This window comes from Rhinopithecus roxellana, chromosome 13 (assembly GCF_007565055.1).
Source record: "Rhinopithecus roxellana isolate Shanxi Qingling chromosome 13, ASM756505v1, whole genome shotgun sequence".
NCBI classification, from domain to species: Eukaryota; Metazoa; Chordata; class Mammalia; order Primates; family Cercopithecidae; genus Rhinopithecus; species Rhinopithecus roxellana.
The window spans coordinates 35781739-35897287 of NC_044561.1; the positions used below are offsets into that span (position 1 = coordinate 35781739).

The 115549-nt window shown below is 55.0% G+C and overlaps 1 protein-coding gene and 2 long non-coding RNA genes across 8 annotated transcripts; all 3 read right to left on the reverse strand.

The window, feature by feature from the left end:
• Positions 1-3916: 3916 nt before the first annotated feature.
• Positions 3917-6546, reverse strand: LOC104682506. Its single transcript, XR_750701.1, has 2 exons — positions 4856-6546; positions 3917-4167 (listed from the first exon to the last, which is right to left on the reverse strand). It is a non-coding gene; the product is annotated as an uncharacterized LOC104682506 (long non-coding RNA).
• Positions 6547-21556: 15010 nt separating this feature from the next.
• Positions 21557-80747, reverse strand: ELFN2 (extracellular leucine rich repeat and fibronectin type III domain containing 2). 6 transcript variants are annotated; one of them, XM_030915767.1, is made up of 3 exons: positions 80539-80747; positions 71120-71270; positions 21557-28338 (listed from the first exon to the last, which is right to left on the reverse strand). In XM_030915767.1, the coding sequence occupies exon 3, from the start codon at positions 27912-27914 to the stop codon at positions 25452-25454; it is 2463 nt and encodes an 820-aa protein (XP_030771627.1). In that variant the 5' UTR covers positions 27915-28338; positions 71120-71270; positions 80539-80747; the 3' UTR covers positions 21557-25451. The 6 variants fall into 6 exon arrangements, with proteins under 6 accessions (XP_030771627.1, XP_030771628.1, XP_030771630.1 ...); XM_030915768.1 differs by lacking the exon at positions 71120-71270; XM_030915770.1 differs by lacking the exons at positions 71120-71270; positions 80539-80747 and adding an exon at positions 73660-73926.
• Positions 80748-90898: 10151 nt separating this feature from the next.
• LOC115892868 lies at positions 90899-106023 on the reverse strand. The gene is made up of 5 exons (XR_004052767.1): positions 105898-106023; positions 97029-97463; positions 95375-95571; positions 93181-93256; positions 90899-91601 (listed from the first exon to the last, which is right to left on the reverse strand). It is a non-coding gene; the product is annotated as an uncharacterized LOC115892868 (long non-coding RNA).
• Between the last annotated feature and the right edge of the window lie 9526 nt (positions 106024-115549).

Consider the following 115549-nt stretch of genomic DNA (forward strand, 5'->3'; position numbering starts at 1 on the left):
CAGGTGAGGGGCACTGTGCAGAGAGCAAGAACAAGGCCTCCTTCTCACAGAAGTCTTAGCAAGGGTCTTCCAGGTTCAGTGGAGACAGGTGTGGCTGCGGGGTTGCGAAACAAAGTGCCCTGTGTTAGGGGTCAGGGAAGGACTGAGGGCTTCCTGAGGTGTGAAAGGACGAGAAACGGGGCTGAGGTGGGCACAGGACCCCAGATGAGGGAGGGGCAGCCTTCCTGGAGTGTCTCCAAGCTGGTCAGTCCCCTGGCCGTGCAGGGGAAAGCAAGGTCCGGAAGGTGAGGCCTGGCCCCGGGCCAGACCAGACCTCGGAGCACGGCTCCTGTGTCCAAACCCTTCCCCATGGTCTGGGTCTCTCTCTCCTGAAGAACGGGCTGTCCCAGGGAGGATACTCAGGGGCTTCCCTTCCCTCTCTCTGTCCTCAGCTCCCAGAGCCCACCAATCTGTGTCCTATCTGAGGAATGTGACACCCGAGGGGACCTGAGGAGCGGGAAGGTGGGAGAGGATGTGGAGGTCAATCAGACCCTGCCAGCAGGACAGCAGAGCATGAGGGGTCAGGAGATCATAAATATGATTGCTTGCTTGGTGGAGGCAGCATCATGGGAGGCTTCCTGGAGGAGATGAGGTAGGAAGTGAGCCCGAGGGGCTGGGGAGGTCTACGTCTACCCATCTTACACACTTACCCACAAGCTGGTTTCCCATTTGCTGAGCGTTTACTGCATGCTGGGTGCTTTACATGTCAGCAGGGCAGTCCACGATCTCTACAGAGCATCTGTCCTGCATGCCAGGCACTAGCCTGGCCTGGGCTGGTTGACTGTGACGGGCAGTCCTGGATCCCTGCTCCCCACGGCAATGTGATATACCCAGAAAGAGGCCAAACCCGGGCACCAGGAGGCCTGGGTGCAGATCCCAGCCCCACCACTTACCTGTCGTGCAGTCCAGAGGTGGCATAGGACTGTGTGCTTGTGAGAGCCAGAGGCTGATGGGATGGAGGTGTCCCGGTGGCCCTGCCCTGGACTCTCCCCACAGGGGCAGGTGGTAGAGAGGCACCGGTGCACAAGGCCCAGCCCTGGGGACCCACGGTGCCCCCGGCCCAGATTCCCTGCACCTGCCCCAGTTTGGGGCAGCCCGGCCTACTTCTCAAGGATGTTTGGAGGTTCCTGAGAGGCCCCCCAGGGGCCCTGCCCACACCCACCTCCAGCGTCTGCTTCCTCCTACAGTCACACAATCTGACCCCCAGCCTGGCACAGGCTAAGTCCCAGCATGGGGACTCCCTTTGCATCCCCTCCTCCCCCAGGGACATCAGATCTGCCAGTCCCTTCCTCCTCCTGCCCTGCCCTGCCCTGCAGATAAGGCACTGGGTGGGAGGGGGGTGCAGGTGGGGCCTTGCAGGGCACATTCGTCAGCCCACGCTGTGGTTTACACCCCACCCTCACCACCATCATCTTACACCTCCAGCCCAGGACACTCCAGCTTCTGCTTTCAAGGTGGGGTTGTGCCCACGGAAGTTAAGGCTCAGATTTTGAAATTTGAAATAAAAATTTGAAACTTGTGTCAGAGAGAGCAACATTGGAAGGAGATTCCAGCCAATCCCTGGGCACAGAAGGCCCAAAAGCCAGCATTCCCCGAGGACAGTCAAGAGGTAAGTGGGCACAAGGCTCCTGTTCCCGAGAGATGCCCCCTATGAGATCAGGGAGCCAAGGCAGTGAGGAGCAGTGAGTGCTCACAGCAGCACCTGGTCCTGGCAGGCAGTGGGAACAGGGTGTGAGGCTGTCCGGGCTGTGGATGGAGAGGGCTGCTGGCTCAAAGGACACAGCACCCAGAGACACCCTTGTCGGAGAAGGGAGCCCCACAGCTGGAGTCACAGACGCCCAGAAGTGAGCGGTTCCAAGGAGAACCTGATTCAACAGTGAAACCCCCATGTGGGCCGAGTTTGTCTAGAGTTTGTCTAGAAGGGGCCAGGTAGTAGTATAAACGGCAGGAACAGGGTGGGAGCCAAGTAAATGATTCAGTTTTGCTCCTGGAGGCAGAAGAAGTTCCATTGCTGCCACTTGAGTTTGCAGCCTGAGAAGGTCCCTCTAGCATGCAGTGTGCAGCTGACTGAGCAGACACTGTCGGGCGGCTGCAGGGGACTCGGTGACCTCAGTGAGCTTCGGCCACCCAGGGGGTGAGGGGAGGGACCCACTCACTCAGGCCCACTTCTGACCCCACGTTGCTGAGGAAGCTTTAGAGGCAGCCCCAGGACCTATCCCCTCTTCCTCCCTGCCTGCCCACTGAAGGCCCCTAGACCCACCTGCCAGCCCCTTCCCCCTCCCCGGGCCTGGGCCCCTGGGGGCTGAGAGTGTGTGTGACCCCAGAGCCCCCAGTCCTGTCATTAGCGCCGATTACTCCCATCAGCACCCCAGGGTGGGAGGCGGCAGCTCTGGCAGAGTGTGTCAGGAGTGCCAGGCATCCCTGCTCCACGTTGGCTGTGGGTAGCCACCGAGGGGGGCGCCGGGAGGCGGGACAGGCAAGGTGGTGCTTCCCCACAACCCGAGGCCTCCAGGCAGTCTCCTTTCACCCCACCTCCAGCAGCCTCGGAGGGGCCCTCCCCTCTCAGAACTCCCCCACCCCTACCCCCTGCCCTATTCCATCTCCCACCCCTGCCTGGAAGTCAGGAAACCAGGCTCTGCCCTCTAATCCTGTCCCTGCCTCAGTGGGCCGTGGGACCCCGGATACATGGCTTCTCCTCTCCGGAACTGGTTCCTTCTATTTTAAATGAGGGGTGCCATTTCTTGATTCCCTTCCAGCTGCATCAGACAGTCAACCCTCCTCCCTTGCAGTCCCCTGGGCCGAGTGGCCACCTGCCTGCCTCTCCTCCCTCCTCCTTCCTCTCCTCCTCCTCCCCTCTCTCCTCTGGGTCCTTCTCCCATCTCTTCCTCTCCCTATTCTCTCTTCTCTCCCTCCTCCTCTCTGTCTTCTTCCTGTTCTCTAGTCCCTTGCTCTTCTCCTCTCCTGCCCCCACCCCCAGCAACTTCCTCTCTCCCCGTCAAGTAGACTGGCTCTGGCAGGAGGCTCAGAGAGCAGGCTAGGGCACCCAGCTGGAAAATTGGGTGTCGAGAGCTGTCTGGAATCCTAATGCCCTAGCCCTGCCCTCCTCCCCCTCCCTCACCTCTCCTCGAGTGACAGGTGCCGGGTGCTGGCATTGACTCTCTCAGTGGGGGCACCCTCCCACTGCTCTCATCCTGCCAGGCCTGCAGTCTCCTCTCACTGCCCCAAAGGCTCCTCTCACTCTGCCCCTTCCCCATGCTCCCGCGTTCCCCTACCCTCTCGACCTCTGACCATCCCCGAGTTCAAGGCTTGGAGGAAAGAGCACTGGGCTGGGACTCCACACCTGCATGCTGGCCAGGCCCCCTTTCGAGGCCTCAGTTTATGTGTCTGCGAAGCGAGGCTCCACCTCGGAGCCCTCCCTGCTCAGGCTGTGTGACCCCCAGATGCGTCAGCTTTTCAGCCAACGCAGAGGGCTGCTGTGGGGTCACTCCTAACCTACTCTGGTGGCAGCCCCATTTCAAATCTTGTTTTTATTTTCACTGGGAATGGCTCTGGGCCAGGGCATTAGGATTCCAGTTTCTAGCAGATTCTCTCCTTCCTGTTCTGTTGCGGGAGTTGCCTCACTCATCTTTGTGCCTGCCTGGCCCCCGATAGACTGGGCTGCCTGACTCAGAGCCGGGAGCCACCCAGGGCCGGTGGGCATTCAGATAACCTACGTCCTGGCCACCAGCGCCACTTAGTCTCATCCCAGGCAGCCCAAGAGGGTGCCCCTCTGGAAGTGGAAGGTACACACGCCTCACTCCCGGACCCCATGCCCTACCCTGTGGGTGCCGTAAGTCTGCAAGGTTCAAGGACACCAATGGTTCACCCAACTCAATCGTTTTCTTTCGTTATTATTAATTACTTTTTACTCTTCACCCACGTACTAAAGTAACCCCCAACAAGTAGCCTTCTTGTCCTCTACCAAGCACACCTCCCCAGAGGGTGGAGCCTGTGCAGACTCTCAGAGGTGACTCCAGCAGCCTTTGGGGAACCGTCACTATCAATCAGGCACCTGCTCTGTGTCAGGCACATGCTGGGATTCCGGGGACACAGCAACGGACCCTGCCAGCAAGTCCTCTTGTCTCACATCTGCAAACAAAATAGAAAAATAGTTCATTTCAGAGTGGCCGGTGGCATGAAGGAAAGAAAACAGAGTGAGGGGATGCTGACCCAGGGTAGGGCCAGATTGGAGGGCTCAGGGAAGACGCCACGGGGGAGGTGACCCTGAGATGCGCCCAAAATGATAAGAAGCTGGCGTGGCAAAGTTGGGATATATATACCATTCTAGATGGAGGCGGCGGTAAGTGCAAAGGCCCCAAGGCTGGAACACTTGTGGTTGTTTGAGCAACACGTGGCCAATGTGGCTGGGGCAGGAAAGTGGCAGGGGAGGCTCTCCCACCCAGATCACATCCTGCCTGAATGGCCACTCCTGGAAGGAGTTTGTGATGCATTCTAAGGGCAAGAAGTAGCCACTGGAGGCTTTGTAGGAGAAATGCACTCTGATGTTCGTTTTTAACAAGCTTGCTAGTTCTGGCTGCTGGGCACAGATGGGGGTGAAAGAGATGGCCAGGGCTGAAGCAGGCAGGCCAGTAAAGAGGATGCTGCAGTGATTCAGGCAAGGGGCCAAGTGGCTTCATAGAAAGGCAGAGAAGTGGCTCTGGCCTATACAGAGACCACAGGATGGGATCTACTCAATGTGTCCTGCCCATGAGAGCAGTAAGCCCTTTCCTGGAACCCTCTCCCATGTTCTCACCTCCGCTGTCCCCGAGCTGCATACCTTGGTTCCTTTTGATTCCTTCTCTCCACCAAAGTCCTTCCTCCTCTTGTATCCAGTCTTCAGCATGCGTCGTGAGTCCCCAGCTCTATTTGGTTCTGCGACTGACCCAGTGGGGAATTAGGTCCTCAGGGAAAGGGGAGTGGGGAGGAGCAGAGGCCCTCATGGGGTCTAGTCCAATTGAGTTACTTTTATAAAAGACAGCCAGACCATTCGCGCGGCAAAGATTCACCTCCGGCTGTTTTTCAGCCTGTAGCTTATTATGGTAAGAGTGTCTGTTCCCTTTTCAGCCTTGAGTCACTTTACAAAGGCCACCCTTCTATTACCTAGGCCTGGGTGATGCTAGGGTCCAGGACAGCATGGAGCGTTGTAAGCGAAGGAAAAGGCAAGAAACCGCACAGTGGGGAAAGATACTTGCAACAGGACTCTTAATTACAAATCAATGAGAGAAACGGAGATAACCTCATAGAAAAATGGATCAATGGCCCGAATAGGCATTTCACAAAAGAGGACAATCAAATGTCCCATAAAGATATGAAAAAGTGCTCAGCTTCATCATCAGGGAAATGCAAATTAAAATCACAGTGATTAGCAATTTACACACCCACCAGAGGGAGTAAAGCGCAAAAGCTACAACCTAGCCAGGCTTGGCCAGGAGGCAGCAGCCCAAGTGGAACTTTCATCTCTGGTGGATGGCAGTGTAAACCTCTGCAAGCACTCTGGAAACTCGAATGGTATCTAGGAAAGAGGAACACACATTTGCCCTATGACTGAGCGATTCGTTCCTAGGTTTACGCTCAACAGGAGCGAGTACATATGCCCAAGAAAAGACGTGTGAAAGAATGCTCATACCAGCTTTCTTCATCGTCTTGCCAAACGGGAAACAACCCAAATGTCCATCAACGCTTGAATGCATAAATCCATTGTGGTGTATTTCACAGCAACAAAAATGATCCAACCGCTGCTCCGATCCACATGAATGGATCATGACGCTTTGCTGAGGGGAAGACGCCAGTCTCAAACAAGGATGTCGGGCAGGATTCGGTTCATGTGGGGCCCAAAGCAGGTTGGAAGTCAGGACAGCAGTTCCCCTCGCAGCCCTCGAGGGAGAGGCTGGCAGGGCTGCGAAGGGCCTCATGGAGCACTGGCCATGTTCTTCATCTTCATCAGGAGGCTGTGTCATGGTTGTGTTTACTTTGTGAAATATCTATTGTTTTGATTGGCATGCTTTCTGTATGTGTGTCTACACATGTATATTCACTTCAGTTATCATTAACTTCACAAATAATAATACACTGCAGAAGGTATTTAGAGTAAAAGGAATGACCACTCCCTACTCCACATGACTTCGGTATGTGACCTTCCGTACCTTTTTCTATGCAATTGTACGGCTTAGTTGAGTGTGGAAAAAGAAAAACAAAAATACACGTACACACACAACCCCCTCCCCAGTGACAACCCCAGACATTGCCAAATGTCCCCGGGGGTAGGACTGCCAGAGTAAATACAGGACGTACAAATGGGATCCTACCATATCTTATGGAATTGTTGCTATCTTTCATTTAATACAAGGGTTCTCACCCTTGTCACAACTAACATTTTAGGCTAGATATTTTTTTCGTAAGCTGTCCTATGCATTGTAGAATGTATGACAGCATCTCTGGTGCCTTCCCACCAGATGCTGGTAGCACCTAACCATCCCCAGTGACAACCAAAAATGCCTCCAGACATTGCCAAATGTCCCCTGGGGTTAAGGCTGCCAGAGTAAATACAAGACATCTAGTTAATATGCACTGTCTGAAATTCAGCTCGAACCGGCTGCCCTGCATTTTTATTTCCTCAACCTGGCAACCTACCTAGGGGGCAAAATGACCCCTGGTTGAGAAGAGACGATATCTCTCGTTGCTGGGTCCTTTTCAGGACAGGAGGATACCCCCTCATTCTTTTCAGTGCTCTGCTGTGTTCCATGACGGGGACAAGCCATAGCCTGTCATAGCCCTTGGGATGGACACGGTGCTCACTAGCCAGTGGGAGGTTTTCTGCCACAAATGACAGAAATCCCTGCTCAGCCTCATGTGGGCCACAGGCTCATCCACAGTGCAGCCTGGCAGGGAGCACTGGCCCCTTGTGTGTTCTGCTCTTCCCCAACTCGAGTCAGACTCATAGGTCGGCCTCCGCATCCAGGCTGGCGGGGTCCGAGGCCACCTGCGGGCCCTCCCTGATGTCTCATTGGCTAAGACTGGTCACTGCCCACACCTGACCTGTCACTGGCAGAGAGTGTGCTCACCCTGAGATCCATCAGGAGCCCCTGCCGTGGTGGCGAGGTGGAGGTGGAGGTGGCGCTGGCTCTCCTTCTGAGGCCCCTGTAGCGTGCGGTGAGCCACGGGTATCATTAGGACAAACGCAGTCTGGGAGCCAGGCGGGCAGCAAACGCCATGTGCCAGTTCCGCATTTGCCCTGTTGCGAAAATGCACCATCTATGCCCACAACAACCAGAGACTCAAATCAGATGGCGGTGCCCACGGGCTGGAAGTCCCTCTGTATACCAGCTGTTCTTCTAAGCTAGAAACGTAGCTCTTCAGGCCCCGTGTGACCTGTGCCTATCCTCCCACCAGCCAGTTCTTCCGCCTTCCTCTCTGGCTTCCTTGCTCCTCCTCTTCAAACCCCTGCCCTACCTGGCGGCCTTTGCATCTGCTGTTCTCTTTGCCTCGGATCATGCGTCCTAGGCTTCCTCACACTGTCAAGTCCCTTCTCAGACCTCACCTCTGCAGCGGGGCCACCCCTGAGCACCCATTGATTGTGGCCTTGTCTCCCCCCCCAAGAGCTCTCCTTCCCAAGTTTTGCCAGAAGCTCCATCAGACATGTACCCTCAAGTGTCAGCTCCTGGAGGGCCCAATTCCTGGTGACTGCTGTGGTCTCGGGCCCTTCTGAGTACAGTCCGTGGCCAGGGGAGCCTCTCCACTCACACCGAGTGAACTCAGCAAGAGAGGGTGCCTTTGTGCTCTGCAGAATGCAGTCCGGTCCCATATCCACAGCCATGAAACCCAAATACTCCCAGAACCAGAACCATACTCCTTTTCTTTTACCTATTTGCCAGCAAATCTGACCCAGATTGATGTGACAGTGTTCGGTATCTTTGTTTATCCCACTTACTGTGCTATGTGTGCAGCTTGCTGAAGAAATAATATGTTTGGTCGGGGGGTTATCTTGGGCTGAGTTCCCCAAAAGCAAAGCCTGAGACGGGACTTGAGTGCAGGTGGTTTTTTGGAAGGTGACAACAGAATCCAGGAGGGAGCAACCAGGGAGAGTGAGATGCGGGTCGGGAGAAGATAATACAAGGGTGGTTAGGGAGGTCACTCCAGAGGGCACTGCAGGAGAGGGCAGTCGACTTCTCTAGGACCTCCTGAGCAATGTGGGGTGCTTCTCTGAAGGACTAGAGGCTGCTGGGCACTTACCCACCTGCCCCTGGGCTTTACCAGCTGAGGGCTACCCCAAGGGCATTCACTCCCCAGAATTCCCCAGATGCACTTGAGGTGGGCTGAACACCCCAGAAGGTCTACAGCATGGGGCACGCCCAAACCCCGTGGAAGAGTAACACAGGATGGAGCATATGCGCCAAGTTAGCTTCTGAAAATCTGAAACACGTTTGGCCCAAGGGATTCAGGGTTCTAGAGGTGGAATTTCTGGGTTGGCCCTGGAGGGAGTCTTGTGTGTAGTTGGAAAGTTCTGAAACAGCAAGAGCCCTCTGGCTGTCTACGTTTCACACTCCTGGCCAGGCATGAGCGTCTTTCCTCTACACCTGCACACCAACCTCAGGTGTGCCAGCTAAATAGTAATAGTCACGGCAGACACTTACACGTGCTGTGTACGGGGCTCTGTTCTAAACGCCGATTCCCCACAATGACTCTGTGGGGTAGTACCGGGTTTGACACTCATTTTTTAGGTGAGGAAACTGAGGCACAGAGGGTTACACACTTTGTCCAAGTTTCTACAGCTGGTAAGTCCAGTGCAGGAGGGATATTAACCACAGCACTGCACTGTCTCTAACAATATCATCGTCTTTTTAGGTTTCTGCCAATCTCATGAGTGAAAAGTGATCAGGAGTTTGGCAAATTCATGTCTTGTTTTGTATTTCTCTGTTGTGATCAGCTAGGTATAGGCACGGGAACAAATAACAGAGACTCAAGCCAGACATTTATTGCTTAAGTAAAATCAGGAGGACGGCAGTCTAGAGCCAGCATGTCAGCTCCACTCCATGGTTTTGGCCACCCAGACCCCTCCTCTTGTTACTTTGCTGTGTGTGATCTCTGTCCCCAAGGTCTCCTCACCGCCCTATAAGGCTACTGGAGCCCAACCATCATGTCTCATATTCCAGCCACAAGAAAAAGATAAAGAAAAAGGAAATAAGGGACACCTGTCAGCTGCCTTTTTAGGATGATTCCTGGAATCTGCTACTTCTCATTGGCCAGAACTTGAGCACGAGGCCTCATGCTAGATGGGAGGTTGGGGAGTGTCTTAGTAATAGACCACATGCCTGACCAAAAATCAAGGGTTTTGCTCCTATGGAAGAAGGGAAGGTGGATACTGGAGAACAGCTTGTGATCTCTGCCACAACAGAGGAGTATCATTGCGTAGGTTTCTTGGTCATTTTTATTTCTTCATTTAAGAATTCGTTTCCTACTCTCCTTTTCCTCTCACACTAATCATCCTTTTCTTACTGATTTTTAGCCACACTTCTCATGGGAAACTCACTACACTTCCCAAAACCATCTGTAGTAGTGCTTGGCTCAAAGAATTTGTGTCAAAATCAAATGGGAGCCACAGTGATGGGCCCAGCTCAGCACCTGGCTCACATTAAATGCCTCACAAATGTCGGCTTCCTTCCCTTGAGTCAGAGGTTGCAAAATTGTTGGCGTGTCCCCAAAACCCCCTAGAGTGCAACAACTTGGAGCCCAGGCTCGTTGAAAGACAGGGCCTGGGCCTTTGTGTTTTTACCAACTTCCCTGGGTGAGAATGATACCCACTGAAGTTTGAATTTGCCCTCAATTGTTGACAAACTCTATACTGTCATTGACTTCCTCTTGGTCAGCAGCATGAGCGTGGCCACTCCCTCCACACATCCCCGTGCCTGCATCTGAAGCCGAAGTGAAGTCCCACCACCAGCCTTCTCTTTGCCAGGAGAAAAAGCCCCACTTTCTCACTCATCCCTTGCATGGCAGGGTTTCCCAGCCCTTCTAAATGCTATCATTCTCAGCAGATGGACCTGGCAGGTCAACCTCCCTGCTAGTGTAGTCACCCTGGACTGACCGTAGCCTCTCCAGGTGGAGTCTGGCCAGTGCGGGAGAGCACAGAACCCTCACCTCCCCCAGCCCAGACCCCGTGATTCTATTCACATGGCCCACGGCTGCATCGGCCCTAGAAACAGCTTTGTCACTCCATGAACCTATGGTAAGTTCACATCCCCCACAGTCTCCAGGAAGTAGGAGTTCTGTGTTGATGGTTACATCTGCACATGCTACAAGTGGCACGAAACCTTTACTCAAGTGAGTTCAAGCAAGAGACATCAGTTCACATGAAAAGGCAGAGGCACAAAGGTCCAGGTCCCCCGGGGCGAGCCTCAGTCCACAGGGTCTGTTCTCTTTCCACTTGGACATCTCAGTATTTCACAGAGCGGGCCGTAGTGTTTCCTAAACTGCAGAGTTTCAGGCATCTGCATCCCGATTAGATACAACCATTTCTAGAGGAGGATTATGATATCCCTTCCTTGCCTTGCCCATTTCCTCCTCCTGGTTGGAACTGGGTCCCGTGGCCATTCCTAAGCCAATCACTGGCAGGGGGAGTGGGACTACCATTTCTGGCAGGTGCCAAGATCCAGAGGCATGAGTGGGTGATGGGCCTTCTCAGCATGACTGGAAGAGCCTGTGAGATGATTTAATAGATGAGGGGCACAGCCAGATGTGGGCCCACTGGCTGCTATCATCCCGCAAGTGAAGGGTGGTGTGGCTTGCACCCCAGGGGGGATGGGTACATGGAGAGAAGCAGCCAGATTCAGATGAGTTTTCAAGTCAGGTCAGTATGAGATGAGGGGAAGGTGGAGACTAGTTCCAAAAAACGACCCATCATGTTGGCTTGAGTGGCAGGGGACTGCCACTTACACAGGAAGCAGGAGAGTTAGGGGCTGCTGGGCTAACTGAGATGGACATGGGGCTGGAAGTCACCAACATATATCCATATGTTGGTATTTGAAGCACTGGGACTTGGGGGAGTGCACTAAGTAGGGAATCAGTGAGTCGACACTTTAGTACCCCTGGGACTGTCTCCAGCTGTGGCAGGAATTCAAGTAAGAGATGGAGACCTGGATTAAGCCCACCCTGCAGAGAACTGAAAATATAACTTGTAAGACTCCATGATCTAATCCAAGGAAGGAGGAAGGGAAGGAGAGGAAAGAGTTGAAGTAATTCCCGAGTTTGGATCTCAGAAAGGCTCAGATGGTGTGAGGTCGCTGTCACTGACTCTTAGCACAAGGGGCTTGGCTCTGCCCTGACTGGCCTGGTCCTTCTTGGGAGCCTTCCCCTGGCCTCCCTGGCCAGGCCGCTGCCACTCCCCTCTTCCTTTACCCCACTCGGATGTTCTCCTGGCTCTCGGTCCTCTATGGGGCCTATTTCTTTTGAACAAAACATCTGCTTCCATTGCTGTATCTGCAACACTGTCGCAGCCTCCTTCATTCAGCCAACATTCTTCAGTGGCTTCTACCTGGGCCAGGCCACACTCCATGAACGCTCCTCAGCTCTCAAGGCTTCTGTGCCTCGATGCAGCTTCGTGAAGCAAGTGTAGCTCACTCCATTTCACAGAGGTGGAAATTGAAGCTCTGGAGTTCGGAGGAGCACTCCGAGGCCCAGTGCCTGACCACCGTGGGGCAGGGTAGATGAGCCCCAAACTTGGAGCCTACCCTAGGAAGTTTCTTGGCTTTGCTCAGGAAAGAATTCAAGTGTGAGCTGGTGGTGGAAGAAACAGCTTTATGGAGACAACAGTGTTACAGCTCTGTGATTGCCCCTGCAGAACAGGGCTACCCCACGGGCAGTGTGCTGAGAGCAGCAGCTCAGGGGCAGTTCCACAGTCATGTTTATACCCACTTTTAATCACCTGCAAATTAAGGGGCAGGTTATTTAGAAATTTCTAGAAAAGGAGCTATGACTTCCAGGTCATTGCCATGGAAAGTGGGGGGTAACTTCCGGGTCACTGCCATGGAAAAGGGTGGTAACTTCTGGGTATTGCTACGGACAAAGGTAAAACTGATGGTGCTGGTGGTAGGCATGACTCCTAGAAAGAGGTGCTTTCAGGGCCTCTTCCTGTTTTAGCCACTCTTCAATCTGGTCTAGAGTTGAGTCTCCATCTCCTACCTCAACCACACTCCTTCCCTTGACCCTGGTGGTCAGTCCAGCCCTATGTTCATAGCCTGGCCTGGGGTGTCTCATCCTGGATTTACAGGTGTAGAGGCAGCCAGGCCTGGGATGGGGACATGAGCCCCTGGAGTCAGGGAGAGTGGGCAGCCTGGCCTTGCCTATGTTAATCAGCATTTGTTGGGCCTCAGTTCCCTGGTCCATACATGGAGGGTAAAAATAACTACCTTTCTCTCATTAAGAGTACAGCAGAAATCAAATGGCCTCATGCCTACCTCATGGCTCTCTTGTGAGGTGTCACTGGAAGCTCTGCGTGTGAGCACAGTGTGGACACACAGTGGGTGATTTGTCCTTCAGTGAAGTCCTCCAGGTAAGAGCCGTGGACCACGCACCTCTGTACACCCCACCCCATCCCCCCCTTAGCAACCTCCGTCCGGCTGGCACAGGGACAGCTCAGGGACAGACTGAGGGGAGTCGATGAGCAGCTGTCAATGGGGACTCAGTGGGGAGACTTCCACTCTCAGGTCCTAAAGTCAAAAAGTTCCTTAGACTGAAAGGAGCTGGGAAAGCAGGGGCCATGGACCAGAAATGGGAGCTGCAGGAACTGAAATATACAGAAGCAAAACAGGAGGCAAGAGCGGCTCTGGCCACCAGGAAACAAAGCAGAGCAAAGAAGAGGTTCGCACAAGGCAGAACAAAAATGGAGAGGAAGAACCAAGATGGCCCAGAAGCCTCACTGCAGTGGGCAGAGTGAAGCGCAGCGTTCCCCTCTAGTGCTATGTGATGGGTGGACTGTGCCCCTGGAATGGTGTTTACAGCAGAGACCGAGCCACTCGAGGCTCCACTGTCTCCTGGGGTTACTTCCCGCATTTAACCCTCACCTGAAGCATATCAAAGGACCTTTCTAATAAACAGCTAAAGGACAGCCACATCCCGGCACCTCCCCAGAGACAGAGGTGCTGTCTCCTTTAGGCTTTTCCACCGCAGGCGCCAGCCAGGGCTGGTGCCTCACATGGCACCTAGAAGAAGACTTGTGAGTTGACCCTCAGAGCAAGAAACTAGGTAAAGAAATGGGGCCATGCGATGCTGCTGAGCAGCAGAAGAGAGAAAAATGTGCTTTTTACTTAGCTGGAAAGGGTAAAAGGAAGATACCCCAAATGTAAAGTGACTTTCTGAGTCCCCCTCCTCCCTACCCCTTCTCCTGCCTTCCATGAGTAGCCGGTTCCATCCCGCCTTCCTCCCACTCCCAGGAGAAGTTCCTGCCAGCGCCACCCAACTCTTGAGCCCAAGTGATGCCATCTCCCCTTCCACCTCCCCAGTCCCCACGGGGTCATTCCCTCCTCTATGAGCAGCCTTCCAAGCCCACCCTGCTCCTGCCCAGACACAAAACAGCAAAACCACTTCCTCTTCCTTTTCCTCCATTTACAGCCTTTTCCTCCAAGCAGTGGGTTCATCCCACACCATCTGACTTCTACCCCCAGGCCCCATTAACCCGGAGCCCAGGCCTCCCCCTAGTATTTGCCAGGCCCGGGCATGAATACAAAGGGAAGCCCAAATCCTGTGTGTCTAAATACTGAAAAGTTCTCCATTCAGCTAACAGACTGTTAGAATATCCTCCTGCCTTGACAAATGTACCTTCATGATGACCTCTAACAGGTTTGAATTTCAAATTCCTGGCCTCCCTGAATGTGGTGGCCTATGGAAAATCAAGTCCCATTCCCTGGCCCACAGGACACCCTCTTCTCCTCCCCACAGCACTATCTCACAACTTAAAGGATCTCACAGGCATGCATAGCAACTGTGACCCCACGCATTCAAGCTCTGCCTATAACTCCCACATACAGCTACTCCTTGGTCATCTCTCATGCCTAAGAGTGCCCACATGGGTGGCACGGTCCACCCTGGGAAGGACAGGCCTTGGAAACATGCCCAGGGCCCCACTGGACAGTCAATCCTGGCATCCCAGGTGCTTGGAGCATGGTCAAATGGAAAGTGTCTGGGAATGCCCGTGGGCCCTGCAGGCTCATCAGCCTGTGGGGAAGAGCAGGGAGCTAAGGGAGAGTCAGAGTAGACCCTTCTCACATACATGCCCTGTGGCAGGGACCCCCTTGACCCTGGTCCTGCCTGCCTCCTCCTCCTCCCGTCTCTGGGTTATAATAGAAATAACTGCCAAATGTGACCTCCTCTTCCCTGGTCATGCTTCCTATGACCACAGGAAGGCTCTCCCCACTTCCAACCCTTATTTTTGAGGCTCACTCTTCTCATCTTTAAAGGAAGGATTTGGAGCAGATATCTCAGCAGGAACCAGAATTTTAGCAACAAGACAGGGGATGCAGGGGTTGACAGGGCCGGCGCAGGCCCCGGGATTATTGTACGGCTGGCGTCTCTCGACACTCCACTAGCCTAAAGTTGGGATGTTTGGCCATGCCCGATCTGGGACTCAAGTCTTTGGGCCCTGATCTCTAGGGGGAACAGGCAAAGTTTGGGAGTAAAGTGGGTTGGAACTCCGTCCAGGTCTTCTGGGTATTCTGTGCTTGCTGGGGGCAATTACTGTCCCTGAGTCTTTCCCCCAAAGTGTTGAGCAAGGGTGAAGCCTCTACTTCACGGAGCTGCTGAAGAAATAAACACACCCTGGTCCACGCACCGGATGTGAGGCATCAGCCCAACCCTGCCAAATCCTCTTAAAGCTGCAGGACAGATGTTTGGGTTCTGCAGATCAGATGCTCTTCTGAGAGCCTTGGAAGGAGGCAGTGAGGCAGAGAGATGCTTCAACCGCCATCGTCCCTGCCCTAGGATGAGAGTCCACAGCCCATTGTCAGCACCCAAGGGGTACCCATGCAGCTGCTGTGATCCTGGCACCAGCAGCCCAGGGCCCCTCGAGGGACCATTTCGTTCCCTCAGCAGCCCCATGAAGCAGAAACAGGCGGCAGCTTCCTTGGTGGGTCAGTCCTGCGCAGTTACTTTACAAGTCAGTCCAAAAGGCCACCCTCGACTCTGGTCTGCAGCCCTCCTGACAATTCCATCCACCTCTTGGTTTCCTCTTGTGAATTTTTTTCCTGCTTAAATTAGTTACAGAGAATTCTGTTCTCTGCAATAGCCCCCGGACTGAGGTTTATATATATTCACAGCCATGGTGCTTAATATATGGGGACTGGGCCATACAATCTGTTTGAAAAGTGAGAAGACAGAGGGGTGGATGGGTGAGTTTTCTCCCCTGGACCATTTGCACATTCTGGGAGCTATCTAAATCAAGGGATGCGAGAGTTGCTGGAGGAGTTTCACCCCACTGGGAACTCCTTTACACGTGACCTTGCTTAGTTTGACAAGGACCGGGAGGACGGAAGATGCACTGTCTGAGATGCAGGTGAAGGTGGTTTTAGAGGAGGCCGAGAGAGAGGGTGTTTTGGGGTGGGGACTGGGTAGGAATGGGTGTGGTGGGCTTGGTGCTAAGGAGAGGGGAGAGCTGAGAGCAGGCTGGGGCCCTAGGCCTGGGGAAGGAGAAGGGGCTGCTAGCGTATGCTGGAGAGGCAGCCCAGGCCTCAACTGGAGGTTGGGCCCTAGGAGTCAAGTCATGAAACCCTCCAGGCAGGAGTGGTGGGGAAAGCAGAAAAGCCCTAGCTTCCTGACATGTCCCCACATGCCTGAGGGAGGGGGGCAATGGCTGAGCTCCCAGCATGGCAAGGCCAAGAGCAGCCTGGACAACAAGGAGCAGCGGGAGGCCAGAACCGTCACCTCCAATGCACACCTGGCATCAGGTCTCCTTCCTTGCAGACAAAGCGCCTTGGGAAGGTAGCTCACGGGGCCCACCAGTTCCCCATGTGGGAGTCCTCAGATGCAGAGACCAGGAAGCTGCAGATGGGACCTGTTATCCAGGGGAACTGGGGTAAAGTGAGACCAAGAGCAGAACTCAGAATTGGACTCCCCAGCCCCACAGTCTGGGAAGAATGTGAAGAAAACACCTGAGCCAGCAGGGATCACCTAAGCCTCCCTTGGCCAAAGAGCAGACAGTAAAGGCTTTCCTGGAAAAAGGGGCTTGCAGACCCCAACCTCACAACACCAACAGGATGGAAGCCTCGGGGAGGCCAGGGTGATGGCAGCAGCAGGGAAGGAGCGCCTGGGATTCAAGGCCAGGCACAGGGCCACGGGGCAACCTCAGGGATGAGGGGCTCCGGAAAAAGCACAAGGCCTGCCAGGAAAGAGCTGGGGGTGCAGAGCAAGACAGACTGGTCTGGCCACAGCCCCAATGGGACAGCTGCACTGGGCCTGTGTGAGGGCACTCAGAGGGGCCAGGGGCCTGGTGGGGCCCAGGCAGGAAAACGGTGAGGGGCCAAGCCCTGGGTCATCCCAGAGGGTCCCCCACATTTCAGCCAACTCCCATGGACGCAGAGAGGGAGCAGGAAAGCCCCATGGACCACGAGAGCCAGCAGGACACAGCTCCTGTAGACCCGAAGGAATGTGAGTCTGGAAGGCCTGGAAGGCCAGGAATGAGTGCCACACTGTGACACCAGTCACAGGGAATAGCTCAGAACGAGGGAGTTCATTTAAAGCAAGCCACAACAAGCCAGGCCAAATCAAGGGGCCTTCCTGGAAGAGGGGTTGGTAGCAGTTGGAGAACAGGAGTTCTGAGAAAGGGCAGGTGGGCTCTGCCTCTGGGAAGCACGGGGGCTCGGGCTGGGCAGTGGGCTCCAGGCTGCGCCCGAACAGAGGCTTGGGCCGTTAGGCCTGAGGTCACTGGATGCTGGCCTGAGTGCTTCAGCGTGACCAGAGAGACAAGGCATCTCCTAAATCTGAGAAGGAGTAGGAGTGCTTCCTGGCTGTGAACAAAATGAACAGCAGATGGTGGGAGGGCACCAGAGGAGCGAGTGGGACAGGGGTCCAGGACAGGCTGCCCAGGTTGAGCCCAGAGGAGGACCAGTGGGTCCCACAGAGACCCTGGACCCACCAATGACAGCAGCAGGAGGAGGCCAGCCTCTGAGATGCTGGGCCTGGGGCTGAGTGCCTGGAGCCCTGCCTTCAGAGACTAAAGGAGACCCTGAGAACCAGTGAGACGCAGTGATCTCCTAAACCCTGCAGCCAGCCACAAGGGCTTCTTTTAGGCGCACCTCTGGAAGGAAAACATTTATAGTTATTAAGGCAGGGGGAACTTGAGGGAGGGGAATATTCAGCTAAACAACTAAACAGAAAAGGAAGTCCCTGGCCCAGAAGCTATGAGGGTCACCAGAGTCACCTTGGAACTGTCAACTCCTTCAAACCAAGCCCCAGCAGAGCCCAGGGAGCTGTGCTGAGGACACCTAGCTTCCTTGGAGCCCTGCTACGGGGAAGAACATTAAAGAAGCTGGAGAAGGAAGCCTGCCCGGGCTGGAGAGGGCTGGGTGGTCAGTGAAGTCTGAGTTACAGATATCTTGGAAAAATAGAAGGAAGAAAAAGGAGGAAGAACTTATATACCAGCAGCTGAGCCCTTGGGCGAGGCTTGGGAAGAGCACCCCACTTAGAGGGCATGACACAGAACGTGTCAAAGTGGGGTGCCCCTGGCAACAATGGTCTTGTCTACAGCACCCAGACCCTTGTCCCACCTGAAATATCCAGTTCCTGGGGCCCAGCTTTAACCCAACATTGTCCACAAGGTACAGCCACACTTCGAGACATTCGTCCAACAGATGGAGGAACTTGCCTTCACCCCAGAAAAAATTACACGTTTATGCCATAAAGTCACCTTTTTGTCATCTACATTTTGTGTCACGATATCTGAGCCTGTGCAGTGTTTCAGATATTCGCCAACGTCCGTGAGCCACTACGAATAAATAATTGTAAGTAAGGCATTAATTCAGAATTGGGGTTTTCTTTTTAAGTGATGGCTCGTATGTTAAGATGCAAGCACGGGTGAAAATGTATGGAGGCTCACAGCGTTTGCTCGGTTTTCAAATGATCGAAGTGTGCAGAAAGGGAAGCAGATATGCCACACTTACAAAGTGGGGGGTAGCTAAGGACATTTCCCTAATTGCCTTTGTAAACAGGACCAAAATTAGCCCAAAGCCCCAAAACACGTGTGTTAAATGTGCTCTGTTTAGAAACAGAATCACTTCTGAGTTGAAATGAAAAGGCAAGGGTGTTTGCGTTTGTAACATTAAGGAATAAAAGTGACTTTCTAAGCCTGAGTAAGAACTGTTTGGCCGGATCTCCACCCACTGGAGCAAAGCCATCCCGGAGGACACTTCCACACTCCAGGGGCCGCAGGGTTCCCCCCGCCCAAGGCCGGCGGAGGCAGCCGAGGGGAAGGGCCTGGACTTGGACTCACGAGGTTCATGGACCACTTTGATCACCTCTTAAGTTTCCTGAGGAGCAGAATGAGTCCTTCAACAGAAGCAGCTCCTGCTGATGAAGAGAACGGGGACCCAGTGCGACAGGCAGGCAGCTGAGCAGGGGTTCCTGGAGCCCAGGGTTGGGTCTGGGGACCATAGGGCAGCCCTGGCTGAGGGCCCTGAGGGGACAGAGCCTGTCAGGGTCCAGGGCCTACCCCTCTGTGCTTCCCGCAAATGTGTACCGCTGTCCTCCTCCTCCTCCCTTGGTGCAGGCTCACACTGAAACCTCCCTCACGAAGGAGGCCTAGGGCTGGCAGGAAGCAGAGCAAAGAAGGGACCCTGGCTGGCTGTGGCCCTCGTGGGACAGCTGCACTGAGCCTGTGTGAAGGCACTTGGAAGGGACAGGCATCCAGCTGGGGCTCAGGCAGTAGAAGGTGAGCAGCCTCAGGCTCTGGGCCATCCCAGAGGGTACCCAGAGTACAACCAACTCTTAATGGAGATAGTCAGGGGTAGCAGGACAGACTTGTGGGCCACCAGAGCCACTAGAACGCAGCTCCTGCAGACCTAGGGCTGGGCTGAAGGCCACAGGGTGACATCAGGGAATAGCTCAGACCCACAGAGTTTAGAATACCCCATAGCAATCCGGGATGAATCCAGGCCTTCCTGGAGGAGAGTTTTGTAGCAATTGGAGAAGAGTCTGAGAAAAGGGTAGGTGGGCTCTGCCTCTAGGAAGTAAGGAGGCTGGGGCTGGGAGGCGGGCCCAGGCTGGCCCCGAACAGAGGCTTGGGCGGTTCAGCCTGCAGTCACTGGACGCTGACCTGAGTGCCTCAGCCTGACCAGAGACACAAGGCATCTCCTAAATCTGAGAAGGAGCAGAAACCCCGAAGGACCAGAGAGGATCACTTCCCAGCCATGGAGAATCGCAGCAGATGGTGGGAGGGCACCAGAGGAGGGGTGGGCCAGGGGCCCAAGACAGGCTGCCCAGGCCAGGTGTGGAGGAGGACCAGCGGGTCCTACAGAGACACTGGACCCACCATAGACAGGGGCAGAAAGAGGCTGACCTCAGAGACTGTGGTCACTGACTGGGGGCTTTTCTCCTGGGAAGCAGCTGAAGTCTAGGAATGCCCCCACATGGCCCTGCCTCCCTGTACAGGGCTCTGAATCCTGGGGTGTGGGAGGCCAGGGCAGCAGAAAATTGAGTGAGAGTACACAACAGAGGGACGTCTAGGCTTTTGGGAAGGGAGGTCATCAGGCTCCCCACCCATCAGACACTGTAGCATCTGGGTGCACACTGACCCTAGAATTGAGTTTCCTGTGGCCCCCTCTCTCTGGCAGACCCCCTTCTTTTTCCTTGACCGCAGGCAGTTACCCCCGCCGTCCACTAAGCCTTAGACCCATGAGCGGGGTTCCCAGTGGGAAGGGAAATGGGGAAAAGGGCACCGAGGGTCATGGCAGTGCAACGTGGGAGGAATACAGCATAGACCGTGGCCCCGTAGCTTTAAATAAGAAATTTATTGCAAATATAGAAATTGATTCTCTCCATACAGGAATCTCCGAGTTGAGGAAAACAATTTCGTGCCATTCAGTTTTAAAACAGGAAATTGAGGGCAGGGAGAGGCAGATATAGGGAAGAGAAAATAAAGTTAACCCCCACCCCCAAAAGAAGAAAAGGAGAGGGTTCAAGGCCCTCAGAGGAAGGAAAGCTTTGTAACACAGCAAGGGTTCACAGGTTCAGAGCCCAGGGCCTAAGCCCAGCTCTGCAGGACCCAAACCAGGTGCCCAACCACAGCCAACTTGGGGACTGGCGGCTCCGGAGGGAGAGAGAGAGGGAGGGAGGGAGGGAGGGAGGGAGGGAAGGAAGTGTGGCCACCACTGCAGGAACTCCAAGCCCCTGTCAGCCCTGTGCTGGAGTGTGGAGTGGCAGAGGGGCAGGAGGAAGGAGGAGCAGGCCCAGACCATCCTGCCCGCCCTACAGGACCCCCTTCCTCTCCCTCCTGCTCAGCAGGACTGCCTGACCTTTAGTGAGGGCTGAGGCTGCCTCGGAGGCAAGCAGTGTGGACCCTGGTTTTGTCTTAGAGGTGGAAGGACCCAGGGTCAGGGAGGGAGTGTGTCGGGATGGAATCTAAGCGTGAGAGTTAGAGGAGGTCCTCTCTCCTGGGGCTCAGCCACCTCCGGAGCAGCCACTACGTCAGAAAGGAGAGATGGCAATGGGGTCGGGCAAGGCTGCCCCAACCTTCACACTGGCTTCCACGGGCAAAGTAAGCCCCTTAGGGCTGAGTTTCCCCACGCTCCCCAGTGGCTTGCCCCACCCATCCACATTCATGGAAAGGGGGCTCTGCTGGGCCAGGAATGGGCAGGGGCAGAGTAGTAGGGGACAGAGGCAGGGCTTGGGGGACAGGCAGCCACTGCAACCCCACTCCCTCCAGTCTCATGTTCACACCCACCCACCCACCCTTCTGGCTCCTCTTGTCATTCAGAGCTTGGCTCCCTGTCCCCCCATCCCACAAGGGATGCTCCCTGACCAGCCTTGCCCCTCCCCACCCCATCACCCTATTTTAATTTTCTGCAAAAGGCACCAGTCACTAGAGAGTATTGTGTCTATCCCTTCCCTGCACTTAGGCCCCTTATAAGCCAGGACCTGTCACTGTTGTCCCTCTTTCCTGATGCCATCCCGGCCTTAGCACTGTCACTACCTAGTTTTTTTTTTTTTTTTTTTTTTTTTTTTGAGACGGAGTCTCGCTCTGTCGGGCTGGAGTGCAGTGGCTGGATCTCAGCTCACTGCAAGCTCCGCCTCCCGGGTTTACGCCATTCTCCTGCCTCAGCCTCCTGAGTAGCTGGGACTACAGGCGCCCACCACCTTGCCCGGCTAGTTTTCTGTATTTTTTTTTTTAGTAGAGACAGGGTTTCACCGTGTTAGCCAGGATGGTCTCGATCTCCTGACCTCGTGATCCGCCTGTCTCGGCCTCCCAAAGTGCTGGGATTACAGGCGTGAGCCACCGCGCCTGGCCTAGTTTCTTGACTCTAACTTTCCTTTCCTCTCCTTTCCTTCTCTGCACTTCTCTTCCCCTTTCTGTTAAATTTCCAGGAGGGGGTGGGGCAGGCGACCAACTTCCAGTTGAGAACATGGATGACTCTCAGCCAGCCTGACACTCCCCACTGCTGCTGCCTTGCCCCAGCTGCCTCCCGAGGGCGATCCAGGCCTGGCCTTCCCAAGTGGGTCTTTTTACTCCCACCCTCCTCACTCCCGACAGCCCTTTTCCCAGACCTACCCAGACACGGACTCCCCAGCCTCAACACAGGCTGCCCCCACAGGCCTCCTGCACTGCCCCAGGAAGGGAGCCCAGGTGAGGAATCTTTGGTGGGCAGAGAGAGACCCCTCCTGCCGTGGGGAGAAGCAAGGCCAGGACCTGTGACGAGGTTTCCCCACCAATCAGGCTTTCCTGCCTTCCTTCCAGACCTCTGTGTTTTGCTTCTGGAAGGCCATAAGCTCCAACGGAGGGTTAGCTGCACCTGCTGTGCCCTCCAGGAAGGAGTAGATCCATCGTGCTACTTCCCAGAAACGGCTTCAGAGGATCTTCTCCAACAGAGGCAGGCAAGCCCAGGTGTGACCTCGTTCGGGCCCAAGGCAGGAGACTTCCGTCCAGGACGCAGCACCTACATGTCCTCCAGCCAGCTTGGCCCCTCGCTCCACCGGGCCCCCATCTCCTCTCCCTCCCTGTGGCCCCCCTGTCCTCCTCTCCTGGTGTCTGCCCTGCTGGCCTGCCCCAGACCACAGCCCAGCTCCACCATGCTCATCACCATCACAAACCCAGACCTTGGATGGCAGCGTTTTGTGAATACTTCCTGCCTGCCTGGGAAAAACTCATCCTGAGCAGGATGTGGGACACAGATGCAGGCCAGCCTCTGGGTGGGCTCTGGCCTGGCCGGGAGGCCAGAGACCTGAGTTTAGACCCTGCTCGGCCTCACAAAGAACCACATGAACTGGGTCTTCAAGGCCAGTTCCCCAAATGGATGATCAGAGTCCTGCTCTTTAGAAGGGCCCCTGTCCCTGCAGTCAGAAAGTCTGAGGTTTTGATAGATATCTTCACGCAGGAAGGACGGGGAAATGGCAAGCACAGGCCCCTAACTCCTGCTGCTGGGAACCCTCCCTGGGGCCCACCCCAGGCATGCTCCTTCTTCCCATGGGTTCCTTTCTCAAAGCCCCCAGCCTCTGCATGAAGCCCCCCAGCAAGCCCCAAGCTCCTGGCCTCCTATACTCAGCAGTGTGACTGATCCTCCACCCCAGCTGGCCAGCCAAGTCACCAGGCCTCTGTCTGGGAGCCCTGACTTCCTCATCTGCAAAACGGGAACAAGCAGGACTGACAGACAGTCCCTTCCACAGGGATACAAGCCCTTGAGGAGGCTTCCCTGGGGCTGCCCTCCCTGGCATGGAGGAGGGGAAGGAACTACAGGATGAGGGAGGTGGCAGTAGAGAGAGGGAGGGAGGGAGGAACGGAGGTGGCACTTGGGCCCAGTGCTCGAAACACAGGAGGTGGGTGTGGGGCAGGGCTGTGTCTTGGTGGCACCTGTTTTGGGTCTGTTTTTGCAGAGCTGACCCCTCCCTGGGTTTCAAGAGCTGCTCGTCAGATCACAACAGACGGAATGTGGGAAAGGAGGGCATCAGAGAGGGGGCGGGGGAGTCTGGACAAACTGGCACATACACGACAGATGTTTGCTCAGAAAAATACAGTAAAATCGTCATGCAAATATAACAGGGAGTCTGCTTCCTCACACCCCTGGCTTCTCTGCCTGCTTGCTTTTCTCAGTTGTGCCGACTGGGTGTGAGGAGGGGTTGGGGGGCAGGTTTTGGGGGCCGGGGGAGGGAGGTCTGCTCCGTGTATCCATGCCGCCCCCTCCCCTCCTCGCCCCGGGAGAACAGTCTTTCTTTGCAAACGTCACTCTCAAAGTGAGCCCTGGGCTTTTGTCCACCCAAAGTTGGTGTGAGAGAGGTGCTCAGCTGAGCCCAAGCCTCCTAGCCCTCTGCTGTCCTCCCCCACCCCCTGCCCCCAGCAGGAAGGTCGTTGGGGTCCCCTAGGGGATGGCACTAGCTTTCCTGGTCAGAGCCCCTCCCCACCAACAGTGCTGGTCTTGGTGCCACTCCAGTGCCTACCCTCACCCCTCAGTCACACTCCCCAAATCTCAGGAAACCCATGTGGGCCACAGGCCCAAGACTGGAGGTCTCCGGCAGGGCCATGGGGAGAGCCAAGGCCCCCCCTATGCTGAGGTGGGTGGGAGCCAAGGGACTTGTTGCTAGGCAGGCAAAGCTGCTAGTACAAGCGTTCCCACACCCCACTGGCCCAGCTCCCACCCAGAGGTGAAGGATGATGGACTTCAGCCCATCAGCATCCTGACTGGTCAAGACCCCAGTATCAGGACCCCAGATTTGCCTCCCAAAAGAGCTGGCCCCAGGAGCTGCTGCCAGGCTGGCCCTCCCTCACCACCCTCACCACCCTCTGCCACCGCCTACACGGACAGAGAACCCCAGAGCCCAACGGTCACTCTGGACACCAACTGCCAGGCACAGGGTTACCATGGTGACAGAGGCCGCCTGGGAGGGGGCGGGGCGCCACGAACCCAACCTGCTCCCCGCCCCTCTCGGGTGGGGGCCTCACTGTTTGTGCTTTGTTTGATGTTGGGGGGGGTCAGAAAAAGGGGAGTGGCCATTGCCATGGAAACATGGGAGCCCCTCCGGCCAGGAGACCAGGCCTGGATGAGCAGCCCAGAGTGGGTGGGTAAGAAAGCCCTCCTTCCCCAGGTGGGCAGCTGAGACAGGGGCCGAGATCCCACGATGGGGTCGGACAGGTGGGGACGCAGGCCATGGGGACAGGCAGGAAGTCCCCCATGACAGCTCCTCCCTGTAGCCCCCCAGGCATCACAGTAGGGGTCTCGGAGGACCAGAGAAGCTGAGGCCAGGGGCCTGCACCTGAGATGTCCTGGTAGCTGGCCTGCCCACCACACGCCCTACTCTTCCCAGGCCACGTGGAAGACACTTGAAGTGGGCTGGTGGAATGTCGCCCTGCCTCGGCTCCTTTCCCATCAACAGGACCCTCTCCCTTCTCCTGGGTGCTGGCATAGGGGGCAAAAGCCCCCCAGGATTCTGAATCACAGCTGCACGCTCTGGGGGCATTGCCATGTGGCTTTCTAGGAAGAAAAAGCACTGCCTGATTCTCAAGTCCCTCAGCCCCAAGGGGAGAACTTCAGAAAGGGATGTAGGGTGGGCGGAAGGCAGGAAGGGGTCCACAAGGGAGCTGCAGGGGGTCTGGGACAGGACTGGGAAGTTGGGGGACTTGAGGCTAAGCTGCTGTGTGACCCTGGGGTTGTCAACTCCCTTCTCTGGGCCTCAGTTTCCCCCTCTCTAAAGTGGAAGAAGACATTGCCCATTGTCTGTCTAATGCTAAATCTGCAGGTGACTTGACCCCCAGCTTGAGAGGGGGCCCTCTCCCTACCCCAGAGGGGCTTCAGTCCCTCTCTACCCGAGCCTTCTTGGTCCCCACACCTGTTTCTAGCCCCAAACCCCCAGACCCCACACCCTTTCTTGGCTTCCTTCCTCCCCCCACTGGCCCCCGGCCCTGCACACCCCAGTAGAGTCCCTGGGCAGCACAGTAGACGACTGGTTTCGGTATCAGTTTGTAAACTTTAAGGAAAATGTGTCTCTGTTTTCCTGTCCGTTATTGTCAGATGTTGGTTTGTTCACAGTCGGGTGGTGGTCAGGTGTGTGTGTGCGTGCGTGCGTGCGGGTCTGCATGTGCGTCCTCTCCTGGGCCTCAGCCCCCGAGTCTGCTCCCCGCCCTGGCCGCCTGGGCCCTTCCCCCAAAGGGCCCCCAGCCCTCTGGCTCCGACCTCACCACGGAGGAAGGGGGGTCACAGCTTCTGCTGGGCCGAGACCCCCTTCCAGTAATCGAGGATGTCATGCAGATCCTCATCCTTGGCAAACTGGACCTTCTTGCGCAGGGCGTGACCAGCGGCCATGTACACCTCCTCCCGGTGGTGCTTCTTGTAGGGCCGGAAGCGCTCCCAGATCTTGTGCGTGCTCTCGGATGAGTACTCAGGGCTGGAGGAGTACCCTGAGTAGTAGTGTCTGGGGGAGAGCTGTGAGTAGGTGGAGTCACGCTTGGAGCGGGTCAGCGGCTTGAGGAAGGACACGCGCTGGCTCAGGCTGTCGGCACCCTCCTCGTAGTACAGGGCGGGAAAGCTGTGCCGGTGTTCGCTGCAGTGGTAGGCTGGCTTCACCTCCAGGTGGTGGATGCCCCCGCCCCCGCCGCTGCCCCCACCACTGCCCGCCGGCACCAGTGGGAGCCGGTCCAGCGGGCTGTTGAGGGGGCTGCCCTTCTCGATGTACTTGGAGTCGCCCTTGGCCAGCCCTGTGGCGGCCGGATGGTCGGGCACGTCCAGGCTAAAGACCTTGGCGCTCTTGATGGAACCACTGGACGACACGCTGCAGGTCTTGCGGGTCACGGCCGCGTCGGCGCTCAGCTGGCGCTGTAGTGGGTGGTGGGAGCTCTCTTTGTAGGGAGGTGAAAGGAAGCTGGGCCGCTCCAGGGCCCCGGGGGCAGTGGCTGAGGAGGCGGCAGCAGCTGCAGGGAGGGACTGGCACTCGAAGGCCAGCTCGGGGTCCCCACTGCCACTGCCGCCTCCCAGAAAAGAGGCCGAGTCCAGTTTGAGGGCATCAATGCAGTTGTTAATGATCTGGTTGACCTTGTCCACCTCCTTGGCAATGGTGGAGATCTCTGCAGCAGAGCCCTGGCCGTTCTCGAGGTCCGGGAGGTCATCCTCGGGCCGAGCCAGACCATCCCCACCGGCGCCTGTGCGCACCTCAATATAGTTGCCTTTGGTGGCCACCTTGGGCGTGTCCAGCCCAGCCTCCAACCCCTTGGCGGTGGGCAGCTTCTCCCCGATCATGGAGGGGATGGAGGCCATGCGAGACACGGGCAGCACGGGAGGCTCGCCCAGCTTCTGGGCAGCATGCACAATGGAGCCAGCATCCACATCAGCCCCATAGCGCATCTCCAGGATGGTCTTCTTGACACTGACGGACTTCTGCTTCTCCTCCTGCATGCGCCGCTTGCGCAGGCAGTAGTACACGGCTCCCAGCACGATAACCATGCCGAAGAGGCAGCCCAGGATGGTCATGATGTAGTGGGTCGTGGTGGAGGTGCTGGGCGCCAGGTCTCCCGGGACGGGGTCCCGCGTGGTGAAGGTCAGGCAGGTGTGGTTGAAGCGGCGACTGTTGCGCAGCGAGGTCACGCAGAAGGTGTACTCCGTGTGCGCACGCAGTTTGTCCAGCGTCACGATCTCCTTCTTGTTCTTGAGGGTCATGACGTCGGAGAAGTAGCTGTTGTTGTACTGCACCAGGACGTACATCTTGCTGTAGGGGTGTGGGATGATGACCACCAGGGTGGCCGAGGTGAACGTGACGTGGTGCAGCTTGATGGCGGGCCCTGCCGATGCATCCGTGGTGGACGAGGCTGGCGGCTCCACCGAAAGGATCTCATCGGGGTTGAAGCCCGAGTTCTCGTCCGGCTCCCTCTGGGCGTCGGTGGAGTAGGGTGTGGGGTGACTCACGGGCCGGGCGGGCAGCGAGCCGTTCCGGCACTTGGCCTGGAGTACGGTGATGGCGTTGAGGCTGTGGTAGGGCCGGGGCACCAGCAGCGGGTAGCCAGCAAACTCCCGCGGCGACTCGCACTGCAGGCGGTCGTAGTTCTTGGTGACGTTGTTGAAGACCACGAGCCAGGCCAGGAAGCCGAAGAGGTCGCACTCACAGTTGAAGGGGTTGCCGGCCAGCTCACACACCATCAGGCTGGCGAGGCTGGCAAAGGTGGCGCCGTCCAGGCGGCTGAGGCGGTTGGAGGACAGGTCGATGCTGATGAGGCTCGGGCACTCGGAGAAGGCGGTGGGCGTCACCACCTCGATGAGGTTGTGCTGGACAAAGAGGAACTGTAGGCGGCTCATGCCGCGCAGCATGCCCTCCGTCAGGTTGCTGAGCTTGTTGTAGCCCAGCTGCAGGACCTGCAGGCTCGACTGGCCCAGGAAGGCACCGTCCTCGATGTAGGAGATCTCGTTCTTGGTAAGGTTGAGGTCGGTGAGGTTCCCAAAGCGGTTGAGTGAGGAGTAGAGCACAGCTTTGAGCTTGTTCTCGTTGAGCCGCAGGTCATGCACGGTGCTGTTGATGTGCTGCGGGATGGTCTCGTAGGGCGGCTGGTTCTGGCTGCAGATGGCCAGCCACACGTAGCCCTTGTCGCCCTCAATGAGCCAGCAGTCGGCACTCACGACACCCGGCCGGCACACGCACAGCAGCGCCGCCGCCCACAGCCCCAGGCGCAGCATGGCGCTGGCCTTGGAGTGAGGGGCCGGGGCAAGGCAGGGGGTGCCTAGTGGCCAGAGGCTGGGGCTGGCAGTACAGTCCTCCCTGGGGCCGCCACCATCTTGGGGGCAACCCCCAGCACGGGGGCCCCAGGCAAGGTAGGTACAGCTAGTGCCAACTGCTGGGGGCCTTCTAGGGTGCTACAGCAGGCACTAGGCCTGGCTGGGGCTGGGGGCCCCACGGCAGGGTTACTCCTTGTCTCTTGCTAGGAAGGTACAAGAGTTCTCAGGGCTTGACTTCCTCTCCCTCCTCCTCCTCCTTGTCTTCCTCCTTGGCTTCCGGGCTCAGAACTTCAGACGATTCCCACAGGAAGCTGGAGAGTGCCGCACTGAGCAGGGAGTGAGAGAGATGGGGGCAGGATGGAAGAGACCCATCTGCACCTGGTTCCTGAAAGGCAGCATCGAGAGTGGGTGACAGATCAGTGTGAGGGCTCAGAGCAGCCCTGTCAAGCTCCAGCGCAGGCCCCCCGTCCCTTCTCCATACCCCGTCCCAGGGCCTCTGTGCCAGCAAGCACTCTGGGGTCCCTGTTACATCAAAGAAGCGGGGTTGGTGGGTGGCAAGAGGCAGGAGGGGGCCCAGGGGCTGGGATGGAGGGAGACAGAAGAATAGTGGGAGTACAGGCAGAGTCTGAGGACCATGGGCACAGAAGGGACACCAGAGAGAAACAGGTGGGCACAGGTGCAGACACACACCCCCCAGCACCCTGGAGACCACGCTCATCCCCCCACCTGCACAGAGACCCACATGCCCCCACATGAGCCAGACCTCCACGGCATGCACACGCAGACAGCCACACACACACACGAGCACACCTATAATCTGCACACGACAAGCAGGCGCATACACACACGTCCACATACCCAAGCGGGCACCCCTGAATCCAGATAAAGAATTAAGAAGCCCAGCAAAATGCCTCCTTTCCTCCAGGCCCAAAGATAAATAATTCATTTGTTGTGTAACTGCTCTTGTTCCAAAAATAATTCCCTTGTCTCAGCTTCCATGGGGGAGGGGGAGTAGAACATCGCAGCTGTCGGGCCCCCCAAGCAGGGGGACGCAGAAGCCAGGGTCTCCCACAGTGGGAGGGCGTGGGGACAGCTCGCCCCACAGGCAGAGCAGAGACAAGGGAAAGAAAGGCAAGCCTCTGGGAGGCCAGAGGTACCCCAGCATCGTCTCCCCAAAGTGCCTTCCCTGGAACACCTTGATCCTTGGGAGGGGGCCAGCCTTCTGGAATAGCATGGCTGAGGCCCGGCTCCCCTTCTATGGCTGGAGAGTCAGAAGCCCAGAAAGGGACAGAGATTTGCCCCAACTAACACAGCACAGCCTGGACCAGGATCAAGGTTCCCAAGGCACTGAGCCCAAGCCAGAAGTCAGGAGGCCTGGAGCCCCACATCTACTCAGCCCAGTCAGCTAGGTAAACCACAACATCTTCTGAGTCTATTTCCACAACTACAAAGTGGGTCCCTTTCCGGCCCATGTAATGTGGGAGAAGAGGCAGGGGACTCAGGCTGCCCATTTCCAAGATGTAGAAGGGCAGGGGAGGCACCACGGGGGTCACCGCGGCAGACCATCTGCATCAACCCTCACTTTCCAAGTGGGGAAACTGAGCCACAGACTCAGGGGAGATTTGGCCAGGTTGCCCAGCAAGCTGGACACAGCTCCTTGGACAGACCCCAGCCCCAGCCCCCACCCTGTGCTCTCAACTACGGAAACAGCCCAGCAGGGGCCAGGGATGTGAAGATTAGGTCTGAGAAATCCACGTTTGGACACAGAAAGTCAGAGACGTTTCACAAGAGCCACCTCTGCCTCTCTCTCCTCCTCCTCCTCCTCCTGGGAAAGTCCAGGAAAGAGCACTTAAAACAATTTTTAAACCTTTGCCATTAAAGCAAAACCAATTTACAGCACTGAGCCCCAGAGGGCTGGAACAGAGGAAAGGGAAATGGGTGCGGAGGCGGGGTTAATCCCACAGGAAGTCCGAGGTGGAGATGGTGAAAGGTGAACAGGGAGTCCAGATGGCCCGCTGGACTAAAGGCTGACGCTATGTCAGAGGCTGTGATGATCTGGACCTCTGAGGCCAGCCTCACACCTCCCCAGTCGCTACAGAACCAGCTTGGGGGTGCCACAAGGCAGCCAGGCAGCAAGGGGTGCCCAGGCAGCAGACAGCAGCTCTGTCCTTGGCTGTGCTACACAAAGGTCTCAGGGCTGCAGAGACCTTGGCCCCATCCAGTATGGCCACTGGCTCCTAGGGCACCCCAGGCCAGTTCTATTCCTCTCTGAGCCTCAGTTTCCCCTCCCACAGGTAGCAAGGTTGTACTGGAATTGCTTGCCACTTCAGAGATCCACGAGCCGGCCTGTCAGAGGACCCTCGTCTGCTCCAATGCAGTCCCTCCTCCTCATCGGGGAATGTCTGGGGACCGCATTTGTATGCAGGTGCACACGCAGGTGGCTCAGAGTGCTGATGCAGGGGTGTGCTGACGTGTACAAGTCAAGGATGTGCGGGCAGGCGCGTGTGCACACGTCCTGTGCATCAGCTGCGGGGGTATGTGCTTGTGTGTGGAGGGGCGGGAAGGTATGTGTGTCGGGGACGTCCCAGGGAATGCAAGCACCCATCTATGTTATAGTTGGCATGTTTAAGTACGTGTTCTGTGTGTTCTGTGTTCTACACGTGTGTGCCTACATGCAACTCCAGCCCCTTTCTTCACATCTGAGTTGCTCAAACCAGCATCCCCACAGCCAGACCCAGGGTACTGGACAAAGCCAAGCTGTCTGGAGCCCTGCGAAAGCCCAGGCCCTGCCGAAGGACGGGAAGATGCTGAGCGTGGAGGGGCGTGGGAGAAGAGGCCCACGTGGGAGGGGAGCTAGCCCCCCCACCAGCTCTTCCCAAACAGTCCAGGGTGGGCAGACGCCCTCCGTGCCCCAACCCCAGCCACTCGGAGCTCTGCCCACCTGAGCCTCAAGGTGACCTGTCTGTGGCCCTCTCTCCTCTTCCTCCTGGTCTCCAGGATGGCTTGGGCTGGAACCAGCTCCCACCCACCCCCGTGACTCAGACGGAGCTGGGAGGAGGCTCCCATCGCCCTGTCCCAGGTGCGTCAGCTGCCCGGTCCCCATCCCGGGCTGCCTGCCTGACACCCGTGGAGACCTGACACAGCCAGGGAGGGAACAGAGAGGCCGAGGCAAAGAAGGCGCTGACAGCAGCACTTGGCCCCCGGCCCAGCTGCTCACACACTCAAGGTGTGGAAGGTGGGGACGCCAGCCTGTCCTCTCAGGTCTGAGGCTGAGGGTCCAGTGGTCACATGGCCAAAGTCATGCCCTTCCGCTCCTCCCATGAGGGTGGTCCTCCCACACACACAGCAGGGGGGACAGGGCAGCACCCCACATACCCAGGTGATGAGAGACGGGAAGAAGGGGGCGCTGCAGGGAGGAGGCGAGCATTGAGAATGGTGTAAAGGCAAAAATATTAAGACAGCCGAGCAGAGACAGACAGAGGAGGAGAGAAAAGGAGAAAGCGCGTCTGAGACAGAGGCACCGATGGTAGTGAGCTATCTAGATGATAGATGGGGGGGCGGGGGACCTGCTTCCCTCCCCCGGCCCAGAGGCCCAGAGGCCAGGGAGACAATTGACACCTGGTCTGGCTGAACCACTGGAAGGCAGCCTGTGACCAGCCCAGAGGGAAGGGGGAGCGACGGAAGCAGCCGTGGGGCACAGAGGCCTCTTCTGCCCAGAGCCTTGGTGGCACAGCCCAGGAGGGGTGCAGCCATGCAGGCATTGAGGGGTGGCGTGTTCCAGCAAAGAGCGGTCCTCCCTGGCCTGACTGGACCCTTCCCCTACAGCATTTCCCCATTCAGGTCCCAAGTACCCCACCAGCAGCTGTCTTTAAGGGGTGCTCTCTCCTTCCACCACAGAAGAAACAGCTGCACTGCCAGGGTGCATGCTGCTATCGGGGGGGGGGTTCCTGGTCTGCAGGTTGCATGCTGTATGACATCCCCTCTCATGGGGACATTCGTGGGCAGAAAGGAGAGTCAGTGAGACCCCACAGCCCTTGCTCCTCTGAGGGCAGAGCTGGTGGTGCAGGGGTGTCAGTTCAGAGCTGGGCAGGACCGCAGACCCCAGAGTCACTCTAGGCAAATGCCTCCCCTCTCCAGGTAGTCAGCTGCCCAGTGATCCCGCTGGCTTTGTGCCCTTTCCGCCTGGGTGCTCCAAGGTCCCGGGCCCCTCTCTGGACTCAAAACTGAGAAGACGAGGAGTCCTGGCTCAGCCCCACCCCACCCCCCTCAGAGGGCAAGCCTGGCACAGTGCCCGGCCTCTGTGAATGACAGCCGCTGTTATTAACGGGGGTTTTATCATTATTTCTTCACAACCCTCATCATCCAAGATCAGGGTTCCCCTGGACTCAAGCTCGCTGAACCTCGGGGTCACGTCCTCTCGGCCCCCTACTATAGGCTGACTCCCAAGCTTCCCTGTCAGAGGAGCGTCTGGACTCCCGACCCGGGGAGAGCCCCCACTGCACTGTGGTGTGTGGGAGGGGCTGAGGGGGGTTGGGCTAACTCCCCAGGGTGGATGACAGGGTGGACAGAGTGAGGCCAGCTGGGAATGCAGGCAGCGGAGGTCAGCAGGGAAAATGAAGGTCCGATCAGCTGAGACCCTGGGTGAGTTGCAGGCCCTCTCCGAGCCTCAGTTTCTCCCCGCGTGGCAAGGTGAGTACCACCCGGCTCCCAGAGTTCCCCCGAAATCCCAAGACAGACACACACACGCTCAGTGCAGGGCAGGAGGCCCCACAAACGCACCACCCCAGGCTCCCACTTGTGTGGCCACACTCTTGCAGGGACACCCGTCAGCTCCAGGAGCAGGTGGGGAAAGCGCGGTCTGTGTCCTGGCCTCTCAGGAGCAGGGACGTGAGGCTCGGCCAGGGAAATCTCATTTGCAGCAGCTCATAAGCCCTGGCACGGGCTCTTCCCTGAGCCAGGCTGGCCAAGGCTCCCGGAGGTGTCATTGTCACCGTCCGTGTCAATGCCATTACTGAGGATTAGGAGGATGGAGGACTCCTGGGGCCCAGCCAGGTCTCTCAGGCAGGCAGCTGCCTCACCCCTCACTGCTGGAACCCTAGCACCAGGCCAGGAACTCCGCCCTCAGGGACAAAGTCTGCCACCCCCCCCGGGGAAGAGACTCAAACCGGGGGTCCGAACACTGGTCTTGTCACCGCCTGGAGCTCCCTGGGCCTCAGTTCCTCGTCTGCAAAATGGGCGGATTATACCTTCACCATGGAATGACCGTTCGGTAAGTTAACTGGATTTCCAGTGCAATGAGCCCTTGCTTCAGGGCATGGATGGTGTGAGGAAGGGTCCTGGGATCAAATGCTGAGCTGTGTGACATCAGGCACATCACTTAACTCCTCTGGGCTTCAGTCTCCTGGCCTCTAAGATAGTCACATACCCTTTGTCCAGTGCTCCTTTGTGCCTTGACATTTGACGTTCCTTGAATCTTATATCAACCCCACACAGCTGGTGCTGTCAGCCTCATCGTATAGATGAGAAGACAAAGGCTCTCTCCTCCCTGGCTTCTCTCCAAAGAGCTGGGACCATGGCAGGGGCGGGACATACACTGAACCAGTCTACTGGGTTTTCTGCCCCTGTCAGAGGAAAGGTGCAAGGGGGAGTTGTCCACAAGCCTCGGGAGACTTCAATGTTTCCATCAATCAGGAAGTACTGATTCCAGGCCAGCTGTGCTCCTCAAACCCCTAGGCACGCTCCCACCCCAGGACCTTTGCTCTTCTCTCTGCCTGGAATGTTCTTCCCCCAGAATCCCCATAATCCACTTCACTGAGATCTCTGCTCAATCGCTCCCTACCCCTGACCCCTGCCTTCTCTGGCCCCCCAGTCTGAAATAACTCACTCCTCACCCAACCCAGGCTTCGGTCCCCTGACAGCAGCCAGCACTACCTGACGTCACTTAGTTCATCATTGCCCTGCCTTGCCCCATCCCCAGCAGAAGAGCAAAGCAGGATTTGACCTTGTTCCCTGCTGTAACCCCCATGCCTAGAACAGGGTCAGACACACAGCAGGTTCTCGGGACGTGCTGTGTGGAATGAAAGCTTCAGGCTAGGGATGCTGAGGGAGATCCTGGAGACCCTGACTTCACTGAGTCCAAATCTTCAATATCAGAGGGAGAAGCCTCCCTGTGATGGGGCACAAAATGTACCGAGCCTTCCTTTTGGCCTCACCACCCTCCTTATGCCACCCATTTTATAGGCAAGGAACTGAGACTCAGAGAGGTGCAGTGATGCGCCCAAGACCACACAGCCAAGAACCCAGGCCAGCCTGAGCTCCTGGAACCAGCAGACTTTCCAAGACTCCTCCCTGGAAGATGATGTCCCATCACCTGCCAACCTCCAGTGACAGGGCTCTCAGCACCCACCTGAAGCTACTGGTTTTTTTTTTTTTTTTCCTTTGCTCACTGCAGCCTCCACCTCCCAGGTTCAAGTGATTCTCCTGCCTCAGCCTCCCAAGTAGCTGGGACTACAGGCGCGCGCGATCACACCCAGCTAATTTTTGTATTTTTAGTAGAGATAGGGTTTCACCATGTTGGCCAGGATGGTCTCCATCTCTTGACCTTGTAATCTGCCCGCCTCGGCCTCCCAAAGTGCTGGGATTACAGGCATAAGCCACCGTGCCAGGCCTTTTTTTTTTTTCCAGAGTCTAGCTAGCTCTGTCACCCAGGCTGGCGTGCAGTGGCACAGTCTCAGCTCACTGCAACCTCTGCCTCTCATGCTCAAGCAATTCTCGTGTCTCAGCCTCCCGAGTAGCTGGGACCATAGGCTCACTGCCACCACGCCCAGCTAATTGTTTTGTATTTTTGGTAGAGATGGGGCTTTACCATGTTGCCCAGGCTGGTCTTGAACTCCTGAGCTCAAGTGATCCACCCATCTATGCCTACTAAAGTGCTGGGATTACACCCAGCCATCGCACCCGGCCCTGATTCCCTTCTTGAACAGCTATGATTGCTAGAAAATTTTTCTATTACAAAGCCAAGTCTGGCTCCTTGTGCTTCTGTTCATGGCTGCCACCTCACTCTCTGGAGCCATTAGGGACAAGGCCAGTACCCCATAAAGATCCTTCTGACATCTGCTGGTCTGTTATCGCTCTGTTTATCCAAGCTAAACAGCACCGCGTCCTCTACCTGCTCTTCTATGCTGTGGTGTCAAGTCCCTCCTGCCCTTGGGTACAGCTGCCCGGGTCATGCTTACTGTCAAGGTCCCTCTTACAATGTGTTGCCTGGAACCAAGCACCAGTGCCGATGCGTTCGGAGCAGGATCAGCTCCAGAGGCCTCCACCTCCCTCGGCTGGGCTCCCTGCTTCTGTTCATGCAGTGAGAGTCAGGAGGGACCAGCGTTGTGTCCTCACCTTGTCCTAGATGTCAACCAAACCCCCAGGCCCCTTCACACACACGGCCAAGCAGCCCTGGTGCCCTCTCAAGGTCCTTGGGCAGCTCTGGGCAGTATCTGTTTAGGTCTCTTCCGAGGTGCTGGGTGTTCATCCACCCCCATTCAATCATGTCTTGTTAGTCTCAGCCCTGCACACCAGCTGCTCTGGGTCTCGGGGGAGCTGGCTCCTGCCCCTCACTGCCTTGGCACCTGCTCCGGGTTCTGTGTCATCCTGCACTGGGTGAGCAGGCCATGACTGCATCTGTGTCACAGGGAAACGGACCAGGCCCGGGCGAGGGGCCCTGCCTGTAGTTTAGCCCTGGGCTGGGTGAGGCATGCGGCCCAAGCAGCCGCACACTGCCCATGTTTCTGAACACCTACTATGTATTCCCTGAACACCTACTATGCGTCTGCTCCTGGGGCAGACAGATTTGCCTCCCCTTCACTAAGCTGCCTTTTTACTCAAAAGAGCTTAACAAGAACGACACAGCACCGACATCTGACAGCCGAGGCGTCATGGGCTCTGCAAGGCCTTGGTGCTTTGGACGCGCATCTCCAGGCATAACCTCAGCCAAAGAAGGGGCTTGGGGCTGGGCCACTGGGCCGCAGTGTGACCTCGGGCAAGTCAGCGCCTCACTTCCCTGGGCCTCAGTTTCCTCATCTGTTTGGAGGAAAACCACAGTACACATGTATCTCTGGTTTGCTGAGCCACCCCAAAGCCCTGTCACCTGCCCACCGTGTCACCCCCCCATGGCTCACCTGGTCCCCGTGCCTTCCCTGCTCACAGGGTGCCACAGTCATCTTTAGTACCTACTCCATGTCCAAGCCTTGGTGGAAGGAGAGAGGCAGGGGGTGGAGGGTTTTACCAAAGGGCTTGGCCCAGGCAAACCGCCCCGTGGCCTGAAAGGAGAGGCCTGAGCCTGGTTCTGGGGGCAGCTGTAACCACACAGCCCGTGAGCAGGGCCCACTCCCTGGCAAACCCCCACCCACCACCAGGCACCTGGGGACAGGATTGTCCCACAGCCAAGGATGACCTGTGTTTAAGAACCCACCTCCTGGCTTTCCCAGAATTCTCCAGGCTACTCAAGACTGCCTCCCTCACCCACTCTCTCCCCAGCCTGGCCTTTACCTCTCCTCCCCTGGATCCCACCTCCTCCATGGACTCTGCGTCTCACACCTGACCCCACCTCCCCCACCTGACCCCGGCCTCACCCCATTTGACCCCACCTCCTCACCCCCCACGACCTCTAGCCACTCCCCACTTGCCCTTGCCTGACCCTGCCTCCCCCACCTGACCCTGCCTCCCCCACCTGACCCTGCCTCCCCCACCCGACCCCTGGCCTCTTCCCACCTGACCCCAATTCCCACTCCCAACTCCTGCCCTCTCCCCACCTGACCCCTATTCCCACTCCCAACCCCTGCCCTCTCCCCACCTGACCCCAATTCCCACTCCCAACCCCTGCCCTCTCCCCACCTGACCCCTATTCCCACTCCCAACCCCTGCCCTCTCCCCACCTGACCCCTATTCTCACTCCCAACCCCTGTCCTCTCCCCACCTGACCCCAATTCCCACTCCTGACCCCTGGCCTCTCCCCATCTGACCCCTGCCCTCTCCCGACTTGACCTTCGCCTCCCCCACCGGCCCCTGCTGGCCCCCTCAGCTGCAGCCCCTGGGCACTACTCACCAGTGTCCACTGGACCCGCTCTTTCACCAGTGCCTGCGCAGCACGGCTGCCTCTGCCTGCATGGCCTCCATTCATTCATTCAATAAACATTTATGGAGCACCTACTATGTACCAGGCGCCGGCTAGGCCCGCCCTCCCGGCTCTGCCTCCTCCACCTGCTCCTCCTCCAGGGTCCCAAGGGGCGAACGCTTCCCTGCCCTCCAGCACCCTCAGGGCTGTCCCAGGACAGGGGCAGTGCATGTGGGGACCCCAAGGGGGAAGTGGAGGCTCCAGTGGCGGAGAGCAAAGCCCCCTGAGAGGTAGCCCAGGGAGGGATGGGCGGCCACGGACAAGATGAAAAGAGGCTTCAGTGCTTGCACCGGCTGGGCCTCTGCACTTCCCATATGAACTCATTTGATCCTGGGCCAACTTTAAACGTCTTAAAAGCACTATCACTATTCCCACTTTGCAGATGAGGAAACTGAGGCCTCACAACTGCTATGCAGTGGCTTCCAGCCTCCACCGCCCCAGGCTCTGTTCAAGAGCTGCTGTGGGATCCTGTTTTGTCTGGATGGTGGTTTTCTTTTTTTTTTAAATCAGTTGCCAATATTGAAAACTTGGCAGATTTTATTTCAAAAATTCTCATTTCTGAAATCCACTGAGATCCAGGGAAGATCTGGCTTCCCTGACTCTGCATCCCTGGAGGGACAGCAGTGGCATGGGCCTAGGTGGCGTCCAACCTCCTCCCTGCCTCTCTGGTTTAGGTGGCCAGCTGACCCCCGCACACTAGAGTTTATGAGGCCAGCAACAAGGGGACACCAGCGTGGGCACAAGTAGAACCCCAGTCTGTCAGGGGTATTCCTGCGAGCCTCTCAGCCTGGGACCCAACGGTGCCCCAATCCCTGCCTCCTGTACTTAACCCCTGCCCGACCTCAAGCCCCCTCCCCTATCCTCCTGACCCACGGCTCCTGGGTTTTAGCACCAGGATACTAAGAGCCTGGATTTGTCATTCAGGGAGGAAGGTCTCCAACTATGAGTCTGGGGCTCAAGGGTTCTAGGATGTATCTACCATTTATTTGGTCCTAAAAGTCTCCTGTGTCTTGGCCTCTGTGGGTCACCAATTCTACAGGACTTTAAGCTGTACTGACTCTCCGACAGCTTCCCCTTGGCTCCAAGCAGCCCCACCGGGGAGAGGTCCCCAAGCCAAGGGAGCTCCCACACAGCCACCCCAGGCCCACCTGCCACCCTGTGAGGCCCACTTCTCCACTGCCAACAACCCTGCCTGGGTCAAGTTTGGGGCTTCTACTGGGATTTGGGGGTTACCCTCTCCCAAACATTATTCCCACCCCCACAGAATGCTGCCAGCCGACCTAGCCTAGGTGCTGTTTCCAGGCATGGCTGCTGTGGACACCAGGAGACCTGAGTTCCTGAAGCCACACCACAGTTCACCAAGGGGCCCTGGGGTTTCTGGAATGGCTCCTTGGTCCCACCCCTCTCCCCCACAGACTTAGGATGCCCTCACTCTGCTCACCTGGGACTGGGAAACCTGCCTGCCACGCCCCAGCCCCCTGTCCCTACCAGGGCCCAGCACCCAGGGTCCTGGAGCCCTCTAGGCCCAGGCTGAGAAACCCCTCCTGAGGCCACAGCCCACTCAGCTTCTGTCGTTTCAGAACCTCTAACCAGGAGGTCGCAAGGGGTCACTATGGACACTACCTGGGGTGGCCTAAATTCCCTCCCCCTGGCCCTGAGACCAGCTTTCTCTAGAGCAGGTGGGAGGGTCCAGGCCAGACTGACGGCCGCCTCTGAGGCCACAGGGGGCCTGCAGCTGCAGCATCAGAGAACAAGGAGGCTCTGTCAGTGCAGAGGGGTCAACACCGAGCCCCGGAAACTCCTCGGGGAGGGCCGCCCCAGGACTGCCGGCTAGGCAGAAACCACAGCCCGAACGTGAGGCTATCTATGTGACAGCTCCTGCGTCCACCAACTCCGCGTGGCCAGTCCACCAGGACTGGACCTCCCTAATGTGCTGCCAAAGTGCAGGGTCCACATTCAGCTGGAATCCGGGCTACGCCACCTCACCCCATGGTCCTGGCAAGCTAATCTTTCCTGGGTCTCAGTTTCCTCTTCTGTAAAGTGGGACAAGAAGGGCACTAGCTCAGAGGGCTGTGGAGGGGATGGCCACAGGCCAGGGTCTGGGCAGGGTCACAGCTCCAGGAAGCTGCCTCCTGCAGGTATCGCTGTGGGGGCCTGGCGCGTGGCACCATGGCACATGCCAGGCAGGCAGGAGGACCTCAGTACCCACCGCAACAATAACAGTGATGAAGGATGGGGCCTGGCCTGACGATGTCTTCCTTTCAGTCCCGAGGGCAACACACCCCTCTTTGCCTCTGTCCCTGTCCCCTCTCTGAAGTCTAGCCCCCCCCCAACAGCCTGCTCCCACCCCCACCTTCAGCCTGTTCCCCGGCCTCGGTTTCTCTCCCATTGCCAAAGCACAATGGCTGTTATAATTAACGAATTATCTCAGTGTGACAGCTGTGGTCCTTTGAAAATTAGCTTGAATAACAAGATCCTGGTGTATGGTAATTTCTTATCCTCTTTCTCCCCCTTTCTCTCTCCCTCACTTCAGCCTTGTCATGCATGCAAATGTTTTTCCCCTTTTCCTCCTTCCCCAACACCTTCCCCTCTGTAGCCGCCTCGTCCTCCTCAGGAGGGTAAGGGACAGACTAAGCTTCTGCCTTTGGGTGAAAAGATGCAGGAGCTGACCCTCCTGGGCACCTCATCTGTGCCGGCACCAGGCACAGCGCCTGACACGTTGCCTTCTGAAATCTCCCCGCAGACCTAAGTCCTACCACTTCCTTCCTGGGCTGGGGACCTACAGCTCTGCTTTCCTGTGACCTCCCAGGCTGTGGCCCCTCGGGCTCCTCTGCTTGTACGCTAAGCAGTGGCCTCCCCTGATGTCCTGGTCCCTGCTCACTGCCTTGCCTTTCTCAAACCTGCTTCCCCCTCCCCTACCCCAAGAGCCTCTCAACCCCTCCCAAGGCTTCTAATGTCAGCCCCAGGCTGACCACACCCAAACCACCGTACCCAGCTGCCTCCTGGGCCCTTCTCTGGCACCTGAAACTCACTCATCCATGTCCAGCTCCATGACTGGACTCATCTCCCACAGCCCCTTCTCCCTCCTCCCCTGCTTCTCTCCCAGTTCCCAAACCCGGTGAGAGGCACCCACACCTCCCCACCTGCCCCTACTCCCTCCTTGGTGCCACTTCCTCCCCCTACTGCTCCTGCTGGTCTCTCTACCTCCAACCCTACCTCCCCACTCCATGCCCCCTCCACCCAGCAGAAGATGAGCTTTCTAGAACGTCAACCTGAGCATGGCACTCCCTGCCGAAAAGTCTTCGTTGGCTCAGGCTGATCTGGGAAAATGCCAACAGCATCCAGAGCCCATCCCACGTGGTCCTGCGGGAGCCACTGCCTGTTCTGCCCTCCTACCTGCCTGCCTTCTTCCGACCTGGCTGGGGTCTCTCCTGTGGGTCCCCACAGCCCCCTGCCCTTCCTCCATCACAACCGGAATCATAACTGCTGCTGCCACCCCTGGACTGAGTTCCCCGAAGAAGGGTCCTGCTTCTCCCAGTAGGTGCTCAATAAATATTTGTTCATGGCTGAGTGAAGGAGGCCAGCTCGCCACCCTCATATAGATAAGGAAATCGAGGCTCCGAGTAATTCCGAGTAATGACTTGCTCAGATCACACAGTTCATGCAAAAAACAAAACCAGGATTTGAACCAGGTCTGTGACTCCAGTGCTGGGCTCTTCTGCTCCCTGGGGAGGTCAGGGAGGGGTCAGCTTTTGCACGGATCTCAGGAGGACTTGAGTCTCCCTCCAGCCTCAGTTGGGCAATAAAGAGACCAGCTTCTAGCCTAGGCTGTCACTCCCTTGAGTTTGACCTTGGACTAGCCACATGACTCTCAGGACCTCAGTCTTCTCATCTGTAAAGTGGGAAGGAGCCCCGCCTCACTCTGTATCCCAGAAGGTGGCTGCTAGGGCAGAAACTCAGGTTTTGGAGAAAGCCAGTCCTGCTAACATCTGGGATTTTCCTGACCTCGCCCTCCAAACCCAACTGCATTGCCCTTGGCAGGCATCCCCCAGGGCTTTGTGGAGGGGGTCCCCAGGATGGGAGAGGTCACAGAGAACAGGAACCCTTTCAGTGGGAGGTAGTGGGAGAAGCATGGGGGGCTTGGGAGTCAGATCGTGACCTTGGGCATGAGCTTCCTCTCCAAGCTCGGCGTCCTCCTCTGTGAACTGGGGCCGCAATGAGGACTAACGTACACAGTGCCTGACACAGTGCAGGAGCTGCCAAGGCCCCACGGCTGCAAGGTTCTATAGGAATGTGATCCTGAAGTGTGTCCCAGAGAGGGAGAGAGAAGAGGGTGAGACAGAGCAGGACCAGCTGTTCCTGACTCGCCCTCAACAGCCTACAATGGCTCCCACTGGCCCCAGAATAGAGCTCAAGCCCCGACCTATGGCCCTAGAACCCCTCTCTCCTTCTGTAAGCTCACACCCCACCATGTCCTCTCGCAACCCTACGGAATTGGGGGCATGCCCACACCCACGTCCACCAGGCTGTTATTCACTGGCCGTTAGCTGGTCCTAACCCTAGGACCCATTCCCACCTGACCCAATCCCCCGGGCCCAGACCTTATGCCTCCTCCTCTGAGAAGCCTTTGGAGATCTCCCTTCTGCAGGGTGACTCCCCTGCTCTGCCCCCACAACCCCGAGGTATAGCCCTTGGAATCCTGGATGGGTCCTAGAGATCATCTCCCCCATTTTACAAGTGGGGAAACTGAGGTACGGACGAGGAACAGCAGCTCTCCAGTGATGCACTTGAACCCGGGTCTCTGCTGCGTCCAGCCTGCCAAGCAGCTTCTCTCCTGGTGCTGAGCTGTTTAGCCCTTGCCTGTCTTCTCCACGCCCCGCCCTGCCCGGAGCTACCTGAGGACAGGACCCCATCTTCCTCTCTGCGCCCCTCCCCCAGTGCCCAGCCTAAGGCCTGGCGCATAGTAGGCACTCAGTAAATGTCTGTTGAATTGAATTGCGCTCAGGGCGGCCAGTCGTCTCTGCTCTGTAAGAAAAGCATAGAGTTAGTGGAGCTCTCCCCAAGACCGGGGGTAGGAACCAAGCTGGTGGGGTGAGGAGCCTGGCCTGCCCCCAAGGAGCCCATGGGCCCTGGGGAGGGGGCCTGGGAAGCTGGAACATTCAGACTTAGATGAGTCTGAATTCCGCCCCAACAGGCAGCATGGCTCTGGTAAGTCACGCTGCGGCAGGGCCTCACTGGCCTCATCTGTCAAATGGAGATGACACTCCGGTCCCTCCAGGCTCTGAGGACTGCTCGTGATGAGGACCAGAGAGATGTGAGGAGTGTAAACAGTGACCCCCAGCTCACAAGCATGGAGTGCCCAGTGCCAGACAGTGGAGAGTCGGGTGCGAGTGATGCCCATTCTACAGATGAGGAGACTGAGGCTTGGAGAGGGGCCTGGCTTGCCCAAGGCCACACAGCCCGTGCATTGATCTCATGCTGTACACACGGCCTCCCTGCCAAGCCAGAAGGAAGCAAGGCATGAAAATGGACCCCAGATGAAGAAGCTGAACCCACCAAAGGGTGGCCCCAACCCTCACCCAGGCCGGCAAAGATTCTGCAGGCAAAGGGCCCAGCGTGAGCCCCAGAGCTGTGAAGGGAAGGGTAAGAAGCCACATTCTCCCCTCCCCATGGGGGTGAGCTCTGATTCCACAGCCCCCCAGAGGGTTCAAAGGCGTCCTCAGATCCAGAGGCTGCAAAGGCCTGGGCAGGCCCGGGTGTTAATATAGAACAGTAGAGACTATAAATACATGGCCAGGCTGGACACTGCAGGGCAGCCGACCTGGCACAGTCAAGACAGAGGCTCTAACCCCAGCCCTGCCCCCTCCCGCCACCCTTCTCCCTTCTGGGCCTCGCTTTCCTTGCTTGTCAACAGCAGGCTGCTCCCCGACCATGACTGCCAGAAGGTTCTTTACCCAGCAACACACAGTTTTCTGAACCCAGCCAGGCCGGCCCAGGGGGAGGCCCTGGAGGCCCAGGCAGAGACCTGGGAGAAGAGAAGGATGTACAACAGGATCACCCCGGATCCCTGAGACAGTCAAGTGAGGGGCTTGGCTACGCCCCTGCTCACTGGCCTGGAGCTGAGAAGAGGCAGAGAAAGGAGCCTAGAAGGCAGCCATTCATTCATTCCCTCCCTCTTCATTCAAACAGCCATTCTGTCAGCACTGCCTCCTGTGAGCGGAGGACTCATAGCCAAAGCCAGGCCTTCTGTTTGGGGCTCTGGTGGGGAAGACAGAGAGACGAATGAGCTTGTCTTTCCTTATCCATCCAAGGCTGTGTGGGGCCATCCTCCGACTACTGACCCCCATCCCAGGTTGCATGACAGGGACACTGGTTTTACATCCAACTTCTGCCTGGACCACAGCCTCGTAGAGGACAGGGACCAAGTGTGGACAGTCTCACTCACCCTGTAAACCCAGGGCCCAGCACCATCCCCAGCAGGCTCTCTGTACACGTCCACGGCTGCAAATCATCCTGGGAACACAAGAGAGCCACCACACACAGGGCCATGACATGGGCCCAGGGACAGAGGAGCACACCGCACTGGCACCCGCTGTGTGCCAGGCCCTGCACACTTCACACGTGGCAGCCACACTGTCATATGAGGGAACTGACGCTGAGAAACGACAAGACACATGCCCAAGAGCCCACGGCTAAAGTGGCCCGGTGCCCACGGCTCCCCAGATAGAAGTCCAGCTGATGCAGCAGACTCAGCACCAAAAGGATGGTGTCTGGGACTCCCCGAAGGCCAAGCATAGGTGAACAGACAGCGTCCCACTTCCTCATCAGAGCCCCAAACCAACCCCGAGCAGCAGACAGACCTTTACATGACAGGGAGAGAAACTGAGGCTCTGAGAGATGACCCTGTCCCCAGCCCCACGCCTGGCAAATACTGGAAAGGCCCTTCCCAGGCAGTGCGTGCGTCCCACATCTTCTGAGACTCAGGGGGAAGGGATGCAGACCTGGGCCCAGGCCCAACTCTTGCCCTCGCTTGGCTGGGTGACATGGGCAGTGACCGGCCCCCTCAGAGCCTTGGTTTCCCCAAGAACCATCTCCTCTGCCCCATGTAGCTGCTACAAGGAGGAAAAGGATAATCAATGAGCGATTCCCCTTTATAAACTGTAAAGGGCCATTCATCTTTCTTCTTCCTTATCGCTGTCAGTGCAACAGAAGCACTGTCCACCTTAAGGGAATTTAACCACTACTGTTATACTTTCCTTGGCCCTCCTCAACCAATTCTCCGCCCTCGTCTCTAAAAAGGCTGACCCATGTTTGTGAGATGCTCACAATGAACTGACCCTTGTTAAGGGATTCTCTCACATTTCATCTTCAGGACACTAGGAACCAGTTTTTTATTGCCCAGGCTGGAGTACAGTGGCACGATCTGGGCTCACTGCAACCTCCACCTCCTAGGTTCAAGCAATTCTCCTGCCTCAGACTCCCGAGTAGCTGGGACTACAGGCGCGCACCACCACACCCAGCTAAATTTTTGGATTTTTAGTAGAAATGGGGTTTCACCATGTTGGCCAGGATGGTCTCCATCTCTTGACCTCGTGATCCACCCACCTCAGCCCCTCAAAGTGCTGGGATTACAGGCGTGAGCTACCGTGCCCGGCCAGAAGCAGGTATTATTTTTCTTCCCATTCTGCAGATAAGGGAAGTAAGGCTCTCAGAGATTAAGTGACGCCCCCAAGATCACATTGCAAGAAAGTGAGCGTGCTCCCCACGCCACTGTATATTTGCCCCCACATATCTGTATGTTCCACTCTCAGTGGCTGCTAGAGCCCTCTGGTTGGTTAATGCCCATCTGTTCCCCAGTTTATCCGACTTCCCAGATGTATGTAATATTCATATTTCCATCAGCAACAGCTCACGCACCCCTTTCCAAGGCCTTCAGAGCTCCATTAATCATTCAGACACACCTGCATATTCATTAACTTCCGAATTAATACAGGGTCCTTTATTACTTCAGTCCTGCTGCCTGCATTAAAGACACTTCAACTTCATTCATTATTAAACTCCCCTGATAAATGATCACACCCCTCTTTCACAGAGGGGGACAGCACCCAGGCCCCGGAGCTGGCAGGCCTGCTCCCAGTGACAGCTGCTGTGTGACCTTGAGCCAGGCCCTCACCCTCTCTGAGCCTCCTGCATGTTTACCTGGTAAAATCAGGCAAAGGATGGTATCTGACCACCACCTGGCCTCATCAGGGTGGCCCTGTCTCCTCCTTTGTCCTTTCTCTGCATGTCCTTCTTGGACTCACATAATCCCTCCTCAAAACCAGAAGTCGATCCTCTCTGGAGTTTTCCTTATGCTCCCCCATCAACAGCCTCCACTCGCACCTGGGGCTGGGCCTGGGCTTTGCAGTCTGTGGGCCTCACGTCCTGGCACTGGCCCATCATCTTGAGGGTGGCATCTCTGAGCTAACCGGGCTTGGGCTTGGCAGACGATGACAAACGTCCCAAATCAGAGAGGACAACTGACACCCCCCAACCAGTTGCTGGACTCCAACTGCCACACAACAATATCGATGATGACAACAGTAATAGTGATAGCACCCAGCACGTACTGAGCCTGGACCATGCACCAGGCCTTGCGCCAAGTCCCACACTGTCCCATCCTTAGATCAACCTCCACTTAACAGATTGGAAAGCTGAGGCCAGTGAGGTCAAGTCATCTCCCTAGGCAAGGCTGGAACTGGCTCTGCACCCAGGCCTCTCTCACTCGGGGTCCTCAGGGCGTCCCCATCACATATGCCACCAGAAGGCCCCGGCACTTGGCCACCCTCTTGCCCTGGCTCCTTCCAGCACCTTCTTCCCAAGCTCTTCCTTTATAGGCACGATCTCTGCCTAATGGAGCGGCAGGCGACACGGAATGGGTCCCCCATTCGCTGGCAGATGCCCCAATCCATCTCCATTATGCCTGGTGCTAAGCAGCGCCGCAAATGAAGCGAGATGATGCCACTGCCAGCGTCACTCCTGCTGGCTCTGACCTGCCTGCCACCTCCACCCAACGTGCACACCAGGCCGCAGGGCCAGGACTGATGTCCACAGGCCCAGCTGCCACCTCCTACAGATGCCAGGAGGGAGGCTTTGCTCCTGGCCCCACTGGCTGTGTGACTGTGGGCCCCTTACTTAACCTCTCTGTGCCTCAGTCTCATCACCCGAATTATGCCTGACTCCACCCTTCCCCTCGTCTTTCATTTCCCATCCATCTTGACACTTTTCCAGGCCACACACCTGCGTGTCCACTGCTGTCCCTCAGTCCAAGCTTGTCTGGATGGCAGCACCACTTCCCAGGGTCTCTAGTGTGCCCCAAGGTCCTCCCCTTCCTCTGCTCGGCTCAGGTGCTGTCTTTTGTGGACTCACCGAGGCCTCTTTCTTAACGCCCTTTCAGCCACTTCCACAGTTCCCAGGCTAAAGCCAGGTGTTCTCCTGAAGGTCAAGGCCCTTCAAGGGCCTGGTCCGGCCATCTGTTCCAGGCTCCCTCCTGCCCTCCTCCTGGGCAGCCTCACCTCTCCCAGGGTGACTCCTTGGTGAGCGTCCGGCCCCCTGGACCGTCAGGGGCCGCAGTGGCCAACACAGTGAGTCCTCCCCTGCAGCTTCCGCCCCCGGCACACAGTACGCAGAGCGATCCCACAGCCTGAAGGGATGCCTCCGTCGAGTACAGACAGCAATTTCATCCCACAGGCCGTGGTGACTGTCAACAGTGCCTCATACGCTGTAAATGAAGAACTCTTCGCTCCTCGCCTGGGACTGAGCACTGGATTGGCTGCCGCCAACTCAACACCCTTCCCCGACCTTACAGGATGTCAAGATAAAGATCGTCAGGCTGGGCACAGTGGCTCACGCCTGTAATTCCAACACTTTAGGAGGCCAAGGTGGGTGGATCACGAGGTCAGGAGTTCAAGACAAGCCTGGCCAACATAGTGAAACCCCATCTCTACTAAAAATACAAAAATTAGCCGGGAAAGGGGGCACATGCCTGTAATCCCAGCTACTCAGGAGGCTGAGAGGCAGGAGAATCACTTGAACCCAGGAGGCAGAGGTTGCAGTTAGCCAAGACCGCACCACTGCACTCCAGCCTGGGTGACAGAGTGAGACTCTCTCACAAAAAAAAAAAAAAAAAAAAATTAAATTAAATTAAATAAAGATTGTTGGATTAATTTCTCAGATGAGAAGACGGAGGCTCAGAAAAATGAGGTGGCCTCACCACCTCACAGTTGGTAAGTGGTAAGGCTGGGATTCAGACCTGGCTCTGCCTGTACCTGGTGCCGGCAACCAGAAGAAACGTCCTAGAAGTAGTCAAGGAGCATCAATCGAGTGCCAACCACATGCCAGACCCAAGTAGGCATTTACATCAATCACTTCATGAAACCCCCTCCACGGCCCTGCAAGACGGGCGTTGTTTTTCCATCTGAGACATGAGGGATCAGGCCCAGAGTAGTGAAGCCACTTTCCAAAGGCACACAGCTAAGTAGGGGCAGGGTCTGAGACACACCAAGGTGTTGCCCCTTCTAGCTCTGCCCAGATCTCCTTCCCAGCCTCCTCTGCTGTCAGGGGCACTCTGGGGGAGAGAAGTGCCCCTTGGCTGGCTCTGCAGCAGCCAGGAGTGGTGCAAAGCCCTTCTCTACCTGGGCCTTGACTTCCTCACCCACGGGGGGCGGTGTGGACAAGACAACCCGGGGATCCTGTCAGCACTGGCACAATATCCGTGCACCCATGGGCCCTCCACACGCCAGGCTCTGGGCTTGGCACCGTGGGTTGCAAAGACCTGCAAAAGTAGTGTCTGGTGTGTAGGGCATCACCAAGGGAGGCCCAGGGTGGGAGGGGCAGGGAGCCACCTGTTCAGGGCTCAGGGGACAAGCAGGGTGCAGGTCCCTGTCTGCTGTCAACACAAGCACCACAGAGCCAACAGGAAGCCAGAAGAAGGGTCATGGACATGGCTGAGCCCCCAGACACGAAGCTGCTGATTAAGTGAGAGGCTCAGCACCTCTGAGGACCCACTACCACCCAAGAGGGCTGGAGACCCCTGGAAGGGCTGCACCCAGCTAACCAGACATTCCACATCCAATGAGCACCTGGCCTAGGAATTCAGGCACACCGTGGAAAAGACAAAGACAAGCCAGGAACTTACAGACAGACAAATGCACCGGAGACTTCGACATTTAAAGAAAGCTTCCTGTGAATTATTTTATAAACTAAGTATCAGCCTCCAATTCCTCATCAAAAGCTTGAATTTTCAGATTGGGTCTGCCGAAAGTGAGCTAACACTCCTGGCTTTCTAGGTGCTTCTGTATTGCATGCCCCAAGGGTGGGACCAGAGCTACATCCCCACCATGTCCCCAGCCCCCAGCGTGGGGCCAGCGTGAAGAAGAGGCTCAGCAAATGCTGCAGGAGCCAACTCTGTTAGCAGACTCATTTCCAAACCCAGGAGCAGAGCTGCTTGGGTGCCAGGATCCCCTGCCTGGCACATCTTGTGCCATCTACTTTCAGACCCTCTGGGGCACTTTGAAGGAGGTCAGAGCTGGTAGATCCCTTAGCACTACCCAGGGCTCCTGTCATGCAGCAGGTGAGGAAACTGAACCCAGAGAGGACAACAGCCTTGAGGCCCATGGCCTCCTAGCCACGCCCCTTCCCCTTCCAGGCCCTCCCTTCCTGCCCAGACCCACTAACCACCGCTGCTCCTCCAAGCTCTGTCCCTGGCCTGTGGCGCCCTCGTCTGGCCTCTCCTCCAGGGTGGCTGTATGCATGCCCCTGGCTGCTCAGATCGCACTCGGTCATGGCCACCACCGCCTGCCTGGTTGCTCAGGCCACAGAGCCCAGCTTTCCCATCAACTCCTGCCTCTCCCACTGGAAGATGAAGATCAGACCAGCCTCCAAGTCCATGCCAGGACAGGCCACTATCATCACTTGCCTGTCCCTCACAGGGATCTCCTTTTTTTCCAGCCAGAGGGAGCCTTCCGCTGGGCAGCTCTGACGCTGTCTCTCCTGCTCAAAATCTTTCTAGGGCTCCCTGCAGCCCCAGGGCCAGAGACTAAGCTCCTTCTTGGCAGGTGACCACTAACACCGTGAACTCCTACCAGCTTCAGCTCGGGCATCACCTCCTCCAGGAAGCCTGCTTTGAACCCCTGGTCTGGCTTCACCACTCCACTCCACAGCACCCCCATGCTCACCACCTCCAAGTAGCATCCCATTGAAGGGTCACTGTGTCCCCTCCAGAGGGCCAGGAAGCACGGCGTGCCCCTCTGTGTCCCCTCTGTGCCCCCAGTGAGAAGCCTGGCACAGAGAAGACACCCAGGGAGTGAAAACTGAAAAAGCAAAAGGACCACACAGGCCCCCAGGCATGTAATTCCCAGCCGGCCTCTGTCTCCACTCACTCACCCCCACCCACGGTGTGCCCATTACGGCTGACGACAGCCAGGCCTCCCAGCTCCTTCTGGCTGCTGTGACCATCAGGAAGCCATCCAGTATGATGGCTCCCATGCTGGCCCTGCCCTCAGGACAGTCTGGTCAGGCGGGTGCAGAGGGACAGAGAAAGGGGAGGAACGTGGACAGAGACCCTGCCGGGAGCCTCGCCTAGACCACAAGGTCAGCTGACACTGCTGGCTTGTGGGAGCCCCGTGTGACCTTATCAGGGGATAAGGTCACCTTTTCCTCCAGATGAGGAAACTGAGGCTCCAACAGCAAGCAGCTGACCTGAACCCAGAGATCGGCGTTGGTCTCCTGCCTGCTTCTTCTTACACTGGATCCAGGAGCTTCCTAAGCGCAAGGAGGGGAACAAGTTTACCGGGCTGGGCATTTTACAGGCGCTCTGGGAGGCTGTGGGCACCCGGCAAAGAGCACCAAGTCTGGGGTCCTCATAACCTGGACTCAGACCCTTGTTCGGTTCCCCTCCCAGATGTGTGGCCTTGGCAGTCTGCGCAGCTTCTCTGAGCTGATGTCTTCACCGGACCCTGGGGATGCGAGGCTGCCCTGCAGGGTTGCTGTGTTAAATGAGATGGTAAGGACACAGCCAATAACGGCTGAACATCTTCCAGGCCACGCTGCGGGTGGATTATTTCATCTAATCCTCACAGTGACTCTGTGAGGCTGAGTCTAACGGGGTCCCCATTTGACAGACAATGAAATGAAGGTGGTGAGGTGAAACGCCTTACCCAAGACCAGGCAGCTGTGGGTGGCGGAGCTAGCGCTCAGTCCTGGGTAGACCGTGCTGAGCACACGGAGGGCCTCACTAAACGACATTCTTTTTTGACTCCAACCTGCCCTTTATTCCTCAAAGGCCCCTGAATATACTGGCCCCCAGCCTGGCCTCTCCCTCCTGCGAGCCTTTGTAGGGACTGTTCCAGCCACCTGCTGTGTCTCTCCTTCCACTTCCAGAAAGCAAACCTCTCACCTTTTACATTCTGATCAAATGCTACCTCTTCCACTGAGCCGCCCTGGGCTCCACCACCCCACTCCTCTCTGGCCCCTCCCCCCAACCCCAGTAAAGCCCCCCAGCACAGCACAGCAGTCTCCTAACTGACTGTCGCCTACCCTGCCTCAGCCCATCCTCTGCACAGCAGTTGAAGGAAGCCTCTTGCAGTACAGTCACGTCGCCGCCCTGCTCTAAAGCCTCTGGTGCCTCCCCAGCTCCTCTGCTCCACAGTTTAGGCCTCTCATGATCCGGCTTGGCCCTGTCTCTGCAATGTGCCCTCCAACACCATCCAGACAAACTGCTCCCCCCTTCACACACGCAGGCGTGCACACACACGCATCTACACGTCACGTGTGCACACATGTACACCTCTCCAGCTGGTGCGGGATCTCCTAGGCTCCTCCCTTGCTTGGGCCCCTACCTCCACTCCTGCCCTATCCACCTTCCCACCTCCAGCCCCACCCCAGAACAGCACCTCCAAGAAACATGCCCCCCAATTCCTCAGCTCCCCCCACCAGCTCCTTCCTGCAACACAGCATCCACATGGCCTGTTCCCAAACACACACGTGCTCCCTGCTGCTGGAAGACACAGCCTCCAGCCTTCTCCTGGCCTGGAGGGAGCTCAGGGGCCTCTGGCCTCCTCCCCAGACTCCTGGATCCTCCCTCCCCACTCCCAGACATGGGCACTTGAGCTTCTTACCCCTCTCTGAACTCAGAGAGGCTTTTCGCACCTCTTGGCCTTTCCCCTTGAGATTCCCAGGCCTGGAGTATCCTCCTGCCCCATCCCCGCCCAGTGAGTGCTGCTTCTCAGGCGGGACTCAAAGCTGCCTCCTACAGGAAACCTTCCAGCCCACCAGGCCTCAGCCACCCTGTAATGACTGTAAGGACTGGCCTGCAAGTCTGCCCCTGTGGTGGGCTTCCTGAGGGCACGGACCCTTTTCACGCCCAGGCCCATACTGGCTCCTTGAGAACTGTCTGCTGAGGAAATACGCTCCCTCCTGTGCCGCCCCTGAGTGCCTGGAGGCAGAGCAAGCAAGTTCATCAGACCACGGAGACCACCAGCCCACCTCTCCCACCTCCACTGACCACAGGGACCAGCGGCCCACCTCTCCCACCTCCACTGACCACGGGAACCACCAGCCCACCTCTCCCACCTCCACTGACCACAGGGACCACCAGCCCACCTCTCCCACCTCCACCAACCACAGGGACCACCGGCCCACCTCTCCCACCTCCACTGACCACAGAGACCACCGGTCCACCTCTCCCACCTCCACCAACCACAGAGACCACCAGCCTACCTTTCCCACCTCCCACCTCTCCCACCTCCACCGACCACAGAGACTTAGACCACTGGCCCACCTCTCCCACCTCCACTGACCACAGAAACCACCAGCCCACCTCTCCCACCTTCACCGACCATGGAGACCACCGGCCCACCTCTCCCACCTCCACTGACCACAGGAACCACTGGCCCACCTCTCCCACCTCCACCGAGCCCCCTGTGTCACACATCTGGGCCACCAGCCCACCTCTCCCACCTCCACCAACCACACAGACCCACCTCTCCCACCTCCACCGAGCCCCCCGCATCGCACACCTGGACCACCAGCCCACCTCTCCCACCTCCACCGACTACAGAGACCACTGGCCCACCTCTCCCACCTCCACTGACCACAGGACCACCAGCCCACCTCTCCCACCTCCACCGAGCCCTCCACATCGCACACCTGGAAAACCGGCCCACCTCTCCCACCTCCACCGACCAGAGGTGGACCACTGGCCCACCTCTCCCACCTCCACCGAGCCCCCCATGTAGCACACCTGGGCCACCGGCCTCTGCCCTCACCGGCTGCTGGCTCCCATGAGATTGGAATAGTATCCAAAATCTTTCCAGACTTCACTTCTTCACCTCCCACCTCACTCACTCGCTCCAGCCACCACCTCCCCGCCGTGGCCACCTTGCTCCTCCTGGTAAATGAAAGAAGGAAGGGCTTGCAGAGCTTGACCAAATGCTTCCTCAGCACTCACTGAACCCTCAAATCAGCATCATCTGCAAGGCACAGAGGAGGAAACTGAGGCACAGACAGGGGAAACAACTGCCCAAAGCTACAGGGTGAGGCCTGCAACCACCCCCTCCCTGCCTCCGAAGACCAGGCCCTTCATGTCCCCAGCCCATGCAGCAGGTCCCCGGGAAACCGGGAGGGGCAAGGGGGTGCAAGGGAGAAGAATGTAAGGGAAGGTGGGGTTATTATCCTCCAAGGTCAAGGGCCTCAACCACCCTCCACTCCACTCAGAGATGCTGACCCATCCCCTCTTGTCTACCCCCATCCCACCCCACCCCGGTCCAATCAGACTTCACCTTCTGTCCACAGGCAGACTCCCACTGTGGACAGAGAGCTGCCCCCACTGACACGGGCCTGAGGGTAGCAGCAGGGGAAGCTGCCTCCTCCCCCCACCCTGAGAGGCCCACACACCTGTGCCTGAGGGGCACCTCAGCCACCTGGAGGGCCAGGGCTGCCTGGGCAGGGCTGGGGCAAAGCCATCCTGGCATCTTAGGGCCTCCTAGCAGGTGCCTGGTGACAAAATCTGACAACCAAGAACCACAGCCTGGCAGAACTGGGAGAGCTTAAACCTCTTCACTGTCACCCATTAGACAGATGGGAGCCTGAGGCCTGCAACAGTGCCAGGACTCCCCAAAGCCCCCTTAGCCTCCCCACCCACCCTCGGTGGGCACGCCTGTTGGGAGCAGCCCCTGAGCCCCTGGAGGGAAGGACACAGCCTCACTCCCCACCAGGGTCCCAGCACCCGGCCCAGAACAGAAGTTCAAGAGTTTCCTTGAACAAACGAAAGCGTGAGACAGTCCGTGCCGAACACAGGCCCTGCCTTGCCTTCTTGTAGGTGATCTAAAGGTGGAGATCAAATGAGGGCATTAGCCTGAAAGTGCCTTCAAACTCATAAATCACTACACACCTGGAAGGGACTCGTAATCCCTAAGTGGCGAAAACGGACACAGGTTAAGTATTTCTTTCACTCATTCATTTCATACCGCGTCTCAAGTCCTGGCTCTGTGCCAAGTCCTGGGGCAGGTGCAGGGGACTGGCAATGACCTCAACAGACACAGCACTGCCCTGAGGAAGCTCACAGCCCCAAGGGAGGTAGTCATGCAGGGGAGCCCCATGGGAGGCAGTCATGCAGGGGAGCCCCAAGGGAGGCAGTCATGCAGGGGAGCCCCATGGGAGGCAGTCATGCAGGGGAGCCCCAAGGGAGGCAGTCATGCAGGGGAGCCCCAAGGGAGGCAGTCATGCAGGGGAGCCCCAAGGGAGGCAGTCATGCAGGGGAGCCCCAAGGGAGGCAGTCATGCAGGGGAGCCCCAAGGGAGGCAGTCATGCAGGGGAGCCCCAAGGGAGGCAGTCATGCAGGGGAGCCCCAAGGGAGGCAGTCATGCAGGGGAGCCCCAAGGGAGGCAGTCATGCAGGGGAGCCCCAAGGGAGGCAGTCATGCAGGGGAGCCCCAAGGGAGGCAGTCATGCAGGGGAGCCCCAAGGGAGGCAGTCATGCAGGGGAGCCCCAAGGGAGGCAGTCATGCAGGGGAGCCCCAAGGGAGGCAGTCATGCAGGGGAGCCCCAAGGGAGGCAGTCATGCAGGGGAGCCCCAAGGGAGGCAGTCATGCAGGGGAGCCCCAAGGGAGGCAGTCATGCAGGGGAGCAGGAATTACAAGTGGAACATGTGGGGACTGCGGGGCCTAGGCCAGGTGGGGCTGCCTGGTCTTCCAGAGGAAGGGTCACCAAGCTCTCAGGTCTATTGGAGACACAACGTCTCCAAAAACACAGGTCAACTAGCAAAGGGAGCACAGCGCCCCAACCAGCCAGTGTCATCTCAGGTGGGCAGTGTCTAAGAGGGGGACACACAGTTGGACAGTATATATACACTGTCATTGTCCCCATTTTAAAGATGAGGAAACTGAGGCCCAGAGAGCCAAAGCAACATGCCTCAGGTCTCACAGCTCTTGGCAGCAAAACTGGTGGTCATGGGACCTCCTGCACATTCTCAGGTCCCTGGGGAGGCTTGGAACAGTTTCCAGAACATTCAGCCGGTGAACTAAGGGCCAAGCCACTGTGATGGGATTCAGGCCAGCTGCTCCTCTCCCAGCAGGCAGGGAGGAGGCCGCAGCCAGGGTAGGCCAATGCCAAGCACACGGTGGGCCCTCAGGAAACACGGCCCCAGCTGGACCTGCTGAAATGACTAGAAACAGCCCAAACAAACCATCCCTGCACAGGAGCTGCCTAATGCGAGCCTCGGGGCCACCACCCTGGGAGGCGTCTGAGGTTTCCCAGTAACTGAGCTGGCCCCGGCAGCCCTCCCTTTAATGCATGCAAACGAAGGGTATAAATTCCTGCTTACTTAACTTCACAAACGTTAACAAGCCCATAAAAAATAAGTTATTCTTCCCCAGCTCCACAACACCCTTCGTTTGTTTAATTTTGTTTCTCCTCTCCCTGCCCCCAGCCTCCTTGGCGACAAGGGAAAAGCTACCATCTCCGTCTTCTGTCTTTCCCTGCCTACGGGGTCTGCCCTTGCTTCAACCTGCCCTAGGGAGGCTGAAGGAAGAAGCCCCAGATGAGAAATTAGAAGGCCCAGGAGTGAGTCCTGCTCCCTCCTCCGCAGCTGTGTGACCATGGGTTCCTGACTTAACCTCTCTGTGGTTTAATTGCCTCATCTACAAAGTAGGAACGGTAGCTGCACCCTGCCTGCTTTGGGGTTCCTGGGAGGATCAGAGGAGATAATCCAAGTAAAGTGCTTAGTTGTCTCTGGCACAGAGCAAACCCTCAATAAATGTTAGCCCTTGTTATTATGTAAAGAAGAGTTAAATATCCCCCAGTTAATCCATTTGTAGAGTTTGCCTTCCGGGGCGAGCTGGCAGCTCCAAAGGCAGCCTGTGGTTCGGTTTTGTTGGCAGACTCGGTGTTGACACACATTTGAGTTTTGATGCCATCCAAACTGACCACTGGAGTTTGCCACAGGCCCCACCACACCCTACACAGACCAGACGTACACCTTGCAGTGACCCGGCCCTGGTGAGCGTCCTGAGTCTCCCACCCCTAGCTCTTGCCTCTCAAAAGCCTTTCCAACTGGTGATCTCATTAGAGGCATCACTGGGCCCAGCTGACAGAAAAGGAAACTGAGGCTCATGAGGGGGGCAGCAACTTGCCCACAGTTCCCAAGGAAGGGGCTGTGGAGCCAAGGCGAGAGTATAGCCACCAGTCTCAGCCTGTCTTCTCTCCTGAGCCCCTGTGCCACCACGACAGTTTGAGGGAAGCCTCCCCAGCAGCTGAAGGAGCAAATAAATGGCCAGTGACGCAGGTGGCAGGAGAGATGGTGTTCAGCCTCCAGGGGCTCGGTGGCTCCCAGGACCAGGCAGGAGACTGAGCAGAAGCTAGAGCATGCCCTGGGCCTCGTCCCAGCCAACCCAAGGCATGCCAAGCTAGGGTGGCATTGTTGTGTACTGAGCACAGCACTGGGGACTCTGAAGTATAGGAGACGGGGTTAGAGGTGGCCTGTTTCCTTCAGGTCTTCTCCACATCCTCCGCTTAAGCACACCTCCAAGAATGGCCTGGGCCAGAGACTATGCCCCACTTGCCTACAACTGCACCCTCCTGCTGGCAGAAAAAGCCACAGCCCCAGCCTGTCCCAGTTACTACCAGCTACATCTTCTCCAACAACATCCCAAGCTGAGGCTACTTTCATTCTTCCCTCTGTCACCAATCTTAAGTCCCCCTTGACGTATCACTCCATGACGCTCCACCCCCCACCCTCAGGCAGGTCCACCTGTCCATCCATTCCTTCTGCAGAACAAAGCTAGGCTCCCAGCACTGTAGGGACTTACCCAAGGTCCCACCAAGCCCAGAGTGAAACCCAGCTCCTAGACATCCCGACCACGACCTTCCCAATTTAGGAGGAGTCCCCAGGGGCATCCCCAGGGCAGAGGGCGGGGCCAGGCCCCTAAGGGGAGGGGCCATGTGAGGCGGGGCAAGGGGCTGGAGGGTGGGGGTGGGCCGAGAGAAGACTGGATCCTGGTCTGGGTCCCGGTTGCCTTGGCAACACGACTAATTAATTCTGACTCCATCTGTGCCTTGGCTGGATGGGCGGTTTGGGCTCGCACGTGTTTGTTTTGAAGCAAAGGGAGAGAAGCGAGAGGGCCTGGGAGGCTGCGGCCTCGGGGTCTAGCGACGGGCTGACACTCGCCCCAAATTCATATAGCATGCCCTCACCCCCACCACAGGAAAAAGCAGAAAAGGCAGGCCAGGCATCCAGAGACCACCTGGGACCTCCTCTCCCCAACGAGGATCATCATCTCAGCCCAAACGAGGTCTCACACAGACAGCCATCCGCGGTGCCCATCGTGTGTGCACACGTGCACACACACCTGCACACGCTGAGGAGACCACAGGCCCCAGAATGAGAGAGCCTTCGGTTTGGCTGCCAGCTTCGCCTTCTGAGTCTCAGCTTCCCCATCTGCAAAATGGGCAACATCACTCCTCAAAGGGCTCTTGGGAGAAAGAGAGGGACGTCCCCAGTGCAGGGACATCTGAGGGGCCTCATCTGTCCTGGGGTCCAGGAAGGCTTTGCTGAGGGTGATCCTGGCGAGGGAACCATATACGCGGTACCCAGAAGGTGGCACTTTTGAGGAACTGGAACAAGGACAGGAGAACTGAGATCAAGATATAGAACGTCAGAAGGAGAGGGAGCCCGAGGCCGAGCCAACTCCTTGCAGATCTCAAGGTTCTGGATCTTGGCCCAAGGGCAGTGGGGAGCCAGTGACATGCTGGGGAGGTGCCACCAATGGAATGGTTCAGAATGCATTGGAGGGGCGGGAATGGCACCAGCAGCCTGTGAGGAGGCTGCAATGAGACGGGCCTGGAGGGTGACTTGTTGCAGGCAAAGACAGCAGGGTGGGCACATGAAGGCAGATTTGAGTCAGGCATGGTTAAGAGAGTCGGGCAGGATGAAGAGAGAGACCAAGTGGGAAGCTCAGGGATGCCGCCCAGGGTCTGGGAGGGTGGCTGAGTGAGGGTAGTGCCTGCCCTGGAACAGGGAGCCTCAGAGAACTGGCAAATAGCAGTGCAGGAGGACAGAGGCAGAGCCCGGGTGGGACCAGTTGAGTTTTAGGGGTCAGAGAAACACCCCAAAGGAGTGACCAGTCAGCAGGTGGCCACACGCAATGTGCTACAGCCAGAGGCAGATGACAGGGGAGGATGGAGACTCAGGCATCCCTTGCACACAGCTGTTAAGATGCTGGCCCGAGAGCAGTGGCTGACACCTGGGCTGGGAGGGTCAGCGCTCAGGGACAGGTGTAGCAGGGAGTGGATGCTCGTGCTCAGGAGCCTGCCACACCCACCTTCATTCAAAGCCGGAACCCAACACCTCACCAGCTATGGGATCCTTGGAAAGTCACTTCACCTCTCTAAGCCTCAACTCCCCAACCTGTAAAATGAGAATAAAAGCAATACCTACCACATAGGTTGTTGTGAGGAGGGTCCAGATCCTTAGCTGAGCCCCAGAGACACAGGAGTTCCAGCTACCCGCTTTTTCAGGGAGGGGGGTCAGGACACTAACCTATGTTTAGCACCTACTATGTGCCAGGCACTTCACATGTGTAATAGACCACACAGAGTGGTGATCAAGAAGGAAGGGCTGGGCGTCAGGCCCTGGGCTGAATCCTGGGTCCCCTACTTACCAACTGTGGAACCAGGACGAGGCCCCTCACCTCCCTGAACCTCAGCTCTTTTTTTTTCTGAGACAGAGTCTTGCTCTTGCCCAAGCTGGAGTGCAATGGTGTGATCTCGGCTCACTGCAACTTCTGCCTCCCGGGTTCAAGTGATTCTTGTGCCTCAGCTTCCTGAGTAGCTGGGATTATAGGTGCATTCCACCACACCTGGCTAATTTTTGTATTTTTATTAGAGAGGGGGTTTCACCAAGTTGGACAGGCTGGTTTTGAACTTCTGATGTCAGGTGATCCACCCGCCTCGGCCTCCCAAAGTGCTGGGATTACAAGCATGAGCCACCGTGCCCAGCCACCTCAGCTTCTTAAAATGTAAAATGGGGATAGTGAAGATATCAACCCCATGGCTCACGGGGTCATTGTAAACATGAAATAAGAAAACAAGTCAGGCATGGGTCACCTGCCTGGGACATAGCAAGCACTAAAGAATTCATCACTGCTGTCATTATTACACTTATTGCCACTGCTCCTCCCAATGACCCAAGAAGGGGGATGTGCTGATGCTCGAACAACAAACAAGAAAGACAAAGGCCTCAACCTAGCATCCAGGAGCTGGACTGACCACCATGTGTTCACAGGATCCCCTTTCCCGGACCAAACAGTCCCCTTAGCCTGAGACAGGGCTGCATGAGACTACCAGGATCTGAACCCTTTCCTGGCCTCTCCGAACTGTGTGACCTCAGACAAGTCATCTCACTTCTCTGAGCCCCACATTCCTCCCTTCAGAAAAAACAGGGGGTCCTGGGCAGGCACAATGGATCACACCTGTCATCTGAGCACCTTGGGAGGCCAAGGCGGGAGGATCACTTTAGCCCAGAAGTTTGAGACTAGCCTGGGCAACATAGCGAGAGCTATGTTGTTTAAAAACTTAGCTGGGCATAGTGAGACGCACTTGTAGCCCCAGCTACTCTGGAGGCTGAGATGGGAGGATCGCTTGAGCCCAGGGGGTTGAGGCTGCAGTGAACCACGATTGCACCACTGCACTCCAGCCTGGGCGACAGAGTGAAACTCAAAAACTAAAATAATAAAACGAATGAAAAATAAAAAGCAACCGTCCCCTATCTGCACCATTGTCTTGAGGACTGAACGAGGAGATACCTAAAAGGTGTCCAGTCCAGTGATGGCACAGAGCAGGTGCTCAACAAGTGACAGCAGTTATGATCGGTGATTGGATATGAAGAGCTGGACACAGGGACGAATGACTGCATACAAGCACTCACAACAGAGTGCCGGAGTGTGGTGCCTATCAGCTCAATCACACACCCCAGAGGGCTGCGCGTCTCGGGATGCACCCCAGGTGGCCCTCCCTGGTGCTACCCCATCAGGGAAAGGGCAGAGAGCAAAGGGACCTCCAGACGGTGCCTCCCATTCATGCCACCCCCACTCCCACCATCCCTGCAGCAAGCACACAGCCACGCGTGTGCACCCCAGCCCCGTCACCAACTAGCAGCCCCTCCCTGTCCCCTGCTCTGCATCTGCTCAATTAGGGAAACTGGGGAGCGAGGGAAACAAAGACTTAATTTCTGAGCTAATCAGCCTGCCTCATACTAATTACCATCCTCCCGGGCATTAGGGCAGACTTCCTGGGGGAGGCTGAGGGGGAAGCTGGTCCCTGGAAATGCCACCTCCTTCCCCTAAAGCCTGAGAGCCCAGCAATGGGAAGGTGGTGGTGCAGGGGGACCGGGAGGCTTGGGCAGGTGGGATTTCAGGGTGGGATGAAGGAGACGTGGTCAGAAGCAGGAGACAGAGTCCACTGGGCAAAGCAGGGAATGTGCCTGTGGTCACCCGGACAGCCCCACCTTCCCAGGGTTCCCGCCCCATCCTCTGGGCAGCCATGGGCTTGGGGGAGGCCCAGAACAGGTGCCCCAGTAGGCATGCAGCCCATGGCCTTGGCCAAGAGGACAGATGAACAATTCGAGGCTGGATAATTGAGCAATGATCAGAGGGAAGCTTCTGGATCACAGCCTACTGGGTGTGTGCATGTGTGTGTGCTTGTGTGTGTGTGTGCGTGTGTGTCGTATGTGTACATGAGCACACAGAACAAGAGGGCTCGGGACTGGGAGCCAGGAAGCCTGAGTTCAATTCCCTGCTCAGGCTCTGGGAAAGTCCTTGCCCCTCTGAAATTCAGACTGTACCATAAGCGAGCTGGAGGGCACGATTTTCAGAAATCATTTCAGACGTGACCACAAGGCCACTTATTCTTCAAAAAATGCTTATTGAGCACCTACTATCATGCAGCCGGCTCTGTGCTGGCACCACAGGCACATTCGTGAACAAGACAGACCAGGTCCCCGGCCTCACGGTGCTTTCACGGTGATGGGGGAGCCAGGGAGTAAACATGAAAATCAAGAAACAAGTGCCTTGGCATTGGCAGATAGAGGAAAATGCTCTGTAGAGAACTGAACCATAGGATGTGGGCAAGCGACGGGACCACCGCAGGTAGGGCTTACGGCAGCATTTTCAGAAAAGGCCCCACCCAGCGGCCGGGTGCAGTGGCTCACGCCTGTAATCCCAACACGTTAGGAAGCCGAGGCTGGCGGATCACGAGGTCAGCAGATCAAGACCATCCTGGCTAACACAGTGAAACCCCGTCTTTACTGAAAATACAAAAAATTAGCCAGGTGTGGTGGCGGGCGCCTGTAGTCCCAGCTACTCGGGAGCCTGAGGCAGAAGAATGGTGTGAATCCGGGAGGCGGAGCTTGCAGTGAGCCGAGAACATGCCACTGCACTCCAGCCTGGGGGACAGAGCAAGACTCCATCTCAAAAAAAAAGAAAAGAAAAGAAAAGGCCCTACCCAGCAATTAAACTTCAGATAATCCCAACTCACAGAGGGCCTCAGAGCAACCCCCCTCCCTTCTCTGGACCTCTGTTTCATGCACACAGCACGGGAGCTGGATGAGACGCTGTCCAAGGCTGATTCGGTCCCACAAGCGGGAGTTCTCACGAGTTTCTCCATGCGGAGTGCGTGCATGAGAATGTCTGCATGATCCCCCAGGGGCTGCGGTCTGGCCCACACATTTACAGAAACACACACAGATGACCACCGTGTCCCCAGTCTTGGGCCCAGCTGCACGATGGATATACCAAGTAGACAGGTATGTGCCTGATAATGAGAGGGGCAGGGCATCACATGCCCCAGGGCCCATCAGTTCCCAATCACGGGCTCTGGGGTCCCCACTCCAGGGGATATACTCAGCTCTGCTGGCACAGGCATCCCTTGAACTGCCTCCCTTGCACCTGGTCATGGGGCCTTCGCAGTGGCCCACCATGTGCTGAGCACCTGAGCCTCACTGCATGGAATTCTCACAACAGCCCTGCCAAGGAAGGGCTGTTACCCTGTTTTACAGATGGGGAAACTGAGGCTCCGCTAGGTCAAGTCACTTGCTCACTAAATGATCAGCTAGGCACTCAAATCGGGCCTGATCCTAAACTGCCACCCCTACCATGTGCCAGGACCTTCTTCCTGGACTACTCTCAAGGCTCAAACCAGGGGACCAGCCTGGACCAGCCCTGCCCAATAACTGCCTTCCAGGGATTGCCAAGGGTACCCAACACAGCAAGGTAGTCAGGTTCAGATGGCCAGGTTCAAATCCTGATTCCATCACCAAGTCGCTGTGTGACCATGGGTAGGATCCTTAACCTCTCTGTTCCTCAGTTTCCCCATCTGTCAAGTAGGGATGGTGATAGTATCTATTTTGCTGGGTTGTCGTGAGGATTTTGCTAAGTTCTATAAAGTTCTTAGAACAGTGCCTAGCACATGGTGTGACTTGAGTGTTGTTGATAAAAGGAAGCTATGATTCCCTTTGATTCTGTGAATGGCCTGACCCTTGGCTTCCACAGAAGGTAAGAGGCAGAGCTGCAATTCAAACACTGGACTCAGGACTCTCTGTCCAGCGTTCTCTCCCTACAGCATTAAGGAATCTCCAGCTTGGCCAAGGGAACAAAAACATCCCAGGACTGGTCCAGGCTCAGCCCCCAGCAGGAAAGACAGTCTGTGAGGAAGGCTAAAGGGATGAGATCCACAGGCCAGGGGCCAGACCCTGCCTGCTCCATCGCCTGCACCTCCTTCCTCTGGGCCTTGCACTAGCCTACCCAGTCCCACCCCCAGCTCCGGAAGGCCCCAGCACTCCTGTGGGCACTCAAGGACACTGGGAGGCTCCTGGGCCCTGAAGCAGCTCCCCGTAGCCCCAAGGAGCCCAATGCCCAGTGATCCTGGAACACAGCAGGTGGAGAACAGCAGGGAACAGTGTGGTCTCCTGGCACTGCCTTCCAAGTCCCTGGGTACTCTGTCCCCAGAGACAGCCAGGGGTCCTGGCCCTGGACCCCCACACCCTACCTTTCCCTAGGTCCCACGGAGCCAGGAGGCAGGAATCTCAGCCAGAATGGGCTCCTGCCTAAAGTGCTCAGCCAAGAGCGAGAGGAGCCCAGACGTCCACACTCAGCCCTAGAAACAGATCCCCGCAAACCAGCCCACCCATGCCCCGGGACAGCCAGGCATGATTCGATTCTGAAGTCGGACATTTCAGATCTGAAGTCAGTGAAAGTAGAAAAAGTACAAACAGCCCAGGCACTCATAACAGGGAAATATCCTTTCAAGGAAAGCCCATTCCAAGGTGGATTAGGACCCAGGTCCTGCCGCACCCCTGAGGAGGGTGCTCAGGGTGCAGTCAGGGGCCGCAGGAGGCTGCAGGGCCAGCTGCGAGGAGAATCCCTCCTGGGTAAGAACAGATGGTGTACATGTGTTTGTAGGTGCCAGGAAACACGGGCCAGTGACAGCCTCTGGGGAGGAGGCCTTGGGAACAGGCAGTGGCCCGTTCCGTTCTGCTGTGCACACCGAGAGCATGCGTCAGTTCCCCAGGTATAAGGGGGTTTGTATACTTGCACATTGTTTTACATGTACGTGTCCCAAAACCCAGCAAATGGCAAATGCACAGAGATCACGAGGGCGCACACACACACACACCTGCCCATGCGCGCCCAGCTTCTGTCCAGCCAGCTCCCTCCTGCGGCCTGAGAGAGAGACAGGCGGCTGCGGCAAACAGACGGGCAGGGCCAGAGAGACGGGTGGGCAGAAAAGACAAAGAGACACGGAGAGAGACAGAAACAGAACGAATGAGCTCAGCTCAGGCCCTAGGGTGATCCTGCTCAGAGCAGCCACTTCAGACTGGCCCAGGGGCTGCAGGAAGCCAAAGTGCCCAAGAGGAGAGCAGGCAAGGCTCCACCCTCAGCCTGGCCACTCACTGCGGTGTGGCCCCGAGCCAGCGCCTCACCTCTCTGGGCTGCAGGCTGCCCACGAGTGCGGGCAGTGGGTGGGAGACCTGCTGGCTCCGACCCTCCAGCCCTCCGGGGTCCTGGTTCCCTGTGGAGTCCCCGCTTCCCCTCTCCCCAGATGGTCCCGAGGACAGCGTCCAGGTCAGCTGCCATCTCAACCTAGCCAGGAAATCACTCCCAAAGCCCCTCCCTCCTCTGCCATCAGCCCCAGCACCAAATCGGAGAGGGACAAGCCGGGCACTGACCGGAAACCGCAGGCGTGGATACTGCTGTCTTCCTGCCTCATCTCACCTAATCCCCATCACAGCCCTGATCCCATTCTACCACGCGAAACAACCGAGGCTCAGAGGACGATCGGGCCAGAGCTCCACGGCCAGCAGGGGATGAATATGAATGAGCTGGGATGGAACACACGCGTCCACTTCAAAGCCCATCGGCTCCTTCCACAACATCCTGTTCAGCAGGCAGCAGGAGGGGCCACAGAGGCAGACACCCCCACATTTCCTGACCTAGCACCCAGACCCGGGACTCCACAGGCCCCAGCCTGTCTCCAGCAGCCTCAGAGGTGACTCTAGAATGGCCCCTGAAGCCCTGCCTCCCTGCTCCAACCACCAGGAAAGCCAGAAACAAGCCCAGAACTAGCATTCCTGAATACTCACTGCATGCCAGGCATGGTGCCAAGGGTTTCATAGAGTCACCCTTGGGAGGTGGGTACTACTTTTATTCCCATTTGATGGGTGAGGACACTGAGGCACACATAGGTGGCGCAACTTGTCATGGGTAAAATCGGGAACTGACAGCTGGGCCCATGGGCCTGATCACTGTGTCGCCCCATCCTGCAACCTGGGAGATTTTCCACTCTGACCTGCCAACCCCAAGCCAAGGAGTGTCTAGAGGGGCAGTAAAGGCCTCACCCAGAAGCTCTGCTTAGATCAAGGGCTCTAGAGCCACTGCCATTGGGGACCCCAGTGCCGACCCCTCTCTGCAGCCCATCTCCTCTCAGGATGATGCTTGGCGTCCCTGGAGAGCCCCCACCTCCATCCTTGAGTCCCAGCCCTGGGTGAGGAGCGGAAGCGGAGAAGATCTGTGCCCCCACAGACCTCAAACAGTGTCCTCCGGGACAAGGGCTATCCTTTGCCTGAGGTCCAGATAGAGTGTGAGACAAGCAAGGCTCACACAGCAAGTGGGAGACAGGAAGGGGCCCAACCAACATCCCTTCATTTCTGCCTCCCAGTTTGGCACGGAGGGCACCCTACCTCCTACACTGGGCGGGTTGAGCTGCTGTGACCCAGTGTGGAGACAGGGATGGGGCTATGGGTTCTCAGTAGCTTCTAGAACTCCTTAGGCCCTACCACGCAGCCCTCGGCAACCCTGTGGGCCTACTGTGTGCATATACTCTTATCTCCAATCCTATTTCACTCCATCCCCTCCAGGAGCCTGGCAGTGTCCCCATTTCACAGACAAGCAAACTGAGACTGGGACATGTGACCACTCAGGCATGGGATCTAACTCAGGATGTCTCACTTCCCACCACCAAACAAACCTTCCTGCAGCCACTGCCCCAATCCAACCACTCCCAGCCCTCAGGGACTGCCTCTTCCAAAAAACAAAAGTCTTCCCAGAGCTCCTGGAACCTCCACTCAGTGGACCATCTCTCCTCCGACATTCAGAAAGCAGACTGAGGCTGGGCGCGGTGGCTCAGGCCTGTAATCCCAGCACTTTGGGGGGCCGAGGCAGGTGGATCACTTGAGGTCAGAAGTCCGAGACCAGCCTGGTCAACATGGTGAAACCCGGTCTCTACTAAAAATACAAAAATGTTCTGGGCATGGTGGCAGGCGCCTGTAATCTCAGCTTTCTCTCCAACCTAGGCAGACAAGCAAAACTCCATCTCCAAAAAAAAAAGAAAAAAAGAAAGAAAGCAAACTGAGGCCAGCACACCCACAGTGCCTCTACCCTCAGACTGGGGCTCCTGGGAATTGAGGCTCTATCTCCCTCAGACAGGGCACTCCCATTCCCAAAGACTAAGAAGTCCCAGGACTCCCTCCTCCAGCACCTCCATCCACACAGCCAGCCCCCTACCCGACTGCAGGACTCTGCCTGAAGGAGCCAAGCAGGACTCCAGGCCACGCCTCAGCCCCTCCTCTCCCTTCTTCCTGGCGCTCCTCCAGGCCTGGCCAGTACCAGGCAGGCTACCCCCGCACCACCGGGCCCTGTCCATGAATCCCACCTCTGTTGGGCACCACAGACCCCCCTTTCTCCTCCCCAAACAAATGGGGTCTTGAGTAAGGCACCAGGACAACCACGCACAAGGCCAGATCTATTCCCTGGACTGGCACGGCTGCCAGCAGGGTGGGCAGTCAGGCTCACGGAGCAGTCTGTCCCTTCCACAGCCCCTCCAGGTCCAGTCTCTGGCACTGGGAGCTGGGCACTCTAACCTCGTCCTGGCAGGGCTGGGACCAGCAGCCCCCCTCCCCAGGTGACCCAGGAGTGGGCCTGGGCCAGGCGCCCCGAACCACACTCCCCACTTCCTCCTCTCTCCCTTCCCCTGACACAGTGTGGGCAGCCACCTCTGAGCATAGGCCCAAATCTCTGTTCTGCACCTTGGAAGAGAATCTCTCCAGGCCTCTGTTTGGTCGTTTGTAAGTGGGTGTGACACTCCCCATGCTACAGGGGCTGCTGTGGCCACAGATGGGGTGGGGTACAGGCAGAAAATCCCAGCACAGAAGAGGTGCTCAGTCCAAACCGGTTTTTCTCTCTCCATTCCCTCTTCTGCCCCAGGGGGATAAGAGGTGGGGCTGGCAGAAGTGGGGGTGAGAGGGCACAGGCTGGCAAGGTAGAAAATGACTTGTCCCAGGCACTTAAAATGTTGCCTATTCCAAAATCAAAGTCTCAAATCCCTCTAGAGCTGGCAGTGAAGTCTCCTACGACTAGGCTGGTTAAGGCTCCCAAGACCCCACAGCCAGCCTGGGCAACACAGTGAGACCCCATCTCTTAAAAAAAAAAAAAAAAAAACCAATTAGCTTGGCATGGTGGTATGTGCCTGTAGTCCCAGCTACTCAGGAGGCTGAGATGAGCAGATCACTTGGGTCCAGGAGGTCAAGGCTGCAAGGCTGCAGTGAGCCATGACTGCACCGCTGCACTCCAGTCTGAGTGACAGAGCAACAGCCTGTCTCAAAAAAAGAAAAAAAAAAGATCCCACAGTCCATTAATGGCAACACTGGGAAGGAGGCCTCAGAGCCAAGCCCGCAAATCAAAGCTCCAAGCCCACTGCCTCCTAGAAGCCAGCCTAGATATTATCCCCATTTTGCAGACAAGTAAACTGAGGTACACAGTAGTTAAGTCATATGCCTGAGATCACACAGCTAGTGAGCATCTGGATTGATTTCTTTTGACAATTCAGGCTGTTACCAAAAGCTGTTCATTATGGCACAAGCACTCCCTAAGAATCTGTGATTTTGACTCTGCATTCAGAGTCAGGTCCAAGTTCTTTAGCCTGAAACGCAAGGCCTCCCAGCAAGGTGGTATATATACAGCAGCAGAAGACAGCACCAGACCTCGAGTCAAATGCCAGGCCTGCCACTCACATCCTGCTGTGCACCCACAGCAACTTACCAGGCCTCCCTGGCCTCACTGTCCCCTTGTGTAAAATGGGAATAACAAGACTGACCTCCCAGGGTGGTTAGTGGGGTTACCTATCCATGCAGTCACACAAATTTATTGAACATCTACTATGTGCCAGGCCCCACTCAAGGTACTTGAGATAGAGCAGAGAACAAGACAAAAAAAAAAAAGCTGCCTTCAGGGAGTTGATACTCAATAGCAGTGGGAGGGCAGAGAGTAAGCAAGCAAATAAAACAGCATCCAGTTGTGTTAAGGGCTTTAAGAAACCAGAGGGAGGAGGCCAAGGGCAAAGGACAGGGTGGTCAGGGAGGACTTCCCTGAGGAGGTGACAGTTAACCAGAACAGGAGACAGCCATGCACTGAGCCAGGGGACCAGCAGTGAGCACGGAAGGAACAGCAAGGCCAAAGGCCAGTGAATCAAACGAGAGCTAGAGCCTGTGGGAAAATGCCTGGCACATAGTAGATGCTCAATAAACTGCAGCTGTGTTATTACTCCAAACCCCACAAACCCCTTGCTCCTTGCCTTCCTCTTCTGGAAACCAGGTTGCGATGCAGCTTGAAGTGCATCCTAGGTCTCTTCCACATTCCTTCATTCATTTAAAGTAACTCTGCTTCCATTAATAGTCCTCCCATTTTGTGGGTGAGAAAATTGAGGTTCCCAAGATCCCATAACCCATAAACAACAGCATCGAGACATGAACCTAACTCTAGTGGTCTCAAACCCCATGCTTCTGGCAGCCTTGGGCGGTCTCACCTACAAAGGGCACTCACTACATTCGCCCTTCCCATCCCAAGACACCTCAGCCTGTCAGAATGTCTCTAGCATGAACCAAGGTCTGAGCCTGCCCTTTGAGGCCAACCAGGACAGCCCTCTCTCCTTTCCCAGGTCACCCTGAAATGTTAGTAGCTGCCACCCAGATCATCTCCCAGTGCCAAGCACTGTGCCTTACTTTGTCCCCTGGCTTTGCTCTGGCAAGATGAAGTAGGGATTCTTATCATCCCCATTGTACAGGTAAAGAAACTGAGGCCCAGAAAGGTGGAGAAACATGCCCAATGGCAGCTGTCAGGAAAGTGGCAGTGCTGGGATCTGAACACAGGCCTTTGTCACTTGAAAGACAGTCACCTGTCACTTCCCAGGCCTCTCAAATGGCCTTCTTTGGGCATCACCCTCAGTCCCTTGCCTGGCCTGTCCCCCTGGTGATGCCCAAAGGGTAGACAGGACAGGCTTCCCCTGACTCGGTTATTCTCAGGGCACCACCAGTCACATGCCTGGCATGCTGTGGCCTAGGCCAGGGCTGGCTGAGCAGCTCAGAGCACCCAAGTCCCACGAAGGAGACCAGGGGACAGGGCTCACCTGATGAAAGTGCACACACAGGCCCTGGGCCAGGCTGGAGAGGATTACCAGACAGGGAGCCTGCCACACCCGGCTCCATCCTGGCTCAGCCACCGGTACACTATGTGCCTGTCAGGAGGCTCTCTGCCTCTCCGGCCCCGTTCCTGTTACCATGAACTCAGGACTGTACTCCTACCACTAAGGGTCATGGGGAAAGGTACGATGCCACAGAACTCTAGTGAGATCTGGCTTCCCCGCGCGTGTCAGGAAATCATTTTAAAACGATTTTTAAAAGTAATGATGGTGGGCCGGGTGCGGTGGCTCACACCTGTAATCCCAGCATTTTGGGAGGCCGAGGTGGGCGGATCACAAGGTCAGGAGATCAAAACCATCCTGGCTAACACTGTGAAACTCCATCTCTACTAAAAATACAAAAAATTAGCCGGGCATGGTGGCACATGCCTGTAGTCCCAGTTACTCAGGAGGCTGAAGCAGGAGAATCACTTGAACCTGGGAGAAGGAGGTTCCAGTGAGCTGAGATCATGCCACTGCACTCCAGCCTGGGCAACACAGCGAGACTCCATCTCAAAAAACAAAAAACAAAAAAAGGAATAATGATGGTGGTGGTGGTGGTTCCCAGTTACCTCACTCCCCACCCCTCCACTACCAAGAACCCCCACTTCAGCCTGTGACAGCAACACCAAGTCCCCTGCAGCAGCCCTCCCCCACCACACCTCCATCCTCTGGGGTGCACCCACCACCCTGCACAAGCCCCCTGGTTTGTGTTACATACCAGGGACCACACAAAGGACATCACATCCAGGAGCCCAAATAACAGCCACCCTAGGAGGCATGTGCCTCATCTCCATTTCACAGAGGAGGAAACTGAGGCGAGAGGTCCCCCACCGGAAAAACCAGAGCTAGGATGCAAACCCAGAATTTGCTGTTCTCCTATGCAGCTTCCTGTTGTTAGTATTCGAATGAAATGCTGCTTCAGGAGAACCCCTGGGGACTGGGGGGAGAGAGAGGACTCAACAGTACCAGACAGACAGGCTCAGGGAAGGAGTTAGGCCTGCTGAGTCCGGCACTCAGGGAAGGAGACGCTGCCCGGAATGTGCCTGCTGGGTGACCTTGGGCAAGTCACTTCCCCTGTCTGATTCCTCAAAGGCAGGTACCAATGTGGTCCCCCCAGAGAACGGCACTGGGTCAACAGGTCCTCAGCAAGCATGATGAATGGGGACAAAATCACTTGGGGGCAAGAAAGGAGTATGTGCCCAGAGGAGAGACTTATGTGACCAGAGGCCCTGGGGAGCGAGAGGGCTCAAGGAGGCAGAGGTGGGAAGATCGTGGCCATAGAAGTGGGAGGGAAGGGCTGGGTGGAGGCGCTGGGAGCAAGCATGTGCTGGTGCAGCGGGGTCTCCAGTCCGTCCACAGGGCAGGCAGGATAAGCACAGACCCACCCACTGTGCCTCACTCCCCACCCCTCCACCACCAAGAACCCCCACTTCAGCCTGTGACAGCAACACCAAGTCCCCTGCAGCAGCCCTTCCCCCACCACACCTCCTCCATTCTCTGGGGTGCACCCACCACCCTGCACAAGCCCCCTCCTGGGCACCCATCACTACCCCTTTCCTGGGGACCTCCAACACCTCGACAGCCACAGCCCCTCCATGTGGGGACCACCGCACCTTGGAGACAGCATCTCCCTATCCTTAGCAACCACCAACACTGTGCGCAGCCAGCCAGCCTCCTTCCTGTGTCTCCTCCTCTCTCCACGGAGACCACAATGCCACAGAGGCGGCTCCCTCGCCACGGCAACCACCGTCACTCAGCGCCGCCTGGACAACAGCTCCCTCCACGTGGCCGCCACCAACACAGCCTCAGCGACAGCCCCAGCCTCTCCTCTCCTCTCCAGGGCAGCCACCAGCCCCAGCCAGGACGGAGCGGCTCCTTCTGCCTGCCGGTCTGCCTGCCTGCGGCCTCCTAGTGCCAGACGGCTCTCCCTGTGCCTCCAAAACCCAATGACATAGGATCAGGCCCCATATCAATTCCGCTGGCATTTTCCCCTGCTCCCAGCTCACTTCCAGCCCCTCTCTCTACAATGGAAAGACCCCCACCTGAGAGAGACCCCCACCATGTTCTCCCAGGCCTTCCCCTGCAAGCTGGCTCTCCACCCCCAGCAGGTGTACAGATGCCCCCTGCCCTTCCGGGGTGCAGACTAGGCCTGGCTCAGCCTCTCCACCGGGTGATGGGGCAGGAGCTGGGGTCCCTGAGCCAACAAGGGCTTCCTGCCCACCCTCCCCAATGGGCCTGTCTTAGCCCCCAACAGGCCTGCCGCTCTGGAGGCTGCCTCACACGCCTTGTGGAAGGAAAGCTGGGTGGGAGGGGTGCCCACGGCTGGGGGCAGGGGCCGGGCCCGCAGGAAGGAGCACACAGAAGCCTGAGGCTGGGCCACATCACAGGTTTGCAAGGCCGGGTCATGTGAGCTATGCTCACAGACAGCAACACACACACAGGCAAAAGGACCCTGTCCTTACCAGATGTCTGCAGCAGAGGAGGCCCCTCCGGCACTGTCCCCGACCTGGGTCTCAGAAAGGTCCCCCAGGCAGCAGCGGCAGCAGGAGCAATGAGATCTCAGGTCCTGGCCCAGTCCGGGTGGTAGCAGCTCCTCACCCAAGTCCTCTCCTTCTGCAGGGAGGCGAGGGGGAGAGAGGGGAGGGAGGGAAGAGAAGGGGAGGAGAGGGAGGGGGGACAGCAGGAGGGAGGGAGGAGGGAAAAATGCTGAAGTCTTGAAGGGTACACTCACTTCTTTCTTGGGTTTCCCATGGCAACCGAATATACCACAAATGAATATCAGGGTGAGACAGAGAGAGGAGGTAAAGGGAGAGGAAGAATGGAGGGAGATGGAAGAGAGATGGAGAGAGACAGAGATAGAGAGATGGGGGAGACTGGGTGGGGAGAGATGGAGAGATGCAGAGAGAGATGGAGGCAGAGACGTGAAGGCACAGAGATGGAAAGATGGTGCAGGGAGAGGAGAAGAGATGGAGGTAGAGACAGAAGGATGATGAGGCAGGAGAGATGGGGGGCTGAGGTTTCCCATCATAACCCATGGGCTCAGGGGTCAGGGGAGAGGTCAGGGGCCACAGGGTTTCTTTCAAGCCCCTGGGCAGAAGGAGCAGGCACAGATGAGTGAGTTTTCTGGGAACCAGGGGGCCCCTACACCCACCCCTCCCCTCCACCTTGTCCCACACTCCCTACTGGGCTCCACAGGCTGGAGGTGCCTCCCAAGTCACATCCCAAACTCATACCCCACTCACGGCCATGGTCACACATGTCACACCCACGTGTGTATGCACACACACTCTCACACTCCCCTGACACCCAGTGCCCCCACACAGCCTTCACCTCCTCCATGCCCAACCACTCCACTCTCCTGTTGGTCACTCGGATCACCCACACCGCCCAACCCCATCATCAGCCGGGCCCCAGGGAACAAAGACACCCTCCCCCTCGGCACACCCTCTCCTCTTCAGAACTCTGCCAGGACTGGCACACGCCTTCCCCTATGTGCCCAGCCTGTGCCCAGCCAGGTGTAATGCCTCTGGCCCACCTTCCCGCCATATGGGCTCACACACAGCCTAAGAGCACAGTACCTGGCTGACCTCCACCTGCACAGACAGGCGCTCCCAGACAGACGGGCCTCAGAGGAACCTCGCCTCCATCTGAGCAAACACGTGCACACAGACACTCAGCCCTTCCCGAGGAGGCCCCTCTCCCGGTCCGGCCCCGCACCCCACCAGCCCAGATGGTACTCTTGGCCCTCCCCCGCAGGCAGGGGCTCACACCTCAGCCCCCTCGGCATTGCCATTCACAAACATAGACCCACCAAGTGCTGGCAGCCAGCGGCGCCCGACGGAAAATAAACACACACTCGGGCCTCCCTTCCCCCACCCCCCACACTGTCTCAACTCCCTCACCCCTACCCAAAGGCAGAGAACTAGCAGGGCCGGCTTTCTCCAGGAAAGGCTCCCAGGCCTAGCTGGGAGCACACAATTGACCCTGAGCCCCTCAGCCAGCAGGGATGGGAAAGCACTCCAGAGGCACACGCTATACCCAAACACACACACACACACACACACCAGTCCTCCCGGAGCACACCCAGAGAGAATCCATACAGGAGACCTTCCCAGGGCCGCAGAGAAACGCACATCCCAGACCCAGAGACCTGCGTGCCTAGAGACCAAGGTTCACTGCGCACGGCTGAAACAGAACACAGGGGCGCCCCACACAGACACACTCCCCTACGCGCAGGCCCACGCTGGTGCCAAAATGCATGGGGCCACCGCACAGACGCGCGAATCAGGGGCACTGTGGACTGCCCCACCCCAGGCTCACCAAACATACCCAGAAAAACGTGCCCAGGGGCACAGGGCCCCCAACATAGACACACGCCAAAACATACATGCCCCAAGCATGCCCACACACAGGGAACCACTCCCGGACACACGTGCCAATGCACATGTGCCAACACACCCCCAGCACAGCCACGCCTGCACGCCACAGCGCTCCTAGGGCAGTTCACGCGGCGCTTCCCGATGTCGTCCACACCCACTTGGCACACACACCCCCTCACCAGCAACTCTCCGGGTCCTGGCTCCGGTCGCCCCCTGTACCCCTGCCCAGCGCGGCCGGCCCCGCCGCCAGCCCCCGCCCCTGTCGGCCGCTTTCGGATCCGGGGCACCTCGCAGAGCTCAGAGGCTACGAAATTGGCTGCGAGCGTCAGGGGTTGCGGATGCAAATTCTAAACACAGGCAAGTAAGGCGGAAAGCCCGGCCGGCCGGGCGGGCCAGCCGGGCGCAAGTTCTGGAGGCCCGCGGGGCAGGCCGCGAGGAACGAGGAGCCTCGAAGAGCAGCGGACTGCGGAGGACGGTGCAGGGGTGGCGAGCACGGCGGGGTCGGGGGGCGGGGTGGCGGTGCGGCCCCGGCGGGGCTGCGATCGAGCGCTCCCGTCCCCACCAGGCCAGGTCCGTGGCAGTTCCCGCCCGCCCCCTCCTCCGGCCAAGCCGCCATCGCGCACCTGCCCGGTATGTCCCCAGGACTGACAAGCCCCGCCGCCCGCCAGACCCAGGTCTGCCTCCGCCAAGTGGATGGACCCTATCGAGCCACCGCTACGCGGCTGTGCGTCGCCTCTTCCAGGATGTCTTCTCTGCTTTCCGCCCTCTTCGCCGCTTCTCTGCCCTCATCGCCTCCGCCTCTGGCCTCTGCTCACGTGCACAGCCGCAAGCTCAGCTCCACCAGCGCCCTCTCTCCACAGGAAGCGAGACGGAGGGCATTCGCCCTGTTCAAGGTGCTGGGGCAGGCCCGCTCCAGCCCCACTTCATCTGGACCACACTTCAGGCTGCTAACGTGCCCAGCTTTAGCAACTGTGCAGCCTCGAACCCGTGACCACACACTCTGTCTCCGATTCCTCATCTGTGCAACAGGAATGATGCAGTGGGGTGTTCTGAGGATTTAATGAGGGACTCCTTAAACAGGCTTAGAGCAGCAGGCAACGAACACGGAAGATGATTAGCCAGTATTATCAGTCAGTATGGGCCCCTGTCTTGCTGCTGTGGCACGGAAGGTTAGGCACTTCTCTGAGCTCAAGCTCCTCCTCTGGAAAATGAGGATGGCTTTGCTGGCTCCGGAGGATTCTGGGAGGAGTCTCAGAGACCCCGAGGAACATGCAGCTGCCATCCAACCAACAAATGTGAGTGAATTAATCTTTGGGAAAGCATTACAATTGCAGGTTCCTGGGCCCCTCGTCCGCTCTCCCAATCAAAATCTCAGTGGACAGGGCCCAAGAATCTGCATTTTAACAAACACCCAGAGACTCTAATGCTCCCTGACAAAAAGGATATTACTCAATTTCTTGGTGCAGCATGGATGGTCCCGTGTGGTTGATCCTCAAACTACACGTCCAGACTCATTTTCTCAAAATCCACTCTGGGCTTCCCCACCTCCGGGACCCTACTCACACGATCACTCCATCTGGCACGCCCCCACCCAGGGACAGGCAAGACCTCTTTCACAATCCTCTAGCCAAAATTAAACAAGATAACAGAGAGTGCTTTACCTGATGCCTGGCACATAGCAGGTGCACAACTGAGGGAATTCTGCAGAGCCCAGAGCAGAAGTCGGCACAACCTCTCCAGCCCTGCCCGGGAGCCTCACTCTGCATCTGGCCACCAGCCTGCAGCAGCAACCCCCTCTCGGTCAGGTCACAGAGGGACAAGAATCACCTGTCAAGCAAGCCCTACTGTGGGCAGACCACATGCGGGGCACTTGTCAGAGATTCCCATGTCTCACATCTCCTCCAGGGCCCTGAGCTCTGCCAGGCAGGGGCTCCTCTCTGGGGGTTCCTGCCTGAGCCCCGGGGCCCAGCATTTCTCCCTGGGTGAAACATGCTAATAAGGGTGTGTGTACACACACCATCTGAATGCAAAATGCAGCAATCCATCCTTGGTAGCATGTAGATAAAAGGAATTTGTTTAATAAGTATTTTTTGAGGGCCTACCAGTCTCCGCCTGCACAGAGCTGACATGCAGTGGGAGAAATAGACAGGAAATAGGCAGATGTAGGAAATCCCCTGGGAAATGAGAAGGGCCAGGAAGGGAGGGAGGCAGGTAGGCTGACCCCACAGCCTCTGTCTCTCCAAGATTCAGGGACAATTGTAGGGGGAGAGGGATAACAGACAGGCCAAGGAGGGAAACTGAGTCAGGCCTGAGTCTTGGGACTAGGCCCACGGCAGGCTGGTCAGGCAGCCCTTGGGATTCAATCCCTACTTCCCCCTGAGAGAGGTGGGGACCAGTGTATACAAACAGTCACGCACACACAGACATGCAAAGACACAGCCTGCCCCCTCCTGGCCCCACTGCACATTCCAGCAGCGGGTGGGGGGGTGCCGGCTGGCAGCACCCAGGCTCTTCTCATGCGTCCTTAGGCTCCCCCCCTAGCAGTTCCCATGAACTTCAGAGGGTGAAAAGCAGAGAGCGAAAAGGGTAGGAAGGAAACAGACGCATGTACATACAGTACAGACCCCTCCAGGAAGCCAAGAATGAATGGAGGGGGCAGATGGGAAGGGGGAGGAAAATAATGGCATCCTGTATGCCAGGGGATGTTATACCCGTGCTCTTCTCTTACCTAACCTTTAGCACGACCTTTAGGACAATCCAGAAAGGTTAAGAATTCGTTTTTTGTTTTTTGGTTGTTTTGTTGTTGTTGTTGTTGTTGTTGTTTTGGCCAGGGACGGTGGCTCACACCTGTAATCCCAGCTACTAGGGAGGTTTTTTTTGAGACAGAGCCTCACTCTGTCACCTAGGATGGAGTGCAGTGGCACAATCTCAGCTCACTGCAACCTTGGCCTTCTGGGTTCAAGCGATTCTCCTGCTTCAACCTCCTGAGTAGCTGGGATTACAGGCATGCACCATGACGCCCGAATAATTTTTTGAATTTTTAGTAGAGATGCGGTTTCACCATGTTGGCCAGGCTGGTCTCGAACTCCTGACCTCAGGTGATCCTTCTGCTTGGCCTCCCAAAGTGCTAGGATTACAGGTGTGAGCCACCACGCCCAGCCAAGTATTCGGTACTTTTGTCCCCACTTCACATTGAGGAAACTGGGCCTCGGGGACAGGAAGTGACATGCCCAGGTCACACACCGAGGAGGAAAAGAGGTCAGATTTGGAGCCCTGGAGAAAGCCTGGGCCCCTGCCCTTTCCACAAGCAAGATGGCTAGGAAGTGGGGAGTCCAGGGGGCCACAGCTGAGGCTGCAACAGATTCGGGACCTGAGGAAGATACTGACCCTGCGGCAGCCTCCCTGCCATCACCCGGGGGAGCCCTCCAAGCGCTGCTGTTCGAGGCACTGTGGGAGGGCCAGGGAGCGAGGGGCTGCCTTTGGGGGAGTCCCATCACTGTGGGGGAGGGGCGCAGGAGGAATGGGATGGCGGGATTGAGATGCAGGCACCACCCACAAGGCCCCTCCTTTCCTGTCTCTTCTTGCAGCCAAAGCAAAGGTGTCCCCCGCCCCCGCTTCCCTAGGGCAGAGTCACTGGACCCATTTACAGGTAAGCAAAGCAGGGCCCAGAAAGGGCCTTCAGTGAGAGGGGTATGCCAAGATGTACAGGCCTCCAGGCCCACCTGGCAAAGGAGTTCGGCAGCCAATGGTGGTGATGTGAGAGTCTCCCTTCGGGGTTCCAGTCCTGGTTCCATTGCTGTGTGGCCCCGGACTGGTCTGTAACCTCTCTGTTTCTTGTCTTCAAAATAAGGAATAATAATAGCACCTACCGCAGCTGGCTTTTGTGGGACTAAACGAATGCTGCCCACAAAGAGCTTCAAACTGGGCCTGGCTCAGTAGGGGCTCAATAATATTAGCTGATGTCATTATTATTATTATCACTATAATTATTACTATTTCAATCAGCAGCATCGTGCAGCCAGCACCCTTCCTCTGGCACCCCAGGCATAAGCAAGCCTGCCCAGGTGGCTCTTCAGTCCTCAGGGCTTCTCTGGGGCTTTCCTGGGGACTGTCTGCAGAGCTTGGGGGAAGGAGGGGGGGGCTCGTTATTCTAACCCCCAGACACCATCTCCAGTAATAATGTCAGTGCCTCTGCCCCAGGCGGTAATTGAGCCAAGAGAAGGTTAATTTAATCAGGGATTGGGCTGGGACGGCAGGAGGCAGAGGATTGGGTTAACCTTCTAGACTATTAACACAGCTCCTGAAGAGGGCTGACTTGCTAAGAAGGCTCAGGCTTCGAGGCAATCCTACTTCTCGGCCATCCACTCCACACAGCACACGCCACAACACGGGGTGGGTGGGGGCACCAAGAGAGAGGAGCTTGGCCCCCAGGCACTGTGGCTGGAGCAGGTGAGGGTAAGCAGCGACGTGTGCCTCCCAGCCCCGCACCCGGTTGTCACACTTTCACAGTCACTCATCACACCCGCAAGGGAAGCTGCCAACGCCCTCTTAACGAGACAGGAGAGGCTGACCCCTGTCACACACAGCCAGGACGCAGATGCAGCAGGGGTGTCACTGGAACCCAGTTCTGCTGCCAAAAACAGGCATCCTACAAGACCTCAGGGAACACTGAGGAACAGGCATGGAGCCCTCAGTGACCGCCCCAGACATGACCCTCTGGAGAAGGCTTGCTGGGTGTGCCCGTTTCTATCACCCTGACTATTTCTGGAGCTTGTGGGTAAAAGAGCAAGAGAGCACTGACCTGGGAGTCAAGAGCAGCCTCTCCTCGAGCCAGAGACCTCTTGGCCTTGGGCTCATCACCTGGCACCCCACCCCCAATTCCTCATAGCTTCATATCTCTCCATGAAATGAAGGTACCCCTTGAGAAAGGGCTGGCTAATCAAATGTGTCTCTCTGCAGCCACTGAAGGGGCAGGGTAGGGGGTGGGAATTCACATTAAATCAACAGAGAGCTTATTCCAGAACTCAGTTTACTCATCTGTCAAATACCCACATAATAGCAGCCAACTCACCCACCTCAAAGGACTGTCGTGGAAACCCAAGGAAAGAAAAGAAAGTCCTTTGCAAAGTTAGACTTAAACCAAAACAGGAAAGCAGCTACTCTGGGCTGGGGGGATAGGAGGTGAGAGGACAGAGCTCACGTGAGCTGAGCCCCCACCATATGCCAGGCACCAGCACCCGTCCCCCACAAGGCCCATGGTCTCCTTAACCCCCATTCACCTCTCTAACCCCCTACTCCATGTTACAGAGGAGACACTGAGGATCAGAGAGGCGACGTGAATGCTTAAATCACAAAACACAGAAAGTAGCAAAATAGGATTCGAACCAATGGTTTCAGGCTCCCTGGCTATGGCCATTTTCTATTGTCACATGCACCGACACACTCACATACACACTCACTCATTAAAGCACATGCACCCAGAGGTGGTGGGCTGGCTGGTATGAAGAGGAAAACAGGGACTGAGGAGGTCAGATGGGGGTGCTGTAGCACGTCGGGGCAGGTGAGATGCACTATTCAGGGGGCAGGACTTAAGGAAAGGGGTCCCATGCCCACTCAGGACACTGGGAAAGGGGGCCTCTTGCGAGGGACCACGCATCCTAAGGCTCCATCCCTCTCCCCTTCCCACGCCTTTATACACAGGGGACATAACCACACCCGGCTACACACACTTCCCTAACATCACACTCACACACTCCGGCTGGGGAGAGTGACCCCGACAAAACTGTCCTGCTGATGTCACCTGCGGCCTGGAGCTTATGTCACACCTGAGGTTCTCACTGACGTCACATACATACTTTTTCCTGATGTCCCCACAATTAACCCTCTTTCTTCCTGCCTAGGGGTTGATGGCCCAGAGGTACCCACCTCCCCACCCACACAGCTGCAGGGCCCCCGGCTCATCAGGACAGCACCTGCCTGTGCACCCCTCTCACGGGACACACATTTGCACACATGTGAATACCCACATGCTTTGCTGATGGCCCAGACGTGACACGTCCCACAGGTGTCCACGGGCCACGAGAAGAGGGGTGTCAGCCATGCACATACACATACACACACGCACACACTCCCAGTCCCGTCTTGTGATGCAGCTTGCATATTAAAACGCCCCTCAGTAACTGCGCCGGGCAGTCCATGCCCCACAGCTTCCACCACATTCCTCCAGGTGCTGCCAGCACCCCCCTCCCTCCAGCTTTCTGCCTCTGACAGCCTGGCCTGCTGACAGCAACAGCCGCAGCCCAAACACACACACACACTCCAGCCCAACACCTGTGTCTCAGCAAGGGACCAAGGCAGTGCCCTCCACCCAAAGCTGCTGGGTGGGAGGAGTCCAGGGGGAAGGGGCATAGCACAGAGCCCTGAGCTGCAGAAAGTGCAGAGTACCACGTTCCTCCCCACCTGAGTGCACGGTCAGCACCACTGTCCCCTCGTCTCCCTCCTTGGGCACACCTGACACACCACAGCCTAGTGGCCTCTGTTTTGGACACAAGTTCCCCAAATGTGCATGCGAACACACACACACACACACACACACACACCAGCTTTCTTCCCTCCAAACATTGCGAGGAAATCCTGCCTGGCCACTGACAGTGTGCGTGTGTGCGCTTGTGTGTGTACAGACAGAGAGCAGGGTCCACCCCTTGTCCACACACACACGCACACACCACACACACACAGCACGCACAATCCTCCCCACATGCACACGGCGCCCCACCGGCCAACACACCCACCCGCTCCCCCTCCCCTGACAGCTGCTGGAGCCCACACATGCACACACACACACACGCTGGCACACACACACACACGCTGGCACACACACACACATGGCAATGGCCCCGGCCCTGCCAGAGCTGCAGTCTCTGTGATTTATGCCGCCTCCCGGGGCTGTCTCCCTCCTTGTCCCTGGCCAGCGCCTCTGCAAGGGTCCCCACCCCCCAATTCTGGTCTTACCAACCCCACCGCCGTCAAGCCCCACCCTGGCCCCCCTTTCCCTAGAAGACATCCACCCTGTCAACCCTTCTTACCAGCTACAGGATGAATGCCTTGACCCGACAGCACCCCGTGAAAGAGGGGGGGGTTAGGGCCCCGATTAGAAAAGATGAGGGCAGAGAGGTGCAATGTGGCACCGGCTGGCACAGCATCCACCATCGAGCCTCTGCACCACCCCCAGAAACGCTCACCTCACCGACCGTCCTCGGTGTCCTCCCACCGCCTACGCCCACCGCCACCACCACCTCCCTCGCGCAGGGTGGTCCCCCGGGGGTCTCACGGGGATCCCCAGACCCAGGAGACACTGGGGGTGGCTCTTCCCGTCTCATCCCCCCCTTCCGTGCCTCTCTCCAAGCCCCACCCCCACTGACGGAGGGGGTACCCTCCGGCTCCAGCCCTGACTCCCACCGTCTCCCCGGTCGCGGCGCTCGGATCCGGAGGAATTCACTTACCCCAGCCCCAGCCGGGATCCGGGCCAAGCACCGCCTCCGGGAAGCGAAGCGGCCGCCGCGGGGCCTGCGCGTGTGAGTGTGAGTGTGTGTGTGAATGTGAGTGTGAGCGCGGGTGTGAGTGCGGGGTGCGTGGCGCGTGGCCGTGGGGTGGCCCGCGTGTGTCTGTGTGTGTGTCTGGGAGCGCGCGTGTGCGCGCAGACGCCGCCGCCCCCTCCTCCCCGCCGCCGCGCCTCTGCCTCTGCCTCGGCGGGGAGGGCGCCCGGGAGGGGCCAAGCGGCGCGCGTCAGGGACCGCGGCAGGCCGTGTCCGTCTGTCCGTCCGCCCGCCCGCCCGCTCCCGGCGCCCTCAGCAGGCCTTTCCGCAGCAAGCCCGCTCCCGCCCCCGAGCCGGCCGCACGCTCCACGGACACACGCGCGCTCGCAGACACACGCCCGCGGGGCGGGGGCCGCGCCTGGCGCCGCCGCTGCAGCTGCAGCGCCGGGGGAGGCGGCGGAGCGGAGCCCCGAGCCCCGGCCGGGCGCACCCAGTCCCCGCCCCGGCCCCCTGCGCTGCCCACCCCGTGGGGGTCCGGGTCCGGCCTCCTCCAGCGCATTCAACAGCTGGGGGCAAACTTGCGGCGTGGCCGCCCGAGGTGCGCCTGGACTCGCCCTCCCCCTGGACTCCGCCTCCGCGGATGGGCCCCTTCTCCGCCTTGTACCTCCATGACCCGCAGCCTGCGCCCTGCTGGTTGGTCCCGCGTTCAACCGCTGGCGACTGGGGAAGTGCGGCTGCTGCGTTCCCATTTTACAGGCCAGACAACTGAGGTTCGAAGAGGAGTGATTCCCCCAAGGTTACACAGGGAGCCTGCAGACAGTATTAGACTTTACGATCCCCTACCTTGTGCCAGGGCGCTCGCTGCCTTTCCCCACCCCTCCAGGAGTAGGTCCAAGAGATACTGGGCTCATCTGCAGCCTAGAGAAGCTTCATTGGCCGTCCAGAGGCCCAGTTCCCCACCCCTTACCCCAAAGCCCCCTGCCACCTGCAAAGGGGTGTATGCTGGGGGGAGGAGGAGGTGGTGGAATATGCAAGAAGCTCTGGCACCCGGGGCCTATACCTTGGTGCTTGCTCAGGCAAGCACCTCCTCCCGAGGCCCTGCGAGCTGCATGTCGGAGGCCTGCCGCCAGCAGGCCCTGTACTTCTCCATCGCTTTTATAGGACCGCATGCACCGGTGCCTGTTCTCAGGTGTTGCACATCAGAAGTGAAATCCAGGCTTCAGGAACTCCCCGTCGGAGCATCTCATGCAGGTCTGGAATAAGGAGACTCCCCAGAAGAAGCCACTGCCTGAGCTGAATCTTGATGGATGAGTAGGAGTTGGCCAGCTGAAGAAGGAGGAGAAGGGTGTCCCGGACTGTGGGAACAGCATGTGCAAAGGCACAGAGGCATGAAACAGCTTTGTATGTGTGTACAGGGAACTCCACCATTAGTAGAGCAGAAAGAAGGTCTGTCCAGAAATTCCTTCCTCCTGTCAACTAAGACCAGGGAACGGCCCAGGATGGGGCTGGGAGGGCAACCAAGCACTGGGTCACAGGCCACTGGTTGTTCCGGGTTATGGAGAAGGACTATTGGGCGCTCCCCATCTGCACCCCAGGCTCCCTGGCACACTCCTACCCATCCTTCAAGGTCCCTCGCTGCAAACCCAAACAAGCTATATGCTGTCTCTGCCCTTTAAACGGAGCCCTCCTACAGGGCAGGGGCGGTATCCAACACATGGTTTGTAACCCCCGCAAGGCTGGGCAAGAAGCAGGGTCCCCGCTCTGAGACCCTGCCGGAAGAGCCCCTCAGGCGGAACATAATGGCCTCTGCGCCCTCTGGCGGATCCCTCTAGAAACGAGCGTGCTCCCCAATCCAACAGCCCCCCTGTGGCTCTCAGGCCCAGACACTTTCTGAGATGGGCACTGGCAGATGCCACCTAATCCGCTCCTGCCCAGGGAACCCAACGTGATGACCCCAACGAATACCAGGCAGCAAGTGGCAAAACAACCTTTTGCGGCTCCGTTTCCGAGACGTTTCCAGTCATCTTCCAGAGTGCAAGTCACAACCCTCTCTGAGCCTGTTTACTCCTTTGTGAAAGGAATACAGCAAAAGCAGCCAGTCCCCCCAGCACAGTGCCGGCTGCTCCCTTCTCCCTGGAGACCTCCAGGTCTGGCTGGATTTGCTCAGAGTTGGTTTGAAGCTCTAAAACAGTCTAAGAATCTCCCTTTGGAGACTTTGCTTTTACTGAGCAGATGTGCATTGACAAGAGTTTCAGCTCTTAGCTCACTTTCTGCCACCATATAGAAGACGGAGTTGGCCTGGCCTGAGGGTCATAGTGGACCACACCATCTAGACACTCGATCGGGATTTCTCTAGACCATAGTGGAAAGGATACACGTCTGCACTGTCAAAGACAGTAGCCACTAACTGCATGTGGCTATTGAGTGATTGGAATTGTGGCTAGTGTGGCTGAGGAACTAAATTTTTAATTTTTATTTTTATTACTTTAAATTTAAATAGCCATAATCCCAAAGTGCTGGGATTATAGGCATGAGCCACCGCACCCTACCAAAAATCCAAACTCTAACTTGCCCAAATAAGGCCCATTGCAGTTGGTCCTTATTTACTTCTCCAGCATCTTCAATATCACCCCACAAATGTTACCACCAATATCTGCCCTTTCCAGACTATGCCACGAATCTCTCACTACATCATCTTCACACCTTTGTGCTTTTGATCCTGTTCCATTGATGTGGGAAGCCTCTCCTCCTCTCGGATCTCTTCCCTACCTGTCTACTTTCTACCTATCCTCAGGTACTGCTTGAAGGCCACCTCCTCGGTGAAGCCTCCCCGGACCACTCCTAAGCTGAGCTGGCTGAGCTACTTCCTTCTCCACTGGCTCCCAGAACACTCTGGGGAGGTCTCAATGACAGCACACATCACATCATGTCATTATTCATTCTCTATGTGCCCATCTCCCCCAACTTATTCTTCACTTGGTCACCTCTATCAAGTAGCAACCATGTATCAGGGGCTCACTCAGGGCCACGCACTGTGCAGGGTCATTTTCACACATTATTCTTATTAATAAGCCACAAATCTAGACATGAGGAGGTTCTCTTCCAGGCGCACAGCATCCACACCCCTTCCTACCAGCACCCCAATTTCTCCTCTCCCCACCACCATGTACGGTCTTGGAGGAATGTGAATCCAGGTACCTCTTCCTGCCCTTAGGTGGGCTAATTGCACTGTGGGTGGAGTGATGCGTGGGTAGGAAAATTAGCCAGAGCAGAACCATCCCCGAAATGTCAGTGCCAGGTGACATGGGTGGGCTGGGCTCCTGCCCTGCATCCCAGAACCTCATCTGCTCGGCCATCTCCCAGAGGTGCACAGGAGCTGTCCGTGGCTGACAGCTCACCAGAAAGTGCCCTTTATCTTCAAGGTGAACAAGCGTAGCCCACATCCAAATGACCCCACTGCCCCGGCTATGTCACCAGAAGGACATTTTTTCCAGAAAGTCCTCCTTTTTTCAAGGCTTGGAGAACAGAGGAGGAAGAGTGAGAGGAACACAGAAATGCTAAAAGCTTCGCACGTTGTTTAAGGTGAATAACAAGATTTACCCTTTGTACTTACGTGACATTTTTTTCACTTGGTCTCTGTGGCATTTTGAGTTGATGCTAAGAAAATTAGGTTAAGTGATTCTTTCAGAGAAACACACACACACACACACACACACCAGAGCCTGTGCGGGGTGTCACATTCCTCCTTTGGATCCAGACCTAAAATCACATTTCTGTTGTGCCTCCAGTGCTGGAACTGAGGACATCAGCTCATTGAGGACAGGAGCCAGTGGTGAGACACAGCCTGGAAGAAAAAGATGGGCCTGGAAGGAAAAGCATGGTCCTTGCCCACGGTGGAACCATCCCAAGTGGACTAGGAAGAGATGGGGGCTGAGCTGCCTTCTGGGGAAGGTGGGCCCTCTTATCTAGGAGTCTTGTTTTTCTGGTTACTGCAACAGGTCAGGGCAAGCAAGGGTGAAGGTAGTTGTCAGATGCTGGGGCTTAGGGGAGAATGAGTAGGAGAGAGAAGAGACCACAGGTCAGGAGGAAGGTGAGGTGGAGGGAAGCCCCTCCCCTCACCCCAGGAAGCCTAGTTGCGAAGAACACATGTATTTCTGGAAAGGATTTTGACATTCTTTTGCTGTGGTGTGTACAGTATGAGCTCCCTCCCCCTACTTCAGTCTCCCTACCACCTCCTTCCCCCCACTGCCTTCAGAAAAGTCTGCATGTTTCTCCTATGAGTCATTTATTGCTTTGTAATGAATTACCTCAAAACTCAGTGGCTTAAATTTGCAAAAAGACATGCCTATTATTTCACAGTTTCTGTGGTCAGGCATTTGGGAGAGGGTGATTCAGCCTTGGAATGTCTCATAAGCTTGCAGTCAAGATGTTTGGCTGGGGTTCCACCTATCTGAAAGCTGGATTGGGGCTGGTGGATCTGCTTCTGAGATGCTTCGCTCACATGGCTGGCAGGTTGGTGCTGGCTGTTGGTGGGAGGCCTCTGTGTCTTGTCACATGGACCTCTCCATAGGACTGTTTGAGTGTCCTCACACTCAAATGGCGGCTGCTTTCTCCAGAGTGAGAACAAGTAGGAAGCCTGTGTCTCTTATGACCTGTCCTCAGAAGTAACACTCATTTTTGCTTTCCTGTTGGTTCCACGGATCTGACCCGTTCATTGTAGTGAGGGACCACACAGGGGGTGGAGCCCAGGAGGGAGGTACCATCAAGAGCCAGTAGATTTGAGATCAATCAGTTATATTTAGGGAAGTTGAGGAAGTTCTGTGTTCTGCATGCAGACTAGCAAAGATGAAAACAGATCTAGACAAGTGGCGGCCAACACAGGGTGGCCTGATTCCTTAGGAGTCCGTGATTCTGAGAGCCTATGGTCTTCATTGTTTATGGACCAAGGGCAGCTCAAGGCTCATGATGCATGAAAAATGTGCATAAGGACCCTAGGGCTGGACAAGAGTCAAGGGTGGCCAAGGGTGTGGCCCCAATGAGGGGGTGCCTGTGAGGACCAGAGGCCAGGGTCACACTCTGGGAGATACTTTGAAGTGTCCGGGTGGATCCCCGTTGGTCCAGAGACCCAGTTATGGGAGAGACCCCAGAGAACCCTTTGAGAGGTGTTGATGGCACCCTGCTTGCCTGGCTTGGGGCTGAGATAACAGGATGGTGAGGTTTGCCAGGTTGCCTCCCCACCAGTCTTGGTAGAGCAGCCCCAGAGTGTGCTGTCAGACAGGGAGGGGACAAGAGGACAATAGGGGATAACCCTTTTGACATACCTGCTGCCTCCACTAGAAGGTGAGCCATTTTCAGCCAATTCAACCATCTAATCCAGATCTGTGCCAGTCACAGCAGGTGCTTGGAGAGGGTCCTGGTGAACTGCCCCACCCAATGGTGCAAGGGCCAGACTGAGAGTGTCCACCCTTCCCCCAACCCCGAGGCCTGCTCCAACAGAAGTGGGATCTGCTGAGTGTGTACAGCCCAATGGCAGACTGCCTACCCCCCAGCTCTCTGAACCAGGAGACTCCTCTGAGACAACCCCAGGGAGAGCTGGAGGAGGAGGGAGGAAGGCTCAGGTCTCTGCATCTGCCTGACTTATCCTGTCCCCTAGCCAGAGGCCACTGCACCCCGCACTGTTGTGTGGCTGCCATTTGGATCTGAGTACCCTTGCAGGGAGCTCTGGAATTCTGCCGTCCTGGGATTCTGCGGGAGCCACAGTAGAGGGAGTGGAGTGAGCCTCAGCTGGCTCAGCGGCCACGAGGTCAACCCGGCAGCCTGCATTATTAAACCATCTATCTGGCTCCATCCAGGGAGATGCTGGGGGTGGGGGCATGCTGCTGCCTGGGTCCAGAACTGGGGCAGCTGGCAGCTCCTGGGAGCTAGAGGTCACCGGCCTCATGGCTGGGCTTGTCACTGCTGACCTGCTGCCGGCTCCGAGGTTCCAGATGCTGCAGGGGCTGGAAAGGAGCTGACTGGCTGGTTTCTTCATGTTCTTTTTTTTCTGCTCAGAAGCTCCTAGTCTCTGACTCCATAGGGTAAAGTGCCAGCTCCTTACACCGGCATCTGGAGTTTTCTGCAGCCTGGCCACACTCTTCCTAAAATCGTAAGAGCTCAAAAAGGAGGTGTTTACTCTCCTTCAGGCCTGGTGCCATGTGCTCTACATGAATTAAAGTTTCTGTGAATAATGACAACAATCTACGAGATACTTCTGTTATTCTCATTTGACGGCGGAGGCTCAGAGAGGCTAAGCAATTTAACCAGGATCACACAGTGAAGAAGAGGCGATGATTCCCCCAGGCTTTCCTGCTGATGCAGCCAGGCTGTGGCCACGAGACACTGGGGATATTTTAGGCTCAAAGCCCCATTCTTAGCCCCACGATCACTTGTCACTTCCCAGAGTCGTGCCTTTCCTGAGGTTCTCTCAGTGTAGAATCTGGGGGACTGATGGTCCCTGGGGAGGGGAGTGCATAGTATATATTCCCAAGACTCCATGCGGAAGGGATGGTTTGTTTGGCTGCTACCAAGTTACTCAGGCCCAAATCCCAGATGCTACCTGGATGCCATCTGGATGCCACCTGGGCTCCTGTCAGCTCTGCCTGCTAAACCAAGGCCTTCCTCTCTCCCTCGCTGCCACAAAGGCAAAGACAGGTGGGTCCCATTCACCTCCGTGTGCTCAGGGTCTGGCATGCAGACGGCACTCCAAAAATATTTGCTAAGGAAAATGATCAAGTGTATGCCTGAATGAACAAATGAAGGAAGAAAAGAGAAAAGGGAGTGGCCAGCGTGAGGAGAGGAAACGGATAGGTGAGCAGGAAGGTCGGTGAATTCAGCTCTGCCCTGGGGGCCGGGGGTGGGCACTGGGCAAAGGAAATCTTCACACAAGAAGAGACGCTCCAGGAACCTGCCTGACAGGTGGGAGGAGCACACAGGCAGGGCGCCTGGAAGGGGCAAGGTATGGAGGAAGCTTTGGGAGGGGGCAGTGAGAGCGGGCCAGAGAAGAGGCCTTGGTCTCACTGAGATCCTTCTGGTAGTTCTGACTGGTTTCTCCAAAATCTCCCCATTTTCTCTCATCTCCTGCTTTCCATCTGCCCTCATGCTTGGAGGTCATGGAACTCCAGCTCACACAGCCCATCACAACTCATTCTCAGAGCAAGCACTGGCACAGCCTTGGCATCTGACACCTAGCTGTGCCTTGGTTCTGCCAGGTCTGGCCAGGGCAGTAATAGGGACTTCCCCTCTCGTCCGCCATAGACCCAGCTCTGGTCACAGCCAAGACCCCAGCTCCCCACATCCAGGAGCTGGAGGAGGCTGGAGCGGGGCCTGGAGATGGGAAGAGATTTGTGAACCAAGCGGGCTCCTTTGAAGCAGGACCTCTCCTTCCTACCAGGGGCTGAGTAGGACCAGGAGGGGAGCCTGTGTCAGGGCCATAACCATGCAGACTGGAGTTCGGGGCAGTTCCCAGACTCCTTGGAGAGGATAACAAGACCCCTCACCATGTAGGGGTGGCTCCCCTGTGCCAGGTTGTAGATATGCCACTATGTCCTCATGACAACCTGAGAGCGTGTCATCAGTCCCCAGGACTCATTGGTTGTAAGTGACAGAAACCCAACTTAAACCAGTTTGAACTGGATTACACTCAAAGGTGATATATTGATTCCCATAACAGGGCAGGGTGCCTTGAGGAAGACTGGGAAGGAGGAGGAGGCCATCTTGAATGCCATCAACATCCTCTCTTTGTGCTTTAGTTCTCTCTGGCCCACTGTCCCTGTTGCAGGAGAACCGGGAGCCTCCACAGGCCCACACTTACGTCCTGACAGATTCATGGCCAGAGTGGGAAGAGCTTCTCTTCCCATTCCAAGCTGAACAATTCTAGGAAAGGACTCTGATTGGCCCAGCATGGGTCACATGCTTATCCCTTGGACGAATTGCTGTGGCCAGGGTGACCCAGCCTGGGTCAGGTACCCCCGCCCTTGTAACCAGGGAGAGGACCTGTCAGCAGAGGAACTGGGAGGGACCCTGGCCAGACAACAGCAATAGCAGCAGTGCAGGGACTTTTTAAAAAAACATGTTTTATTTGGGAATAATTCTGGATTTATGGAACCAATGCAAAGATAGCACAGGAGAGTTCCTAGATACCCTTCACCCAGCTTCCCCTGAAGCCAGCATCTTACATAACCATGGTACCTTTGTCAAAATTAAGAAATTAGCATTGGCGCATTACCATTAACTAAACTCCAGCCTTCATCCAGATTTACCTGTTTTTCCACGGATTCTTTTTCTGTTCCCAGATTCTATCTGGGACACGACATCGTATTTAACCATCATGTCTCCTTAGTCCTCTAGCCTGGGACAGTTTATTGTACTACGCTTGCTTTGCTTGACCTTGACAGTTTTGAAGGGCCAGATATGTTGTAGACTGTTCCTCAATTTGGGTTTGTCTGATGCTTGCCTTTTTTTTTTTTTTAAGACAGAGTTTCATTCTTGTCACCCATGCTGGAGTGCAAGGGCACAATCTCGGCTCACTGCAACCTCCACCTCCTGGGTTCAAGCGATTCTCCTGCCTCACCCTCCCAAGTAGCTGGGACTACAGGCGTGCGCCACCATGCCCAGCTAATTTTTGTATTTTTAAGAGAGACGGAGTTTCTCTATGTTGGCCAGGCTGGTCTCGAACTCCTGACCTCAGGTGATCCGCCCACCTCGACCTCCCAAAGTGCTGTGATTACAGTTGTGAGCCACCACGCCTGGCCTGTCTGATGCCTTCTTATCATTAATATGGGTCACGGTGGGGGAGAACAGCCCAGAGGTATAGTACATTGTCACTGCTGCGTGTCGGGGGTACAGGATGCATCGCTGGTGAAACTAACCCTGGTCACTTGGTTAGGGTGGGGCTTCCTTCACTTAACAGATAGCCTTAAACTGAGGCCTGGAGAGGTGAAGCTGCTTGCACTGGGGTGATGGTAGAGCAGGAGGTGAACCAGGCCCATCTGACTCCCATCATCCCACAATTCATTTTAGGCAGGGAAACTGAGGCAGAAGCCCAGCTCTAAGAGTTAGAAGGTGAAAAAAAGCTGTACCATGGAGTCTGTATTTGGTATGCAGCAAGAGAACTGAGCCCAAGACTTCTTTTTTGGGAGGTGAGTCCCCATCAGAATGGGCCTGGGGGCCTGGAAGTCATGGTAGATGCCAGACAAGAGGAGTGGGGAAAGGAAATGGGGGTGGGCATGAGGACCGTGGGAAGGAAGAATGAAGGAAAGAGGGAGTGGTGAGCACAACTGAGCTGGAGCAATCCAGGAAGGCTTCTTGGAAGAGAAAGCCACAATTTTAAGAATAGTCAGGAGAGCAGCTCAGGTGTGAGGTCCTTCCCAGGAGACAGGAGAGTAAAGTATTTAAGACCACAGGCCAGGCTGGGCAAGGTGGCTCACACTTGTAATCCCAACACTTTAGGAGGCCAAGGCAGGTGGATCACTTGAGGTCAGGAGTTCAAGACCAGCCTGGCCAACATGGTGAAATCCCAGCTCTACTAAAAATACAGAAATTATCAGGGTGTAGTGGTGGGCACCTGTAAACCCAGCTACTCGGGAGGCTGAGTCTGGAGAATTGTTTGAACCCAGGAGGTGGAGGTTGCAGTGAGCAGAGATTGCACCATTGCACTCCAGCCTGGGCTACAAGAGCAAAACTTGGACTCAAAAAACAAGACCACAGGCCCTGGAGTTCAAGAGGCCTAGGTTTAAACCCCTGTGCTACCGCTTCCTGACTGGTGATCTTGGGCAAGCCACTGCTTCCCAAACTGGTGAAGTTTTCCAGCCCCCAGGTCTTGCCTGTCCTGCTCACCTGTCTGAAACAGTCATTCCTGAACCAGCCCCTGACCTCCCCAGACTGAACCAGCTGCTGATTTTGTGAAGCTCAGTGAAAAATGAAAATACTAGGCTGGGCGCTGTGGCTCACGCCTGTAATCCCAGCACTCTGGGAGACCGAGACGGACGGATCACAAGGTCAGCAGATCAAGACCATCCTGGCTAACACGGTGAAACCCCGTCTCTACTAAAAATACAAAAATTAGCCGGGCGCAGTGGCGGGCACCTGTAGTCCCAGCTACACGGGAGGCTGAGGCTCGTAGGAGAATGGTATGAACCCAGGAAGCAGAGCTTGCAGTGAGTGGAGATCGCGCCACTGCACTCCAGCCTGGGCAACAGAGTGAGACTCCATCTCAAAAAAAAAGAAAGAAAAATGAAAATACTGGACTCTGGACTCTTTTTTCAAAAATTTATTATGAATTTCAAGACAGCAATAGCAGAGCATTAAATCAAGCATGGGATCCTTCCAGGTGGGAAGCCCTGAGCGACTGTGCAGGTTACATACCCTTGAGGCTGGCCCCGTCCCTGGCCTCAGTGACCACCTGAGCCCTGTGATCTGATGTCCATATTTTCTCTGCAGTTCCTTGTTAATCACAAGCTGTCTGCCGCAGCTGCTCAGACCGTCACATCAAACGGTTGCTTCACTCACACATGTTTTTTCTTGTCTTGCCCTGGGTGGAAGGTTAGATGCGATGGACTCCAAGGGGCATCCAACAGTTAAATTTGATGTCCTTTAATTTTACGGCTCTAATATTTTTCACCAGGAAACTTCTGAGCTTCCATGACCTAAAATGCTAAGAGTTAAGGGGTCAGAGCTTCCCCTGTGCGGTCTCAAAACTGTGATGATCCCCGGGCAGTTTGGAGGTTTCAGATGAAAGAAGAAAGGTTGTTAGAATTTCATTTACTGACGTTTTGCAAATTTGAAATGTGAAATTAGTTGTGATTTTTGCAGGAATTTCTCAGTTCTTAAAGGTGCTGTGTGTACTATACAGTCCACCCATCCAAAATGGGTCCAAAGGAAACCAGATGCCATGGCTTATAACTATAATCCCAGCACTTTGGGAGGCCAAGATGGGAGGATCATCCAGCTCAGGAATTTTAGGCCAGTCTGGGCAACACAGTAAGACCCCATCTCTACCAAAAAAAAAAACAAAAAACAAAATTAGTCAGGCACGGTGGTATGCATCCGTAGTCCCAGCTACTCGGGAGGCTGAGGTGGAAGATCACTTGAGCCCAGGAGGTGTGGCTACAGTGAGCTACAATTGTACCACTGCACTCCAGCCTGGGTAACAGAGCAAGAACCTGTCTCCAAAAACAAAAAGAAAAACAATGGATTTCTCAACAGCCCTGAGCCTGGCTGGCACATTTTTACATGTTTTGCATAACCACTTGTTAACTTTGCGTTTTTCCCCCTTATTATTGTCAAGAGGCAGAATATTAGAATCAACTGTACTCATCTCTTATCTCTTCCCTGAGAACATGTGCAAGTTGCTTAATCTCTCTGGGTCTCAATTTCTTTATCTGAGAAATGGAGATTAAATGAGTTCTATGTCTTCTGGTGATCATTGCTAATTAGAAATGCTAGTGGTGCAAAAAAAAAAAAAAAGGCACAGCTGCTTTATTTTGCTCAAAATTCTGTGGGTCAAGAATGGAAGGGCTTAGCTGGGTTGTTTTTGCTTAGGGTTTTCATGCAGTTGGCCTCAGATGTCTGCTGGAGCTGCCATCATCTGATAGCTCAGCTGGGATGGGTGCAATCAAGACGGTTCACCCGCACAGCTGGCACCTGATGCCTGCCATCGGTTGGCAGCTCTGCTGGAGCTGGTGACTGAAGTGGCTATCTGCAGCATAGCAGAACCAGAGGAGCCAAGCTTATTACACGGCAGCCGGCTTCCCCTAGAACAAGCATCCCAGGAGAACCAGGAGGAAAACACTTGGCCTTGAAAATGACAAAACATCACTTCTGCTGTTTTCTATTGATTATAATCGAGCCAGTAAGTCCAGCCCACATTTAAGAGGAAGGGACATAGACCCCACCCATCAACAGGAAGAGTGTCCAAAATTGGGGTCATGTTTGAAAACCACCACAGTATTTATAAAAAGCACTTAGAGCCGGGTGTGGTGACTCACGCCTGTAATCCCAGCACTTTGGGAGGCCAAAACAGGCAGATCACCTGAGGCCAGGAGTTCAAGATCAGCCTGGCCAACATGGTGAAACCCCATCTCTACTAAAAATACAAAACAATTAGCCGGGTGTGGTGGCACGTACCTGTAATCTTAGCTACTCGGGAGGCTGAGGCAGGAGAATCACTTGAACCCGGGAGGCAGAGGTTACAGTGGCCCAAGATCATGCCATTGCACTCCAGCCTGGGCAGCAAGAGCGAAACTCTGTCTCAAAAAAAAAAAAAAAAAAAAAAAAACCACTTAGAATAGTGCCCAGCACAGAGTTGGCCCTATGTGTTCCCTGTCGTGTTAAGCCCCAAATGACAAAAATGGATGGATAAGGCAAAATGGTTGTTGAAACATCAAAGTGGGGATGAAAATATTAACAAAAATTCTATGATTCAGAATACAACACAATCATAAGTGGTAAGTAGGATTTTTATATGCCTGTGGAATGTGCTGGTTCGGAAATGTATGATTTTGCACAAACAAAGAAGAAAAGTAAAAATAGAAAGTGCAACCCTAAATACCTGAAAGAGGAGACGCATCATACCTCTGGCCAGTGTGGGCTCTCTTATCTCAGGTGGCTGGTGGTGGCTGGAAGCCTTTGAAATGTTTTCATCTTTCCCCTACAAAACAAGGTATCACTCCAGGGAACCACTGGAATTTTTTTAGAACAAGCACAAAATAAAACTTTCCAGTACAAAATTGATGACTTCCATCACTAAAGGCAGAGAAGCGACCAAAAGCACAGAGGTATTATTCAAAGTGGTGTGCCATGTAGAAAAGCCAGGTACAAGCCATTCTATTGCCAAGACAGTTATAAAGCTAGTCACACAATGAGTGACAAGTCAGAGAAAACAGGTTAGGCTATTGGCAAGTAACATTACTGGTGGAGGGGCGCTTGAAATTCATGGCAAACAATATGGAAGGTCCATAATTGTCACATGTGCATGCCAGCAGATATTTCACTAGCAGATGAGCAAAGCTGCTGGTGAACAGGACATATTAGACTTGGGTGGCAGGCACATCCCCCGTCTTTCTCTTAGCGAACCCACCTTTCTCTTAATGGAACCCTCAAGGAGGCAGTGCACCCTGTTCTAAGCCGGTCTTGAGATCCTGGTTTCTGATTTCCCAGCCTCCCTTGCAGCTAAGGATACCCATGTGACCCAGTCTGACCAATGAGATCTAACCAAAAAGCAGCTGGTGCGTTTCTAAAGAAGTTTTTTCCTTTTCTTTTAAAAGACATGAGACACAACCAGTGGGGCCCCACCTTTCTTCCACCTTCTTCCTGCTTGGAATGCTGGTGGTGATGCCGGAGCCCACTGAGGAAACCGTCTTGTCCCACCTTGAAGCTTGTTGTCATGTGAAGAAGCCCCAACCCCTGCAGCAGAAACACACCTCCTCTGCCCCAAAATTTCCTACCACTCTTCCCCATCTTTACTCAAGACATCCATGACCTTGCTTCCCATTTCACTGAGGGAGCAGAAATTATCCAAAGAGGCTCCACCAACACCTACACTCCTCTTTCCGAGGCTGACTCGTCAATTCTGCCCCTCACCAAAGTCCACCTCCTCTGTGCCCTATACCCAGCCCTCTTACTTCCTTAAGGAGGGCACTCCTGCAGTGTGTACCCCTCTTTCTCCTCTTTCTCCTGCATTTTCATTTTTCTTTTTTTGAGACAGGGTCTCTGATGCCCAGGCTGGAGTGCAGTGGCACCATCATGTCTCATTATAGCCTTGAACTCCTGGTCCTGGGCTCAAGTGATCCTCCCACCTCAGCCTCCCAAGTAGCTGGGACTACAGGTGTATGCCACCATACCTGGCTAATTTTTTTTTTTTTTTTTTTCCCTGTAGAGACAGGGTTTTGCCATGTTGCCCAGGTTGGTCTCAAACTCCTGGGCTTAAGTGATTTGCCTCAGTCTCCCAGGTAGCTGGGACTACAGGCATGAGCCCTGTGCCCAACCGTCCTGCATTTTCATTTTTCCTTCTCCAGGAGGGATCATTCCCATCATAACCACGTGCATGTACTGCCATTTCTCCATCTTAAAAACCTGTCTCATGCACACCTATAGCCCCAGCTACTCAGGAGGCTGAGGCAGGAGAATCACTTGAACCTAGGAGACAGAGGTTGCAGTGAGCCGTGAGCTGAGATTGAGCCACTGCACTCCAGCCTGCTGACAGAGCAAGACTCCGTCAAAAAAAAGAAAAGAAAAAAAAAAAACCTGTCTCAACAGCACATCCCCAGTTCTCTCCTTTCCTTAATAGAAAGAAGATACATCCAAAGAGCTGCCTTTTATTTTCACCCCAATTCCTATGCATTAGGTACTAGACTCCCCAGGCTTTGCCCTTCCTTGTCACTGATATGACTTTGTCAAGGTCTCCAGGGACTTCAACGGCCAGACATTCACCCTGCCTCTCTCTGACGCACTCATCAGCTACAACAGACTCAGCTGGTCACTCCCTCCTCCTTGAAACGCTCTCCTTCTGGCTTCCAGGACACCAGGTTCTCCTCTCACTTGAATGTAAGCTCTGGGAGAAACAGGATGTTTGTCATCTTGCCCACTACTGTATCCTCACCACCTAAAACAGTGCTTAGCAACAGTGGGGGCTCATCTCTCTTCATTTAATTCATGAAGAGCCTGCTGGTTGTCCCTCAATATCCACTATCCCTTTCTTCTACAGTAATATTAATAGTTTTAGCTGAGTCCATGGCTGCCTAGATAAAGACTACATTTCCCAGCTTACCATGCACATGGGCATGGCCACATGACTGGATTCCGGCCAACGAAATGAGGGCAGAAATGAGCTGTGCAATTTCCTGTTCAAGCCCGCCAAAGAAAAGGTGCATTCTTCCCTTTGTTTTTCTGCCCTTTCCATGGGCTGAAATGCAGATGTGACGGCAGGAGCTGCAGCAGCCATCGTAAACCAGATGGTGAAGCCACCTGCAGATTGAGGAAAATGGGTAATAAAAGGGGCATCCGCTCAGCATTGGTCACATTATGTTCAGATTGTCACTGACAGAGAAGTAAATGTCTATCTTATTCAAATCATGGCGATTTTGACTTTTGTTACAGCAGACAGACCTGTACTCTGAGGAATGCACTGTTATTTATTAAACCAATTGTAGTTTGATTTTCCATAACTTGCATCTTGATCCATCCATCCAGGAGGGAAATGGGTACCACTATGTATTTGAGTCCTGTTCATCACGTAACAGTGATGCTGCAAGGGAGGATGTTTACAGGGTAAGTTAATGAATACTTTGTGAGCTGGAAAGGGACTCTGGGAACCGGACCGGCAGAGTGCCCACCATGTGGGCTGCCAGGAAGGGCACCGCTATGTGGATGGAGGCACCTGCTCCAGAATGCCAGCACTCGGCACTTATTCACAGCGAGCAGCTGGTGGGCAACAATGTGCCTCCCAATCTTCATGCAGCACAGAGAGAAACTGAGAACATTACAATTAAACCCAGGCCACTGAGTGGACGTCGTTTTAGCCAGCTGTCAGAAGAGATGGGCAGAACAAAACTGCTTTTCCAACCTGAGCAACTCTCACTGTGGAATAAATGTGCATGTCAAGTTTTTTGAAATGGGGGGCAAGATTTTTTCAATCTTTTTAATCTTGCTTTTTAAAAAAATTTTTAATTTTTTTGTTTTGTTATTTTATTTTATTTTATTTTATTTTGAGACAGAGTCTTACTCTGTCACCCAGGCTGGAGTGCAGTGGTGCAATCTTGGGTCACAGCAACCTCTACCTCCCAGGTTCAAGCAATTCTCGTGCCTCAGCCTCCCGAGTAACTGGGATTACAGACATGTGCTAATTTTTGTTTGTTTTTGTTTTTGTTTTTAGTAGAGACAGGATTTTGCCACGTTGGCCAGGCTGGTTTTGAACTCCTGACCTCAAGTGATCCACCCACCTCAGCCTCCCAAAGTGCTGGGATTACAGGCATGAGCCACCACACCCAACCTAAATATTTTTTTAATTTTTTAAATCTTGCTCTACCAGGCACCATGGCTCACACCTGTATTCTTAGCACTTTGGGAGACCAAGGCGGGAGGATCACTTGAACCCAGGAGTTCAAGGCTTTGGTGAGCTATGACCACATCACTGTACTCCAGCCTGGGCTAGAGTGAAACCTGTCTCAAAAAAAAAAACCAAAAGTCTCTGTATGATACAATAATGCCATTGAAAACCATTCCTTTGATTTTAAGAAACATGACTCAAGGACACAATCAGCATCTTGAATATCCTGCCTCTGTCGCCTTGAAGCTAAAGCACAATTTTCACATTTGATCAACTGTGGGGCAAACTTCTTGACCCCCGACAGCCTGACTCCATCCCAGTACTGGCTGTTTTTGTCCACTGCTCAGGGGAAGAAATCAATGACACAGCAACGAACCTCTTAAAAACCACATCCAAATACTGCTGTCAAACAAGAAGGAATCCTCTCGAGTGTGAAATATTAAATACAGCCAAAGCAGGGTCCGGGCCATTTGTCTGGACAACTTGCCAGTTCTTGAGTGTGCTTTGTGGGATGTCTCCTCTTCTGACGGGTACTGGAAGGACGCTTCCATGAGAAATCACCTTTTTGTCACTTCTGAGGCTGTGTCTAATCCGCAAATCCCAGAACAGGCATTTTCGGGCGCCATCGCTGACCACCTGCAGCCTAGCAAGGGGCTATTGGCTTTGGGGAGATGAAGAGTATGAGGAAAGAAGCTGCCTGGATAGGAAACATGAACTGCTGGCCGAATCAGCTTGCCATGGTGCCAGCCAGACCATTTGTCCACTCAGCAAACAATGATTAAGGATCTACCGTGTGTTGGGAACACAGAGCCTGGAGGCACGATGGTGAACAGAAAAAAAAAAAAAAAAAAAAAGACAGAAGGATTGTAAACAGAATCATCAATCTCAGTGACACAAAACCTTGTTTAAAAAATTGTGATAAAGGGTTGGGCGTGGTGGCTCACACCCATAATCCCGGCACTTTGGGAGACCAAGGTGGGCCGACTGCTTGAGCCCAAGAGTACAAGACCAGCCTGGGCAACATGGTGAAACCCCGTCTCTACAAAAAAAATACAAAAATTAGCCAGGCATGGTGGTGGGTGTCTGTAATCCCAGCTAATCCCAGCTACTTGGGAGGCTGAAGTTGGAGGATGACTTGAGTCCAGGAGGCAGAGATTGCAGTGAGCCAAAGATTGTGCCACTCCACTCCAGCCTGAGTGATAGAGCCAGACCTTGTCTGAAAACAAAACACAAGCAAAAAAAAATTGTGACCGAATATACACAATGTAAAGCTTACCATTTTTAATCTTTGTATTTATTTATTTTTATTTTCATTTATTTATTTATTTTTTGAGATGAAGTCTCGCTCTGTCACCCAGGCTGGAGTGCAATGGTGTGATCTTGGCTCACTGCAACCTCCACCTCCTGGGTTCAAGCGATTATCTTGCCTCAGCCTTCTGAGTAGCTGGGATAACAGGCGTGTGCCACCAGCCCAGCTAATTTTTGTATTTTTAGCAGAGACAAGGTTTCACCATGTTGGTCAGGCTGGTCTCAAACTCCTGACCTCAGGTGATCCACCTACCTTGGCCTCCCAAAGTGCTACTGGGATTACAGGCATGAGCCACTGCCCTCGGCCAATTTTCATCATTTTTAAATGCACAGTTCACTGGCATTTAGTACATTCGTGTTGTTGTACAAACATCATCACTGTGCCTTTCCACGCCTTTTTCATCATCCCCAACATAAACTCTGTTCCCACTCAATGATAACTCCCCAATTCTCCCTCCCCACCGCCCCTGGTAACCTCTGTTCAACTATCTCTATGAATTTCACCATTCCAGGTACTTTCTATGCATGAAATCATACAATATTTGTCCTTTTTTTTCTTTTTTTTTTTTTTTCTTTGAGATGGAGTCCCACTCTATCACCCAAGCTGGAGTGCAGTGGCACGATCTCGGCTCACCGCAAGCTCCGCCTCTTGGGTTCGAACGATTCTCCTGCCTCAGCCTCCTGAGTAGCTGGGATTACAGGCACCTACCACCACACCTGGCTAATTTTTGTATTTTTAGTAGAGACAGGGTTTCGCCATGTTGGTCAGGCTGATTTCGAACCCCTGACCTCAAGTGATCCACCTGCCTTGGCCTTCCAAAGTGCTCGGATTATAGGCATGAGCCACTGCACCTGGTCAATATTTGTCCTTTTATGTCCAGTTTCTTCCACTTAGCATATTTTCGAGGTTCACTCATGTTGTAGCATGCATCAGATTTTCCTTTTTAAGGCTAAATAATACTCCACTGCATGTCTACACCACATTTTGTTAGTCCGCCCTGTGTTGATGAGTATTTGGGCTGTTTCTACCTTTGGCTATTGTGAACAAGGCTGCCACAAACATGGGTGGACATGTATCTGTTTCAGTCCCTGCTCCTAGTCCCTTAAGTTACATGTCTAGGAGTGGGACTGCAGGATCACATGGTGATTCTATATTTAACTTTTTTTTTTTTTTTTTTTTTTTGAGATGGAGTCTTGCTCTGTCGCCCAGGCTGGAGTGCAGTGGCATGGTCTCGGCTCACTGCAACCTCCGCCTCCCGGGTTCAGGCAATTCTCCTGCCTCAGCCTCCCGAGTAGCTGGGATTACAGGCACCCACCACCACGCCTGGCTAATTTTTGTATTTTTAGTAGAGACAGGGTCTCGCCATGTTAGCCAGCCTGGTCTTGAACTCCTGACCGCAAGTGATCCACCCCCCAGGCCTCCCGATGTGCTGGGATTACAGACGTGAGCCGCCGCACCCAGCCGTATATTTAACTTTTTAAGAAACTGTTAAACTGCTAAACTGTCTTCCACAGCAGTTGCACCCTCTACATTGTGTTTTGTTTGTTTGTTTGTTTTTGTTTTGTTTTGTTTTTTTGAGATGGAGCATTGCTCTGTCGCCCAGCCTGGAGTGCAGTGGCCTGATCTGGGCTCACTGCAAGCTCTGCCTCCTCGGTTCACGCCATTCTCCTGCCTCAGTCTCCCAAGTAGCTGGGACTGCAGGTGTCCACCACCATGCTCAGCTGATTTTTTTGTATTTTTAGTAGAGACGGGGTATCACCGTGTTAGCCAGGATGGTCTCGATCTCCTGATCTTGTGATCCAATCACCCCAAACTGCCTCTCTACATGCACAAGCCTTCTCTGAGGATTCTGAAGGTGAGACGTGGGAAGGGACTGACACACACTCCACAGAATCGGAGGTTTCCAAGTCCTCTCAGGGACGGCACCACCATCAGTATCCCTCTTTCTAGCCCCCTCAAGCTGTCTCTGGGTCCCCCTTCCTTCTGCCCAGATCCCTACAGCACCCACCCCACCCTCTGCAGCAATAAATTTCTCTTCCTTCTGGAAAGCAGTGGCTGACATGCCCAACCCACCATGGCAGCCTCCACGGAAGGCTGGGCTCTCTCACTCCTCGTGAGCAGTCAGGGCTGCTAAGAACAACATTTTTCCCCTTTGTCACATAGAGTAATAGACTCTTGAAAAATCACATTCTGGGAGGCTCATGGCTGAATCTTACAATCTGAGACTCTCCATCAAAGAACCTCAGAGCCACCGACTAATAGAATCTCGAAGTCAGTGACCGGAGAATCCTACGATGCTGCACTCTCTCCATCACCGACTGGACAACAGCTGGTGTCACACAGCAGGGCAGGCAGGGAGGCTGAGGGATGGCAGAGGCAAGAAAACCTTGGGGTACAGAGGACAGGGTGGGGTGCTGGAAAGAGGCCCAGCCTGTTGTCATGCTGGAGGAAGCAGTTGGTGGGTGAGGCCTGGCTTTGTTACTGATGGTTTTTAATTATGTAAATCAGCCCAGGGCCTGCGCCTGGCACAGGCTTGGCATTCATCAGCTGGCAGCAGAATTAATCAATAAATAACCAGCTGGATGGGCCTTAGCATGAACACCCAGCCACGCCCCCACCACTCCTCCAGAGGGGTCCTCCCAGGTAGGCAGGGGAGGAGCTACATGGAAGCTGCCACTCCCGGCTGTCAGTGCAGTTGCACACATGTACACACACGCACACACACGCACGCACATGTACCACACATGAATCAGCAGCTTGGACTCGCTGTGCATATGCACAGGTGAATACACCTGCACATACAGAGAGGCGTGGCATGCAAAGCATGCACTGAGACCCTGCACCCCCGCAGCCCAGCACACATGCATGAATACAGCCATAAGAGGCGAGGGCCTCGTTACAGCCTTACATTTCTCAGCTCACAGCCATACCATTCCCCTCTACAACCCACCCTGGGAGGCTGCCTGGGCTGGGCTGGGCTGAAGCCCTCATTTTACAGATGAGGAAACTGAGATCTAGAGAAGGGACTTGCCCAGGGTCCTCTCCAGGGGTCCTTCCTCCCTACCCACCTCACTCCAAGGTACAAAGGTGCTGCAGGCCCAAGAGAACTGAGGAAGGAAAGAGGGGGGCACAGGTGCTGGTGGCCCCAAAGCTTCTGAGGCAAGGTCTCCTCCCTGAAAGCAGGGCCCTTGGTGACCTGGCAGAGAACAGGGCAGGGCAGGTGACCCAGTGGGGGAACAGGTGGGGGCCGGGCAGGAGCAGGCAGTGGAGCTGGGCGCCAAGGCCCTCTCCACTCTCCAGGGAGCCGTGATGGATGGCTGCCTCCCAGCCTGCGTGCTCACTCCTGCTCCTGGGGCTGCCCAATAAATCAACTCCCTCGTCTCTGCCGTGGCTGTTCCTTGATCACTTTTCAGCATCGACGGGAGACGGGGAAGTTCACCATCCCTAGCAGCAGGAGGGGGCTAGCAGAGAGGATCATAAAATTAATAGAAAGATTTTCTCGTCCCCTTTTTGCCTTCTCTCTGCTTCCAGCTTTCTGCCAGCCTCTACCCCTCTCTGGCTGGGGCTCACTAAATACTGAGTGAGGAAAGAGGACCTGAGGCATGGATGAAACTCCGAGACATCTAGCACTGTGTGTCTCTGTCACAGCCTCAGCCATGGGGTTTCCTAGCAGCCCCCAAAGACCAGGAGAGGAAGCAGGAGGTGCCCTTCCTTGTCCGAGCAGATCTCAAGTAGCTCTGGAAGGAGGCCAGGAAAGGGCCTTGAGCACCAGGGACTCCTTTTAGAGACCAGCCTTTTGGAGTCCCCCGCCCCTTGGAGAAGCCGATGAAGGCTGTGGGTGTCTATGAAGGCCCTGGGAATGTGACACCACACAGCGCAGTAGTTAGCAGTTCAGCCTCTGGGCCCAGCCTCCCCAGTCCAAGTTCAGGTTCTGCCACTTAGTAGCTGTTTCACCATGGGCAAGCTGCTTCCCCTCTCTGTGCCTCAGTTTCCTCATGTGCAAAGCAGGGTGAGTTACAGGACCTGCATCCTAATCGATAGATACATATTCTTTAGAAGAGTCACTGGGAGGCTGGGTGCGGTGGCTCAAGCCTGTAATCCCAGCACTTTGGGAGGCCGAGGCGGGCGGATCACAAGGTCAGGAGATCGAGACCATCCTGGCTAACACGGTGAAACCCCGTCTCTACTAAAAAAATACAAAAAACTAGCCGGGCGAGGTGGCGGGCGCCTGTAGTCCCAGCTACTCGGGAGGCTGAGGCAGGAGAATGGCGTGAACCCGGGAGGCGGAGCTTGCAGTGAGCTGAGATCTGGCCAGTGTACTCCAGCTTGGGTGACAGAGCGAGACTCTGTCTCAAAAAAAAAAAAAAAAGAAGAAGAAGAGTCACTGGGGATTATAGAGTTAAATGCTCTAAATATTATCAAGCGTTATCATTATTAAAGATACTGGCTCTCAGACCTTCGTGTGTATTCGCTGGAGGCTTTTCAAACCCTGTTTGCTGCCCCCTGAGTTCCTGTCTCAGTAGGCCTGGGGAAGGGCCCGAGGTTGCATTTGTAACAAGTTACTGACTGATGCTCAAACACTGGCGGGCCACACTCAGAACCCACTACAGCCCGTGTTGGTGTCACTGATCCAGCTCAGCCTCCTCAGCACTCTACATCTTAAGAGCTAAGGCCCAGAAAGGTAAGCTTGTGTCCAGGGCCATACCCAGTGAGGGTGGCCTAGGCCTCAGTCTACCAGGCAGAGGGGTTCTCAGCAGGAAGTCAGAGGAGGGGACCTGGAGGTGGAGGCGGCTCTGTCACAGCCACCACCCGCCCTCCTTCCTCCCCCATTCACCCCTAACAGCTCCAAGAGCAAAGAGGCAGAATTTGCCTTCCTGGCCAGAGGTAATCTTTTAATCTCTTTGGCTTTAATCTTGCAGCATAAACCCAAATCTGTACAGGGGAAGGAAGAGGGTGGGAGATACAGATCTCCTGTCCTGGGAAGGGGGTAATCTAGGCTTTGCCTTTCACTTTGCCACAGATCTCCCATACCATCTCCACCTTCCCCACTCCTGCTTCTGGGAGCACTGGGCTGGGAGGCAGATCTAATAGGGCATGAAGAGGCAGACAGAGCAGCCAGATGGGGTGAGGCAAGGGAGAGTCACTTGTTAAAAGCACTTCACTTTGATAGGCAAAGCTTTCTTAAACAAGACATGAAAAGCATTAGACATAAAAGGAAAAAAATTACAAATTGGGCTTCCTTACAATGAAAAACTTATGTGCAGCAAAATATACCATCAAGAGAAAGAAAAATCAATCCACACATGCAGAAAAGGTATCTCAATACATATATGTGACAAAGGACTAGTAGCCAGCATAAGTAAAGGACTCCTACAAATCAATAAGAAAAGAAAATAATTTTTAAGTGGGCAAAAGATATGAACAGGCACTTCACAAAAGAGAATATCAAAATGCTCAACATATACTTGAAAAAGACACCAGCCATGAGCAAGCAGCAGAGATACACAACTTGAAATTACCTCAAGCTGTCATTCACACTCGCCAGACTGGCAACATTTAAAAGAACAAAAACATCAAACGTTGGAAGGATGAGGATCAACTTTCTTATACAGTGAGTGGGAGTGTAAATGGTTCAGCCACTTTGAAAAACTGTTTGGCAATTTCTTCCTGCTATGGTTTGAAGGTATGTGTCCCCTCCAAAATTCATGTTGAAACTTACTTGTCAATGTGAGAGGACTAAGAAATGAGATCTTTAGGAGGTAATGAAGCCATGAGGGTGGAACCCTTCTGGATGGGAATCATGGTTTTATACAGGAGGTTCAAGGGAACTGTTCATCCCTTTTTGTCCCTTCCACCATGTGAGCATGGAATAAGAAATCCCAGGCCCTCAGCAGACACTGAATTTGCAGGCATCTTGATCTTGGACTTCCCAGCCTCCAGAACCATGGGAAATCTATTTCTCTTATATGAATGACCCAGTCTCAGGTATTTTGTTGTAGCAAGAGGAAGGGACTAAGACACTTAAAAAACTAAATAAACATCTATTCTACAACCTGATCATTCCATTCCTAGGTATTTACACAAGATAAATGAAAGCAGGCAGACACTGGCTCACACCTGTAACCCCAATACTTTGAGAGGTCAAGGCAGGAGGCTCACTTAAGGCCAGGTGTTTGAAACCAGCCTAGTCAACAGAGTAAAACCCCATCTCCACAAAAGAAACGTAAAAAAAAAAAATTAGCTGGGTGTGGTAGCATGCACCTGTAGTTCCAGCTACTCAGGAGGCTGAGGTGGGAGGATCATTTGAGCCCAGGAGGTCGAGGCTGCAGTGAGCCAAGATTGTGCCACTTGCCACTGCACTCCAGCCTGGGAGGCAATAGAGTGAGACCTTGCCTCAAAAAAAAAAGAAAAGAAAAAACAGAAGAAAAGAAGAAATGAAAGCTTACATGTATACAATGAATGCAAATTCTCACGGCTAATTTTAGTCCCAAACAGAAAACAGCCCAAATGTCCATCAACACGTGAGTGAATAAACAATTCTGGTCTATCGCCACAGTGGAGTTCCACTCAGCGATAAAAAAGGATCGATTCCTGACATACGAACCACAACCCAGATGAATCTCACAAGGCTTATGCTAAGTCCAAGAAGCAAGAGAACGCACTTTAGGAATCTATTTGAGGTATAAGAACAGGAAAAAACCATTTCTAGCAATAGGGGTTAGAAAAGTGGTTACCTTTGTGGAACGGGAGGTCAGTGACTGGGAAGGGACACAAAAGGACCTTTTGGGGGTTTTGTTTTCGTTTTTTGGTTTTTTGAGGTGGAGTTTCCTTCTTGTTGCCCAGGCTGGAGTGCAATGGCAGGATCTCGGCTCACTGCAACCTCTGCCTCCTGGGTTCAAGCGATTCTCCTGCTTCAGCCTCCCAAGTAGCTGGGATTACAGACGCGCAGCTAATTTTTTGTAGTTTTAGTAGAGACGGGGGTTTCACCATGTTGGCCAGGCTGGTCTTGAACTCTTAACCTCAGGTGAGCCACCTGCCTCAGCCTCTACAAGTACTGGGATTATAGGCGTGAGCCACCGCGCCTGGCCAAAAGAGACCTTTTTGGAAAGCTGGGCATGTTTGATAAATGTATGTATATCAACAAACTAAACACTTAAAACCCATGCACTTTCTTTGCTTTTCTGTATGTAAACTATACTGTTTTTTTTTTAAGTTAAAGTAAAAAAGAAAAGGTACCACATTAGGAAATGCACTCAGGCCATCCCCAACCCCCTCAGGAATGAAGGACGCAGGGACCCAGCCCAGCTCTGCCACCATGTGCCTTCCACCTCATTCTTTAGCCTCCCTCAGCCTCTGCACCTGCACAGTCTTCCCATCTGTAAAATGGGGATGACAATCTCTGCCCACCATACCCAATGTGGAGAGGACCAATGGGAAAATGGAGGCGAATGTTCCTTCCTGATTAAATGTTCCCTTTCATTGTCACAACCCTCGTGACGCTTTCCCGGGGCCCAGCAGAAAGGGTGAGGAACCAGGACCATGGGCTTGGTCACTGGCCCTGCCGCAGAATCTCAGGAGGCCGTTCCAGGAGGCCTGTCATCTGCGGGTCACCACATCCGCAGGACCCTGGGGTGCCTCTATCCTGCCCTCCCAGATGGGCCACCCAGACCTCCCAACTCAGAGCGATGCCTGCAGTGCCAGATGACTCTACTGCCACTATGGCCACAGTTCCTCTCAGAACATACCTGCAAGGCACAGCCCCGTGCCTGGCAGCCTTCTCCTTCTCTCCTTAGACCTCTTCATGACTGTCCACAGAACCTCCCTCCCCAAGGCTGGAACTGCCACAGGATACTAAGGGAGAAATAAAATCCCGAACTCATAATCAGCTGACGAGGCGGGTTTCCAGTGCTTGGCTGTGGGACTCCTTTCCCCTCACCTGTCTGGCTGTTTGGGCTGAAGCGGTCACAGAGCTTGGACAAACAGACAGGTTGCACCTTGGGATGCACAGGAGTCTACTGCTTGCTGTGGCAGAGACTGTGGGATGCCCCTACCATATCCTGTCTCCCACTTGCCTTTACAACAAACACTTGGATGGCAATGTGCCTGGCCAAAAGGTTCTGTTTCTCAGCCTCCCTTGCAGCTAGGAGTGGCCAATGAGGGCCAAGTGTAAGTTATCAAGTAGGACAGAAAGCAACATTGGGCTAGTGTGTGCCCACTCCCTGCTGAAAGTTAGATGTGATGATGGAGGCCCAGCAGCCATCTTGGAACATGAGGTGACCTTGAGGATGGAAGCTGGCTGCTAAGGTGGGTGGGACTGAAAGAGAGGAGCCTGGGTCCTCGAAAACACCATTGGGGCCCCCACCAACCCAGGACGCCTACCCCCTGACCTGTGTTAGGTGAGAGAGTGGGAAGTCTGGATATGGTTTAAACCACTCTTATCAATATTTCCAGCCTCTGCTCAGCAATAGGAAATAAGCCCTGACTGATACACAAACCCTGTGAGGTAGGTATTGCTGTGCCCCTGCCTCTCACACCCCCATTTTACAGATGCACCCCCAGCCTCCCTGCCTTCCTCTATGATGTCCACGATGCCCAAAAGACCAGTGTTCCATTCCCAGTCCCGCGACACTGTGAGTCAGCCTCTGCTGGACCTGGAGCGGGTCTCACGGCTGCAATGTCAACGGTGCTCCACGCAGACGGCTGCGGCTCGAGCTGGTGATACGAGCACTGTTGAGAAAGCAAAATGCTGTCATGGACAGCGTGCCCTGCTGTAGAGATCAAGGGGAAGCCGGAGAATATTTACAAACCACAGAGAACAGACACATGAAGCAAATACCAGTTGGGTATAGTAAAAGCGTCTTTTAAACCTGTCCTCCTCTTTCTCTGCCATATGAAATCAAGTCATTGGCAAGAAGCTCCCCGGTAAGACTAAGGTTTGCGGTTCTGCTGCAGGAAACACCGTGAATTCCACACCGTGACCATGTGTGGGGCTGCCCTGCAATGCAGGGCACAGTGGCTGGGTGCTTGGCAAGGACCCTAGACAGCCTGGGCTCACATCCCTGCTCCGTGAACTGGTTAATCTCAGAGTAAATTACTTTACTTCTTTGTGCCTTAGTTTCTTCATCTGTGAAATGGGCAACAGAGGGCGGCTGATCTGGGAAGAGCTGCTACACAGGAGAGGCCATTAAGGATCAGCACCATTCTCGGGTTCACGGTGAGAACCTAATTTCCTTATTGTCTGTTTGTTATAGGAAACTGAATTTACTCACCAGTGTTGGAACATTCCATCCGCTGAGTCACACTCACTTCTCTTATCATTATTAACCCCACGTAGGGGCTCCTGGCGCCAGGAGGAGCCACCCAAAGCTGTTCGTCTTGGTGAGGCTGATGCAAGTATAAGTGGTGATTATAAGTGATTCATTTGTCAAACGCAAGGTCAAGGGTCCCAATTTGTACATGTCACTAAGGCAGCATCAAGAAGCTCCCCACATCCCAAACTGTCTCCCCTCTGACACTAGTGGAAATTTCACCATCAGAGCCAGAGAACTCCGAGGAGGAGAAGCGATTTCAGAGCACAGCGTCTTAGAGTAAATGCACGTATCGAGATCAGCTGCGGTGGGGGCGGGGCAGGGGACGCGAATCATGGCAAGAAAAGGGAGGGAAGGCCACGGGCAAGTATTTGGACACTCTCAGGGTGGTTGAGGATTCCGCAGTCACTAAAGGCGTGCGCGCGCGCGCACACACACACACACACACACACACACGCTGGTAATCGCTTTACCCCAGTAGTAGAGGCTTAAGCCTCTATCTAGGCTAGCCCCACCCCCGCCCCCAGCTGCATTAGCCACCTCTGTCCCAAGGCAGGATCCCGAGAGATTCAGCAAGGAAACCCTGCAGGGCTGGAAGCCGAATGCAACAGTTAGCAGCCACCAGTGGTCACAACAACTCACACGCATACACACTCATGCACTCATACACACAGACAACACACTAGACTCAGACACCTACCGAGCTGTCCTCCCAAAGTCGCGACAAATTCAGAGAGATGTCCACAGAATTGTCCTATCCCAGAGAAAGCCGCAGAAACACAAGAAGCTGGGCACCGAGATGCTCACACTCTGCCCCCCGGATCTCTCTGCCTGGGTGCCCCCATTCCTGCCCCTGGATAGACATTCTGCCCCTGGGAGCCAACCCCAGTCAGGGTTTCCTCTCCCCACCTCTCCTTTCCCAGGTACGCAGGCCCCCAGTACATTCTCGCCTCCCGTACCTCCATTCGTGCCCCTCCTTGCCCAGGGACTGTGAGAACCCAATAACAAGGACAGTCTGCCATTTTCCTGCGACCTCCCCAGCCCCCATGGCAGGAGCCGCAAACCTCCCCCAACCCTTCTCAGGGTTCACGCCTCATTCCAGCTCCTCAGAGAAGCTGGCGGCTCTTCTCATTTTCCAGTGAGTGTGTGAAAATACAGATTAGACCAATTAGGGAAAAGCCATCAGAGGGCAAGGCCAGAACCACCACTGCACCTAATCGTCAGGTCCAGCAACGCACGATGAGGCAGACTCACAGATTACAAATGCACACAAATTCCGGAGCAGGAAGGGGGTGGCGGGAGGGGGGCGGGCGAGCTGCATTTTAGATTCCCTTGTTTTTGTTTAGACGGCTCTCCCCTGTTGGCAACACACTTCCGTGTTCATGCTCCCAGGAGAAACAGGTAGGGTGGGAATGATTTCAGTCCCATCTTGCAGAAGGGGAACATGAGGCCCAAGGGACTGGTAAAGGACAGTTGCAGAAGGCCCAGGCCACCTGGACTGGTCTTCTCCTGGCTGGGCTGGAGGTGGGATTAGGGGGGCCCATCCCCAGGAGAGCCCCCATTGGCCCGAAGTCCTGCTCTCTGGCCCACTCCTCTCCCTACAAAGAACCAGCATGTGCCCGAGAGGCAACCTTGTCCTTCACCAAACGGCAGGATTATTTAACTGATGGCTGCTGTCCCCCAGATGTTCATGTTTGTTAAGTCTGGTAAGGAGATGTGCTGTGTGCTTTTCTTCCCCCTGGCTGGGGAGGATTTTCTCAGAATCTGAGTGCAAGGGGCCCACTTTCATGCCCTTTTATCCCATAAGGCCCCTCCCAAGCCTGGCCTGGTACCCCCCAGCGGCACCCCAATCATCTTAACCTTCCAGCCAGGCCTGCCTTGCCCTGGCCCAGGTGAGAAGCCAGTGGTGATGCATGAGTGCCCCCTGCTGGTGATGTTCTGCACTGTCCACTGGGACTCCAAGCCCGGATCCAGCCAGGTAGCAGCATTCCCCACACACACCTCCAGGACTGCCTGGCTGGAGGGAAGGAAAGGGTGGGCACCTGTGGGAGGAGCACAGCGCTCTAAGACTGTGTTTCCTAAAGGCCCGAAGAAGCTAGGAACAGCTCCATTCCTGTTCCAGCAGCAGGGAGTGTGACTGTGGGTGGCAGGTAGACACTGAGCATTTTCCAGCAGGGGGCAGGGGAGGGTGCCTGTCATTGAGTATGAACTGCCAGAGAGACTCAGGATATGTGGGATGGATGAAGGAAGGAATGAGTGAATGAGGAATGAATGAACTCATTATTTCCTAAAAGGTCGTGTGAATAACACTAGTAAACGATCAGGGTAATTTTTAGATAATAGCGATGAACTTCTGTAAGAGTCATGTATCTATTTTGATTGTATCTGACCCATCACATTCATTAATATTTAAAACAAATGTCTTTAGATACAAAAGCGTCCGTGTAAAGAAAGACATTAGGTAAATAACATGTATGTACTCTCAGCTCCTAGCATAGGTATTCAATAAATGCTAGTAATGAATGAACAAAGAAGAAACAAATGCATGTACAGCTGACAAGGCAGCTCATGGATGATCATTACAGGGCAGTCGGTCCCACACTAAGCTGTACCTTGATATCACCTGGGGAGCTTTAAAAATTATCACTGGGCGACTCTGTCTCTGAATCTCAGGGGGCTGGGGAGGAAGATGGTGTACCCTGGACAACCCTCAGAGGAGGAGAAAATCACAGGCACCCAATTTGGGCAGCGAATCAGAAGCAGCATGGATTAACTGCCTTTTGAAATAGTGAGGCCAGGCGTGGTGGCTCATGCCTGTAATCCCAGCACTTTGAGAGGCCAAGACGGGCGGATCACGAGGTCAGGAGATCGAGACCATCCTGGCTAACACGGTAAGACACCCTCTCTACTAAAAAATACAAAAAATTAGCCGGGAGTGGTGGCGGGCACCTGTGGTCCCAGCTACTTGGGAGGTTGAGGCAGGAGAATGGCGTGAACCTGGGAGGCGGAGCTTGCAGTGAGCTGATATCGCGCCACTGTACTCCAACCTGGGCGACAGAGCAAGACTCCATCTCAAAAAAAAAAAAAAAAGCCAGGCGCGGTGGCTCGTGCCTGTAATCCCAGCACTTTGGGAGGCCAAGGCAGGAGGATCACGAGGTCAGGAGATCGAGACCATCCTGGCTAACACGGTGAAACCCCGTGTCTACCAAAAATACAAAAAATTAGCCGAGAGTGGTGGCGGGCGCTTGTGGTCTCAGCTACTCGGGAGGCTGAGGAAGAATGGCATGAACCCGGGAGGTGGAGCTTGCAGTGAGCCGAGATCGTGCCACTGCACTCCAGCCTGGGTGACAGAGTGAGACTCCATCTCAAAAAAGAAAAAAGAAAGGAAAGGAAAGGAAAGGAAGGAAGGACGGAAGGAAGGGAGGGAGGGAGGGAGGGGGGAGGGAGGGAGTGATGGAGGGAAAGAAAGAAAGAAGAGAAAGAAAGAGAGAGAGAGAGAGAGATAGAGAGACAAAAGAAAGAAAGAAAGAAAGAAAGAAAGAAAAAATAAAGAAAGAAGAAGAAAAGAAGAAGAAAGAAAGAAAGAAAGAAAGAAAGAAAAGAGAGAGAGAGAGAGAGAGAGAGAGAGGGAGGGAGGGAGGAAGGAAGGAAGGAAGGAAGAAAGGAAGAAAGAAAGAGAGAAACTGCAGTCATTGGAGAAAGGCAAACTTACTGGGAGAGAGGTTGAACTAGATGAAGGTTTCATGCAAGGAAAGAGAAGTGAGCTGATATTTATGCAAACCAGCTTCTAGATTGACACTAAGTATAAAGCTAATGTATATTTACTATGGCTTTAATCTATACCGATTAAGAATGTCTCATTTATTCACCTGCACATCATGTTTTACTTGGCGTATGTCTTTATTATAGTTAATATGAATAGTACATTAGTTGCTTACAGAGCATATAGAATTTGCTATCCTGAGTTTATTTATAAGTTAGTACCTCGCTTATGATGCTTTTTACCCCTTGAGAACATCCCCCTTCTTCTTGAAAACTGTGACTGGTTCATTATAAACATATATTCATATAATGGAGTTAATGTGGTTATTATCTGTTTATCTCTTTTAATTAGGCCCTGATTTGCCCATAACAATTTCAGTTACTTTCTTGATTACAGTTGGAGGAGCATGTGGTTTGGTGTGGGCTTGGTAAAGAGCTGCTGTCTGCTTCTCTAAATCCACATATAGCACACTATGTGCAGGTTGAGTTAATATTTGATACGTGAGTTGTTCCCTTCTCTTGTTAGATACTCCTGATAAAAGAATTCCCACTCATGAATTTTCATGGCTAAACCTCTGGTAAGGAATTGAGAAAAATAAATGTTGTGCTATTTGGAAAGATTGGGAGACACATTGCGATTGAGTCTGAGTTTTGATATCAGCTTAATGGTATTCAAATAGCAGCTTTTTTTTTTTAGCTTTGAGCGGATTTTTAAAACATAAAGCATAAATAGATTTGTCACAGTGCAGGGTCAAAATTAGTTCTGTCGATGGCAAGTTATGCAATATTAATTCTGTTTTATGAACAAATGCAATTAAGTTGCAAATCCCTTGACAGAGTGCAATGTTAGGCCAATGTTTTCATCAGTATGAGGAAATGTCAGATTAGCCTCCCCAAGGAAGACAAAATCTTTGGCACGATGCCAAAAAACATACGTGTTTGTTTTATAGCTGTGCCTTGCTCTCTTACATGGCTGGTGGGAATAAAAGTGGACATATTCACTCTCAAGGACAATTGGACAGCGTCTACCCAAATGATAAATACACCTTCTCTCTCTCTCTCTCTTTTTTTTTTTTTTTTTCTTTTTAAAGACAGAGTCTCACTGTGTCGCCTAGGCTGGAGTGCAATGGTGCGATCTTGGCTCACTGCAACCTCTGCCTCCCAGGTTCAAGTGATTCTCCTACCTCAGTCTCCTGAATAGCTGGGATTATAGATGCACACCATCACAGTTGACCAATTTTTTTTTTTTTTCGTATTTTTAATAGGGACAGGGTTTCACCATGTTGGTCAGGCTGGTCTCGAACTCCTGACCTCGTGATCCACCCACCTCCACTTCCCAAAGTGCTGGGATTACAGGCGTGAGCCTCTGCACCCGACCATAGATGCACCTTCTTTTTAATCCACCAGTCCTCCAATGTACTCACACCTGCACTTAATAACATGTGTATGAGAAAATTCACTGCAGCATTGTTGGAACAGCACATGATTGGAAAAACCATCCAAATGCCCATCCATAGAGGACCGGTCAATAGAAAACTGTACATCATCTATTATGTGGAATGCCATGTGGCTGTCAAAAAAAGAATGAGGACTCAACAACAACAACAAAACCACCTGAATAAAAACTGGGCCAAAGGGTTGAATAGACATTTCTCCAAAGAAATTACACAATGGGTGCCCAGTAACACCTGCAAAGATGTTCAGCATCCCTAATCATTAGGGGAATGCCAATCAAAACCATAATGAGGTGCCATTTCATACCCAGGACAATGGCTATTTTAAAAAAGAAAAACAGGCAAGTGTGATGACTCATGCCTGTAATCCCAGCACTTTGGGAGGCTGAGGCGGGCGGATCACCTGAGGCCAGGAGTTCGAGACCAGCCTGGCCAACACAGTGAGACCCTGTCTCTACTAAAAATGCAAAAATTAGCCAGGTGCCATGGCATGTACCTGTAGTCCCAGCTACTTGGGAGGCTGAGGCAGGAGAAAGGCATGAACCCGAGAGGTGGAGCTGGCAGTGAGCCGAGATCGTGCCACTGCACTCCAGCCTGGAAAACAGAGCAAGACTCGTCTAAAAAAAAAAAAAAAATTGCTAAAATGGCAAATTCTGTTATATATATTTTAACGCAATTTTAAAAAATTAATCATGTCATTTTTAAAAGTGTGGAAGTCTAGGGCCGGGCACAGTGGCTCATACCTGTAATCCCAGTACTTTAGGAGGCCAAGGCGGACGGATCACCTGAGGTCAGGAGTTCAAGACCAGCCTCACCAAGATGGTGAAACCCCCTTCTCTACTAAAAATACAAAACTTAGCCGGGCATGGTGGTGTGTGCCTGTAATCCCAGCTACTTGGGAGGCTGAGGCATGAGAATTGCTTGAACCTGAGAGGTGGAGATTGCAGTGAGCCGAGATGGCACCCCCGCACTCCAGCCTGGGCGACAGAGTGAGACTCCATCTCAAAAATAAATAAATAAATAAAGTGGGAGTCTAAATACCCTCCCTTCGAATATGGGCTGACCTTGGTTACTGGATTCTAATAGCATGATGCTGCCTATCTTCCTAGACCAAGTCATAAGAGGCCCTTTGGCTTCCACCGAGCTCTCTTAGCTGGGAGCCCTGAGTCAACATGTAGGAGTCCAGCTACCCTGCAACAAGATACTGGAGAGCACTCATAGTCACAGGAAATGATGCCTGCCCAGTGCTGGCCCGATAGGACCAGCTGTTCCAGCCCCAGCTATCAGGGTCTGCCCCACCTGGGCCTCAGACAGGTGAGAAAGCCTCCTGATTGTCCCACCCCACTTGGGGCCACCTCCGTCAACACAGTGCAGAGGTGGATGGAGCAGAGATGAGCTTTCCTCACGGAGCCTGCCAAGTTGTGGGTTCACAAGCAAAATGAGCGCTGGTGCTGTTTTATGCCATGAGGTTTTGGGGTGGTTTGTAATGCAGCGGTAGATAAATGGAACAGTGAACATATTACTTATGTATTTGAATTTGTCTCAATTTAATTTAAAAAGCATCAGATTTAAAGAAAATGGATTTAAACTACATAAATGTCTCTTGCAAACCAATTGGTAAATTGGATGGTTTTCATTCTCATGGTTTGCATCTAGCCTCTATATTAAAGGTACAAAAATGTTTTCACCTGATTACTGAACAAAGCTTGGAGTTGGGGGGCATCGTCAGTGAGGTGGAGTGAGGGGGAATATAGTTTGGAGGGCTCTCTGCCCAGAAGGCAAAGGCGGGAAGGGGAAAGGTGGCTGGGGCTACATACCATGAAGGGGCAGATTTCCAACCCAGAAAATTAAAGACTAACCTAGTCAGCAGGTGCTTGAAATAAAACCCAGAATGTGGAGAAGTTAAGTGAGTGATTGATACATCACCTGAGATGGGGTTTCAGGAGGTTTGAGAAGGGAAGGAAGTTATATGGCCTAAAACCAGGACCCCTGAGGAGCTAAAGGTTTATTCGTTTAGTTTAGAAGAATTTAAAAGAAATCTGGCCGGGCGTGGGTGACTGTAATCCCAGCACTTTGGGAGGCCAAGGCAGGTGGATCACCTGAGGTCAGGGGTTCGAGACCAGCCTGACCAATATGGTGAAATCCCATCTCTACTAAAAATACAAAAATTGGCCGGGCATGGTGGCAGGCGCCTGTAACCCCAGCTACTCAGGAGGCTGAGGCAGGAGAATCGCTTGCAGTGAGCCGAGATCGCGCCACTGCATTCCAGCCTGGGTGACAGAGCGAGACTCCGTCTCAAAAAAAAGAAAACAAAGGAAATCCATAATATATCCTCCCCAAGGATTCTCCACTGTCCCCTTCCTGTTTATTTCCTCCATCACTCTATCATCTCTGAAACTCCTGCTTGTTTGCACCTGCTTGATGTCTGTCTCTCTGTATTTGTCAGGACAGGCTAAGTGCTGCAACAAACACCCCAAAATTTAAGGCCTCAACTCAACACTAGTATGTTTCTGCTGCTCACAACAGTCCAGTGCCACTATTTGGTGAACAGACTTCCTCCTGCTGTTTCTGGTCCTGGGCCCCTCCCATCTCCAGGCTCTGCCCTTTTTGCACCCGGAGGCTTTTCTCACCAGCCAGGGATGAAGACTAAAAGAAATCATCTCATGGGGGAGGGTTTTATGGGCCAGCCCTGCAAGTGGGGCACATCCATCAGGCGGAACTCAGTCACATGGCCACCCTCACTGCAAGGGAAGCTGGAAACGTCGCCCAGCTGGGGGCACAGGAGCAAAAGAGAAGGAGCCATGTCTGCCTACTCTCCCAGTATCAGATCCCTGGGTGCCAGTTCTCATCCACCTTATTGTCCATGTCTGGCACTGCACCTGGCATATAATGGGTCTTCAGCAAATGTGGAGTCTATGAATAAATGAATGGTGCTGAGGTTGGGTCCTGGGAACCAGGCCAGGTGGGCACTTTCCTAGTACATGCTGGGGGGTGGGGCAGGGATAGAAGGAGGGATGCAGTCACTCCCAGTTCTCAGATCAGGAAACCGAGGCTCTGAGAGCAA

Bases quoted from the DNA above. Each gene is read 5' to 3' on its own strand.
- ELFN2 (XM_030915768.1), bottom strand. From the start codon at position 27,914: ATGCTGCGCCTGGGGCTGTGGGCGGCGGCGCTGCTGTGCGTGTGCCGG.